This window comes from Electrophorus electricus, chromosome 19, assembly GCF_013358815.1.
Source record: "Electrophorus electricus isolate fEleEle1 chromosome 19, fEleEle1.pri, whole genome shotgun sequence".
NCBI classification, from domain to species: Eukaryota; Metazoa; Chordata; class Actinopteri; order Gymnotiformes; family Gymnotidae; genus Electrophorus; species Electrophorus electricus.
In genome coordinates, this window is record NC_049553.1 from 16,189,378 (window position 1) to 16,333,556 (window position 144,179).

The window sequence follows — 144,179 nt, forward strand, 5'->3', positions numbered from 1 at the left end:
GGAGGAGATGCACCGATGCCCGAGGGCAGCCATCATCACCTTCAAACGCAAAGTGGATTGGTGAAGAGGAAACTCCTATCTACCAGCCCAGAGACAGTGTGGGTGTGGACCAAGGACAGCCAGCTGGGGCCCAATGATTTGCTGCTACCTAAATACATGGGCCCCTACAACGTCCTCCACCGGATCAATAACATGACGTACAAGGTTGGTTAATACTTATAGCACCTGTGACCGTGCTACATTGCGGTCATATGTGTGACTCAGTTCAGGTGAATGTAAAATTACCTCAAACAGTTCTCTCTTTCTAACTCTGAATCTCTCAATAAGATCAGTGTCATAGATACATCAATGACAACATTGTCTAAAATTGATCATTTTATTTGTCAATGACTGGTCCCACCAACAGGTCCTGGTCATTTTGCCTGTTCATAAGCCAAGTCGGCTTGAATTTTGCGGGAGTAACTTTAGGAATATTGCACCAACAGGTCACAAGCTGTATTTTCCTTAAGACTGGGCATAAAATTTATTCTTGGCTGGAATCAGGCCTAAAGACAGATTTTCTACCATTTCAATAGTAACTCCTTAAAACATTGCAATGACACTCCATGTTCACAATGAGCTTTTAGTCATGAGAGATTATTGGGAGATTGTTGCAATACTTTAGTTATATAATGACACATAGCTTACTGAGAGATTCAGTTTAAGAGGCTAAGATAATGATAGATACATAGTTATTTAGACTTACAATAGTTATTTACACTTACAAGGACAAAACATAATGACATAACAAATGATATAATGACATATGACAATGACATAATGACATAACTATGTAGCTACTGATAGACAACACACGCCACCTGAGGGAGGCGTGGACTAACAAACAAGACATTAGTGACAAAATTAATATTGTGTTTAAGAACATAAACACAATTCCACATGCTGAACTGCACCATACCAAAAACCAAAACAACTGTAAAACACTAATGAAATTCTGGTGTCAGATATTTGGTAATAATTTATATGCTTTACCCTTATACAAATTGGGTTCCTTGGGGAATAGAATCTCACATAAAAGTTTCAACAGGCATAATGACCAGTGGTGCTGAGTTTTTACCTCCATCTTTGTTGCAAGGGTTGAATAATGGATAGAGTTTCTCAGTGAAAGACTGACCAGTGAAAGAGTAGATATGAGACCTGGCCTCCACATCATAGAAGGAGACCAGACCCTCCTCATAATCCACAAACACCCCCACCTTCTGGGGAGCCTGCTTCAAGGAGAGGGGTACAACAAAGGAGTCTGGGGCCTTGTATTCATTTTCCTTACTCCGCCACACAGTCCAGTATCCATTCTTAGGCTCCAGTTTAATGTCCCCTTTCCTTTTAATGGACTCTTTGGCCACTCCTAAAACCCACCCAGTTTTGCCTCTAACCTGGACCTCATAGTAGAATCTCCCTGAGGAGAACCCCTCCTTTCCAAGCACATAAATGTGCACATCAAACCTCTTTGGGTTTTCTGATAGATACTGTCGTTTGTCTCCATATGTAACCTGTTTTCCATCCTCAGACAGGATGAGAGCAGGTTGAGCTGTATCAGGATCCAGAGTTAGATCCACTTGGGGAAACAGACACAGTTTAAACTTATTTAGCAATAAACAGCATGTAATAGTGTAGAGATAAATGTGAGATATTGTATATATTATTATAAACACTGAGCAGCCATAACATTAAAACCACTGACAGGTGAACATTGATGATCTCATTACAATGACCCTGTTAAGGTGAGGGATATATTGGCCAGCAAGTGAAAAGTCAGTTCTTGTGTTGGAAGCAGAAAAACTTGGCTGAGGATCTGACTCTGACAAGGGCCAAATTGTGATGGCTAGACAAATGGGTCAGAGTATTTCCAAAACGGCAGGTGTTGTGGGGTGTTTCTGGTATACATGGTCCAAGAAAGGACAACTGGTGAACCAGTGACAGTCACCCAACGCAAAATTATGTGCATGGGGAACCAAGGCTTTACCTTAGTCTGTTCTGAACCCACAGAAGAGCTACTGTAGCACAAATTGCTGAAAATCGCAGCTTGCTCAATATGTGGCTGCATAGACACAGATGTGTCAGAGTGCCCATGCTAGCCTCTGTTAACCACTGAAAGTGCCTACAATTGAGCAATGGAAGAAGGTTGCTCGGTCTGATGAACCAAGAAAGCTGGGTACGTGTGCATCGCTTACTTGGGAAAGAAATGGCACCAGGATGCACTATGGGAAGGAAGAAGGCAAGCTAGTAGAGGACATGTGATGCTCTGGACCTACACTATATTAGTAATTTAGATGTTATGGCTGGATGGTGCATATGTTACTGATGATCAAAGAGAAGGCACACACCTGCACATTGTTGAATTCTCTTCAGTTCTGTTTAAAAATGCATAATCGATGATGTCATGATAATTAAATTAATGATCAAATAAATGCTTGGATGGTAATTTACAGTACCACACTGAAATATTAATATCAAAGGGACGAACATAGGACTTTTTAACAATAATTCAGAATTAAATACCTAAATGCATCATCTACCAAACATTAATTCTTATATCAGGATTTAAATATACTTCTGCATTACCTTTTTATAAAATCCCTCTATTTAATCACACAAGGTCTTACTGATCAGTAAACACTTACCAATCTCAGGAAGCTTCTCCATTTCCTTCTTGAGTGATTCCCGCAGCTGAGACAGAGCTCTCCTTAGAGTCTCCACACTCAGATGAGTGTTAATGGTGATGTCAGTCCAGTCCTTGGTGTGTGGAGGGCTACACAGGGACGGGTACATCTACAGGAGAGACGAGAGAGGAGAACCCCCTCAGGATGGGGAGGGCTGTTTGTGCTGCACTGCTATTGAGAAACAGGGGGATCTGACCAGTAGGAGGTGGATGTGGTCCTCAGTGTGAGAGAGCTGCTCCAGCTCAGTGTCTCTCCTCTTTAGCTCAGTGATTTCCTGCTGCAGCTCTTTAATGAACTCTTCAGCCTGCCGCTCTGCTGCTTCCTGCTTCTCCTCCAGCACCTGAAGCAGCTCAGCCTGGCTTCTCTCAATGCAATGCAGCAGAGCATTGTAAACCTCTATGCTGTCTTTTTTCTCCTTCTCTATTTGTTTCTAAGAAATAAAATTCAAATATTTTAAAATCATTGTGTACATCTTCAATCTTTGAATTGGCTATACATTAGTGTGAATAAACAAAAGTAATTGCACATGGGCCATTTTGAGTCATGTGGTCTTACTTTATTCAGTTCTACAGAATTGTTTATTTCTTCAATCTTTTTTATTCGATCCTGGATCATCCATTGAACCTCTGCCTGTGTCTTCCCCAGCTGGGCCTGCAGGGTCAGAATGTAAGTGTACTATAGCTTTATCACTGAATTGATATTAGAGGAGTAAAGTGTAGCATCCTCGCTGCAGGACCTTGGTTAAACTTTGGGAATTGTAAGCCTTCAGATGAAGGGCATACGACATGAACATCTGTCAATATGGAACTGAAACGCACAAAACCAGCAATTGTGATGTAAATGTTAGCTAGCAAGACATCACCACACTCCTAGAGATTTATGCTCGTTTTTGGTCGGGTCGGGTAGGTCGAGGGCAAACACATGCGAAGTACCACTACTGCGGACGTGAGAGCAGGCATAATTCAAAGAGTGGGAAGCCATAATGAAAACGATAAACAGGACAGTGTAAATGAATGACGAGTTTAATAATTGAAACACCAGAAGAACACAGGACTGAAAAACTCAGGAACAAACAAAAGGATAAACTAAAATCTGGGTAAGGATGAGCATTAGACAAAGGGAGCTAAATATTAAGGGAAGATATACGGGAAACAACAAAGCATTAAACTAAGACAGGCTATAATGGATCATGAACGCAAAGTAAACAAAAGCACCGAGATAACGTACCACGTGCCGGAAAGCAGAATAAAACTAGACGAATAAGAATTGGGAGAGCAACGTAAATTGGAGCACAGATAGAAAGTGCGTAGGAACTAAACGAGAGAGATAACTAAACAGGAGAAAGGCGAGGGTACACAGAGAGAATAACTTAACTAGGAACAGAGAGAACAAGTACAACGTAACCTGAAACGAGCGAGGCAGATTCAGAAAATGGCGTAGACGTAAACAGACATACGCAGTAACAACTGGGAGCGTAGCCAAAAAAAAGAGCATAGGAATGCAACGAGAAATAACACGGGATATACATAAACAATGACTAACAACCAGAAGACGAAAAACAGGGTTTAAGTAGACACACTAACGAAGGCTAAACAAGGATCAGCTGGCGCTAAGGGGCGAAGACAGGAAATCTGTACTACATTTACATTTACGGCATTTAGCAGATGCTCTTATAGAGAGCGACTTACAAAAGTGCTTTGTCATTTCCTCATAGAACACATCCAAGTACAGTACAGTAGGTTAGAATCAGACATACCAATGAACTAGAATACTGTGGAATACAGGGATGAATGCTGATACCTAGAAGTCCAAAATACATCAGGTCTATCTTAAACAATGATAAGTGCTATAAACAATAAGTGCTAGAGTTTGTTAAAAAACATAAACAACATAAACAGTGCCCTAGAATAAGTACTACAGGTACTACCTGTAGATGTGAGCGCACAAAATAGAGGCATAGGGCTAGGTAATACAGGCAAGGGGTGCTTAACTATTATACGTATTCTAAATCTGTAAGAATGCATTTGTAACTTTATAAATTTCAGTGAATAGGAACAGACCCGGACAGGGGGACGAAGGGTTGGGAAGCGTCAACACTATGAAACAACCATGTATTCACTTCTAGGACTACAGGTTTTCTTAGAGAAATCCTCAAACAGCACCGATTCACTCAACAGTGCAGGACAAAGGAAGAGGTGACTGTAGCATGCTGATGAGAGCAGAAGGCAGGGACATTGTTTGTCTGAGGCTGAGGGCTCAAAAGGTGAAGCATAGCACATCAGACAAATTTGAACATAACAGCTGGAGCCCAGGGCAGGAGACCCTGTGTGCAATGAGCTATGGATAGAGAGAGGGACAGGATCAGCCATGGTCATGGGGGCTTGAGTGGCTGATCCATGCACACAGAGAGCAGAAGAAAGAAATCCGGCAAAGTCATAGATAATGCTTCCCCCTGAACACTCCCAACTTCAGCATCAAGTTCTTTCATCAGTTGATCTAATCTCGCCTTGTTCACTACTGAATGCATCTTAGAGCGCTGATAAGGATGGAGAGTAACTGCACACCTATAAGAGCTTCATCTTGCATGAAATTGAATGGGAAACCTCCCTTATATATTTTTTGCAGGGTGATGACAGGAGACCATGATGCGATGACAAATTCTGTTACAGTTGCAACAAAACTGGCCTTAGCCAGAGTACTGTTTCAGTGAAAGAGATAAACTGGTGTGTTACACTACACTGCTGGATAAAGTAGTGTTCTGTTACATGTAAGGCAAGGAAAGATTCAAGTTGGATTTATAAAGCAAACTGAGAAGCACATCAACACACTCAGTGTAGAGCTAGAACACTGGCAGACAAGTGGTGTACACAATCATGAATCAAATTGAGTACATCAGAAACCAGACAAATAGCAGAGAGAAAACATAGAAAATAAAAATTTGAGAACAGGAATAATGACCTAGGAAATGTTTTACAATGGCAACACTTAGCAACCTCTAGCACAGGTATGGCTGACTGGAACACAGAACAGGTGGAACACAATTAGGGTGTGGAACAGGAACACATGACAATAATGACAAAACCAGAACAAAGGCACATGACATGGTCACCATAGCAACTGTAACGCAAATCCAGAAGTGGCAATTGTGACAATAATAAAACCACCAGTTCATTTAAAAATAATTATGCAGAAACATGAGAAGGAGTTAAGAATTTTGTCTTAATGTCTCACCTTCTTCTCTCCACTCTCTGTCTCTATAGGAACAGTGGTGTGCGTTTTGTGGTCTGTCTCAGTGCAGAACTGACACACACACGTCTGGTCGTCTCTACAGAACAGCTCCAGGGGTCTCTCGTGTTTCTGGCAGATGTAGTCCTCCAGGTTTGCCACAGGGCTGATGAGTTTGTGTTTCTTGAGTTTCGCTGCAGTTGTGTGAGGCATCAGGTGAGTGCTGCAGTAAGAGACCCCACAGTCCAGACAGGACTTCAGAGCATCACACTTCTCCTCTTGGCAACAGTCACATGGCACCTTCTTATTCTTAGAGAAGAGTTGATCTGCAGTGCTGTTGGATTCCATCTGAACTGGGCAGAGCAACAGCACAAGGATAAAAGTGTTTGCGTATAGACAGATCACTAAAGCTGATGTTCAGAGAGGAGTCTGCTGCAGGGTGCCATGACTGACAGATGGGAGAAAGACATCAGGATCATCAGGACATCAGCACTGTAGAACACACCCAATGGCTTCCATAGCAAATCCTCCTCCACAAGTTAGAATGTTCTGTATAAATACAATCTTACATTTGAGAGACCAAGTGCATGCTGACCAGTCTAATTAAAATAATTAGCATAAACAATAGTTACTGATAGAATAGATGTCTCAGTAGCAATACTGCAGTATAAAAAAATGTTGAGATATTCCCAATTCACATTTCCTCCCCAACCACCTTTTTTTGTTGCTTCCTTACAAGTTACCTGATCTCCAACCTTAACCCTCTACAAACACATGGATAGATACCAGAACTAACGCTGTGTTTCCTGCTGAAAGGAACTGGATACTGGAGATGAAACCATTGCACGTCCCTTAAATTTCACCTGAGTGACATCACCAGGACACTCCCATTACTTCAAAGGTTTTTCCATGATGATTTGTTGCACTTGCTACTTTGGTCCAGCAAGTGGCAGGCATTGACCAGTGTTATATGAAATGTGGATATTTTTCTTGGTGCATCTAAACTCAGAAAAACACAAATATATATTTTTGAAATCATCTATTTAATGCTCGGCATAGTCTGTACAGTTTTATAACACTGATAGAACTTGGGGATACACCTATGGAAAAATATACATATAATATCAATAATATAATAGTAGAACAACAATAACCAACCCACCACACTGAAGATTGGTATTCAAAATAACTTGCACCTTTCATGCTTTATGAAATGTCATCTAAGTTTCAAAACCCAATATCACTTATTTGTCACTCATGCCTTTTCCAGTACAGAGCTAGTGTCAGTGGAGCCAAACGCTCAAGTTAGTTTGTCATGCCAAATGAGTGGAGTGATCTCTGCCGTTTAGCGCTTCAGTGGTGCTGAAATTCACTATGTGTGGGTTCATCCCTCAGGAGAGGGTGGAATTCATTCAGTAAGGGTTCAGTCCTCAGGACAGTGCCTGGCTGCTCAGCAACAACATGAGTTTTGATTTGCAGAAATAGTGGGCCTGATTGCTGCCACATTATCTTTTGAGATAAATGAAGAAATCCCTATTTTTAACATTAAAATAACTTTGTGACATTGATAATAACATTACACTCTCCAGTAGAACATTTATAGTGCTATGTATTTTCTCAATACAAAAAATAATGTGTGCTCTACACTGAGGATATCTTTAATCCATCTCTCTTCTATAAAGTGCCTGTGCTCTACACTGAGGACATCTTTAATCTCTCCTCTGTAAAGTGTCTGTACTCTACACTGAGGACATCTTTAATCTCTCCTCTGTAAAGCACCTGTGCTCTACACTGAGGACATCTTTAATCTCTCCTCTGTAAAGTGTCTGTGCTCTACACTGAGGACATCTTTAATCTCTCCTCTGTAAAGTGTCTGTGCTCTACACTGAGGACATCATTAATCTCTCCTCTGTAAAGTGTCTGTGCTCTACACTGAGGACATCTTTAATCTCTCCTTAGCAAAGCATGGGGTCACTCAGTATCCTCAGACCCAAGTGCAGGTCTGGCAGGAGTAGCACGAACACTGAACCTGTGTCTTAGTGGCACTTACCTAGTGCCAGCAACTTGGACCACATGGTTTCTGTAAAGTTAAGTCTTGATGCTCTACAACAAACCACTGTGGTGACAGTGTGGATCCTTGGGTTTCCTGCCAGTCAGCCAGCATGAAGGAAAAGTCCATTTTGTTTGTCTGTTTCTATGAATTTAGTTGCAGGTTGTCTTGTCATCTGCATTTTCATCGCGGCGCCAGGTGATTGCAACGTGTGGCCTGATTGGTTATCCTATCCCACCCCACCTCACATATAGCCATTCGAGAAGAAGAGCTCCGATCCCTACCTTTCCATACTTGGCATTGTGTTTATTTTTGTACATTGTTACTGAACGGTTTTGATTTTGGGTTGTGAGTATGCGAGGGTTTTGTGTTTAGTTCGGTTATGTCTGTACAGAGTATGTTGGTCATGGAGATGTAGGGAGATGACACCGTTTATTTTGGGTAGCCTCTGTTTTGCTTTAGGGAGTTAGGGCACATTTTTGTTGATCCTTTATGTTTATTCTTTTTCTTGTTAGGCAGGTTATTTTATCTGTTTTTGTTTCAGACCTGTTTGTTTGTTATTTGGCATTGTCATCTGCTGAAGTATGCCCCTCTATAAATAAATACCGCTTTATTATATCCTTTTCCCTGTCTCTCCTTTTTTCTGTTATGGTCCGGAGCCTAGACTGGGTCGTAACAGAATTGGAGGCTTGTCCTGTGCTTGGGGTGTGTGTTTGGTTGCCGGATTTGGCTTTTTCTTTTGTGTGTGGGGGTGTTGGTTGCTGGTTTCTGTGGATTTTGCTGGTTTTCGGTCGTTATGGATTCCGTGTTTGATTTAGAACAGTTTATGCTCTTCCCCACACTGGAACAGTTTGATGCATGTCGGAAGGATGATTTGTTGCTGATAGCGGATTTCTTCGACGTAGTGGTGCCTCGTAATGCAGCCAAGCAGATAGTTAATGCTACGTTGTATGATGAGAGAGAGTAATGGTATTTACAAACCGTCAAAAATGATTTATTGTTTGAATTGATTGCTTGATTTGACAGCTGTCAATCACCCCAACACACCACCACTCCCCTCCCCCACATATTTATTATATATTTATATATTATTATATGATTTATGATGTGACAATATTATATGAAAATAAATTAAAACACAATGAGGGATCCTCAAAATAGTTTTATTGACTTAAAAAAAAATCTTTAATTGAGAAATATTCAAGTGATTAAAGTAAATAAAAGTTACAAGTCTTAAACGAATACATACCACCCAGTCTCACCATACTCAAACATGCATATGGGTCTCGGTTGTGTGTCTCTTTCTCACTCACCCACTCACTCACCCCTTGCACTCCCTCCCATTGGATGATTCTCTAAGAAGTCACACCTCCTCACAAGTCCTCCCCCTACCATGCAGCAACTTTCTGCCAAAGTTGATATAAGGTGTCGTACCCCCCCCCCCCCACTAAAACCATCTCCTGCCAGGGTCAGAACTAGGCCAGAAAGATCCAATTTTGCCGCCTTTTTTTCTTTCTTCCCAACCAACCAGACTTGTGTATAAGAAGTTTCTTTAATTGAGAAATATTATTGTGATTAAAAAAAATTAAAGTTTTCAGTCTCAAAGTTTTCTATATAGCTAGCCATGAGAATAAGAATAGCTGTCGATCAAGAGTTTCAGTCGTTCAAAATGTTTCACGTACTCTAAAACACAATGGTTATATTACATATTGATCAAAAATAATCAGAATAAAGACAATATCCTTTCCTAGCTAGCTCGCAAAAAGAATAGATATGATAGCTTGTATATAATACGTAATGATTGTTTGTTAAAATCTATGTTTTATCTAGACCTGAAATTAATTGCGACGCTAAGCCCACCGAGTTAAATCATACAACGCATCATTCAACCATTAGCTAAATAAATAGCGAGATACATGTCAGCCTTTTTAGTAACTTATACTAATATGTTTTAACATGAACGGATAAAAAGAATGTACCTGTTGAAATCGGTTGAGCCATGTCCATGTTTGTTCGGAGGTCTTCACAAAAGTTTTTAGATGTATCACTTACAATTACCACCGTGAACTAAAGGAGTGAAGTACCGTGAAACACGGTTTTAAGAAAGAAGTGTAGGTGGAGAAAAGAAATGGTTTTCGGATAAAAGCTGTAAATTACATTCCACCCCTCCCCAACACCACACTCAGATGTGGAATGCACTGAAAAGAGCCCAATGTGTGATAACAGACAAGAACCTAGTGTAATAAAACTTATGAAGTAACCACATTTGTTTAGAGATCACAGAAAAAATAAATAAAAGGAAACTTTATGATGATTTGTGAAAAGTTTACTTATTGCTCTGTACAAATGGCAGATAAGATGTGAGGAAGTGTGTGAGAGAACGAGAGTGTGTCAACAACCCCTGGAGAGGATACTGAACAAACATAGAAAGTGAAAAACTGGTGTAGTATGAGACTGAAAACTTTAATTTTTTAAAATCATTTTTAATCGGTATTCAAAGCTTGTGTGCTGACCAGAGCACAAGCATGGAAATACGCAGGTGCTGAGGATCTGTCAGAGATGTTTATGTGCATCAATCCGGAAAGAGATTGGGTTGGACCCATTGCAAAACCCGCCTACCGATACTCCTTTAACTGACTGGACCTTAGGTCGAGATAATCTTGTTGCAGCTCAGTGAAACACCATAGATAAAGAAAGGTTATCTATGCATTCAACAGCCTATTACTTAGACAACAGTGTTATAATGCATAAATGGACTCCTCCCGAGTCTGCTACAGCTCGTGAGTGGAGAACTGTATACCAAGTTGTAGTACGTTTTGACTCTTGCACGCAATAATTTCTTATCTGGACACCTTGGTATTATCAGCGTGTGTTGCAACAATTATTCTGGCCAATGGTAATACGGGATGTGGTCCAATTTTGTCATTCATGTCATACTTGTCAAGTTGCAGGGAAACTGAATCAGGTTATCCTGGCTCCACTGAAGCCCATTCCAGTAATTTGTGAGCCCTTTGAACGGATTATTATTGACTGTGTAGGCCTGCTTCCTAAAACGAAAGCAAGTCATGTATATTTATATTGACCTTTATGAGTGCTGCCACTTGGTTTCCTGAAGCTGTTCCTCTTCCCTCCGTTAAGGCCCCGGCCACAGTAAATGCTTTGATAAAATGTTTTACTACTTTTGGTCTGCCTAAATACATTCAGTCTGACCAAGGATCAAATTTTATGTCTAGACATTTTCATAGAGCTATGCACCAGTTGCAGGTAAAACAACTTGTATCTAGTGCTTACCATCCTGAATCCCAGGGAAAAGTTTCACCAAACCTTAAAGACCATGTTGAGAACGTTGTGTCTGTTGCACGGGAAGGACTGGGACGTGGGTCTCACCCTCCTTCTGTTTGCTATTCGTACTACTCCTCAAGAGTCACTTGGATTTAGTGCAGCTGAGTTAGTGTTCAGACACACCATCTGAGGACCATTAAAGAAGTTGCGGGAGCAGATGTTGTCTTCAGATCCTTCTCTCTCCTCTCCATCTAACGTTCTTGATTATGTTAGTGAGTTCCATGAGCATTTACACTACCTTTGTGATCTAGCACATAAAATCCTAAACAAGTCCCAGTGTACTATGAAGACTAGGTACGATTTGTGAGCTGTTCAAAGATACTTCCAGGAAGGAGACAAAGTGTTTGCTTTATTGCCTTTGTCAGGTACTGCCCTTCATGCTAAATTCGCTGGTCTGTATGTGGTTAAGTCACGATTAAGTGATACGGATTATGTGATACAGACACCCGACTGCAAGAAAAAGTCGAGTGTCTGTCACATTAACATGCTCAAATGCTATATCTCACGCTTCCACAACTGATGGTAGTAGTTGTGCACGTGTTCTTTCCCTAGTTGTAGCCCCAATCCCTGCCTCTTTATCCAAGCATTCCTCTGATTTGGATGGTTTAATTTTGCTTGAGAATTTTTGTCCTTCTGCTCGTCTACCCAATTCTGAATCCCTTAAAGATCTCCCCTGTTAGGACATCTTCCTGAGTCGTCTCATCTCGGGAGATCATATACTGGTGGCTGTACAGCATCCAAAAATGTCTAGGTCTTTCTATGCCTCGGATCCACTCCACAACTATTGAAAGCCCAGAGTGTGAAGACACAAATCGGATTCCACAAGAGTACTAGGATCTCATGTTGGTGTTCAGCAATGAAAGAGTTACTCAACTCCCCCCGTATGACTGAAGCATAGACCTAATAGATGTAGCAACTCTACCCAAAGCGTGCATTTACCCCATACTCAGGATGAGGAGAGGGCAATGGAGACCTATAGAAATGAGGCTATAGAACAACCTTCCACTTCTCCCATTGCTTCTGGTTTCTTTTTTGTCAAAAAAAAGGATGGAGGTCTGCGAGTGTGCATTGACTATCGGAACCTCAATCAAATTTCCAAATGGTATGCTTACCCTTTTCCTCTAGTTCCGGTGGCTCTGGAACAACTTCATGATATTTCAGAAAATTGAATTTAAGGAGTGCTTACAACTTGATCAGGCTCAAGAGGGGAGATGAGTTGAAGACGGCCTTTGTCACCACTCTGGGGCATTACGAGTATAGAGTTATGCCGTATGGCCTCAGTGTCATGCCTTCGGTGTTCCAGGCATTCGTAAATGACTTGTGGGAGTATATCATAAAGTTCATCATTGCCTATATGGACGACATTCTTATTTATTCTCCAGGGTCTCAAATCCCACATCAAGCATGTACGTTTGGTACTACAGTGTTTACTTGACTGCCAGCTGTGCATTAAAGGTAAGAAACGAGAGTTCCATGGTCAATCAATCTCATTTCTAGGGTACAAATTTAGTCATAGCAGTATAACGATGGACGATAGCAAGATTAAGGCTATTCTCCAGTGTCCCATACCCACAACCATAAAGAAGTTGCAGCATTTCCTAGGTTTCGCCAACTTCTATCATTGATTCATCAGAAACTTCAGTAGCGTGGCTGCCCCTCTTACTGCTCTACTCAAAAGGGGTGCTACCAAATTATGTTGGACTTCGGAGGCAAATCACTCCTTCAGCCAACTCAAGGGCTTTCACTAGAGCACCTGTTCTTAAGCACTGTGGCTGCCAACACTCAGTTATTGGATTAAGGCTTTCTTGTTTTGTTAACCTCTATTTTGGTGGATAGTTGTTTGTCAGTTGACAAATATAGTTGGGAGCATGTCCATAAGTGGAAAACCATGATGGAATTGTTCTTGCTGTAGTTGGGTTGTTATTATTGGAGACACACTTTATATCGCCATGAAGAGCAGAACATAGTTGTGTGGTCTGGTAAAGAACAATTTGAGTTTAACTAAAGCTGGAAGATTTGTAGACCCTGCAGTTTCCTTTCTTTTCCCCTTTTTAATTAATGCCACCAATGAGGTAGGGAAGTTTCTATGTTTTATGTTATACTTATTACATATGCTACTGAGCTGGCTAATAGCTAATGTTAGCTAAACTTTTGGTGAACATTCAAGCTAATTGTCGGTTAACAGTCTGTTGTAATTTGTATGTTGTTTTGATCTCTTTTCATAACTATTCTCTGGGAGAATGTGTTTGTAATGTACTAAATCATTATGATTTATTTATTTTATTTGTATAGTTCTCATGGCATGATTGAAGGCATGTTTGAAGGCATGAATGTGCAAAATAAATGCCTGTAATCAGGAACACCTTGTGTCCGTGACTTAACTGGAGGGAAGCTGGAGGAAGCTACACACACCCTGATCCTTTGGCTACCTTCGTAGTGGAAGTAGATGCCTCTGAGGTCGGTGTGGGGGCAGTGTTGTCTCAGAAAGCCAAGGATTCCAAGTTGCATCCAGTAGCCTTTTATTCTCACAAACTAACACCAGCAGAGTGCAACTACAGCATTGGGGAAAAGGAGCTCTTAGCTGTAAAACTAGCTCTGGAGGAGTGGACACTGGCTTGAGGGACCTAACCATACTTTTCTGATCCTCACAGACCACAAAAACTTGGAATACATGTGCACGGCAAAATGCCTCAATTCTCGTCAAACCTGCTGGTCTATTTTCTTCTCACATTTTGACTTTTCGATTACTTACCGTCCAGGCTCTTGCAATACTAAGGCTGATGCCCTATCACATATACACCTGGGGGAAACTGAGGACCCAGAGATGACTGATACCATTCTTCCTGCACAGATAAAAGTCAATAAGGTGGGAAATTGACAAGGAGATTGAGGAGCTACTGACTAACACAAAGATTCCCGCAGAGTGTCCAGACGGTAAGCTATTTGTATGCTTTCAATGTCGTGATAAGCTATTAACCTGGGCACACTCATCTCTGGCAACTGGACATCCTGAGGAGACCTGCACACTACAACTTCTGTCCAATCAGTATTGGTGGGAATCACTAATCAAAGATGTTCATAAGTACGTCTCATCTTCCATACGTTCTATTTGCCCTCAGTGCAAAATCCCTAAAACTCACCCTGCAAGTAAGCTCATGCCACTCCCAGTGCCTGAACGATCTTGGACACACACAACATTGGGCTTTATTACTGACTTGCCTGAATCCTTCGGTCAAGTCACCATTCTAACAGTAATCAATCGGTTTTCATAGGGTGTTCACTTTATTCCCTTTTCTTGTCTACCCACTGCTTTCCAAACTGCAGAAGCCCTCTTCAATTGTTTTCTGCAACTGCGGCACCCAGTTTACGTCACAGGTCTGCTCTGCATTTTTTGAGCATTTGGGAGTGACCATGAGTCTTACATCCGGCTATCACCCTCAATCCAATGACCAATGTGAAAGAATGAATCAGGAGGTAGGCAAATTATTGAGACTTTGTTTCAACCATCCTACAGACTGCTCCAGATCTCTCATATGGGCAGAAATGGTGCAAAATTTGCTTACGAGCTTGGCCACAGGTGTCCTTTCGAACTCCCTTCGAATGCATCCTCGGTTATCAACCCTCCATGCCCCCTTGGACACCAACATGGACGGAGGTACCAGCGGTGGACAATTAGATGAGACGACCAATGAACCGAGTGGTTGTTGCAGAAATACAAAAAAAGATAGACCGTCACAGAGGGGTGGCCCCGGATTACAAGCCAAGAGACGGAGTGTGGCTATCCACGAAAGACTTGCATCACACTAGGACATGCCGTAAACTGAGTCCAAAATACATAGGCCCTTTCAGGATATTGAAGCAGCTTAACGAGGTTACGTGCCAGCTTGACCTACCCTCTCATTACCACATCTCACGTGCTTTCCATGTTTCACTTCTCAAACCTGTCATTGCAGGACCCCTTGATGACGTTTCTCTCAGCAACGAGCCTCCCCATCCACAGACTTCGAGGGGACTCCAGTTTACGCTGTTCACCACATCCTGAACTCTCGGAGGCGAGGGGGCATTCTTCATTATCTGGTGGACTGGGAGGGCTACGGTCCTGAGGAGCAGAGCTGGGTCTGGGCCAAGGATATCCTGGATAAGGGCATGCTTGCTGATGACCACTGGCGATTTCCAGATAGGCCAGATCCTCATCCTTGGGGTTGTTCTCGCGGCGTGTTCTCCTCTGGTCGTGCATGAGATGCTGGGGGCTTTAGTGGTCATCGCGGGTTCCCTTGTGCCTTGAGGGTCCCAGACTCCTGGGGGGGGGGGGTACTATCACGCAACTGCCCTGTGTCCCTAACTACTCCCGTCGTTCCCGACACAACCTCATCAAATCCTCATCACCAGTTTACTAGTGTCACCTGTATTGCATCTTTGCTACACTATTTAGTCTCTCCTGTTCCATTCATTCCCTGCGACGTATTATCGCTTTTCTATCGTGAGTACTGAGCACGTCCCACTGAGCATGTCCCTGAGATATCTCTGGCTAATACCCTCACCTGTTCCAGTTTGCGAATGTTGCTTGTTTTGCTATAATATAAACCTGGTTATCCTCAAGTGTCTGGCCTGGTCTCAGATGTCACTCACTCTAACAGTGTGTATTTAACTCAGGGAAGAACATATTATGCACTGATGTGAACACTGTATGATGACAAGACTAAAGGTTATGATATATTTTGTGGTTGCCGTACTCATTATAGATGCTGAGAATAAACCACGCCTCATCCACTACTGAAAGTCCTTCCTAACTAATACAGGTCCGAGTTATAAATATTCCACACATTTATCTGTATTAATGGAAACTGTCCGATAATACACCATCATTTAAATGCTACATAAGAAAATTGTATTCAGAACAGCTTTTATAAATGACTATCAGTAATGAAATTGTCAGAGGTTGGGCCTGTCCCCATAACCATTTCACTCCTGTAATATCATATGCTTGACTTTTGCTTTGTATAATTTATGCACACATTTATTTACTTGAGTTCACTTGATTTAGTTAGTTTTTGTTCTTAAATCTTCATTTTTCCCCTTTTCCCAATCTTTCTAATTTAATGCCATGTTAACTGTTTTTGCCCTTTGCTTCCAGTTATAGGCAGGAGACTGGTCCCAGCTGGTGGTGGAAAGGCTGTTTTGCTGTTATCCTCAGCTGTTATCAGTACTACTAATTCCTTGTTATGAAAAACAAAAACACCTATGTGTTTGTGTGTGTGTGTGTGTGTGTGTGTGTGAGTATGAGATAGCACTTTAGATTTGAGGGCTTTCCAGTACAAATAGGTAGCCAGTCTGTACCTTTCAAAGTTCAAACTTTATTTGTCACGTACATAGTCATACATGGTATAACTCACAGTGAAATGCTTTTGTAAGTGCTCTGTCTGAGCTGAGGAGAAATACAGGGAACTACAGGGAAATGGATGTGGTTTGATGAATAAATAACTATATATGAAGGATGCAGAGGGAATGTATAATATATATATATATATATATATATATATATATATATATACACACACACACACACAATGTACAACTTGCTTTTTTTTGTTGTTGTTTTTTTACAATTTAGTTTTTCCTGTCTTTTTAATGGTGTTATGATGTTATTGTGGACATCATACCCAGAGTACACAGAGTAGTCTCCACAGTTCATCAGTTGCCCTGATTCAGGGCCCGAATAGCCTGCGGCTAGAAGCTCCTCTTCAGTCTTTAGGGAGCGAAAGCACTTCCCTGACCTCAACAGAGAGAAGAGCTTTTGTTGGGATGGGTGGGGTCCTTAACAAGCCTCCTGGCCTTGGTCTGGCACTGCCTGTAATATATGGTCTGCAGGTCAGGAAGTTCCGTATGAGTTATGTGCTCTGCTGAATGCACCACCCTCTAGAATGCTTCTCTGTCCTGCTTGGTACTGTTCCCAAACCAGACTGTGATGTTCCCCACGAGGATGCTCTCAATAGTGCAGGTGTAGATGTTCCGCAGCACCTTGGTGAGCAGTCTGAGGTCTCGTAGGCGTCTGAGGTTGTAAAGACGCTGTCGAGCCTTCTTTTCCAGGGAGTTGGTGTGGCAGGACCAGGACAGGTCCTGCAAAATGTGAATTCCAATGTACCTGAAACTGTCTACTCTCTCCACCATGGTTTCAGAAACACACACCTTCAAAACCAGAATAAGACTTCTAGAAAACCAGAATAGACATTTGTTTATTTCTTAATTTTTATTATTTTATTCTCTCACTACGTATTTTGCTTTGTTTATATTGTTACTATTGTAATGTCTGTTGTTAGCCAGAGGAGGTTGTGCCCCCCCTTTGAATCTGTTCCTTTCAAGTCTGTTGTAAAAAGTGCTATATAAAATAATTTGCCTTTGACTTTGTTTAGCTGTTATGAGTAAGATTACGAGGTCTTTCCAACATTTGACTGGATTTTCATAATGAAGTTACAAATTCTGGCCGCCAGGTGGCAGACAATTGCTCAGTATAACTAGTGTCTCTATACGCCTCTTTTCCTCATCCAAGAACATGCAGACCTTTAATATGTTTTACATACACGATATTTTTAGATTTAAAAACAAAACACATTCTGCCAGCTAGTCAATTATTCAGCTGCAGTAAGAGCCCAGAGTCTGGTAAGATTTGGCCAAGTTAAACAAGACCAGTCCAGGAATTGAACCCACAGGTCAGTGTCACTCTCTCAGAAACATTATTTTCTGCTTCAACAAAGTAATTCCTGCCATGCAGGTAAGAACTGAACCATTTTAGAATGGTTCCTGCCAAACAAACCATCTCTGAAGTCTACAGGAATGATAGAGGGTCTTTGGTATCAAAGGTTGCACTGAGAATGATCACTGATACCATCCCAGGTTTTGTATTTAAATGAATGTGATTAATTACCTTAATTGGAGCAGTTTCAGTACTATGAATAGGCCAACATCCTGACTGAAGTTTGTCTAGTTTTCCAATGCACAGACCAGCCAGCCATTATTTCAAAACCTGGTCAGGAAAGTACTCACCCTCAAACTCACCTTTAGATTCACTATCACACTTGTCAGTCTCATGAATGCACGCTCTTATACAAAATGGTAACAAGGATAATTTACAACAACTTGGTGGATGTTTGATAACATTTGAAGCATTTTCTGAATTTGATTGCACAAACTGACTTATTGACTGAAACACACACACACACATAAAATTACAATAAATCTGAAAATGTGTTTTCTTTGGTTCAATACCAAGAAGCAATACAATTTCAATTAACTGTCTTGGTAGGAATTTATCTACTCAAAACACTTACAGCCAGGGATGTTTATAAACATGTTCAAATCCTGGAATATTTTATCATTGACAAAATATTGCTTTTTCTTGTTGCCAAAAATTGACTTTTGTATTGAAAATGTAACTGCTTCAGTGTTCTGTTTAGTACTTCAAATCAGTGTCAGAAGACTAGGCTTTGTCACATCAATTTATTAAAGCCCTATTATCACCACTCAGAAGCAGACAATACTACTGGACTTTTAGATTCTTTAAAAATATCAGGTCCTATGGAGAGTGGAGAATGCTTAAAAGTTCTAGTTTCTGCTGTGTCTGTTAATCCTATAGTTGACTCTTGAACTTTATTTTTGAACAAGATGGGGAGAGTTGAGTTGGTTAGTGCTCAGTTACAGAACTGCACATTTACAGGAACTAAACCAACATCTTACTTACCTTTCAAAGGAACAGCAGGGAGCTAGAGTTTAATTCAGGAATTCCCAGATTTGTTTAGAGATTCACCTAGATAAACTAAGTGAATGCAGTGCATGATGTGGATAATGGTGATGAGACTCTGATAAAAATATCCATATCATTTGCCCCCTAGTAAATTAAATTTGGTAAAGGAGAAGCCTACATAGAAGGTGTTAAAGAACCTGAACAGAGTGATTGGAGGTCTCCTGTGGTGCTGGTTTCAAAACCAGATGGCACGTCTACACAGTACTGTATAGATTGTATGGGTTAGGCCAAATGGGTGTCCAGGTTTTGAAAGGTTACTTGCAGGTGCAATCGTCTGCCTGGGCACAAGAGGTTTCTGCTTTTGCTATGGCAGAATGTTTAAGGTTCTCCCTTTTGGTTTCAAATAAATAAATTTTTTAAAAATGCACCTGCTACTTTTCAGCAGATAAGGAAGAAACTTACAGCAGGTTTAAATAATATTATTACTTACATAGATGATGTGGTGGTTTATATTGATTCATGGCAAGATCACTTGTATCACTTGCAAGAGCTGTTTGGACATTTCCAGAAGGCTCAGTTTGTAGTGAATTTGCCAAAATGTGAATTAGGTAAAGGTCAAGTAATTTACTTGGGCTATCAGGTGGACCAAAGAATGGTAATGCCCAGGCATGTCAAGGTAAAAGGCTACATTAGTTTTTCCAGAGCCAAGAATGCAAACGGAACTGATGAGTTATGGTTGTTTTCTTCTGAATTTTTCAGTGGTGACAGAAATGTTAACACACTTGCTGAGAAAAGATGTGTAGTTTTGCTGGACAGAAGAGTATAAAAAGGCTTTTGCTTAAAGAAGTACTAGCATGCCATCCTATACTCGAAGCCCCTGATCCTGAGGACCCTTTTAAGTTGGCAGCAGATGCTTGTGATGGAGTAGGTGTGGCGTTGCTTCAGCTAGATGAGTCAGGAATTGATAGACCTGTGGCATATTTTTTGGAGAAGCTGAATTAACATCAACAAGCTTATTCTACTATTGAAAAAGAAGCTTTAGTTTGGTTTTGGCCATTCGTCATTTTTATGTCTAGGTGTCAAGTGCTCTGGGAGATTTGGTAGTATACACTGACCATAATCGTGTTACCTTTTTCGCAAAACTTCAGACTTCCAATCAAAGAGTATTTAGGTGGACTTTAGTGTTGCATCCATATAACTTAGTAATACAGCATGTAGCTGGGAAGGATAACATCACTGCAGACACACTGTCTAGGATGCCTGCATTCAGTTAAAGTTATCAACAGGAAGGAGTATAATTGTAGATTAGTGTAAGATTTTAGCCATTTATCTATCCGTTATTGGAGGGAATACAAATTTAATGATTTATTGATTGATTTAATGGGTGAAGAAGATAGAAAATTCTGGGTATATATGAAAAATAACAATGGTGGTAATGTGAGTTTTTGTTGCAGGGGGGAGGGGAATGTTAGGTGGTTAGAATAGGTTTAGGCCACATGGTTAGGGAGAGCCCAGGTGATGTCACTTACCTGGAACTCATGATTAGATTTATCTGTGAGCTACGCTTACGGCATCCAAAGTGACTTACAATTATGTCTGAATACAACCTGAGTAACTGAGGGTTAAGGGCCTTGATCAGTAATACTTGCTCAGGGGCCCAGCAATGGCAACTTGGCAGTGATGGGGCTTGAACTGGCACCCTTCTGATTACAAGTACCTTAACCACTGAGCTACCATTGTCCATAAAAAGAGCACAGGAATGAAAATGTTTCTGGTTTTTTCGGCATGTGGCAAGGAACTTGTACCTTTTGTTCTTTTCTCCTAGTACCTTTGGAATTTCCTTACTGATGATTATATTTTTTTGCCTCTACCAAACAGAAAATTTAAAAATATAAAACTGAACACACAAGTAGATCGAAAAATGTGGTTATGCTGGCCCTTTTGGTGACCTGAAGTGAAAGCCTTTCAGGCAGGGAAGTCGATGTGGACTTCAGGTGAGCTGACTTTTCTGTGGCTCCTCGTCCTAATGCATGCACGCACAGAACAGACTGACTTTCACGTTACAAGCTGGCCAGTGTATTTAGCGGCTAGACAACGGTAGCCGTAGTACTAGATAGGTGAGGTTGGGTTCGTAACAATCAAATTGCTTATTGGCATTTCTTGGATTTGGACTTTTGATGATATGCTGGATTCACAAATAATAATAAACTGTAGGAAGACGAATATAGAGTTAATCGGTGTTGTTTAATCTGATAATCTTTAATTGATCAGATGTGTTACATTTTTACCTCCATCACTGAAGCAGTGACTGAATAATGGATAGTTTCTCAGTGAAAGACTGAGCACTGAAAGAGTACTGTCTACTAATAAAGCTCGCCCATCCCTCACCACAGTACCATCATACTGTGTAACATCATAGGAGACCAGACCCTTGGTCGGGACCAGATTACTTGCTGTTAGGATTTAAAGTCTGATTAATTAATAATCTATTCATTAATAACAGAGAATGAAATATTTCAGATTTTAAATATCTAGCTGCACAATAATACAACCCCTCTACTCAAACTCTCACGGTCTTACTGATCAGTAAATACTTACCAAATCACCTCCATTTCCTTCCAGATTGTTTCCAGAAGCTGACACAGAGGACAGCCTCTCAAGGAGTATGCAACAAGTTCAAAAATAATGAAATTTACAAAAATATTTACTGCTGTTGAGGGACATTTTGTACAAAGGCTGCACATTTGAGAGGACCTAATACCTACGCAGTCAGTGATTTTTTAAAATCATATCCACTTCATCTACATTACCCAATCTTTTTAAGTGTGCATGCTGAAAAGGAGAAAGAAAATAATTAACTGGTAACATGGATTCTGCAATTTAACAATAGCAATGCTTACTGGTACAGCCGTTGCTCACACATTTTTGTGGTAGTCCACCAAACTATTTATTGAGCAAGTGTCAATCTATCCCCTTGTTGTTCTGCCGCCAATTGTAAAACGGCCAAAACGGAACAAAAAGACGCACAAACCACCACCAGCCGGCCAGAAACATTTTTACCGACACAAAAAAAAAAAAAAAAAATTAACGATAGTCCAACTTCTGCGAGATTGCAGAAATTAGCCTTAGTACCCTTATCGCACTAGTAATTTAGTGGTCAAGTTCGTCTACTTTTGAAAGTTAGCTAACGCTAGCTACCTCGGCTGCCGCGTTAGCTACTACATCTGCGGTCTATAGTTACAACCCTGATGAAAAAACTCATTAGCAAGGTAGCAGCCAACGTTACACATTATGCACTTTGGCTCTCTGGAAACGTCACCAACAACCGCAAAAGCACAAGCTGACAGTGTGAGTGTCAAAACGCACAGTACTGTTTCTCAGTTTCCAGACCAAGCGAGCTAAAATTGACAAATGTAGCTTACTTAGCTAATTACGAGCTAGCTAGCTAATTTAGTTATAGATAGCAAGCTAGCTAGCTAGATAATTTAGTTAGCTGGCGTTCGCATTAACTAAGCGCTGGCAGAATGGATTTTAGTCATATCACTTTATAGTGTAACTAAGGTTATAACTTTCAAATATACATTAGACTTAACGTACCTTTATAAGTAGTGCCACTCCGTCTCTCTCCTTTGTCCTCAGTCAATAAAATGGCGCGTATGTGTTGCATAAGATATCTTGTTTTCTGTTTTCACATAAATTTGATTGTTGAAATGGTCGTGATCAAAATATTAAAAAAACACGAATGTGAAAAAGGCAGAATTTCAATGTTGATCCAGTGTTGGAAATTTCAGCTCTGATTTACAAGTAATCGTCGGGAAATGAGTCAGAATACGTGAAAAAATTCATTCCTTATTTTTGAGTATTTCGAGCAGTTGCAGCAATAACCTAAAAAGGGCACTGTGTGCAAGTAAGTTGTGGTGGTCAAGTCTGAGAGATTTCAAATTTCACTTATTCCGTGGGGGAAAGGGGTTCTCTCATGTTTTACCATTTAACCTTAATCACTATACGATCACATTACCTTTGTTTGCTGTTTTTTTTTTGTTAAACCTTTTAGTCAGTTCTTTTCATTATTACGTACATTGTGTGAGTTACTCATGAGGTTATATGAGTGTACAAATTAGCCATGTAGCGGTACTGCTGTGGACTCTACTGAAGGCAGGAGCTGATTTATTTATATAGTGCTTTTTATAAACAGATGTTGTCACAAAGCAGCTTTACAAATGTCCAAGTCCAAGCTCCCAGTGAGTAAGCCAAGGGTGACAGTGGTAAGGAAAAAAGAACCAAGAGAGGAACCAAGACTCAAAAAGGGGGGTGGGGGGTTATCCTCCTCTGACCGAATAATAATAATAATAATAATAATAATAATAATAAATACCATCATTAAATAAGAGAATCCAGATAAGAGTCTGCTGGGTCATTTGAGTTTTGACCACATGCACACACGGACACATGCATGTCCCCCTAAACCCGTCACAAGCGATGACGAGTCTGTTCCACTCTAACTTATACTAAATGTAAATGCACACTATAAAGATACTTTTTGTGAGAAAGCTTAATGGGCTAAATGTAGAATTCATAATTTCTTTAAATTGTAAGAGAGCATTTACATTTTTTAAAACTATTGTAAACTCATTCTGTGAGAAGTGAGGATAATCATAACGGAGCTAAACAACCATTCTCATCTTAAGCGAGTCTGAATGTATAATTCTGCAGATATTCTGTAGTTATCAGAACAAAATAATTGCATGTTTCCCTTGCACTCATTTTTCCCCCCTTTTCTATTGGGTTACATTTTACATCGATTTGATAATCTATATTTAGATTTAAAACCCAATATAAATCTTCTTTTTATATACATCTTACAGGACGAAAAACAAAAACAAACAAACAATCCCCCCCCCCCAAAAAAACAAAACAAAAACAAAACATTACCATAGCTTTTTTCCCTATTCAGTCAGGTTTTTGTAGCTTCAGAACTTAAAATTTCGGAAAACATTTTGTAACATATATTGTGAGGCAGGAGTGCAGAAGCAGGGGGTTTATTTAGGTGGAGTGAGGGAGGAGTGATGAAGCGGGGGGTGTTAATTGTGGGGTTTAACCAACATATACCTTTAAGCAAGAGTTAACTTCCTGAAATAACTCCTAGAAATGTACTAAACTGAACTGTCAATCTTATAATGTATTATTCAATGAATTATTGAATATTTTCAGACATAATAAACATTTTCATTATTGTCAAAGTACTATCCATTTTAATAAAAATCAGAACTGAGATCTGATGTCACTAACAGGACAGATGATCAAAGGTGCTGAGTTTTTACCTCCGTCATTGAAGCAGGGACTGAATAATGGATAGTTTCTCAGTGAAAGTCTGACCAGTGAAAGAGTAGATATGAGACCTGGTCTGAACATCATAGGAGGAGACTAGACCCTCTTGATAATCCACAAACGCCCCCACCTTCTGGGGAGCCTGCTTCAAGGAGAGAGACACACAGGGAGAGTCCAGAGCTTTATATTCTGTTTCATTACTCAGACAAACAGACCATTTTCCAATCTCAGGAGAAGCTGTAATCTCCCCTTTCCTGTTAATGGATTCTCTGACCACTCCTAAATCCTACTTAGTTTTCCCTCTGACCTGCACCTCATAGTAAAATCTCCCTGAGGAGATCGCCTATTTTCCCAGCACACAAAGACGACGATCAAATTTCTCTGGGTTGTCAGGGTGTTTCTGTCATGTGTCTCCATCTCTCACCTGTTTCCCATCAACAGACAGGATGAGATCAGGATGAGCTGCATCAGGATCCAGAGTCACATCCACTGAGAGAAAGAGACACAGTTTAAACCCATTTAACAGTGTACAGTGTGTCGTAGTGAAGACATGCTGTATATATTTAGTCATGTGACCAGTGAGAAACCACACACCTGTATATTGCTGAATTCTCTTCAGCTCTGTTTTGGAAAAGAATAACAGACAGAATCACTCACTGTTAGAATTTAAATTCTGATTCATTAAAAACCTGATCAGTGTAAACTATAACAGAGCACTGTAATATTAACACCAAAGAACACATGACACAGTGCTGAACACATGAAAGTTAACAGAGTAACATTAACATGTTAACATTTGTAACATTACTGACTAATAGAGGAATAATACAGAGAATGAAATAAATCAGACTTTAAACATATAGATGCACAATAAACACATTCCAACACAACCTCTATACTCAAACTCGCAAGGTCTTAATGATCAGTAAATACTTACCAATCTCATCTTTCTTCTCCATTTCCTTCCCTGAGTGTTTCCTGAAGCTGACACAGAGCTCTCCTCAGAGTCTCCACACTCAGATGAGTGTCAATAGTGATGTCAGTCCAGTCCTTGGTGTGTGGAGGGCTACACAGGGACGGGTACATCTACAGGAGTGAGGAGAGAGGAGAACTCACTCAGGATGGGGAGGGCTGTCTGTGATGTGCTGCACTGCTATTGAGAAACAGGGGGATCAGACCAGTAGGAGGTGGATGTGGTCCTCAGTGTGAGAGAGCTGCTCCAGCTCAGTGTCTCTCCTCTTTAGCTCAGTGATTTCCTGCTGCAGCTCTTTAATGAACTCTTCAGCCTGCCGCTCTGCTGCTTCCTGCTTCTCCTCCAGCACCTGAAGCAGCTCAGCCTGGCTTCTCTTAATACAGCACACCAGAGAACTGAAGACCTCCATGCTGTCTGCTTTCTCCTTCTCTGTGGTTTTCTAACAGGAGACAAAACACATTTACCTAACACTTTTATCCAAAGCAACTTATAATTATGACTGATTACAGCTTGAGCAATTAAGGGTCTTGTTCAGGGGCCCAACAGTGGCAACTTGGCAGCAGTGTGGCTTGAACCAGCATCCGTCCGATTACAAGTCTAGTACCTTAACCGCTGAGCTACCACTGAAGGTATTTAGTTTATCTTTATGGGGGTTGGATTACTAATATTCTAAATGTACAGTAGACCACTGCTGTGATGCAGTTCAAACTCATTTTATTGAGTTCCACAGACTTCCTCAATCTTCTTCAGTCGGTTCTTGATCATTTGCTGAACTTCTGCCTGTGTGTTTCCCAATTGAGTCTACAGCTAAGAAACAAATCACAATAAAACAATTTCATTTAAATAGTGGTAATTCATGAATTTCATGATAAAATATGCCCAAATTTCTGTCACCTTCTTTACTCCAATCTTTGTGTCTTTAGGAAAAGTGATGTGAGTTCTATGGTCCATCTCAGTGCAGAATAGACACACACGTCGGGTCGTTTCTACAGAACAGCTCCAGGGGTCTCTCGTGTTTCTGGCAGATGTAGTCTCCACAGGGTCTATCAGTTTGTTCTTCTTTAATTTAGTGACTCTGTGATGAGGTTCCAGATGAGTCTCACAGTAAGAGGTCAGGATTTCAGGGCTGCATCTCTCGACCCAGAGCAGATGTCACACAGAACCAGACATGTGACAGTTTTCTGTGGATTGCTAGTGGATTTCATTTGAACTGACTTCTTAAACTGAGCAACCAGTTCAGAGATGAAGGTATTCAGGTGCATCTCAGGTCTTTTAGAGAATTCCTCCTTACAAACTGGACACTGGCAGAGTGAACTGCTGCCCCAGGACTCTTTCAGACAGACCATGCAGAAGTTGTGTCCACATGGAGCAGGGACTGGATCAGTGAACACATCCAGACAGATGGAGCACTGAAGATCTTCCTCAGACAGGACACTACTGGAGGAAGCCATGACTGAGACAAACATACAAATACTATGAGAAGGAGGTGAAACCACAAACAATACCGATATTTTCACAATAGTTCATAGTCAGTGAAGACTTGGTATACATTGATTTTAAATAAATAAATGGCAGTGTTTGCCCTGTTTAGGAGATCATTAAGACTTTATTAGTGGTGATACATAATTCACAAGTTATCACTTAAAGAAGGAGAACATGCACTAATTAACACAAAAACAGAAAACAGACCAACAGTGATGCCATAGAAAAGGGGGGAAAACTAAATTCACACATTGTGGTTCTGTAGCTAAAGGAATGAATATAGAAAAAAATACATGTCTACTTGTTTATCCTGTTCACGTATTTAACGCATTCAGACACCTGTTCTTTATGTGAAATACATTCTGTCTGCTCTAGCTTTGTCTAACCTAAACAAACAGTAAATGTTTTAACTTTACAATGTCTGAAAACTAACAGACCTAATAAAAACTGTCAAAGTAAACAATAATTAATGGTAGAAATGTAACTACAGGAAGTAGGTGCAACAGCAACACCACTATAGAAATAAACGTATACTTCTAAGTAAAACACAGAATCACTACCAACTTGACCTCAGCACTGCAGATTAAGAAAATGTTCCGCCTCTTACAGTTTACCTGCACTGGTTTTAATTCCTCTCAGAAATTCCAGAGAAGCTGTGAGCTTGATTCTGGCGTTGACTCGGATTTCTCTCTTAACTTTCGTTTCACGAGTAAAATCCTGAGGCCCCTCCCACCATTTAACAGTTATTTCATAATGTAGTTGAACATTATGGCCGCCAGGTGGCAGACATTTGCTATGTATACCTACAGTGTCTCTATGCGCCTCTTTTACTCAAAAAGCCGGACAGAGAAAAGTTGTGCTGAGCGCTCAAAGTGTCGTATAATGCGCTGGGTCTCAACACCCTGTGTGGTGAGAAAAGCTGGTCTTTCCTATATTGTTGCACTGGGATAACGTTTTCTTGGAGAGTACCAGTTTATACATAAATGGGATTTTGCACGCAAAAAATGTTTTGTTATTGTTTGTTTGTTGATTGTTGTTGTTTTGGGGTGTGTGGCGAGGAGGGCTTTTTTCGTATCTGGGTGTGTCCGAGTCAAAATAGAAAAAAAGAATACATCTGCCTAGGTGAATTCATCCAAAATTATTTTTGTGGATAGTAATGTTGTTTATTTTATCAGTCTGTACATGGGTTAATGTAAAACTACAATTCCCTGTTTACACACCGGAACTTCCGGGTTTTGATGGCGTTAAACCCTCGCGCATTGGTTACCTCAGTAACTGGCTTCTTTACTGAAGGTCGGTGAGAGAGAAAGAGCTCTGTAATTTATGTGGTACTTTATTAATATATATGTAAACTTGGAACTAAATATTGTGAAGAAGAGTCGCAATATTTTTCACTGTATATAAACGTGGTGTTATTAGGAAGCGTTAATATTTCACTTAATTTAGCGTTTTATTCTTTGACGGAGCTGATAGCTAATTCTCTCTCTCTCTCTCTCTCTCTCTCTCTCTCTCTCTCTCTCTCTCTCTCACACACACACACACACATGCACACACAAACTTTCTTTTTACTGTTAAACTTACAGTCACTATATAATCACATTACCTTTGTTTGCTGTTTTTTTGTTAATCTTTTTTGTCAGTTATTTTCATTATTACGTACATTGTGTGTTACTTATGAGGTTATATGAGTACAAATTAGTCATGTAGCAGTAGTGTTGTGCACTCTATTGAAGGCAGGAGCTGATAATCAGGCAATCAATAAATCAGTCAAAATTATTTATATAGCACTTTTTACAACAGATGTTGTCACAAAGCAGCTTTACAAATGTCCAAGTCCAAGCCCCCAGTGAGCATAAGGAAGAAACCTTGAGAGTAACCAAAACTCAAAGTGGGGGGGGGGGGGGGGGGGGGCATACACCTCTGGCCGAATAATAATAATAATAATAATAATAATAATAATAATAATAATAAAGACCATCATTAAATAAGAGAATGCAGATAAGAGTCTGTTGGGTCATTTGAGTCTGGACCACAAGCACACATGGACACAGGTACGCTGTCCCCTAAACCTGTCACATGAGTGAAGACAAGACTTGGATTCCACACTAACTTTCACATACATGTAAATGCACACAATTAAAGCTTAATAGGTTAAATGTAGGATTCACATTTTCTTTAAATTGTAAGAGAGCATTTTTTAAAACTATATAACTCATTCTATGTGAAGTGAGCATACTCATAACAGAGCTAAACCATTCTCATCTTAAGACAGTCTGAATGTGTCATTCTGATCTTAACATATTCTGCAGTTATCAGAACAAAACAATTGCACATTTCTCTTGCACTCAAATTTTTCATTCTTTTTTATTGGGTTACATTTTACAAACATTTGATAATGAATATTTAGATTTAAAACCCAATCATGATTGAAATATATTCTTTTTTTTCCTGTACATTTTATATAGAATGAAAAAGACAAAAAAAAGCTTTTTGGTAAAAAAACAAAAAACAAAAAAAACAAAAAACAAAAAACAAACTTCTATTCAGTCAGGGGTTTATAGCCTTAGTTAAGACGTGAAATTTTAGAAAATATTTTGTAACATATTGTGAGGCAGGAGTGCTGAAGAAGGGAGTTTATTTAGGTGGAGTGAGGCAAGAATGATGAAGCAGGGAGTTTATTTAGGTGGAGTGAGACAGGAGTCATGAAGCAGGGGGTTTATTTAGGGGGTTTAACCAACATAAACCTTTGAGCAAGAGTTAACTTGCTGAAATAACTCCTAGAAATGTAGTAAATGGACTGTAACATCCTCAGAATCAGGCATGTGTGATAATATTCTGTTTGTTAGGATGCTGAGGAGACATTATCAGACATTCTGTGTGTTAGCATGCTGAGACATTATTATTGGTCTGGTCTTGTACTGGTGCAGGAACAGAGTGTGAGAACCTGAAGAAATGTAATAATATTGGCCACAGAAAAGAGAAACACCCTCAACATCATCATGAACAACAATACATGCAATACATACTTGCTGCTGTATTATGCTGATGTGGTAGTTTTTCCACCTGCTGCTGTATTATATTGCTCTAGTAGTTCCTCCACCTGCTGCTGTATTATACTGCTGTAGTAGTTCCTCACCTGCTGCTGTATTATATTGCTCTAGTAGTTCCTCCACCTGCTGCTGTATTATACTGCTGTAGTAGTTCCTCACCTGCTGCTGTATTATATTGCTCTAGTAGTTCCTCCACCTGCTGCTGTATTATACTGGAAGAAACTGCTTCTCTTCTTCTCCTTAATGTGTCACATACATGTGTGTGTTTATAGATTGGTGTGATCTGTTTTATTTGTGTTGTTTATTTGTGTTTTATTTGTGTACAGTTTTAATTTTTCATTTATAAAGCACTTTGTAATTTTGTCACCCAAATGAAATATACTATAAAATTAAGTTACTACATCCAGTTTACTTTTTAATGACTGGACAGCACAGGTGAGATGTAGTACTAAGAATTATATTTTAACAAAGTGGGTTAGATGTAGTATTAAGAATTATATTTTAACAAAGTGGGTTATATGTAGCTATAACGTGGGGCGATTACTAGAGGGACGCATACACTGAGCAGTGCGAGATTTATTAAGGACAAATCCACAATCAGAGCCGTAGTAACGGTCCAGGGTCAGTGAGCCCACACGGAGAGTAGCAGGATACATGATAAAAACATGGCATTAAAACATGGACTGCTATCCCTCTCCCTCCACTTCATCTCTCTCTTCACTCTTCCTCCACTCCATCCTCGCTTTGTGGCAGGTTATCAGCAGGCAGGTGTCTTCCTCACTCCCTGAGAAGGTTTTACATGATTTGTGATGTTTAACTTCCTTTTCCCTTTTGTAGTATCACACCTAAACATAAAACTATTCTCGGCTCACGCTAACAGCGACCATGTTCAGGCTAACCCTAGCTCACCTCAGCGGGGAAGCTAGGTAATGGTAGCTACATGAATTTAGTTTCCCCCTTTCCTCTGGCGTCACTGTTGGTCTGTTTTCTGTTTTGGTGTTATTATTACATGTTCTTCTTCTTTAAGTGATAAAATGTGAATTATGTATCACCACTAATAAAGTCTTAATGATCTCCCAAACAGGGCATTTATTTATTAAAAATCAATCTATACCAAGTCTTCACTTAAGAGAGAGGCAGCACCGTGCATTTACGGGTGTTAAGAAAGTGTAAAATTTCTGCTTTATTTAATTGAATCATCACACGATTTACACTGGATGAATAACTGTAAAAGACGTTTATGTAATGGTCTGTAGGCTACTGTTTTGTTGTATTTGGGTGGCGAATGTACCTTCGGAATTATCGTAAATAATTATTAATGATTATTATTCCATTAGGTGAAACACTGAGAAGCTTGGTTATATATTATTATTATTATTAGTAGTAGTAGTAGTAGTAGTAGTAGTGTGTTGTTATTATTATTAGTAGTAGTAGTAGATAATAATAATACACTACTACTAATTATTATTATTATTATTATTAGTAGTAGTAGTAGTAGTAGTAGTAGTAGCAGCAGCAGCAATCTGTTTAAAGTTGTTTATTTAAACAATTGTTTTTAGCAAAAAGAGTTCTTTGGCTAGATATGCATGATATAGAGAAGCCTTTTTAAAAGAAAGGTTTTTATTAGAAACATTAGGATTTGATGTGTGATCAACTAAACACGACGAGCACAGCAGTTCGACATACTGCGGTTTATCAGCCGCTTCACTAGTGTTCCCTCTGAGTGTGAGGAAATGTCGGGACAGCGGCTGTTAATTCAACACAATGATGAAGTAAGAAATAAACGTTTTTTCAAGAATATAGAGGAAAAGGCGAACGAATCTTAAAAATGCTGTGGGTTTCCTCAGCCCGGATGAACGTTAATTTGAGGAACAACATCAGAACAAAAAGAACCGTCATCAGAGTTTAGCATTTAAACATCTATGTTCAAAACAAGCTCGCTTTGTGCTATCAGGCCTTTCTCTCGTAATACTCATCACCTGATGCTTTGTTGCAGAAATTTGTTTAGGAGTGTTCGCCACCACGTTCCAGATATGCGGCCAGGGGAGTAGCTTTAATCCAGCAGCGGACATCTGCCAGTTACCTGTAATGGCCACACGGTGGCGCCTACGGTCCGCTAAGAGCAGAAATCCGACTCTGTTGTCTTATCTGATTTTACGATGAGGGTTTTTCACAGGATAGCCATCGTTTGTAGGCTTGCCCCCTGTTGATATTTTAAGCAATCGAAACAACCACTGGTGGATAGTCCTGTACTGTAAATATAGAATTAACCTGAATTAATCTGATTAATTCAGCGTCCAGTGGAAATGTTTTATGTAGGCTTAAAGTACACTGTTAACCGTGGAACATAATAGTGGATATTATGGAATATAATAGTGAATAAACTATATCTATCATATTTAAAGTATATATACGCATAGTTATCATCTATTATAAATGTAGATGTATTTCTTTCAGGTTACATTTACACGAGACTCTTACCTAAGCCATGCGTAAAATTCTCTTTAAAAATTCCCCATAGGAGTTATACTTAAATTATATTTATGTAGTAAAAGTAGACACATGTTGCGTGGGGTTTTTGTTTGTTTTTTCTTCGTTTTTTTCTTCCTTTTTAAGAAAACATTTCACTCCGATGCAACATCTTTAAATTTTTCTGCATGTAGCTCTCCACGTAACAGCATAAGAAATGAATAAACCTTGTGTGTGTACCTGGACCTTCTGAGCACTCGTTGCTTTGATATGCCACGTGCTACTGAAGACAGAAGCTCTTCTGCCCTTCAGACATGCGAACATGAACATGAACATGTAAGGAGAAGAAAAGTCCCCCGGTGAAGATCAAGTCCAGGTGATTCTGAATCACCGCCCAATTCGCATATTTTTAATAAGTGTTCGATCATTTGGGAAAATATCATGTTTTGTCTTTTACTGGTTATTATTAATTTGGAGCAGTGACAAACGTAAGAGGAAATAGAGGCGTTAATATTAGGCCACGGCTACAATATCCAACATAGGTTACTGTACGAAATTCCACCCACTTTCTATACCACAAAATGAAGCTCGACATTTTTCGGTGTTTGTATGCGCTAATCATTTATTCAAACAACTATGCATTGTTATCAACTACCATCTATCAACCGCATTATAAGTACAGATGATTTGTATGATACCGCAGGAGCGTCACGTTTGTTTCCGCGCTGTTCTGCTGCTTAACTTGACATCAAATTGATTCAAACTGTCACGGAAACGCATCTTCAGAAGAACCACGGAAATTGTCAGTCGTGGGGGTGTTGCTCGCTGTCCTGAGATTGCAACTATCATGTCGGTGCAAAGCGATCTGTGGGGGGTAAGCGTCATCGCACGGCAAGTAGTGTTAGAATTTTATAAATGGAAAAAAAAGGTAAAAAAAAAAAACAAACATTTTACTCTGATTAAATATTTCCAAAAAATGAATGTGATGAGAGTTGTTTCATAATATATATATATATATATATATATATATATATATATATATATAGAGAGAGAGAGAGAGAGAGAGAGAGAGAGAGAGAGAGAGAGAGAGAGAGAGAGAGAGAGATTGAAAAAGCTGCCCTAAAATGATTTTCATTTTGCGCATAGAAAATAAACAATTCTGTCTTAAGAAATGTCTTAAAAATGGAAAGAGAGAATCAACTCCCAGTAAACATGGGCACTCCAGTGCTATAGCAGGTGTGGACTTTTGCCACTCACTGGTGAATTCCTTTAGAATAAAACGTCTGATTTTCATATTCCAATGTGAAATTAGATTAACTGAATTAGATTCTTATTTTAAGAACTGCAACAATTCTTAAAGCCTCTAGAAATTCTCAGTGCAAGATTTATAACCAGAAGCATTAAGTTTGTGAGCTGCAATCAATTATAAGGTAATAGGCCCCAATAAATCTCCCCATAATTGAGATCAATCCCTCATATCTGCAGGACAAGTTAGGTTTTTAAGACCCAATTAGCTCCTTCTGAGCCACTTTAAGGCAGAGCGATGATAACTGCTGTTTCAGCTCAGAGACAAGAGGAAGAGAGGGTGTGTGTGAGGGAAACCAAGAGCGACAGAGAGAGAGTGTGTGTGTGTGTGAGGGAGAAGAAAAAATGGTGGGGGGGAATGGAGACTATCCAAGAACGAATAAATAAATTCCCTGCTCCCTCACTAATAAATTAATGCCAAACGCACGCAGCTTTAATTTGTGCAACTGATTGCACCTTCCAGGACCAGCCTGGCCTCCCTCTACTTCAGCACTGGATGTTTCTTTAATTATATGTCAAAGGCTAGAAAACCATTAAATGAGCTCCCACACTACACACCTAGGCATGTACACACATACACACTTTCACCAAAAGATTTACTTATCTCTATTGCAAATAAAATAAAAAAAACATTTAATAATTTTTCATACATTCAAATACATAGATATTTTGCTCTGTGATCAGGACAAGGTTTGGTTATTTGAGATAATCCAAGGCAGAGAAACAGGTGGATTAAAGTTTCACCAGAACTACCTCAGACCTGAAGTAACTCACGGACAGCCTCTCCACACTGGTGCCATCACTGCAGTTGTAAACAGTCTGTCATTCCACTGGGCCACGAGGCAATATTGTGGAAAAATACAGCCTCAAGCATGCATTCTGGGAGGTGTGGAATCACACTGTCTGTGCTGAATTTAGAAATCAACAGGCTGTTTTGGCTGAGAGGAAGCCCAGACTACACACAGCAGGAGAGAACAAAACAGCGCCAAACTGCCCGTGTACACACATTCACACCAACAGGGGGTGATGTTGAGTCCAAAACAAGGGGAGGAGCCAAAGGAATCATTTCTTATTCAGAGGATATAGACAAAAAACTGAACAGAAAAACCCTCAACAAACAATGATGTTAACAGCACGAACAGGCTCACCTCACCAATAATGTGAACAGCACGGACAGGCTCATTGCCTTTTCTTGTAATCTTTCTCTTACAGAGACAGTGTGAGCCAGACATCCTGCTTCTGACTGTGTACATTATTGCACAAACGCATCATTTCAGTTTTAGTGCTAAGGCTCAACGCGTGAAGTATTTAGTCAGCCACAAACTTTGTATTGAGTGCACAAAATGAATCAACTCTGCTATGCCAACGTGCATCTCTCAGTAACTGACAGTACACACACTCTAATTTTACAACACCTTGATATTCATGTAGAGGAAAGTAAACACACACACCTTCTTAAAATCATACCCTACACTACCAGCACTCTGGAAATATGTCAGTCCCTTCACATGTCATGTGTCTGCTAGAAATGAGGAGGAATGTTCCCCCTACACTGCCACACTCCCCTTATAGTCCTCACCATCTGCACCTAGGAGAGTCCTGCTTACTGCACACCTGATCTGCATTAAACTGCACCATTCAAGACCAAGCTTCCTCTACCATGCCTGCCACTTAGAAAAGTCTTCAACCACTTCACATGTTTCATTACAAAGTCTTTTTAACAATTTAGAAAGATATGTTGAATTCTGAACACTGACACCATCACCATCTTGAGTTCTGAAGAGTGATCTGGATGGTTTTGCCTTTCAAGGTCTCCAAGGTTGAAAAACTGCAAAAAGATTTTTCTTCTATGCATTTAAAAACAATTTTAAGAAACAACTGGTAGAATTTCCCTTTAGCTACTGTGCAAGCCATGAAAAACATTTTTTTATTGTAGCTAAAATTACAGCATCGTGTTGGCTAATGCTAAATTAGTAATGCAATTCTGCATGCAGGAAAGCAGAGCTAAATGATCTTCAGCATGTGCTTGTGGGGAAAAAGGCTTGTTTCAGCGTATATTTTACTGTCCTTTCATTAGATGGACTAACCTCTAGTCTGTGATGAAGTTAGTCTCAATGAGGGCAGCTAATACTTAAGTTTTTACTCCTCTCTTTCAAAGGCCAACATAGCACATAGTCCTGAACATACTCTCAACATCCTAGTGAAATCTTTGGTGAAATATGCATCGTGTGTTGATACAGATCACACTGCCTTGAGTGATGGTGTCTGGGGTTTCCCATCAGGGGTTTGGAGCAGGACAGTCACTTCCTTTCATGATGCTTTGAATCTGTTATTACTGATCCAAAGTCAGAGTAAGTCAGTACACCTGTCCTGCCCTGAAGAGTCAAGTGTCCTCCCACCATAAAACATCAGAGGTTCCATGGTCTACTTTACACCTCTGGATTTTAGCATCCTTTTCCCTGTGAAAGAGCACCGGCCCACTGCAAACAAAGCTCCACCACACCCCCCACCCCTCCCACCCTCTTCCCGGCCTATCTCCATGGCAACAGGATCGTTCCATGAGCGTCTCAGCTGAGCTCAAACCCCGAGGAGGACTCGATTGCGTAGAGAAGTTTGCTCCTCATCAGATGCTGTTCACAGAACTCGGGAAGCTTCAGCAGGTTCATGCAGGTGCTGGCAGTGGGCAGACGGTCCAGATCACTGCCACCATTGTGGATGCAGAAGGCTGGATACAGCTCCTACAGCACAGGCAGGGGGGCAAGCACAGTCAGTTGGTAAGTTACCTTACCCAACACAGTCATCTTTCTCGATGCAGCTTCACCTTACATAACAACTTTACCTTACCAAACACAGTTTCACCTTAACCAATGCAGCTGGCTTTATCATAAAACCACAGCTATATCAAACACACAGGTTGCTTTTCATGAACTTATAGGTGCTTAGTCATAAACACATTACAAAGATAAAAAGATAAACATAGGACGAACATTTGGTGGTTTACTACTGCTACAGCGGCTCCATTGTAAACCCTCTCTGGCTACAGTGGTTTGCTGCTGTCCACACACCTGAGGGAGTAAAGGTGTGAAAGCAATAGGACAGGGCTCAGGTCTGCTTCCTGGTTCCACCAGCATTCTTGATGTGCAATCCCACCTCTGAGGAGAGTATTACCAACCTAGAAGTGCATTCTGCTGTACACACAGCAGAACAGCTACCCACATGCATGCTGGGATACAGTATGTTGATGTCTGAGCCAGACAAACTGTTGTTCATCACCAAAATTACCAGGAACACCTAATACGCACTGGATGCCACAGTGCCTCCTAGATAGCTACAAATTCTGTCCGAGACGTCGTGCATGCCCGTGAGCTGCGGCAGGGCTCAACCCTCGAGCGAACTCAATTAAACTGATCTGGGGGCTTCGGTTTAACAGCCACATTTTTCTAACAATTAACGTATTAAAGTATCGTTGCTTATTGAGGAAGTGCCAGGACGAAAGCCATCATTTTGAGAAAAGGGTTTTCATCATCATTTTTAAATGGCCTTCCCTGACAGGGTCATTTCTCCCTTAATGAATTCCCGGGTGTTTAACGGCACCTAATTAAGGCGAGCCTGGCTGAAGAGGATAAGAGGGGAGAGGCCATCCTGCTTTAAACAGTCTCCTTGTTTCCACTGCTTCCTCTCTCCCCTCCAGCCCTCCTCTTATCCATCCCTCTCTCCCCTCCAGCCCTCCTCTTATCCCTCTCTCCCCTCCAGCCCTCCTCTTATCCCTCTCTCCCCTCCAGCCCTCCTCTTATCCCTCTCTCCCCTCCAGCCCTCCTCTTATCCATCCCTCTCTCCCCTCCAGCCCTCCTCTTATCCCTCTCTCCCCTCCAGCCCTCCTCTTATCCCTCTCTCCCCTCCAGCCCTCCTCTTATCCCTCTCTCCCCTCCAGCCTTCCTCTTATCCCTCTCTCCCCTCCAGCCTTCCTCTTATCCCTCTCTCCCCTCCAGCCCTCCTCTTATCCCTCTCTCCCCTCCAGCCCTCCTCTTATCCCTCTCTCCCCTCCAGCCCTCCTCTTATCCATCCCTCTCTCCCCTCCAGCCCCCCTCTTATCCATCCCTCTCTCCCCTCCAGCCCTCCTCTTATCCATCCCTCTCTCCCCTCCAGCCCTCCTCTTATCCATCCCTCTCTCCCCTCCAGCCCTCCTCTTATCCCTCTCTCCCCTCCAGCCCTCCTCTTATCCCTCTCTCCCCTCCAGCCCTCCTCTTATCCCTCTCTCCCCTCCAGCCCTCCTCTTATCCCTCTCTCCCCTCCAGCCCTCCTCTTATCCCTCTCTCCCCTCCAGCCCTCCTCTTATCCCTCTCTCCCCTCCAGCCCTCCTCTTATCCATCCCTCTCTCCCCTCCAGCCCTCCTCTTATCCATCCCTCTCTCCCCTCCAGCCCTCCTCTTATCCCTCTCTCCCCTCCAGCCCTCCTCTTATCCATCCCTCTCTCCCCTCCAGCCCTCCTCTTATCCATCCCTCTCTCCCCTCCAGCCCTCCTCTTATCCCTCTCTCCCCTCCAGCCCTCCTCTTATCCCTCTCTCCCCTCCAGCCCTCCTCTTATCCCTCTCTCCCCTCCAGCCCTCCTCTTATCCCTCTCTCCCCTCCAGCCTTCCTCTTATCCCTCTCTCCCCTCCAGCCCTCCTCTTATCCATCCCTCTCTCCCCTCCAGCCCTCCTCTTATCCCTCTCTCCCCTCCAGCCCTCCTCTTATCCCTCTCTCCCCTCCAGCCCTCCTCTTATCCCTCTCTCCCCTCCAGCCCTCCTCTTATCCCTCTCTCCCTCCGCCCACTCAAAGTCAAATTCATTAAACAGCCGGCCTTTTTTTTAAATTTTTTTAACCAGTAAGTCTTACTCCAAAGTTCAGAGAGACAGCACATCTTTTCTCTGGGTAAATACCACCAAAAGACAAAGACAATAGGTAAATAAAGAACAAAAACTTAGTAACTGACAACTGGGCAGTAGGCAGTTATAAATTAAGAAAGAATTTAAGATGAGTGAAATTTGTTCATGCCAAGATTGTTGTAATTGTACAGACAGTGTGCTAAGTGACATGTAAAATAAAACAGAAACTATGGTGTTAAGAGAACCCCTGTCATTTTAAAATCCAAATTTAATGAAAGGAAAAAAAATACTACTACTACTAATAATAATAATAATAGAGGCTATGTTTTCGCATGAAACTGCATTCAGGAATTAATCTATCAGGGATGAAGCAGCTGTTTAACAGTAACTGGTTCAGGTCTGATTTTACAGGCCCTCGTCTCTTAAGCAGGAAGCTATGGTCAAATTATCTCGGCACAGACAGCCTGTCCTGCACAACAGCATGACTCACAGCAAACTACACAGCCCAGATAAGAGTGCTGACAGGTATTATAACAATTTAATGTAGAAATTATTATTCTGAAAACGTGTTCGTTCAGTGGAACTGGCAAGTGCAGATTAGTAATAATCTCTCTCACACACACAAACACACATCCATTCCTGACCACAGTGAAACCACTGATAACTTTACTGAATGAATGGATAACTCCAATAGACCCACTGTGCAGGTGAGACACTGTGTGCAGGTAAGGCAGTGTGTGCATGCATGCATGAACTTTCCCTGACCTGTGCTGTGTGATTCCCAGGGGCTGGATTGTTAACATTTGCACAGCACCTGTGCAGACAGGAACTCTTTTCTGCTCAAACACTAAGGTGCACAGGATCTAAACCGAGTTCTACACAGTCTGCAAAACCGCAATTTTGGTTCAGGTACACCAACAACCCATTTGACTAGAAACATTTATTCATCAGGACGCCCGTTTTGTTTGCAACGTTGACAAAATGCCAAAGTCAGCGTTGTTCCCGTTAGCATGTCCTTTAAGAGCCTCTGCAAACAGCCTCTTTTTTAGCATCTGCAGTCAGTTCTGTCTAAGCACACTTCCTCAACCACACTTCCCAAATGACCAGAGTACTGGCCAGAGGAACTAGGATGTGACCAGCTGGGGTGTGTGTGTGTACGAGAGAGCGAGAGAGACTCACTTTAAAGCCCAGTAGCGGAGGGCGGGAGCAGCTGGTGACAAACTTGAGCAGTTTGCGCTTTTCATCATCACTGAAGCTCTCCACCACCTCCCAGAAGATCTTGATCACCGGGTGAGTAGCCGAGTAGCCGCCTGCACCAAACACATTACATCAGTACTAACATTTAACTGTGATGTCAATAATCAAGGGTGGTATAAGAAGGGGGTGCAGATGTGAAGGTAACAGGTGGACGTGTGTGTGTGTGTGTGTGTGTGTGTACGCGTGTGTGCATAGGGGTAACAGGTGGAGGTGTCTGTGGGTGTGCGTATAGGGGTAATAGGTGGAGTGGGTGTGCGCGTGTGTGTAGGGGTGACAGGTGGAGGTGTGTTTTTAATGTAAATCTTCATGACAAAATTGTCCTAACTATGAAAGAAAAATAGGTGTAACCTACCATTCCAGGACAGGCTAATCAAAAAGAGAAATCCCTTTTTATTGGTTAACAGATGGTGTGTAGGGGTAACAGCTGGAAATGTGTGTAAGGTAAGGTAAGATGTACCTGAATAGTTGGTGAATTTCTTCAGATCATCCAGACAGATAGGCACATGGGCACCAGAGATCAAAACCTGAGAAACGTTAACAGTGCAGTGTGAGTGGTATATGGAAGTCTATGTACTACACCAGTGTCGTGTGTGTGTGTGTGTGTGTGTGTGTGTGTGTGTGTGTGTGTGTGTGTGTGTGTGTGTGTGTGTGAGAGAGAGAGAGTGATGTATGGAGGTCTATGTACTACACGAGTGTCATGTGTGTGTGCACGAGAGTGGTGTATGGAGGTCTATGTACTACACCAGTGTCGTGTGTGTGTGTGTGTGTGTGAGAGTGGTATATGGAGGTCTATGTACTACACCGGTGTCGTGTGTGTGTGTGTGTGTGTGTGTGTGTGTGTGTGTGTGTGTGTATGAGTGGTATATGGAGGTCTATGTACTATACCAGTGTCATGTGTGTGCGCGAGAGTGGTGTATGGAGGTCTATGTACTACACCAGTGTCGTGTGTGTGTGTGTGTGTGTGTGTGTGTGTATGAGTGGTATATGGAGGTCTATGTACTATACCAGTGTCATGTGTGTGCGCGAGAGTGGTGTATGGAGGTCTATGTACTACACCAGTGTCGTGTGTGTGTGTGTGTGTGTGTGTGTGTGTGTGGTATATGGAGGTCTATGTACTACACCAGTGTCATGTGTGTGCGCGAGAGTGGTGTATGGAGGTCTATGTACTACACCAGTGTCGTGTGTGTGTGTGTGGTATATGGAGGTCAACAGGTTAACACCCATTTTTTTTTAATAATGCCTTTTGTAATGTCTGAACAATATATGTGTTTGTGTGTGCATGGCTGTCCATACATCTGTCCATTCATGTCCACGCATATGTATGTCTAACAGTGAGTATGTGTGAGCATGTGTTTGTGTGAGAGAGAGAGAGAGAGAGAGAGAGAGAGAGAGAGATTGTGTGTCCATGGGTGAGTGTGTGCGTGTGTTCATGCATGAGTGTGTGCGTGTCCACATGTGATTGTGCGTGTGTCCGTGTGTCAATGCATGAGCGTGTGTTCACTCACTCTGCCGCTCAGGGAGCATTTCCTGGATCTCGTTCGTGTGTGTGTTCGCTCACTCTGTGGCTCAGGGAGCATTACCTGGATCTCTTGCTGGTCAAACATGCGTAGCCACTCCAGGTTCACCACGTTGGCCAAGCCTTGCCGGAACGACAGGCAGTGAGCTCGGATCTGTTTGTTCAGACGGTAATCGGCCACTAAATGGATGTAGGCGATCCGGTTTGCCGTGGTTACCGGGATATCCTTCCCACCTGGCTTCAGCTCAACCACCTGGAAAAAAATGAAGGGTAAAAGCAGGTAGGTAGGTAGGTATAGAGAGAGATGGGCAAAGGTAAGACATTCTGCGATATATTTCGTACACCATACTCCTTAAAGACCAGCGATCTGTAAAGACCCTCCATTCAATCCAAAAGTTCTGTTTCAGCTTCCTTGAGGGCTGAACACCTGCTCTAGAGGAGCTGTGGAGGAGTTACGAGGAGCTGTGGAGGAATTATACAGTCATGGCCAAACGTTTTGAGACTAGCACAAATTTTGGTTTTCACAACATTTTCTGCTTCAGTTTTTAATGGTGGCATTTTGCATTAACTCCAGATTGTGAAGAGTGATCAGATGAATTGCAGTCATTCCTTGCCATGAAAATTAATCAGTCACAAAAATAACTGCATTCCAGCCACTGCATTTCAGCCCTGCCACAAAATGGCCTGCTAACATCATTTCAGTGATCTGCTCATTAGCTCAGGAGAAAGTGTTAACGAGGACAAGACAACTGATATCACTGTCATGCTGATTAGAAAAGCAGACTGGTTGATTTAAAACGGTGGTGGTGCGTGAAGTTTTCTTCTGTTAACCATGGTTACCTCCAAGGTAACACGTACCATTATCAATGCATTGCATCAAAAAGGATTCACAGTAAAGGACATTGCTGCTTGTAAGATAGCACCTAAAATCAACCATTTATCAACTCAAGAACTTCAAGGAGAGAGGTTCAATTGCAGTGAAGAAGGCTTCAGGGTGCCCAAGAAAGTCAAGCAAGCACCAGGACCTTCTCATAAAGAGGATACAGCTACAGGATTGGGTTACCACCAGTGCAGAGCTTGCTCAGGAATGGCAGAAGGCAGGTGTGAATGCATCGGCAATTGAGGAGATAGAGGAGCTGTAGGAGATGGTTTCTGAACTGAAATGTTCCTGGCTAATAAAATCAGACAGTTCTGAATGTGAAACGATATTTCTTGTCAATTCAATGTTTTCACTGGTTTTGGAAATACTGTAACTAAATGTGGCCATATTAATAAAGCTACAAACCCCACACTGATCTTAGTAAGACTGGTGTGGGGTTATCAAGTGCTTTCACATGATCATTCTGGAGAAGGGGGGGGGGGGGGGGGAGAGAAAGAGGAGACGTGCTCTATCATCTCACTCACTTGAGCAAACCGACCAGAATCTGGATCAATCATTAACACACAAAAGAACTGAAAAAGAAAGCCGGGGGGGGGGGGGGGGGGGGAGTGATTCAGCACTTCCTAACCTGGGCTTCTCCCAGGTCATTGTTGACGATGGTGAAGTTGAGGCCCAGGTCCTCCACATCTCCCTCGTAGCTCTTGAGGAACAGCAGGTTGCGGTACATCTCTGGGTCCAGAGATGCCAAGTGGTGGATGTCCACATCAGCACTGGTCCCCAGTAGCTTGGAGAGGAAGAAACTAGCAAACGGCAACTCCACCAGCATATTTTCATACAGGGCCTGAGAGAGAGAGGGAAAATATTCATTTATTCATGCACATTTTTTGAATTGCTCTGGCAAAATTATGACAGTCCTGCTCATAAAGCATTATAATTAAAATGAAGCAAGAAAAAGAGATTTGATTACTAACAGCAGAATGAAGTATCTGTATGGTTCTGGGTCACTTGCACAACAAAAGAACTACTTCGTCACTATGGCAACGCAGGCCAACCTAGCTGACCTACAATAGTTACAAATTCAGCTGCTCAGACCTTTACACACTGTACTGTCCTTCACCCGAGACACTGGCAACAGTCACGGCCACTTGAGGTGACTCAGAGACGTAAAGCTAATGTACTGGAACAGCCCTAAAAGGGCCCATCTCAGGACATTAAGGTATACAAGCCTCGTATAAACGATTGCACTCTCCCTCCCAGCCACATCAACTAAATGGATTATAAATTCCCCAAATCTCCATAATGCACACATCTAAAACACACAGGCAACCCCATAAATCAGGGCATTTTTCTAAACAGGTTAATCTCTTAATTCCAAAAAAAAGGGGGTGGGGAGCATTTTTATGTAAATCAGGGCACTCAGAGGGGCTGTGGGCCCGAACCCCAGACGGCACACAGGCCACAAGGGGGGGGCGCACACGGGCCGGGGTGCGAGGGGGTGCAGTTGGGACTTCTCTCACAGCCTTCTCTTATTTATTACTGTTTACTGCCAGAAATTGTGCCAAAATGACTCAGGATAAAAAGGATTAATGATGGCAGCAGCTTTTAATATCAGTGAGTGCAGTGGCAAAGGTAATTAATGCAAATCGCAGCACCATCAAGAGAGCTGAGACACCGACAAACAGCCGCCTTCTGTTCACTGCCAAATAAATCTGTTAATTTACAACATTAAGAATCAATAAAATATATATTATACTTTATACAACACTGCAGGCATCAGTCATCCACTGACCTTGTGTTCATCCACCTCTGGAGAGTCACTTAGTGAAGTATGAAAGTAAAAAAAAGTAGAAATATAAAAGGAGTAGACCAAAGTAATGAGTTGTAATTATACATCAGAAGTGAAGGAGTTTGGTTAAAGGCTGTTAGCAGCAGTGAGCACACACTCCGACCTTTAGGACAGACACACACACACACACACACACACACACACGTTAAAAAAAGCTCAAGATACAAGTCACAGATATTACAAAGGCTTTTCAAAGATCTTCACTAGAAATATCGATGTGTGAGGGGAGAGTGTGTTCTCATCAGTGTGAGTGATGGTCAAAGCTGATATGTCTGTAAAGCATCCTTGAGTCTGAGAAAGGCGCAATATATAAATGTAACTAATTATAATAGAAAAGCATCCCTCTACAATGACCATATGACACCAAACACACACAGCATGTCCAACACACACACACACACACACACACACACACACACACACACACACACAGCATGTCTAACCTGCTCCACAGATTATGACACTGCTGACCTTAGGAACCACACAAATACAAATTCACAATTATGCAAATTGGCCTTATTTAAACACAAAGGTTGGGTGAGGGGTGCAACTCCACTGTGTGAGGGGAGAGGGTGTTGGGTGAGGGGTGAAACTCCACTGGGCTGCCTTGGTGTACATATGATCACTATTGGTTTATGCTGTAATCACCATTTTTAGAAGTGAACAGGGCTATGACGCTATCCTTTAGTCAGTTAGCGCCCTGTACAGACTTAATAAATGTGTCCCTTGAGGGTATTGACAGCTGTAATTCAGTAAGTAGTTCAAATACTTTAGTTGTGTCAATCATAGCCTAAATGTGACCATCACATTAACCTCAGGAATGCTAAAAGATCTTAATAATGAATTAGTATAATGAACGTAGCTGTATGTTTCTGATCCACACAGCAACAGTGATGTAACTAATCTATATCAGGTGCTTTTATAAACGCACTAAGCAAATATCAATAGCGCACTCCCCCTGTCACACAATAGTGTATTTATGGACAGAGAAAGAGGGTTAATTGAAAGTCAAATTCGAATTAATCTCCCCACTTTAATTGCCTGAGCCATTAGTGGGGAACAGGGCACAAAGTGAATGAACTGAGAAGGGGGGAGGGGCCCATTTCTCACCTTAAGAACTCAGCCATGGTCTCTTCTCTGGTGTGTGTGTTACAGCTCTCTAATAAGTGGCTTGAATCGTCTTGTTGGGAACGGCGCTGATGTTTGTGACCGTAAAACAGATCAAAACTCTATTACCGGCAAGCAGGGTTGGGGTTATTTATGATGCTGGCTGATTTAGCACACTGGGGGCAGTAGCTCTGTGTACACAAACATGGCTGGGGAAGCTAATGGGGGTGGGGCTAACATTGGGGGTGGAGTTAATGGGGGCGGAGCAGGGGAGCAGAGTGCTTGTGAGGTAATCTCCACCTCGCTGAAGGCCTCAGTGCCTCTGCATAAACAACCCGGACCAGACGCATTAAAGAAACTTGAAAAATGTCACCATCATAAATCAGAGCTTTTGGATGGCACGGAGACAACAAGGAGATGTTCATATAAACACACCAGCCCGACAGAGGACGCGTTCATATGAACACACCAGTCCAACAGAGGACACATTCATATGAACACACCAGCCCTACGTTCATATAAACTGCCTAAGAGCAGAAAGTTCAAGATTCAGATTTCAGGTTGACCGTTCTTCTCCATCTTTTTGAAAGCTGTTACATTTACATTTATGGCATTTAGCAGACGCCCTTATCCAGAGCGACTTACAAAGTGCTTTGTCATTTACTCATAGAACACATCCTATTACAGTACAGTAGGTTAGAGTCCAACATACCAATGAACTAGAACACTGTAGAAATACAGGGATGAATGCTGATACCTAGAGGTACAAAATACACATAAGCACTATAACACACCAAAATAAGTGACAGCAAGCGGAAGTCACTTGCTTGACTTGAGTGATTAGAAAAGTCAGCATTCACTGAACACTGGACAGGGTAGATCAAATAAACAAACTGGATTTTCATCTCTGCTGAGCTCACAGATAAAAGTTTTTGATACAGGCTGCTACTCTAGCTTTTGCACTAATCACCTTTGACCTACACTATCGATCCGAGATCAGCTCATATGTGCTGTGTGAACATGTGGGACTTAAAAATAAAGAAATGAAGAAGGAAAAAGGCGAATGAAGACACTCGTGAAACTACACAGCTGTTGGTTCACACTGTAGAAAAAGCTAAAAGAAGAATGAAAAGATGTGAAAGTGCACACACACAGAGAGAGAGAGAGAGAGAGAGAGAGAGAGAGAGAGAGAGAGAGAGAGAGAGAGAGAGAGAGAGAAACTATATCTAAGAAGCCATTGAAAGCCAGTCTAGACTGAAAACAATATTGACTCTCCTACAATGAAACAATCACTATAGGGTACTGTTGACTGTTCCATCTTTTCTTCATCATTTGCTCATTTCTTGGTTTAATACTGCAATAATAAAGAGCAGACAGCAGGTCAACAGAAGTGTGTGCCTTATCAGCAGCTCAGCAGAGCCCATGATGAGGGGGCTGGGAGCTGAGGTGGGACAGACTAAAATCAAACACTCATCTTACCAGAACCACCTAAGACAAGAAGTCAAATCAAACCACGCCAACATGTCTCACCGTGTATATGGGCGTGACAGTCCCTCCCCCAGCCAGTGATACCTGTATGTGGTCGTTACAGTCCCTCCCCGAGCCAGTCGTACCTTGCCCAGTATCCGACCCAGGAAGTAGTAGTGTCGCGTGAAGCTGCCTCCGACCAGCATCTCAGCCGTAGGACTAGGGTACAGCAGACCCTCGTTGGTGGTTCTGAAGAAGCCCTGGTTGGGGTTAAACCCCGACTTAAGCAGCTCACTCAGGAACTCCCGGAAAATCCCACCGCCATCGATACCGGCCTCGTCAAGGCCGTGGGCGTTAAGCAGGTGTACCCGGATACGCTTCTTCAGATCTGGCTCTGCAAAGATCCCAGGAAGCAGAAAGACATTTAGATTCGGAACACAAACCTCCTTCATTTGCCAAAACATTACTGTGTGTACAGAGAGAAAGAGCAAGAGAGTGAGAGAACAAAGCTGGCTAATGGAATTCTGGACACAACAAGGCCTTTGATTGATCTCTTTCATTGCAGGTAGCTGCAGCATTATAAAGTGTCTACGTTGAATTCAAATACAGATATTAGATTAATTTCCCTCAGACAAAAAGTCAATGAGAAAATTGGCCACTGTTAAATGGGAATAAACAAACACAAATGCTCAAAGTGCCTCGGTAAAAACAAAAAGGCAATCTTTCCACATTAATTAGACATCATAAATCACAAAAATACAATCCATTATAAGCACTGATTTTAAATATATCACATCACTTTACTGAGCCAAATATTGTTTTTTTACACCTTCTTCCCAGAGAAAGTACTGGCCTTGTGGTGTTTAGAAAAAAACATTTGAGTAAAACCTTCAACAAGACAATTTTTGATCATGTTGAACAGAAATTCTTCAACAATAAGGTACACCACCAATAATGGACACCACATCATTCACAATGTGACCATGTGGCACAAAAATCAGCACCAAACACCACACAGATATCCTGAGAAAAGATGTTTCTGTAGTGTTTAAGACACAAGATCCTGGCACTGGCCCCTGATCATGAATAAGGTAGTTGTACCACTCTAGACCAGCTGAAGATCGTGTGTGAGGAAGCCATACCATTCTCGGGGGACAATTTGTCGTAGGCGTCCTCATAGATGTAGTTGCGTCGGATGGTGATGTTGATGCCGTCCAGGAAAGGGCCATCTCCCTGTATGTCTCGCTTGTCAGCATAGATCAACCTCTGGAAGATCTATTGAAGTCACAGGAACAGAAATCCAGACAGACAAAGTCATGGCAACATGGCAGAAGGCTGAAGAAAGCATCTAGCTGGAGGAACCCTATGAGCTGTTTAACCACTGAAACACTTCTCGTGCTTAAGACACACACTATAAGCTTACAAACAGTGTTTTATCAACAGGGTCACAAGATGAATCATTAGAATGCTGACCGTTGCTTTATGTGTTAGGAAACTCCACTAGAAATTCAACACACAGGATCCTGTACCTTCACTCTCTCCTCAAAGGGCACAACGAAAGGTAGCTCAGTGAGGATGGCCAGGTGCCTCTCCTCTGATACAGACAGCTGGGGAGGATCCAGCCCAACTGGGGAAGAAATCAACACCTTCTTATTCAAACATGCATTCTTCATTATGAAACTCTTAAACCCTTCAGCCATCCAGCCTTCTGTTTCTTTGGTCACTTCAGGGCAACATCTACCACCCTGCAGAGTATAACTGCAATTTCAATAATAAAAAAATGTAAATTAATAACAACAAAATTAATAATAAAAATTATTATTAACTCTCCCACATGTCCAGGTGAGAGAAACCACACCCACACTCCCAGGTGAGAGTGAGCCCTGCATTGCCCCTACTCCACCCTTTTTGTACTCTCACACCTCCACCCATCTGAGCACTGAGACTTTAATTTGGGTGCATGCAGAGGCAGTGGTGGGGAGGTGGTGTACACAATTCCATCCCACCTGCTCTGTTCATCCATTGTTCTGCTCATGTCTACCACCCCACTGATCAGCTATGAAACCAGTATGCATAGCAACCAATTAAGCCTAAAAGATGCATGGCTGGACACACCCACACAAATTAACGGCAGTTGTTACCACCTGGCAACAATTTCACGCAAATACTGGCCCTCTGAAGAACATTGTACTGTTTAATAAACATGTTTGTTAGGAGAAAAAATATATAAACATATACAAAAAAGTATTACTGTTCATTATATCAGCTGTGGTTGAAAGGATGACTGGGAGGTCATCCAAGCATGTAGGCTCTCGGCGCATACAGACATCTCTATTGAATATCACTGAAGCCTCTCTCTCTCTCTCTCTCTGCCACTCAAGCCTGTCTCTCTCTCTCTCTGCCACTCAAGCCTGTCTCTCTCTCTCTCTCTCTGCCACTCAAGCCTGTCTCTCTCTCTCTGCCACTCAAGCCTGTCTCTCTCTCTCTCTCTCTGCCACTCAAGCCTCTCTCTCTCTCTCTCTGCCACTCAAGCCTCTCTCTCTCTCTCTGCCACTCAAGCCTGTCTCTCTCTCTCTGCCACTCAAGCCTGTCTCTCTCTCTCTGCCACTCAAGCCTGTCTCTCTCTCTCTGCCACTCAAGCCTGTCTCTCTCTCTCTCTCTCTCTCTCTGCCACTCAAGCCTCTCTCTCTCTGCCACTCAAGCCTGTCTCTCTCTCTCTGCCACTCAAGCCTGTCTCTCTCTCTCTCTCTCTCTCTGCCACTCAAGCCTCTCTCTCTCTGCCACTCAAGCCTGTCTCTCTCTCTCTCTCTCTCTCTGCCACTCAAGCCTCTCTCTCTCTCTGCCACTCAAGCCTGTCTCTCTCTCTCTCTCTCTGCCACTCAAGCCTGTCTCTCTCTCTCTCTCTCTGCCACTCAAGCCTGTCTCTCTCTCTCTCTCGCTCTCTGCCACTCAAGCCTGTCTCTCTCTCTCGCTCTCTGCCACTCAAGCCTGTCTCTCTCTCTCGCTCTGCCACTCAAGCCTGTCTCTCTCTCTCTGCCACTCAAGCCTGTCTCTCTCTCTCGCTCTCTGCCACTCAAGCCTCTCTCTCTCTCTCGCCTCTGCCACTCAAGCCTGTCTCTCTCTCGCTCTCTGCCACTCAAGCCTCTCTCTGCCACTCAAGCCTGTCTCTCTGCCACTCAAGCCTGTCTCTCTGCCACTCAAGCCTGTCTCTCTGCCACTCAAGCCTGTCTCTCTCTCTCTCTCTCTGCCACTCAAGCCTGTCTCTCTCTCTCTGCCACTCAAGCCTGTCTCTCTCTCTCTCTGCCACTCAAGCCTGTCTCTCTCTCTCTCTGCCACTCAAGCCTGTCTCTCTCTCTCTGCCACTCAAGCCTCTCTCTCTCTCTCTCTCTGCCACTCAAGCCTGTCTCTCTCTCTCTGCCACTCAAGCCTGTCTCTCTCTCTCTCTGCCACTCAAGCCTGTCTCTCTGCCACTCAAGCCTGTCTCTCTGCCACTCAAGCCTGTCTCTCTGCCACTCAAGCCTCTCTCTCTCTCTCTCTCTCTCTGCTGCTCAAGCCTCTCTCTCTCTCTCTGCCACTCAAGCCTCTCTCTCTCTCTCTGCCACTCAAGCCTGTCTCTCTCTCTCTCTGCCACTCAAGCCTGTCTCTCTCTCTCTCTCTCTGCCACTCAAGCCTGTCTCTCTCTCTCTCTCTCTGCCACTCAAGCCTGTCTCTCTCTCTCTCTCTGCCACTCAAGCCTGTCTCTCTCTCTCTCTGCCACTCAAGCCTGTCTCTCTCTCTCTCTGCCACTCAAGCCTGTCTCTCTCTCTCTCTGCCACTCAAGCCTGTCTCTCTCTCTCTCTGCCACTCAAGCCTGTCTCTCTCTCTCTCTCTGCCACTCAAGCCTGTCTCTCTCTCTCTGCCACTCAAGCCTGTCTCTCTCTCTCTGCCACTCAAGCCTGTCTCTCTCTCTCTGCCACTCAAGCCTGTCTCTGTCTGTCTGTCTCTCTCTCTCTCTCTCTCTCTCTCTCTCAGTTCACCTGTCAGATCCAGCCATTACGGGGAAGTTTGCGTTGGATTAACCCGACGTCCTCGAGACACCTCTAGCAGAGGAGGGGGTAGAAAGTGCCGGAGAGGCAGAGAGGCATCGTTTATTCACCATGCCACTGGTACACCACTATTATTCCGCTCAATTAGTCTCCCCACCCTCCGCATCCACCCTCCCTCTCCTTCTGCAATACAGCCATCAACACGCCATCTCAGGGTGAGAGTTATGGTGTGCTGCGGTCAATACTATGGCCATTCGTCACCAATGCAAACGTCCATTTAGGGTAATGAAAGGGGTTCGGACAAACAGGCGGCCAGATGTGGCCTGCCTTAGGCTAATTGGATTTCTAAACGCATGTGGCACAGAGCACTGCGCAACATGCCGTTATGGGTTAGTGTTCACACCACACACACACACACACACAAGCATTATAAGCACAGTCACACACACAAACACACACGCGCGCACATACATGCGCGCACACACGAAAGCAAACAACATACACGTACAGATATACATGCACACACATTGTGTGCTGTAGTGGGTGGTGTTTCAGTAGTGCTTGGTGTTTCGGTAGTGTTGGTAGTGATGTAGGGGTTGGTGTTTCAGTAGCACAGGACTGTTAATTAATCCCAGGATCCAGATCTCACCATCTAACGTTGACTGAAGAGGTCCAATTCGACCCATTCTTCTAGTCCTCCATACATGTCTAGCAGAGGGAACATACAGCTGGGTCACCTGAATAAACACACACAGACAAGACAAACACACAGACCCATTAACCCAAGGTAAAAAACTCAAAGCAAAGGCACTGGCTGCTATGCAAAAGACACCATAATCAAATTTTACTTAATTTTGTTTAATATAATTTATCATTAAAATATCTAATGAGAAGACATGTTGTAATACCTGCTGGTGTTTCAGTAGTGTTGGCAGTGCAGTAGTGGCTGGTGTTTTAGTAGGGTTGGTAGTGCTGTGGTGGCTGGTGTTTCAGTAGTGTTGTTAGTGCTGTGGTGGTTGGTGTTTCAGTAGTGATGGTAGTACAGTAGTGGTTGGTGTTTCATTAGTGTTGGTAGTGCTGTAGTGGTTGTTTCAGTAGTGTTGGTAGTGCTGTAGTGGTTGTTGTTTCAGTAGTAGTTGGTGTATCAGAAGTGGTTGGCAGTGGGGTAGTGGCTGGAGTTTCAGTAGTGTTGGCAGTGCAGTAGTGGCTGGTGTTTCAGTAGTGTTGGCAGTTCAATAGTGGCTGGTGTTTCAGTAGTGATGGCAGTGCAGTAGTGGCTGGTGTTTCAATAGTGTTGGCAGTGCTGTAGTGGTTGGTGTTTCAGTACTGTTGGTAGTGATGTAGTGTTTGTTAGTGCAGTAGGGGTTGGTGTTTCAGTAGTGATGGTAGTACAGTGGAGCTTGTTGTTTCATTAGTGTTGGTAGTGCTGTAGTGGTTGGTATTTCAGTAGTGTTGGTAGTGCTGTAGTGGTTGGTGTTTCAGTAGTGGGTGGTAGTCTGTAGTGGGTGGTGTTTCAGTAGTGTTGGTAGTGATGTAGGGGCTGGTGTTTGAAGATGGTACAGTAGGGGTTGGTGGTGGTTGTACAGTAGGGGTTGGTGGTAGTGGTGCAGTAGGGGTGAAGATGGTGCACTAGGGGTTTGTGGTGGTGGTGTTGCAGTAGGGGTTGGTGGTGGTGGTGCAGTAGGGGTGGTACCTTATCAGCTCGGATGTTAACCTCAGCAGACAGCCAGTGACCCTCCGGGCAGAAGGATCGTCTGATGTCACGTGCCTTCAACATCTTCACCAGGTTTGTAATCACCTGAAATCAAACACCAAAACCTAATAAAAAACTAACATTTTTTAACTAAATACAAGATTTGTATTCTTTTTTAATTGACCTTGACTTCTTGAAGGACATCAGTCTTTATTATGTTACCTAACATCACTCCTAAGATCAAGAAACAAAGAAATATAACCTTTATTTTGACATACAATGAGGTTGAAATAAGAGATTCTAGTTGTTGCTATGAGTGTGTTACACTTGCTATACTCGTTATATAGGACAAACACACTGCTGAGAAAGACTGCTGTGTTCCATCTACTGTGCTCCACTGGCACACCCCCACCTCTCTCTGGATGCAATGCCATGTCCTCCCACAAGCCTCTTAAACTGATCCCCAACCCGTGTCCACAGCATGACCATTGGTCTCGTATAGCTCCAACACCAGAATGGTGTGGCTGAGGGGACTCTACAGCGCCACCTGTGGTGGGCAGGAGGGGATGAGTGAGGACTGGTTAATTAGCCCATCAGGTTAAGTGCAGGCTGTAATAGGCCTCTCTCAAACTCCAGCCATGTCACCGCTCTCCAAACACAGCCAAGAAGAACCCTTCCATTAGCAATATTAATACAAGCTTAGTTGATCATTTTCATTCAATTAACTTCCTTCAATTAAATGGATAGCCAGACAATAGGGGACATAAAACACAGTGGAGGGGCGGGAGAGGCCTGGAGGCAGACATTAGCGTAGGCAGGGTCAACGGCACAGCCGACTGTAAATCCCGCCTTCAATTTAGGAAATGCGCTTCTTCTGCTCACGCTGCTTTAACAACCCCAGCTGACCAGGGGCAGCTGATGCCACAGTTTATAACATCCCCCAGTGCTCCTACCCCTGCCCACCGCACCGTGCTCCTGCTCCTCCTCCTGAGAAGGGGGAGCTCTCTTAACGAGGCTGATCTCAAGATCACAACAAGCATAACGAGAGAGAGAGAGAGAGCGAGAGAGAGAGATAGAGATCGAGGTCAAGATGTCTGGAGTGCAAAAGCTTCAGTGACGGGTTTTCTACCACAGCAAGTGGACAGTTCATGTACAGTGTGTATATGAACACGCTGCTTTCTTCACCATGCATGAACACACCGCTCAGTTCATTAAACTCAGACAACTACACCACACACACTATTAGCACAGAACAGGATAGTGAAGCCACCCCCACTGCAAGTGTCAGTCACTAATGAGGCGAAGACACTTTATAAATAACTAAGCTTTTAACAAATTACCATGGTGATAATTACGCTAATTGCAGTAGTAGCAAGAAAAGGATCTCAAATAATTAAAGCCCTCTGTTCATTCTCCCTGAGGTCTAATGTAGCTGTAATACTAATGCTGAGTGTGGCAGTCAGATCTTCTCAAGACTCGACACCTCCTCGGCCCCGAGCCCTTCACCCTGCATGTAGAGAGACCACCAGTACTGAGAGCAGCAGCTCTTTACACACGTCCTGTGTGTAACACACGTCCTGTGCCACCAGGTCTTTGCACATGCTGAGTGAGAGGCCTGCTGGCCTCCAAGGACAGGACACAAGTGTATCATAGTTCAGAGTGTGTAGGGTGTGTAGTCTGACCTTAAAGAGTTGGACCCAGCGTTTCTGCTGAGCTTGTATGCACTGCTGGGCATGGCTTCTGGGAGACACGCCCACACTGCGCAGGGCGGCAGCGTACTCCTCGCGGTGTTCGCTCTTGGTCTCAGGGTAGGCCAGCTTAATGATGCCCAGACACGCATCACGCAGACACCGGGACAGCGTCACCAGCTCCGCCAGTGAGAAGGGCATCATCGACGGAGCTCTCTGGCCTGAGACAGCAACATAAGAAACAAATAGGACATAGTGTGTGTGTGTGTGTGTGCGCGTATGCATGAACGTGTGTTTATATGTGTGTGTATGAGTCTGTGTGCGTGCGCGCACGTGTGCATGTCTGTGTGTGTGCACGCGTGTATGCATGTACGTGTGTTTATATATATGTGTGTAAGTATGTGTATATATATTTGTGCGTGTGTGTGCAGGTGTATATGTGTGTGTATATTTGTATGTGCGTGTGTGTGTGTGTGTGTGTATCAGCACCATCCATGGCATCTCCGAAGAACTCCGTGTCGTGGATGGAGATGAGAGAGTGACTGAAGAGGGAACTGAACAGGTAGAAGAGAGGAATGATTCTGCTGGAGTCCTCCGCAGACATGGAGGAACCACGGGACAGGAGCTGGAGCAGAGACACCAGAGACCTACGCGCACACACACACACACACACACACACACACACACACAATTACATACACGCGCACGCAATATTATATAGACACACACACACTATTACACACACACACACACACACACACACACACAATATTACACACACAATTATATACACACACGCACACTATTATACACACACACAAACAATATTATACACACAAAATTATACACATGCGCACGCACACACACACACACACACACACACACACACACACACACACACACACACAAACACATTATACACACACGCAATATTATACACACACACGCAATATTATACACATGATATTTTGCAGAGAATACCACACACACAATATTATACACACATACACAAAATATTGTACGCACAATATTATAAACACACATGCGCACACGCACACATACAGGGGGGCTTCTTGGTAGTTGTTGTTCTTGGTCTTTAGTGAAGGTGGCACTCACCCTGTTATCATCTTGGTCCTCATGGACGTTATTAAGTGCCACAGGTGTCTAAGGAAGCGAGCGTTGAACGCCAAGCTGTACAGGAGCCTAGAGAGGACAAGAATCACATCACACACAAAATGCCAAAATAAACAGAGCAAAGACTGAAAATAGACATTGAAAAGATTGACACTGAAAAGTGAAAAGATAAAATAAATCACTCCATCACTGCAAACAGACCAAAACTAAACATTATAAAATTACATAAGTATTATAATTAACACTCACCATCCCAGCACTCAGCACCATCACCATCACACATTAAAGACACTGTTCAGCTTTATTTAGATGAGCTACTGTCCATTAGTAAAGCAGTGACCCACAGGAGGGTCATAAACAGACTGCAGTTTCCTGAAGGGCCCCATTTAGGTTAATGGGCAGCAGAGACAATGGGGACAGGCAGGAAGAGCACAGGGAGAGAGACTGAGCGCTACATTACACCATGCATCTACAGCACATCCACTCACACACAGCACTGAGGTGTGAGGACACACTGTGTGTGTGTGTGTGTGTACACACACTAAATCCACACTCAAGCATCCCATTCTACACATTTTAGTGTTTGTTAAAACCAGTAGCACTGCTATGGTAAAAGTGCACAAACCAGGATGAAATGCAGTAAAGTGTTGAAGAGGATTCCACTGAGGGGAGTCACAGAGGACCTGTTACAGCTTGGGTCAGCTGTTAAGATGCTGGACTAGTAATCAGAAGGTTTTTGGTTAAAGTCTGTTACCACTGTTGGGCCCCTGAGCAAGACCCTTAACCCTCAATTACTTGAACTGAACTTGATCACAATTGTAAGTCACTTTTTGGATAAATGCTTCTGCTAAATGCCGTAAATATAAAATGTGGATATACTTTGTCCAGATTTCGTTTACATTTCTCACTTCAGTGAGTCTCCACTGTGATCAGATAAGTAAAAAGCAACACAAGCATTATTTGTTTTACTTCCTACTGCAATCAAGGTTTCTGCCTCACTGCTGCCAGTGTATTATATCCTGTCAAATACTGGAAGAAAACATTTAAATAAGCCAGTGGCTTCTCTGCACCTTTTTGTTTGGCATCAGCTTTCACCCCTGCAGTGGTTAGAGCTGAGGACCAGAGGACTGTGGGCATGAGAAAAGCACTCAGCAAAAGCATCTCCCTTTACGTAACGGGATTTGGATAACAAAACCGCATTCCGTTTACACTTCTATTAAATGTAGTCCGGATCTGTCTCTGACCTCTTAAAATGGTTTGAGCAAACTGACCTTAATCCAATCACAATGCGTCCTAGGGGTATTTTCACTTAGCTGAAATCTGGTTTTGGTCACCAAAAACGCATATTAATACATGGAATAAACAAGATCTCTACTAGTGGACACATCCCAGCTGTTTGCTCAGCAAATAAATGTCAACTGAATTAAATATAAAAGCAGAAAACTGAAATTTCCCATACGGATGGACACACACACAACTGAATGTGTAGAGAATCATTTAAACATAAAAATATAATGAAATAAAATACAACAGTGTGTTGCATGTGAACAGTTAATGAGAGCAAGCTGAGTGTCTGGTGCAGGCAGAACAGCTGGTGGTGCTGGAGACACAGAGACCCTTTACACAGCAGCATCTGAATGAGGCTCAGAGCAACATGACTGATGAGGACAAGAACTCCATTTCAATTACCAAATGAAGTGCTGATAAACACACACACACAAATACACACACGCGAGCACATGTGCACATGCACGCACACACACACACAAACACTAAAACACCCCACTTCTATGAGCAGGGATGAAAATGACCTTGATACAGGAACACTGAAAAAAATGGCCCTTCTGTTAGCAGAGATTTATTCAAAAACACCACAGATATGAGAGAGAGAGAGAGAAGGGTGTCCACTCAGTCATCATAGCTGCACTAGATAAGACAAGCATACAGTAAATGTCCTGCATGCAGAATTCTACCATGTTTCTAAAAACACAAAGTAAAACACCCAGCAGATCAGAATTAGGCTGATTTCCACCATCAATGAACATCCAAAAAAGATCCATACATTTCCGAATACATTTACAGACCAGTCCCAGAGAAACACCGCATTTAAAGACCAGTCCCCGAGAAACACTACAATTTAAGTCATAACAGTCCCAAGAGCTGAACCCTAAAAAGGTTCTTTTAGTCAGCTGGTTGTGAAGCTCCATAACCCTCTAACAACTACTACCACAGACCAGCACTGCTTCACCACCAAATCTAACACTAAACCAGATTATAAAGCAAAGTAAAAACTTTTATTTCGAAAATTGGGACTATGAAATTAAAACAAGTAAATTAGTGTGTTACCGGGCCCTAAACAGAGAGTCTGAATTAACAGAGTATCTCCTTACTGTCAGAGAAACATAAATACAAATCCTAACCAAATACAGGCTCAGTGAGATCAGTGAGCTATAGAAAATGACGGACACAGAGGGACCTGACTGTCCAAAGAAGAAAGTGACCACTGCATGACAGGTGAGGAGGAGACAGAGATGCCCCTTCTCCTTTACTGTGAAAAATGTAAAAATGTATGTAACAATTTCACATTAAAAATACAACACTTAATCCCAAATTTAAATAATGTGACCCAAAATGAAAAATTACAACTCTTTCTTGGAGCAGAGCATACATCAACCCTTACTGCAAAATATGTAGAAACATGTCCTCGCCTGAGATAGTCAGTGACACCCTCCTTATTCATATTTCCCATAACCAAATCACCCCACACACAGTCCTCTTTGCTAAATGTGTTTACATATTACATAGTCATAATTTTTTGTTTATGTCTTAATGACTTGTTAGATGTCATTAAAACTGTTGTGTGCTGTTATTATTCCTGTTATTAGTGGTGGTGATGCTTTTAGATGTTTAGATTCCTTTATTGTCATTGCGCAGAGCACAATGAAACAGAGTCAAACAAATGAACAAAAAAACCATGAAAAGGGCATGGGCAGTGTTGAGCCACTGCGTCCGTGTGCACCGCCACCTCCTCATCTTTTATTAGTATTTTGTGAAGTTAAAATGTAAACATTTTCAGTGCTCGGGCAATATTGCATTTTGTACAGTCATGCCAATAAAGCCATCTTGACTTGACGAGAGAGAGAGAGGCAACGCTGCATTTAGTTAAAGAGTACCCTATAAACATCATCTAATGAAAAGAGGAGGAAAACAGAGCTGACCACTGACCCACAGACAGCAGTGATGTTTATACCATCTTTGGACAAATGGTCTGATCCCACTTGGAGACAGGCAGTCTGATCCAGCAACAGCACAATGGTCTGATCCCACCAGAGCAGAGTAGAGGTCAACTTACTTTTCAGAGTCAATATCGATACCGAATATACATAATCAAGGACGTGGACAACCAATGGCCGATGTTCATTCACTGCTTCCTCACTTTAAATGAACATAATACTTTATATTAGAACATAATAAATGAAGTGCTTTGAGCTTTACACAGCATAAAGGATGTAAAAACAGTAAACACACTTTACAGTAATCTTTAAATAGATTAAAGTAACTTCAACAGCTGCCAAATCACAACACAATTCTATAAACAGATCCTCAACAGATTCAGTAAAGTGGAAAATTCAGTCAAATGAGGAAAAAGAAATTCCACTCTGCAATATCTCCTCAGGAGTCCTATCTGAGCAACACAGAGTCATGGTGTAAAAACCTCTCGGCAGGATTTTGCTGCTACAATTTTACTCCTCCTGCTCCCTGTCCTTAAATCCCAAAATTACATGTTAAATGATTATATACACATAAAAAGATTTCTGTCTGTAAAGAGTTTGAGAAAGGTGCTATATAAATTTGACTAATAATAATAATAATGATGATAATAATAATAATAATAATAATATTATTATTATTATTATTATTATTAACAACAACAACGTCAGTGACATTTGTAAGAAATGGAGCTCAAAAAAGGGGCTACTTTCTAAAAAGCAACAATGAGATTAGATGGACATTAATGTTGATTTAACCTTGACATTACTTCTTTATGAATTTCATTCAGTAAGTAGTAGTTAGATGTGCTGAATTTGTCAGAATGGTTGACTCTTGGAAATGGATTGCCTGACTCCAAGGAAACAGGATGTTTAGTCCTGTTCAAGCTGAGTGGTGCAGTCTTTAGAAGATTTAAGTTTGTAGCCGTCGGTACTTTTAGAAAAAATGAAAATAACCAGAAGTTGTGTACAATGTTTCTACTAAATATAAAAATTTTATTGTTTTACAAATAATTTAGGCTACTGCTTTTTGGAGGCATGTCTGCATAGCTGGCCATGGGTGCACAGCCCATTTTACATCAGACGCTGCACATCGCAAACAAAAACGCTTGTATTAATGTAATCAGACGCTGAACATTGAGAATGATATGCTCTTGTGTTAATGTAATCAGACGATGCATGTTGGAAATGATGTGCACCTGTGTTAATGTAATCAGATGTTGGACATCACGATATGATGATATGCTCGTGTTCATGTAATCAGACGCTGCACGTTGGAAATGATGTGCGCCTGTGTTAATGTAATCAGATGTTGGACATCACGATATGATGATATGCTCGTGTTCATGTAATCAGACGCTGCACGTTGGAAATGATGTGCGCCTGTGTTAATGTAATCAGATGTTGGACATCACGATATGATGATATGCTCGTGTTCATGTAATCAGACGCTGCACGTTGTGAATGATACACTTGTGTTTATGTAATCAGACGCTGCCCGTCACAAGCAATACACGCCTGTGTTCATGTAATCAAACACTGCAAATTGCAAATGATACGCTCCTGTGTTAATGCAATATTTACACTAGATGCTGTACTTCACAAGCAATACACTCCTATGTTAATGGAATCAGATGCTGCACGTCACTCGTGATACACTCCTGTGTTAATGTAATCAGATGCTGCACATTGATTCCCGTAATCGTGACAATGTTGAATATCGGCTACAAACGATCAGTCAGGTCGATAAATCGGCCGACCTCTATTGCGCAGGGCACATGCCTATTTAAGGTAGAAAAATCAATCCAAAAAATCCACACCATAAACCTTTAAGTCAGGGGCACCTTGTTCTGCACAGATCCTTCCTTCTGAATCTATGAAGCACATCAATCAACAAGATCAACTCTATATAAGGACTCCAGAGGAACGTGTAAAATACTGAAATAACTGACCTCTGCTGACAGCTGGGCTTGGAAAAATATCCAATATACCAGTTAAACAGTTTGAGCTGAGCTCCAACCTGAATCAGGCCAAGCATCAAAGCCAGGTGTGTTACATTAGGAACACATCTCCATGAGTATGGTTGGAGCTTCAGGAGCAGGGCCAGACAACCCAGTGTGGTGGTAGATAGAAGGACACACTGGGCTAGCTGACCAATCTGGCATCAAGCATCAACATAGGACCCTTCCTTAGACCCGTAAATCACGTAAGCAGCTGTAATTTGCTCCCCTTTGCCTCTTGTAAAGCTATCCTGACCACTCCCGCTAAAATGAATCTTTCCAGAAGAGCTAATTATTTTGTACAGATATCCAATAATGATAAAGCACTGAGGGCAGAATTTACGGTAAAAGCATTTCCAAACACATCCTCGCTCCAAGATGAACATTAACGATACACAAGTCTGCAGCAGCCATAAGTACCAAGGGAATGATGTAGAGAAGGGTGGAACATGGAGGGAAGGGTCAAAAACTGACTGGTAAGCAGACAAGTAAGACCACTGACACACACACACAAACACACACCTTATGTCTACATTACAAATTCACATACAGCCTCCAGAACAAGAGAAACAGAAACTTTGACTCCTCTGACACACATGCTGATCTTGCCTCTCTCCCCACTCCACCATGTACTGCAGTCTCTCTCTCTCTCCACCATGTACAGCAGTCTTTCTCTCTCCACCATGTACAGCAGTCTCTCTCTCTCTCTCCACCATGTGCTGCAGTCTCTCTCTCTCTCTCCACCATGTGCTGCAGTCTCTCTCTCTCTCTCCACCATGTGCTGCAGTCTCTCTCTCTCTCTCCACCATGTGCTGCAGTCTCTCTCTCTCTCTCCACCATGTGCTGCAGTCTCTCTCTCTCTCTCCACCATGTGCTGCAGTCTCTCTCTCTCTCTCCACCATGTGCTGCAGTCTCTCTCTCTCTCCACCATGTGCTGCAGTCTCTCTCTCTCTCTCCACCATGTGCTGCAGTCTCTCTCTCTCTCCACCATGTACTGCAGTCTCTCTCTCTCTCTCTACCATGTACTGCAGTCTCTCTCTCTCTCCCCCATGTACAGCAGTCTCTCTCTCTCTCTCCCCATGTACAGCAGTCTCTCTCTCTCTCCCCCATGTACAGCAGTCTCTCTCTCTCTCTCCCCCATGTACAGCAGTCTCTCTCTCTCTCTCTCCCCCATGTACAGCAGTCTCTCTCTCTCTCTCCCCCATGTACAGCAGTCTCTCTCTCTCTCTCCCCCATGTACAGCAGTCTCTCTCTCTCTCTCCCCCATGTACAGCAGTCTCTCTCTCTCTCTCCCCCATGTACAGCAGTCTCTCTCTCTCTCTCCCCCATGTACAGCAGTCTCTCTCTCTCTCTCCCCCATGTACAGCAGTCTCTCTCTCTCTCTCCCCCATGTACAGCAGTCTCTCTCTCTCTCTCCCCCATGTACAGCAGTCTCTCTCTCTCTCTCCCCCATGTACAGCAGTCTCTCTCTCTCTCTCCCCCATGTACAGCAGTCTCTCTCTCTCTCTCCCCCATGTACAGCAGTCTCTCTCTCTCTCTCCCCCATGTACAGCAGTCTCTCTCTCTCTCTCCCCCATGTACAGCAGTCTCTCTCTCTCTCTCCCCCATGTACAGCAGTCTCTCTCTCTCTCTCCCCCATGTACAGCAGTCTCTCTCTCTCTCTCCCCCATGTACAGCAGTCTCTCTCTCTCTCTCCCCCATGTACAGCAGTCTCTCTCTCTCTCTCCCCCATGTACAGCAGTCTCTCTCTCTCTCCCCCATGTACAGCAGTCTCTCTCTCTCTCCCCCATGTACAGCAGTCTCTCTCTCTCTCCCCCATGTACAGCAGTCTCTCTCTCTCTCTCCCCCATGTACAGCAGTCTCTCTCTCTCTCCCCCATGTACAGCAGTCTCTCTCTCTCTCCCCCATGTACAGCAGTCTCTCTCTCTCTCTCCCCCATGTACAGCAGTCTCTCTCTCTCTCTCCCCCATGTACAGCAGTCTCTCTCTCTCTCTCCCCCATGTACAGCAGTCTCTCTCTCTCTCTCCCCCATGTACAGCAGTCTCTCTCTCTCTCTCCCCCATGTACAGCAGTCTCTCTCTCTCTCTCCCCCATGTACAGCAGTCTCTCTCTCTCTCTCCCCCATGTACAGCAGTCTCTCTCTCTCTCTCCCCCATGTACAGCAGTCTCTCTCTCTCTCCCCCATGTACAGCAGTCTCTCTCTCTCTCCCCATGTACAGCAGTCTCTCTCTCTCTCCCATGTACAGCAGTCTCTCTCTCTCTCCCCCATGTACAGCAGTCTCTCTCTCTCTCTCCCCCATGTACAGCAGTCTCTCTCTCTCTCTCCCCCATTTACAGCAGTCTCTCTCTCTCTCTCCACCATGTACAGCAGTCTCTCTCTCTCCACCATGTACTGCAGTCTCTCTCCACCATGTACTGCAGTCTCTCTCTCTCTCCACCATGTACTGCAGTCTCTCTCTCCACCATGTACTGCAGTCTCTCTCTCTCTCCACCATGTACTGCAGTCTCTCTCTCTCCACCATGTACTGCAGTCTCTCTCTCTCCACCATGTACTGCAGTCTCTCTCTCCACCATGTACTGCAGTCTCTCTCTCCACCATGTACTGCAGTCTCTCTCTCTCCACCATGTACTGCAGTCTCTCTCTCCACCATGTACTGCAGTCTCTCTCTCCACCATGTACTGCAGTCTCTCTCTCTCCACCATGTACAGCAGTCTCTCTCTCCCCACCATGTACAGCAGTCTCTCTCTCTCTCCCCACCATGTACAGCAGTCTCTCTCTCTCTCCCCACCATGTACAGCAGTCTCTCTCTCTCCCCACCATGTACAGCAGTCTCTCTCTCTCCCCACCATGTACAGCAGTCTCTCTCTCTCCCCACCATGTACAGCAGTCTCTCTCTCTCCCCACCATGTACAGCAGTCTCTCTCTCTCCCCACCATGTACAGCAGTCTCTCTCTCTCTCCCCACCATGTACAGCAGTCTCTCTCTCTCCCACCATGTACAGCAGTCTCTCTCTCTCCCCACCATGTACAGCAGTCTCTCTCTCTCTCTCTCTACCATGTACAGCAGTCTCTCTCTCTCTACCATGTACAGCAGTCTCTCTCTCTCTCTCTCCCATGTACAGCAGTCTCTCTCTCTCTCTCCCCCATGTACAGCAGTCTCTCTCTCTCTCTCCCCCATGTACAGCAGTCTCTCTCTCTCTCTCCCCCATGTACAGCAGTCTCTCTCTCTCTCTCCCCCATGTACAGCAGTCTCTCTCTCTCTCTCCCCCATGTACAGCAGTCTCTCTCTCTCTCTCCCCCATGTACAGCAGTCTCTCTCTCTCTCTCCCCCATGTACAGCAGTCTCTCTCTCTCTCCCCCATGTACAGCAGTCTCTCTCTCTCTCCCCCATGTACAGCAGTCTCTCTCTCTCTCTCCCCCATGTACAGCAGTCTCTCTCTCTCTCTCCCCCATGTACAGCAGTCTCTCTCTCTCTCCCCCATGTACAGCAGTCTCTCTCTCTCTCTCCCCCATGTACAGCAGTCTCTCTCTCTCTCTCCCCCATGTACAGCAGTCTCTCTCTCTCTCTCCCCCATGTACAGCAGTCTCTCTCTCTCTCTCCCCCATGTACAGCAGTCTCTCTCTCTCTCTCCCCCATGTACAGCAGTCTCTCTCTCTCTCCCCCCATGTACAGCAGTCTCTCTCTCTCTCCCCCATGTACAGCAGTCTCTCTCTCTCTCCCCCATGTACAGCAGTCTCTCTCTCTCTCTCCCCCATGTACAGCAGTCTCTCTCTCTCTCTCCCCCATGTACAGCAGTCTCTCTCTCTCTCTCCCCCATGTACAGCAGTCTCTCTCTCTCTCTCCCCCATGTACAGCAGTCTCTCTCTCTCTCTCCCCCATGTACAGCAGTCTCTCTCTCTCTCCCCCATGTACAGCAGTCTCTCTCTCTCCCCCATGTACAGCAGTCTCTCTCTCTCTCCCCCATGTACAGCAGTCTCTCTCTCTCTCTCCCCCATGTACAGCAGTCTCTCTCTCTCCCCCATTTACAGCAGTCTCTCTCTCTCTCTCCACCATGTACTGCAGTCTCTCTCCACCATGTACTGCAGTCTCTCTCTCCACCATGTACTGCAGTCTCTCTCTCTCCACCATGTACTGCAGTCTCTCTCTCCACCATGTACTGCAGTCTCTCTCTCTCTCCACCATGTACTGCAGTCTCTCTCTCTCTCCACCATGTACTGCAGTCTCTCTCTCTCTCCACCATGTACTGCAGTCTCTCTCTCTCTCCACCATGTACTGCAGTCTCTCTCTCTCCACCATGTACTGCAGTCTCTCTCTCTCCACCATGTACTGCAGTCTCTCTCTCCACCATGTACTGCAGTCTCTCTCTCCACCATGTACTGCAGTCTCTCTCTCCACCATGTACTGCAGTCTCTCTCTCTCCACCATGTACTGCAGTCTCTCTCTCCACCATGTACTGCAGTCTCTCTCTCCACCATGTACTGCAGTCTCTCTCTCTCCACCATGTACTGCAGTCTCTCTCTCTCCACCATGTACAGCAGTCTCTCTCTCCCCACCATGTACAGCAGTCTCTCTCTCCCCACCATGTACAGCAGTCTCTCTCTCTCCCCACCATGTACAGCAGTCTCTCTCTCTCCCCACCATGTACAGCAGTCTCTCTCTCTCCCCACCATGTACAGCAGTCTCTCTCTCTCTCTCTCTACCATGTACAGCAGTCTCTCTCTCTCTCTCTCTCTACCATGTACAGCAGTCTCTCTCTCTCTCTCTCTACCATGTACAGCAGTCTCTCTCTCTCTCTCTCTACCATGTACAGCAGTCTCTCTCTCTCTACCATGTACAGCAGTCTCTCACTCCATCTCTCTGAGCCCAGTCAGCATGCAAACAGACAGACCAGTGCACTCATTAGCCTAACTGATGAATGACAGGTTCTGAGACGGACCATTACCTGCCCCCGACCATAAAATTGGCCGACAAGGGGACGCTGATTGGCTGACTGGGTCCATCACTAGATTGAATAGTGCTTAGACAGAGCATTAAAAAAAAAACGAAGAGCACACAAATATCTTAAGAAAGAAACAAGCAGCTTTTAAAGAGATGGGCCATTTTAGCGTCAGGCTGTGTATTTTATGCTGGTATGGAAGTGAATCTTCACATAGGCTCTACTGGACTTCCTGCTCTGTTCACACTGCTGTCCCTTTTTGCCCTTATGAGTGTTAATTCCACTTCTCTTTCAACCAGTATTTTGTGGGTGTGTGTGAGTATGTTTGTTTGTGTGTGTGTGTAAGTCCTAACCTGACTCTGGGCACCATCATGCGGTGCTGAACCATGAGTGTGTGGCAGATGGAGGCCATCATAGTGAAGACGTCCTCGCTGGCTGAGTCTCTCCACACCAGAGCCAGCAGCGCGTTTGTCTGCTGCCGGGAGTCCAACTTCTGCAGACAGGACTCAGTGATGAGCTGCACAGAGACCCTGCCTTCATCCTGCACAGCAGTGGGGAGAGGATTAGAATACAACACACCAGCAGGCACGACACTACTGAAACACAAGACTGTAGTGTGTATGTGTGTACCTGTGTGTGTGTGTGTACCTGTACCTGTGTGTGTGTGGAGTGTATCGTGGTGTCGTCCTCATCCTCAGAGTCACTGTTTATCTCTGATGTGCTCCGGCTCTCAGTCACAGGCAGCAGTGGTAAGAGAGTCTGTAGTGTCTTCAGATACAGGAGCAAGCCTTCATCAGAGAGAGAACCTACACACACACACACACACACACACACACACAATGAAAGACTTATAAGTTACAGAAGCAGGCCTTCATCAGGGAGAACCTACACACACACACGGACGCACATGCACACACACCCAGGCTGGTTTCTCCGACTGACAGCACGAAGTAGAAGAGCCACGGTGCGTGAGCTTGGGCCAGGGCTGAGGAGGCTACGGTGGCCTGCAGGGACCAAAGGAAGTCCTCAAACGGGAACACTCCCCTAGGGTCAGCCAGAGCTGGCACAAAGAAATCAAACACCTGCTCCGTGAACGGAGGGGAGATGAACTCTTCTGTGAAGGCTGAGAACACTGACTGCCTGAGAGAGAGAGAGACAGACAGACAGACAAAAAGGGAGAGACAGACAGACAGACAGACCTCATTCATATATAATCAAAGGCATATCGCTGTTTACAGCAGATTCACACAACTGTCTTTTTTTTAATCTGTGGATGACCTCATTCTTGCTGTCAAGCAGAGGTTAGAGGGCAAAGGGCAAAAAGAAGTTGGAACTATGTGCAATCTGTTCACTGAGTGGACTAGCACAGGACCTGTCAGTTCAGCTCAGAACCAACAGCCTAAGAATCTACCATCCCATCCAATCATGATAAGAACACAGAATACAGTATTTTCTAATCTGATCTGTATGCTTTTCAAGACCAAAAGCCGAATGCTGTCAAAAAAATATCATAACATACAATACCATTCTAAAAAAAAAAAGAACCATAAATCAGAGCGTTGCAACATTTTCTAAAACATCTTACATTTTAAGAGTAGCCACCCACATCTGTGTGTGTGTGTGTGTGTGTGTGTGTGTGTGTGTGTGTGTGTGTGTGTGAAAATAAGCAAACAGGAGAAGTGTGTGTAAAAGCTTTAGTCACACTGGTGTTCTGTGGAATACACAGGGGTGATAGTCCCAGAGAGTTTTTTGAATGGAGCCCCAAACTAAGCAAACATTACAGCTCAATTCAAAAAGCCAGCCTGACTTTTACTGCCTACTGTAAACATACAGAGCTAATTACTGCCCTCACTTCCCTCTCTCACACACAGAAAACATTCCACTTAAACCTACAGCAGAGCTCTACTGGAGGAAAATACAGCAGAGTCCATCCCAGGGAGAGAGACCAGCGCCAGAGTTGCTGTGGGTCATTTCAGGTCATGTGTGGCCGTGTGTGAGTGACAGCCAAGATTAGCACACAACACAGGAGATGTATGTTATGTGCATTGGTTTATGTATTTCCTCAGTAAGTGTTTGTGTATTTGCATAATACACATCAGGGAAGGTGCACATAAGGTGCAGGAGTTTGAATGGGTGTTGCAGCTGTGTATGTGTGTGTTTACCTGGCTCCCTCAGGGCAGGAAGTGTAGGTAAAGTGCAGGGGTTTGAGTGTGTGTTGCAGAAGTGTGTGTGCCAGAGGAACAGAAGGGGCATCTGTGTACTCCAGACTCGACGGTAACTTATGATTCACCAAGGCATACACAGACCTGTAGTATCCTAGACACAGAGAGAGAGAGAGAGAGAGAGAGAGAGAGAGAGAGAGAGAGAGAGAGAGAGAGAGAGAGACAGACAGAGAGAGAAAGAGAGATGGATGTATGAGGTGGGATGGAGAGAGAGCAAAAGAAATTAACAGAAGACAAAGAGAGAAAACGGAGAGAGATTGTAACTGCCTCGTACAAGACACAATGATTTACTTCATGAAACAAGATCCACTACTCAGAGGCAGAGAGGGGACGTGAGGAGATGGAGGAGGGGATGAAGAGATACGAGAGGGGTGGGGGGAAGTGAGATCACTGCATACCTTTCTGTACCATATAGTGCAATATCTGCTCAGTAAGTGCTGTGGCAGCACCGGGGTCGTGCAGCACAGGCAGGTAGGTCTTCTCCCAGCAGAACACTTCCACCATGCGCATGGGCACAGTCACATTCACACGCTCATCTGCACACTGCTGCAGCAGTCTGGGGACACACACGTCAGGGCACACGTATCAGACACACACATACACACACGAACAGCTATTGATTAGGGTCGTTCCAGGCTATGCTGGTAAGCCCTTTATAAATAAAACTTTCATACATCAAAATAAATTCTTAATATATGATGTCAGGTATTATGGCAGACAATTTATCATGGAACGATTCGGCTTTACACACACACACACACACACACACACACACACACACACACACACACACACACACACACACACACAGTACCAGAACTATAGTCATTCCCCTATAATGATCTTATACTGATTAATAAAAAATAGAAATTCATATTTAGTCTGTCCTATGAGTAGACAGTACCATCACGACCAAGCACTGTTGGAAACATAATATTTATACTGAGTTGGCTAATTAATGTATTAAATCATGGACTGGTTACTATCTGGACCACCAAGAGGGTGAGGGTCCCTCTTCAATCCTGATCTGTAGTAATGGTGACTGGGAGCTGATCTGAGCTGGCCCACCAGGAGGGTGAGGGTCCCTCTAGAGTCTGGGTCTTCCCCAGGTTCATCATTAAACACCCAGGGACTTTTTCCTTGCCAATGTCTCCTCTGGTTCACTCAGTAGAGATCTGGACCCACACATTTGTAAAGATGTGTCGTGACTATGTGTGTTATATAAATACATTTGACTTTGACTTCACTAGACTCTGCTAAACGCAGTGGTAATACCATAAACACTGTTCACCTGAGCAATAAGTTATCTAATGAACTAGAAATGAAACCTTATTTATCCATTAGAACATCGAGCACCTCTGTTTAATTTAATACTTATTTTTCCACACTCAGTTTCTTCAAACCTCTTTCATCCATTACACAACACTTATTACATAGCAGTTAATGGTGTCGAAGCCTGTACAAGTGTTTGAGTGTTCTAGCCCCGCCCATCACAGTTACCTGCAGCAGTGTCCCAGAAGCCTCTTGATCTGGAATACACATGTGGATCCCTGCGGCCCAGCCAATAGCTTCACAAACTGGGCATGGTGCTTCACGACACTCTGACACAGCCAGATCTGCAACATCAAACACATCAAAATGGGCGTGGTGCTTTATCACACTCTGATAGGGCTAACTCAGCTTCTCTCTGCAGGATCAGTGAATGACAACCACCATCAGCAAGAGTCCCCTTAGTGACACTCAGTACAGATTATGAACAGCAGTACTGCACTGGTCCTGGCTCCTAGTGTACCTCAGGCTAGGGTGGGAATCTCTGTCTGCTCTCCAGAGGATTTGGACTTATCTGCTCCCAACTAATAATTCTGCTTTTGATTACATCAAATAAAAGAAAAACTCCAGAAATGTTCATCAGAAGGTGCTGACTGTAACTGAAAGAAAATGTTTGCCATAGTAGTAATACAACATCAATGGCTTTTCAGTATATATATAAATAACAAGCAAAACAAATTAATAAGCAAAACAAAACTCCATTAAAGTATCATAAGGTGTCATTTAAAACAAACAGAAAAGAAAAACAAGCAGTAGTAAGCTGTGAATAAAAAACAAGATGTTAGTCAGGGTGACGGGTTCTCACCAGCCTGTGCGTGTCCTCACTGTGGCAGTAGAAAAACAGCAGCTGTCTCCCCAGCAGCCTGAGGGTGGCGCTGTCCACAAGCGCTGGGCTGTGGAGTGACTGGGCCTGACTCACCGAGCGGTCAAAGAGAGCCCTCTGGATGGCATGCTGTGAAACACAGGACACGGGGGAAGGAACCAGGACAACAATGAGGGACACAGCAACTGTACCAACAATACACTGTAAGAGAGAGGTAGACAATTCCCCTATTCTGCACACTGAGACAGAATGAGACAGTCCCTCAACCTCTGTGCACAGAGATGGAATGAGACAGTCCCTCAACCTCTGTGCACAGAGACTGAATGAGACAGTCCTTCAACCCCTGTGCACAGAGACTGAATGAGACAGTCCTTCAACCTCTGTGCACAGAGACTGAATGAGACAGTCCTTCAACCTCTGTGCACAGAGACTGAAAGAGACAGTCCTTCAACCTCTGTGCACAGAGACTGAATGAGACAGTCCCTCACATCTGTAGACAGAGAGAAAATGAGACGGTCCCTTTCCTCCATACACCGAGAGAGAATAAGACAGTCCCCTGTTGAGAATGAAAATGAGGCAGTCCCCTGACAATACCTGCTGTCTTTACACCTAGATGGCCAATAATGAAGTTATATGCAGGTTCCTTAGGATTCTCTTTGCATGGGATGTTAATATAAGTGAAATAAGTCACCATCATGATGGCACAGTCACTGCGCTTGTAAATATAAAGAGCTCTTACTGTAAAGGTGATATGTAAAACTCAGTTTACACTAACCAGGTCACTATGTGTACCAAGCCACATTAAAATAACTGAACATGTTCCTATAGCAACAGCAGTGCAGTAACGCATGTCTAAGGAACACATTATACTAAAGGTCAGCAATGAAGCCACACTAACAAACTACTGCCATCAAATGTGTACAAATTCCTTAAAGATAGTATACCCAACAGTGGGGCTTACAATACCACCATATCATCTTTCACAATTTATAGAAATAAAAACAGTATGATTTCACATATGAACTAAACTCATGCATGTACCGAGATCTTTCCACATACCTGACGCTTTCTTTCATGGAAGCCTCTTATGTAAGACTGGATGATTATTGCATTTTTCAGCCGTCTCCTCTCATCCTGCAAGGGAAAAGCAGTATTAGTCAATAATATTAACAATACCACCACCAGGCTGACCCATCAAACACTGCAGTAATTAACAGAGACCTCTCGTTTCCGTCTTTCCTCCTGTGTCCGATGAAGCAGAGATGCTTTTTCCTCCTGAAAGAAAACAGAGAATTTCACAGCTACAGTAACACTAGTTACAATAACACACTACAAAGTTACAATAACATACACAGGCTATAACACATGGTTCAGTTACAGTAACAGCACTAAATACAGCTACATTAACAATAAACACAGCCACAATAACACACTACAGAGCTAATGAAGAACCAGCAGCGAGGCCCAGCCTCTTTCTTACCTTCCTACTCGCCCCACCAAGCGACACTTTTGGGGTCCTCCTGAAATCTCCCTCAAAGCTGAACATGGCTACACCTTTCCCATTGAGCTGCAGTCTATAAAATTACCTGTGAGACGAGACACACGCGAGTTCAAAGCCTCGATTTATCTGAACACAACGACCTCAACAACAAAACAATTACGGAAGGACCGAGCAAATCTCTATACGGTTGTTTCAAGCTGTCACATGTCGCCGTGCGTTCTGAAATCAACTGGCTGCTTATTTTGAACTCTCAGGAAGCCGAATTACGGTAGTTATCATTACATAACGGGCACAGTGTTCGCCTGTGTTTATATTGCTACAGGCCGCAAGCTAATTTAGCGTCATAACGGACCTGAGAATGGATTAAAAAAAGACAATTACACAAAAATCCGAATAGGTGTTGAAAGGCTGTTTCCTGGAACCAAGGATGTTAGGATCTGCTAATAGGCTAGGTAGCTATAACAAGGCAAGCACTGACAGCTTAGACATTGATACTGGAAAATCAACCCTACTTCGCTATGATTTATATAGATAGGTGACAAAACCTTGTTTCTTTTTATATTTACAAATTAAAAGCAACACGCGGCCCTTACGACCGTAGATAGCTGACGTGCTAGCGTGCTAACGTGCTAGCAGCATTGTTCTGTCATCAGTCACAACTTCACGGGGCTCTTGGCTAGCTAAGATAATGACTCAGCGGTCTCTCGTCATAAACAAAATATAAGTAAATATATTTATTATTTAGGATGATTTAAATGTAAATCTAGGCGTGTAGTATGAAAACAAACGTTTCCCCGATTCTTTAAGGCGCGAGGTAGCTAGGTTAGCACCTATGCTAACGCATTCGACATGCTCATCCTCCTTCTGATTGAAAATGGTTTACTTATGTCAGCAAGATGTTTAAATGTCAGGACATCAAATATCTTCGACACATGAGGTCAAATCTTTTACCTGTTTTACTGAACGAGCAAGCAAACAAACAGCTTAAAGGTAGGAATTCAGAGGAAATGAAACAAAAAGTCCAGCTATGCCTTTGCCCAGCTAGCACCCCAACGCGTCACACACCTATGTCCCGCCCACTCAGCAAAAGTACGACAGCGATTGGACGTCGGAAGAGAGGCTGAACGGCTACTCGCGCAAATAAGGTGAGTAATATGTTAAACGTCACTCGCGGAATGAGCTTGATCTACAGGCTCCTCCAAGTAGGTGCTCCATGTATAGGCCTACATTACTACAAGGGACCTCGGTGTGCTAGCTTTAACAAAACATATCTAAATATATAAGTCACTTCAAATCTTCAGCAATACGCATTAGCTACATACAAAGGAAAATATCAAAAGCTGCCAAAATATGCAGACTGAATTTCTGCTATTAATGCAGTTTTATTTGTGTTGTGGTCCTATTTTAAGTTAATGTACTCTTTGGCTGCGAGGGTGAAGTTCAGTTTGTTTACCAATATAAAAACATGGACATATATTCACGATGTGTTCAGAAATGTATGACATAGCTACAAATACAAATAGTAGGTCCTAAACGATTTTTTAAAAATACTTATAGTTTGCTGTTTTGTCTGTCAAGCAGCAAGTGCATATTCTATAGTTTAGTTACATATTGAATGTGGTAGTCTATAGCCTGAGATTCAACAACAGAAAATGAAATGGTTTAAAAAAACGTCTCAGTGGGTGTGGTCATATCTTCCAGTGGGAGGTCATATTTTTTTCTGAAGGCCTGGGAGTATGAAGGTGCAGAACAGTATTATCACTGTTCATAGGATCGCACTCTTCTGGGCTGAGACTGATGATATCATTCCCAGGTCTGTTGGAGCCCATCCTCCCGCTTAAATATGCAGCGACAGTACAAAGTGCAAGCAAAGAGTTTCAAGCACAGCTGATAAAGGACCACTGGCCGAAATGTCCTGTTTCTTTAAACATCTCGTGCACTACACTACAATTTCTCTACCGCTACATTTTTAACATCAACAGTACACTGCAATTACATTCACACACACACACACACACACACACACACACACACATATATATATATATATATATATATATATATATATATATATATATATATATATATATATATATATATATATATATAATGACTGTATGAGTATAAATAATCTTATATAATATTACCAACACTATCACCAATTAATATACATCTTATATAATTTTATCTGACCTAGTAAAAGCAGCATAATAATTTTAAGAATACATTTAAATAAAAACATTTGTTAGCTTAGTTTTTACTTTAATGATAAAGTATTAAGTTACTGATAGATTAGAATGCATTCAAGCACCAAAAGAAATATATGAATGAGCTGTACAAACGGTTTATGTGTCCTCAAATATTCTTTAAGTCCCCATATAATCAATACCGTACAAATACCGTAGATACAATTAGTAAAGCTATAGATAGGCTGTTATAGGCTGTAGCATATATAGCAGATGGACGGAAAAGTGAATAGGTTATTAAGTTTTCTAACAATTTAATTTGTTATCATAAAACATGGATCGAAATATTAATGCAAAGTACAATGTTTTCTTGAAATACAAGCACAAGTTTGTAAAACGTCCCTATTTTATCTTTATCGGTAATATAAAGACGGGACGGGGTAGCAAAACGAGCGGTAATGGTAATTTTGCAAACACTTGATCTTTTTGATTAGACCTATTGTTGTTATAAGATCTTATAACATATGAATCACCTCGTTTTGTATTTTATGTTTTAAGCATATAGTAGTAATGAAGAGAATTAAACAGAATTTTATTTGTAGCGCCTTTCAAAATACCCGGGATCGCTAACACAACCAAGAGCACTGACTAAACTATCACAGCCTGCTATTTTTATAGCCTTTTACATTAATACAACCTGCTATTTTTATTTGTATTTTTTAATGTATGTTTAGCAGCATTAAGGTTCAATATTTGTGCTACTAGATAGCATATAGGACAGAAGAATACAACTTGGCTTACTCCAGTTCAGTGTAGCTCAACTCTAGTTTTTAAAGCAATAGAGCTAGTGCTAATTAAATGATCTTTTGTTGACAGATATAAAATGAATCAATTGAAAAATCTGCCAGCTGCTGACATTATCAATCACACAGTCTCACACAGAAGTTGGAACACGCGACCAGCAGGTTTAGAATAAATCTGCGCAGCCGCACGAGGCTGGAGGATAAAGCTGAAAAGCTCCAAACTTCGAGGCCATGTAGAGATATTTATTGAGACGGATAGTTTAAATAACTCCGTCCAACGTTTACCTATATAAATTTAGTACTAACATATTCCACCGCTATACTACTAATTTATTCCACCCCTAGAATTTCAGACTAGTTTCTGTTTAGTATTAGCCTGTGGGAACATTTTGGCTAGACATTTTACACGTTAAAATAAACACAAAACAAACAAATCTAGCAATAAATAATATTAAATGGTATAGTGTTAAAAGATAGAAGAAGCTGGAAAGGTTAGACTAAGGGGTAAGCTCGACCTGCACTAACAAATCACCTCACGGTTCGCGAGAATGACTGGGCATATGGCGCGCGCTTCAGAGAAATGACCTCAGCAGTCCTCAAAAATTAGCGCAGGAGTTTGATCTGGTTAATGACTCTAAATAACATCCTGTCGTTTATGGTGCTTTAACTGGCTCACTCTTTATGAGAAGGAATTAGACTAATTAAATTGATAAAATGATTATGAGTCACAAATGTGTTTAAAAGCTGTCCTATTCGTTTCGACACAGACCCCATTTGTGCTATATAATTAAATGTATTTATTGCAATAAAAGAGACAGTGCAGGTCCCCTTAAATTGTCTTTTCATAATGAACACATTTACCAAGGATAATTAATATATAAACTATTTCGATTTGTCACTTTGATTTGTATTCTAGTTAATTGTGGAAGTAATTACCAAGGTAGTGAGCAGCTCTGAGGAAAGCCTTGTGCTTGGAGGGCTGCCTCTTTCTCGGGGCGCAATATTAATTTTACCCTCTCCTGATGTGATGAAAAAGAGCCATAAATCTCTCTGATTGGAACAGACCAATGTTAAACGGCTTCATATTTCATCGCCGCTTTAATAGAAATATTCATGCGGTCCCTTAATGAAATTAAACCCGGAAAGGGACAAAGCTGCAATTTAATGCGTGCACGTTAAAGGCCCGGTAGAGCTTTATTGGCTGACATCTGCGATACAAGAAAAGTGTTTCAATGGGAAAATTCATATCGCACAAAGTCCAAATTGTCCATAATGTCGCCGGATCCGCCATAGATGGAGAGGCCCATTTGTCTCTGAATAGCGCATACCAATTTAATCAGGTAAACCCACTAACCGAACCGAATCGGGGCTGTGCATACAAATAAGGCCTAGTAAACGACTGGAGGGGGTTTCGAAGTAGAAGCCTCACTGTGAATTCGTGCCCGCGGCTCTTTCTGTAAACTTCCACAATCCGCTATGCAGCTCATCATCCTTCTCAGCAGCCTGAGTTCGGCACACCGCTATCCATCAGATAACTCAGCTATTATAACTTAATCGGTCATGATATCATTTCGGTTCTCAATTAAATCCTGATCCTTGTCGAATCCGCTCTGTGACTTGTTGATTTCCCCTGAGCAAATAAACGAGGTCTGGACGTCCCGGGAGAGTGGTTAGCTAATGAATAGAGGAAAACTAATCCGCTTTATTGGTAGACAGGTTAAGGGCAGCAGAGTGTCAATAATTCTCGCTCTGACCTCTTCGTCCATTAGCTTAAAGAGGCTGATTAGAGAGAAAGACCCTGCCACGCGCGTGGCTCCCCCACACTAGTTTCCTTCTATGAACTTAAATGCCAAACGAAACCAGTATTTTCACAGATTCATGACCATCGACACACGTACACCGAGAGAAAAGCCTCAAGAGCTTATACTGCCACGTTTGTATTTGAGTTTCTAAATGTCCTACATTTTAAATGTCCTAAAACACCATATAAATATCAAAATAAAATAATGAAATAGACCTATCATATAGGCCTACCTTTATCTGTAGGTTCTGCTATATTGTACATATGTATGGTGCGTACTGAAAATTATTTAAAATGTACTGAAGAAACTCGGAGAAAGAAAAACGAAATAGCATACACGATAACTGAACAGTCTCAGAAAAAAGTTAACGAAGTGAAATGAAAATCAAATGGGGTGTATATGTTTTATTAAAATGATAATTAATAACAACGACCTTTTGCTTGAGGTTCGCCTGCTTGAGAAATAAAAACAAAAATTCCATCAAAAATGTGATGCGATGTTTTATTTTTATTTTTCCCCAGAAAATATATTATCGAGGAAACATCTACTTAAATTGTAAAAATATGATAATCAGTCCAGTAAATAATCAGACAGTTATTTAATTAAAAATATTTTTGATCATATTTCTCAAGGCCATGTGTTTGCATATGAACCTTTGGTTTGGAGCATCTACAGGTGCGCGCGCAATAGGTGTCCCGCCGATGGTTTATATAGAACCCATACAGACCCTGTGGAGCCAACAAGCGAGAAAAAGATACAGTTTACATCAAAATAAAACTCTACCAGATGAATTACCCCAGCAACCTTCTAATTTATCTATTACGTGCAAATTACAGATTTTAATATGGTTCGGTGTAGGCCCATAGTTTAAATAACTCAGGAAGTCAGTAAGCTATTTGGTGGCGTGGATTTCATTTACTTCGTTCCAAATATTTCTTATGTAGGTCTTATAATGTGTGTGTGTGTGTGTGTGTGTGTGTGTGTGTGTGTGTATGTGTGTGTATGTGTGTGTGTATGTGTGTGTGTGTGTGTGTGTGTGTGTGTGTAGCCTAATATTTAGCTCCCTTGAATATGACTAATAAAATAGGTTTTCTCTGAGTGCGGCTGTAACCAAATAGATATAAAAATATCCTTTTTCTTCTTATCAAATCATGAGGGATGGAATTTATTGTGCCGGGAACGGCTATGCAAAGTACAGCACTAAACCACTGAGGAAGCTGAAACATTGCCCAACAGGACAACCACATGGGTGTCGTGAACAACCAATCCACACCCGCTTCGGCACGCCTTGACATGTGAAGCTCCCGCGTGCATTTCTTAGGCAGAATCATAACTCCGCGGAGAGGAGCCACGACACATCTCAGAAGCTTCAAAGACGGCACGTCCAGCACGCGGCGAACGAGGAGGACCACATGGAGAAATCCAAAAACTTTCGTATCGATGCGCTGCTAGCTGTGGACCCGCCAAAAGTGCAGACCTCTCCACTCGCGCTGGTGACTTCATTGTCCAGTTCCTCCATATCATCCTCCGGAAGCATCCCGGCGTCAGACTTGAACCCAAGCACTGAACTGCGAACTGAGACCCCATCTCCGCCAAGGATAACGTCGTGCGGCCTGATCCCCAAGCCTGGCTTCCTGAGCTCACACTCGGGCATGGTCGGATTACATCCGCAGAGCAGCGGCAGCGTGCCCGCGCAGGCGGTCTACGGCCACCCTATGTACACCTACCCCGCGGCAGCCCTAGCACAGCACCCATCGCTGTCTTACTCCTACCCCCACGGCGCGCACCACCACCCCGGAGACTCGCTCAAACTCACAGCCAGCACCTTTCAGCTCGACCACTGGCTCAGGGTATCAACAGCGGGCATGATGCTCCCTAAAATACAAGATTTCAACAGTGAGTGACTTTAAATTCTACGCTAAATCAACTTGTGTTAAATACATTAACTTACTGAGTTATGCTTCCCGACAAACAGCAGGATTTCTCAGTGTTTGCCGTAAGCTATCAGTTACCATCTAGCGTTGAACATCGAACTGTTAGTTCAGACCTAACGTGTGCATGGGAACACCATGCTTGCATGCTTGGTAAAGCCACTCTTTCATGGAGCAGGAAGGGCGAGACTGTCCTATTCAGAGAGGAGCTAGAATGGACTGATAATGGGCGCGGGAAAGTATCGGGCCCGTGCGAAAACCGCAGCTCGCGCGTGTTTGCACTGAGGACACTACCGCTCTGTTCCGCTGCGCGCGGGCGGATTTACTCAAACCCTCACCTGCCAAACAGGCTGGAAAACCACCAGGTGTCCTGACAGTGGTGTGGTAAACGAAACATACGTGCGAGCTGGAATTGCTCGCTCCTCTCCGTAAGAATAAAGGGGTTTTATTCTGGCCTGTCTTTGGATGTTGGCTATTGACTATCAAAGTAACAGTCATAACACCCATATTTAAAATATAAAATGTATTCCGATTTAGGTATATGATTAGCCTACATAAAACCTACATTAACCTGCATATGCATTTTGAGTCGTTCTGTGCCCCGTTCATAATTAACTTCACTGGCTACAGTAAACAATACTGAATACCATCAGATAATCGTAAGGAAGGGGTGGAGGACGGAGTATATCTGTATTAAGTACAGTAGTTTCTTAACTATTTAGTGCTAATTGTTAATTTATTCGTTTATTCATTTTATATTACTATTTAGAACTTCGTTTCTGCTCCAAACTTGCAAGCAAAGTCATGTGTTTAAAATGATTTCTGATATTATGTAGCGGACGTGTTTGTGTTCCAGCTCAGGCGCAGTCAGGTCTCCTCGGTAAATGCCGGAGACCGAGGACAGCGTTCACGAGCCAGCAGCTCCTGGAACTGGAGCATCAGTTTAAACTGAATAAGTATCTCTCGCGACCCAAGCGCTTCGAGGTCGCCACGTCGTTAATGCTGACGGAGACGCAGGTACATCCCTCCCATGTCGTTAGTCTACAGCGTGGTTTTACACACTGGAGACAGGCGTTACATTTAGACCCCTCACGATGCATTCGTATTCTATTCGTTTTATTTATTTTGTTTGTTTGACAAATAAATTATTCTCTTGTTTTCCCTTTCAGGTAAAAATTTGGTTTCAAAATAGACGCATGAAATGGAAGCGCAGCAAGAAAGCGAAGGAGCAAGAAGCCGAGAAGCAGAAACCCTCCAAAGGGCAGGACCACAGCGACGGGATCGAGCAGGCGGGTTATCCAAAGGTAGAGTCAGTCAAAAGCAGCAGAATACGGGACTTTGGGGACAGCGACGACGAGGGCGACAGTTACGCGTACAATTCATCCGACTGTTCTTCGGAGGACGAACGCGCGCATAACGGCGTGAGCCCGCAGCCCTGAGGCGGGTCCTCCTGTACATATAGCCTTATAAGCTGGACATGTGCATCTCTTTAGGGAAATTAACTTTTGACAAACACGAACGTGCATGTTTTCACACTCGGCAGTAAATCCTGCTTTCTGGGGCAAACGGCAGATTCAGGAAACAGTTCAGAGACTAAGGCTAAGTTGTAATGTGAATGGACTCCGTTCAAAATACCATTTTAGGACCTATATTTTATTTTTTATTTTTTGCTTAATATAGTCTAGCCTGTATCATGAAAATAGCCTGCGAAAACTGTTATAAAGCATGTATTATTAAAATGGCGTCAAATAGAGCAAATCATTTTATTGGTATCAAGCCAATGACATGGTTTCAAAAGTTAATAATAATAATTCGCCGTTTAGCCTTATAGTCTTTGACATGTCGCCCCTTCGTTTTATAGTCGGTAACCACTTTGTTCTACAATTAATTTCTGAAACTCGATGTTGTGTCCTTGTGTCCAAAATGTTTACGTGTGGAAATGTGTTTATTTTTATATAATGTATTTATAAAATGGCTTTACAATTGCATGTAGGCTAAATTGTTTATCTTTATGACGAAGACGCTAATAAATTGTTTTTTTATGTTTAGTCTAGCTGTGTACTGCGTCGTGCAATTCCAAACTCCAAAAAGTTTCATTCAAGTCGATATTAAAACTCAAAAGCGAGTATACGGGTAACAGTTAAATTGCTTTACATTTAGAGTATATATTGTACAGGTGAATGAAGTCTCTTTCCCTCCAAGTAAATATATGCTGCACTAAATGCAAAGCGTTTCTGTTGTCGTGACCTGGCCGGGTCATGGGAATCGCTGTATATAGAGCTCGCGAATCTGTGCAAATGTGTGAGCGAGCACACTCGAGTATGGCAGGCAGCAACTGAAACATCTCGCACCACGGCTGCGGTGGACACACAATAATGAACGTTTGAAAGAACGTCCATCCATCAGCAGTTCACCGAGCAAGCACAGGCTATTTATGTGTTTGAAATCAACCTAAGAGTTATTCAGCCCTTGGTAGAAGATGGACTTTACAATTTAAAAATCCTTTCTTAACCCAAATGAGCAAACCTAAATCGGATAAATTGAAATAAGGGTTCATTAATTAAACTTCATAATACATGTATCGTTAACTACATCGACATAATTATACATTTTTTTGTTCTAATGTTATGGAATAAATTATTGTAAATGCTTTAGTAAAAATTATTAAATAACTCCAGCGACAGCAACTGTAAATTGTAGTCTGATTTACGGCCTAATGGTCTGATTTTGGTAAGCTAAAATATATCACAAAAAGTAGCAATTAATTAATTAGTGTGCTTGTTATCAATGTCGACTAAAACAGGCCACTCCATTTTACAAACAAACCTGTTTTCATATACAGATAAATAGGTCCACATTGTATTCGTTCCACCCGTAACAGGCAGATTCTTTATAACCTGGCCGAGGACGTCGGGATGTATAAGCGGTACGCGGCGATGGTAGCGGGCGCGAGATGAAGACGTTTTCAATAAGACGAACGTGAAAAGAAAATGATAAACAAAAAAGGCGATAGCGCAGCGGCACGCGACTGCGCGCTTTAATGGGCTTTCGACAGTGTAATTTAAGTCAATTTCTCAGAAAGCACATTTCAATTAATAACGGCAAGGCTTTATCGGGTAATAAACCCAGTGATCTATCTGGTCTTTGCCAGGAAGCTCTCCTCGGAATCAATTAGAAACAATTTAAATATAATCACCACTCTCTTCCTCTCAGCGCCAGGCCAACGGAACAGTCCATTTGGACACTGAGTGCGCGCTCCTGTCTTATTTGTCCGTAGCTAATTATGGAGATTGTTTTATGGTACTGTCACAGATGCCCACAAAGCACCATGAGACCTTTGGCTGATTCTGATAATTAGACCTACGGATGCTTTCTGTTCTGAAAAGTTTCAGTCACAGACATATCAAGTAGATATCATATTTCATGACTTCAGCGTATCTAAAATGGTTTAAAAGAGTGCAATGCAAATAAATAAGTACCGCTCTAACATCGTTTCAGGAGGGTTCTGTATAGCATACATGACGTTAAACACAGCACACTGGGCAGACAGAGCTAATGCGCGCATTGCGCAGGAAGCGCCACTTATCGATCTGAAGCCCATGTGCAGCTGCGCGAGCACAAAAGAGCCGCGTCGTTATCAGCAGCTCCGGCACCCTTAGCGCGAGGAAGGCCTTTGATGCAAGCGGGCGGGTCACGTGCAGTTTCCCGTTCGCCAGGTGAGACCCCAAAACTTACCAAGGACAGAACAGGAGGAGAACGGTCGTAACGATCATAGGCACTAGTCTTAGGTCTGGCTTGTAATACTACGAACCACATACGACAAGCGACAGCATGAGACTCTCCGACGGGACACTGCTTTGGTTTAAACCTTGTTATGTTCATTAAAGGGAGATTCCAGCGGTATTAACCCTAATCCTGTAGATAGAAAGCAACGTCTGAAGTGTAAATGCTGATCTTTCTTGACTGCTCCTCTTGGGTTTCTATTATAAGCGTGTTATAAGCGTGTAAGGCCAGGTTAGGCCTACTACATGTATGGTGCTTTGTGTTTTGTCTGTTAGTATTTTAATACTAAAATATGCCTATTTATGAAACATTTTGGTGTAAAAAAACAACCAACCAACCCCATCCAAAGACCCCCGCAGCACTGTTTAATCTTCGGCTTCTACACACATAACCTCGCTAACATTTGATATGTCCAGACTGAACTTTTTTTGACCTCCCATTCTTTACCTACACCATAACACGAGATTAAACCGTGCACAACACAAAGCTGCGTATAATTCCTCACTATTCACTTATGATTATATATACAAAAGGTAAACAATGTTTTGTTTCATACAAATACACCCAATATTAATACAAAATTAAAATACTACTGCTATGCATGAATTAAGCTTTTTGAGCTACTCGCTGAAAATGTGTGTATATCCTAATCACAGTCAGGATATCTGAGCAGTTATCGGCTACAAACAACACTTACTTCCTATTATAGGGTCATAACGAGGTCACCGAGACCCTATCCAAGGTGCGACACGCTCGCGCTCTCCGTCTAAAACACACACACAAAATCTCGTCACACACCGCTACCCTTTTTCTCGCTCTGGTCACCTGTGTGTATCTTAGTGGGCTGGACTTTCATTACATGGTTCTGTTCACACATGGTGACAATGTTGTCTTTGTCGGAGTGGGAATGAGGCCCATCTGTGGAGCACCCCCCCCCACCCCTTCCCCTACAAACCTGTGAGAAAAACAAAGTTAAGACTGATGTGCCATCAATGGTCTGTTTGATCTCCTACAGGTCTGACACATCAGATTAGACTTGATCAATTGAGAAACAACAAAACATAACTTAGCCCATCAACAACACAGCAGAAAAAAAGAAAGCCTGCTTATTCAAATGCTGCAAACTCCAAAACCTGCAAGTTACTTTGGGCAAATGAGTGGCTGCAGCGGAGAGACCTCCAAGGGCACACGGAAGCTGCAGGAGACGCTGACCCCTCCCTGCTGTGGGCTGATGTTGAAAATGCGAGTGTCAGTAATGAATTAAGCTCAGGCCTTGAATGTAGCAGGGGCACACGTCAACCGCACCCGGGATGACAGTGTGGCCAAGAACATAAATCCATGTCTTGTCCCCTGAGCCTGAACATGGATGCATGATCGCGCCTCCTGTCTAAACGAGACGGCAAGAGATCATAACGCAGCAGTCAAATGGACGCAGGCCACACAGTGAGATCTAAAAGTGAGGGGCGGCGGCCTCTCACATTCTGATCCGGTACACAAACCCGTCAACGAGATGCAAACTAGAAACCAGCAAGAGTGAGTAACACGGAGAAATGGCCATGTGTAGCGGTACTGTAGGTATAGCTTTACATTGCTGTGATTACACACATCAGCATGGAGCAAACAAGCAAATCAGAAATGGCATGATTATTTCCAGCCACAAAATCTGCATTAACTAACACAAACTGTAAACAAAACCTGCTGACAAACACGACTCAGGATTTATCAGACTGAACAGCTTGTGTCTCAGGTTTGAGCAGCATTTACTGACCAGTGCAGCACTTGGCCCATCTAGTTTATTAAAAGTCCACAGCCTACCCCAGGCATCCCTCTTGAATAGGGACAGGTGAGATGGCAAAAATATAATACTTTGATATCATAACCCATATGACAAGGTTTAGTTTTTCTGAGGTTTGCCAACAACTTTGAATACAATTTAAAATAGTAGCAGTAGTAATTTAACATTTACGAAATGTTTTATAGAACAGAACGAAATAATCATAATGGGAGGTTTGAACTATGGACAACACCTTTAAAGTTACTGTGATAATGAAAGCATACAGTCCATTACCCTTCCCTAAGCTATAGCCCCGTGTACAGAAGTAGACACAGCAAAGGTATAGTCATATTACTCATCCATAACCCACAAATGTGAGAAAAACACAGCCATGGGGAAGGTGTCTTACAAAATAATTATATTGTCATAATTGCATTGTCATATATAACCATGTTTTCATATTCATGTTGACTTTTCCATATATTTCCATTTTTATCAATCCTCACAGGTCCAGAGACACGATACAATACCCAAAATATGCCAGCAGATCTAGATGTGGTTTACGTGGTGAAGTTGTCCATAGAACACTGGTACGAGAAAAGGCACTGTTAGGCAGAAAGTGCGTCCCAGAAAACTCATTGTTGTGTTGTGTGTTATAATTTGAGTTTGGTGTCCCGGGCCTCCATGGCTTTAATGGCGACCTCTGCTCTTGCTGTCAGCAATGCTGTCTGTGGCTCCGTTTCCTGCGTCTGCTTGTTACACAACAGGAAGTGCTGGATAAAGAGCTTCAGGCCTTCCCGCAACATTCCCAACTTGGGAATTCCTGAGATCCTGGATGCAGAGTACACATGAAGAAACAGTCACTCAGACATGCATGGAATTCTGGGAATTTTTGGATCCTACTTCACACCTTTCAGAGCCCTGCCTGAATGTGCAGTGGGAGGGAGGGTTGGTGATGGGAGCTGTCCATCGTAATTACTCACCTGTAAATAAATACTCACACCGTAATTACTCACCTGCTGAATATGTGCACCAGATCTTCTGGCTGGGTCTGCTGGAGAAGTTTCGAGAGGATTTGCTTCAAGAACTTCATCTTTGGTTTATCGAGCTCCCCAAACTCTATGGCCTTAGACAGACAGAGAGAGAGAGTGAGAGAGAAAACACAAGAATAAAATCATACAGGACTTCTCATGACCTTGAGTACTTGTTAGGACAGAACATCTCGACTTAAAGGCTCATGTTTCTACAGACCAGCTGATCACTAATGTCAATATTTTAAATAATAGCTGAAATGTACAATAACTAATTACCATGTTTAAACTCAACAAAGGTTAGTCACTGTGCAGCTCCCTCCTCATTACAGATTTAAGAAAGAAAAAGAATAAATATTGGAATGAAAAAAAAACCCAAACAATAATCCAGCCCAGATATGCCGACCCACTGTGACGAGGGAGTGCTGGATGATGGAGTCCTACCTTAAGGATGGAGAGTGAGAGGGAGTTTCTCTGTAACAAGTGGGTCACCAGCAGGACCAGGTTATTGAAGGAAGTGCTGCACAGGGTTGCCAGGTCTTTGAACTTATCCCACAGACAGAACTGGAAGGTCATCTGGCCGTGTGATGCAGGAACACAGACCAATGGGTAGTTATGAATCTGAGTTTGGTTTACAGTAATAAATAGAATGTATGTTGCCATGTTTTGAAAATGTTATGAACCGGGTTGTTGCCATTACCTGGAAGCGGCGATCATGTGTGCAGAACTTCTCTGCAAGAACAGCGTAGAAGGAGTTAAAGCTTTTCTCCTGCAGACAGCAATCCAGCAGCACATGAACAATGTCCCGCTCCTGTTGTCCTTTAAGACCTAGTCTGGAGGAGGTGGGAGGGGAGAGAGGGGAGACGAGGGGAGCAACGTGGTGTTACCAAAATAAACAGCAATAATAAGAACAGGTTAAACATATCAAACAGGTTAAGCACATAAAAAAAGAAAGAGAACACCAGAGAAAACCTTAATCCTCGTAGACCTGGAACCCAAACAGACAAAGCTCCAACCCTACTAGAGAAAAGGAAGCTGACAGTGAAGCAAACAGACCTCAGCAACTTCTCAAAAGCATCCAGATAGTCCTCGCTGGTCATGATCACACAGAAGATGTTCCTCCTCACGTCTGTGTTCATGCGCTGCTTGCGGGCCAGATCCATGACCTTAGAGCTGAACTGATAGCAGAACGTCACAGCACAGTCGTGACAGCAGTGTGCAATAATGACGCTACGTTTTGTTTAAGTTATAACCATATTATGTTACAACATTTTCAGAAGTTACTACGGCTGTGATTTTTAAGAATCTCCATTATCAACGTATTCCAAAAGCTGCATAGATCTCAGTGATCATCAGTCATCAAAACGTTCCACACCTGTTGCCCAGTAGCAGGCTGGGTAGCCGGTTTATTGTCATGGTCACCAATCATGGGCGCCCCACTCCAGGATGACCCCACGATCCACCAGCGGCCGACCTGATCAGCTTCCAGAAGATTCTCCAGAGACACCCTGAGTTTCACGTCAGTTCCACCAGCACGGTGCTGCACCTGCACACCACACGGGTAACAGACCTCTCATTTATTTACACCACAGGGCGCGTACGCGTACACACACACACACACACACACACACACACACCTCAAATAAATACACAATTTTTTTTTTTTTACAAATTAATAAACAACTTTTAAATTAAATTATATACAAAACAATAAAACACAGTGAAGAAAAAAAGAAGCTTGAATTCTCTGCAACTTGTGGTCTGAGAGGGTCAAACTTGTGTTACATTTCTTAAATGAAAAAATGCTATTTCGGTATTATCAATATAAGATTTAAAGGTTAAAGTCTAAAATTGCGCCAAGATTTTGTCGCATTGCCAAATGATGACAATTTCTGTTTTTTCTTCATTTAATTAAAAATTTTTCTATTTGTCCAGTTAAGGATACTGGCGAACTATGAGGTTGTTTGTTTAAAACACGTACACAAATAATGGGGCATGAACACGTCTCACACACACACACCCGTCACCACACTATTAACAGTGCGCGCACACACACACACACATGCTAGGTGGGATTAAAAGGTTCTTTTCTCAGTTTTGCATAAACCTGCTGTCCACTTAATGCGTTTTAGACTAAATGTTGAATTTCACTTCACTGATAAATAAAGCTGTTCAACTTCACCACAGTTTTGCTGTCTCAATCCTGGTCTGTTCTACCTCGTCCACCACTGTGGAGTAGAGGTTGGAGACACTCATCATGGATATGAACAGCGTTACATTTGAGAAAAACTACAGACCTATTCTTTTCTTGTAGTATTCCTTCACTGGTTTGTTGTGAGCCATGGAAGTAATTTTTATCATCAAATACAGCCACGGATCTTTTGACTGCAAATATTGCAGTGGTTTTGCTAATATATGGGTATAACACACCCACCCCCCCTTGTGGTGAGTGAGTACAGTGCACCCCCTAATGGTGAGTGGCTCTCACCAGAGTCCGGTGAAGCTTCTTAAGCCTCTCCGCAGGCTCAGGGTCGTAACCCGGAATCTTCCGCATGTCGTTGTTCTTCAGTGCCAGCATGGTCTCCAACATGAACCGCACCTGAGAGAAACACGTTACCTAAATAATCTGCACACGAGAGAAAGATGTTATCTAGGTTAAATAACCCACACGAGCAAAACATGTTACCTAAATAAACCACACATTAGAGAATGTCATCTAAATAACCCGCACATGAGAAAAATGTTTAATAACCCACCTCAGAAACAACTGCACCTGAAAGAACATGTTTCCTAAATACCATGTATGTGTCAAAAACATTAGCTAAACCATTAACAATATCTCCTACCTGAGAAAACGTTACCTAGATAACCGGCACCTGAATATTATACCCAAAGCCGTCCTGAGAGAAAATGGACACACACAGTTATTGACGTGAAACACCACTCTTCCACAGCGCTCCTGAGTGCTAGTAGTTTACGACCTCACCAGAGATCCCAGCATGCAATAGTTACATGCTTCACCAGTGCTAACATCTACCCAAGCCTTCCAGCTATAGGTAAGAGCAGTGAAAGGTTCCAGCGGCTCCCTACCCTGGTGTGGGAGGTTCCAGCGGCTCCCTACCCTGGTGTGGGAGGTTCCAGCGGCTCCCTACCCTGGTGTGGGAGGTTCCAGCGGCTCCCTACCCTGGTGTGGGAGGATCCAGCGGCTCCCTACCCTGGTGTGGGAGGATCCAGCGGCTCCCTACCCTGGTGTGGGAGGTTCTAGCGGCTCCCTACCCTGGTGTGGGAGGTTCCAGCGGCTCCTTACCCTGGTCTGGTCGTGGGAGCACGGCGCCTCTGTGCTGGCCTTGCGCTGGGCCTCGCTGATCAACTCCTTCAGGGCCAGCGGGTTGTCCTTACGCAGGGTGAAGCCCACAGTTTTGAGCAGCAACAGGACGAGCTCCAGGTCCCGCGTGGAGAACGAGGCCAGCAGACATCTGAGCAGGTCGAACACCAGCACTGAGTGCACCACCTGGAAGTTGTACAGGTGGGCAATCATGCACACCAGGTTGTCACACTCTTTGCCTGCATCTGTGCCCTGATGGTGGGTGTCATCGAAACGCCGGACAACTGTTTCCAAGAAATGAGCGCCAACCTGAGAGTGAGAGTGAGAGAATCATCAATTAGAGGCACAGGGAATCAAACAAACAACACAATTCTGGTGTCAATAGATATACAGCATGTGGACTTTACTTTAAAATTAAATATCATATACCAAAACCAGCTACATGTCTTTTGTTTCAGTAGTTGATTTCACTGTCTATTTAAATATTGGGGAAATGAACTGCAATATGGGAAATGTAGTACCTCCAGCCCAACTGTATGATGTATAACACTAAGCAACAACATGTGCTCCATCAGCAGCCTGGCAAACAAAGACAAAACAATAAACACACTTCACTACACTCCTTCAAAAACAATAAACATTACTGCATTCATCCCACACAGATAATACAAATTTCACCAAGAGCGAAAGGAACATCATAAAAATGCTACCAGCCGGATGCAGTGATATGAAGCCATTACAATTTCACATCAGTCTCGTATTAGAATAGATGTGCTCCATGTGCTAAATATTAAACAGATTATAACCTTTTACCCATTTAAGTGGCCACCAATCATAACCCTTTACCCATTTAAGTGGGTTTAACAAATGCTTGAAATGCCTACCAGTATCAATTTAAACATTTATAGCATTTGACAGAAGTAAAGGTTTATTACCAGTAGTAATTGCAGGCATTACGTGCCTACGTATGGCACAGAACCAGATTTATTGCAGGTTTAGAGCAGCTGTTACCTGCGTGGCCTCAAAGTTCTGCTCATGTGGAACTGTGTTTACCTGTCAGGCATCAGCGAGGGAGTGACGCAGGCGGCTAGCAGAACCTCGGTCAGCACGTCGTTCATGTCTTTCCTGCTGTAGCTCATATACAGCTCCTCCAATTGTCCACTGATGGAACCCAAGTTGGGCTCACTCAGCCTGCCAGTGACAGATCGACGTCAGTCATATGATCACTGAGCTGTTTAATCAGCACCGGATATGTGGATGATGCACGGTGTAGCTGCTTTAGCCGGGGCTACTGGCAGGGTGGTGATGTTCTCCGATTGGCTAATATGAGCAGCCTTTTATGTCAATTACTTAATTCCAGCAAATCCTTATAGCACAGCGTTCATCATTATATGATTCACAGGGTAACCTGTTTACAGTTGTTATAAAATTATAAAAAACACAGTCCATTCACAAACACAAATGTGTAAACACCACCACCAACTTGTGCTGGAGAAAGTACATTATTTACTTCACTCACACACAGACTGTCAGATCACTAGCATCATTCCACCTGTTCATCAGTACCTGTTCATCAGGCCCTTCAGACTCCGCTGCAGCCTTTCCAGCTCAGCTTTGCGCTTGCTCTCTGCTGCCTCCCGGAGGTAAGGAGGGACGTATTTTCCTGCCTCAGGTGCACTCTGAACGAAGGCAACAGCAGTTAACAGAGCGTGTGCTCTCCACTATAGACACGACTAACGGTATACAACCATAGACCAGCTCCACTACATAACACGACTAACGGTATACAACCATAGACCAGCTCCACTACATAACACGACTAACAGTATACAACCATAGACCAGCTCCACTACATAACACGACTAACTACAACACTGGCAGATTAGTTCTTAGACAACAAACTGTGAAACAAACAAAGTGAATTTTGGATAAAGTAACATAGCATACATGTATGAAAAAGACTTGGTGATGAATGAAAGTGAACACAAAGGAGCCAAAATGATATCTGCTTAATTACCAATAACCCACTGGTTTGTTACCAATAACCTACTGGCTGTTCTCCGTCACAGGACCTGTCCCCAGAGGTCTCCCCTTCTCCACTTTTTACGGGCTGTTTTCCTGATGCGGTTACCCCCTCTTCCTCTGCATTAATTTCGCTGTCTTGTTCTTCAGTTTCGTCTTCTTCTTCGGACATAGCGTCCAAATCTCTCTCCGGACCTGCGTGCACTGAACTATCCTTGTCTTCCCCCGACGTGTCTAGTTCCGCCTCCTCAACGTCGCTCAGGTCGTTTAGTTTCTCTAACTTTGTTTTCGCCTTCGCGGCGCATACGTCTTCGTCGCCACTATCGTACAACCCTGTCCCCGATGCTCCTGGGTCCAGAATTCCTAAAATATAATCAAGTCCGTCGCTGACAAACGACTGTGGAAGACTTTGCTTGTTCCTTCTTTTATTAAGGCCAAGGCGTTTCTCCAGTTTCTTTATTTCTTTATCCTCGACAACGTTCGCCTCCAGCAAGGCCCGTTTTCTCGCCATATCCAGTTTCGCCTTCTTTCGTTGCGGTGGCAGCGTCTGGAAGTGAACTTTTCTTTTCCGTTCGTCTGCATCCCGTCCCGGGCGCGGTGTGGTAGCGGCCTGAATGGTCTCTCCTGTGTCGCCCCCCGGATTACCGCGCTGTTCGTCCCTAGTGGCCTTAACCGCACTTTTCTTGGTCGGAGAGCTCGGCGTTCCCGTGAGGTGACTTCTCTTCTTTTTCTTCTTCAGCTTTCTCTTCTCTTTGCGCAGTTCTTTGCGGCTTTTCTTTTTAACGAATTGTCCAATTTGCTCATAATGCTCAGCGCCGCTGTGTCCTCCTTGGCTTTGTACATAGTTATTGACAGAAACCATGAATTTCCGAATCTTATTCTTCTCCATTTTGCCTCTCAATCTGCGTTTGCACTTCATGTTTGGTTAACTAGCTGTTAGCTCTGTTTACTCAGCGTTAGTTAACTTTTCAAGCTGGCGCATGTTTTTTCTATAACAGTTCTTTGAGATGCCTACATTACTCACTGTATTCTCATTAATCTATGTGGTGCCCTACTGTACCAGAAGAAACAGCTCAACGAAAGCCACGCAGTTCACATGTAATATGAAAGTGGCCATATGCACGACCCCTAACCTCGTTTTTGAGCCTACTAAACCTTCATACCGCCCCCTGTTGGATGGCGTGTATAGCGCCGTATCAAACATTAATCGAATTATTAAATAATGAAAACAGTGGAGAAATGGAATAAATATTCTAAATAAAATGTGTAAAATAAATTACACCGATGATAAACAAAAACAATACCAATCGTGTATGAAATTTCCAATGAAAAGAAATCACTTAATAGGTAAGACCTTTTAAAGGACCAGTGCTATCTATCATTTTGGATGACATATCCTTTTTTATTTCCCATAAACGCAGGGGAGTGTTATCAGATGCACCTCCACCCACAGATCTACTACCAAACCTCATTCCATTTCCCTCTGAGCTGCTGTACACACACACTATCAAACCTCTTACACACTATTGAACCTCTTACACACAACATCCTCCACTCTCACACACACTATCAAACCTCTTACACACTATTGAACCTCTTACACACAACATCCTCCTCTCTCACACACACTATCAAACCTCTTACACACTATTGAACCTCTTACACACATCATCCTCTCACACACACTATCAAACCTCTTACACACTATTGAACCTCTTACACACATCACCCTCTCACACACACACTATCAAACCTCTTACACACTATCAAACCTCTTACACACATCATCCTCTCTTACACACACTATCAAACCTCTTACATACACCATCATACTCTCTCTGTCTCTCTCTCTCTCTCTCTCTCACACACACACACCACCAAATCTCTAACACACCATTATACTCTCTCTCCCTCTCTCTCTCTCTCTCTCTCTCACACACACACACACACACACACACACACACACCATCATCCTCTCTCACACACACTATCAAACCTCTTACACACTATCAAACCTCTTACACACAACATCATCCTCTCTCACACACACTATCAAACCTCTTACACACATCATCCTCTCATACACACACACTATCAAACCTCTTACACACTATTGAACTTCTTGCACACATCATCCTCTCACACACACACTATCAAACCTCTTACACCATCATACTCTCTCTGTCTCACACACACACACACACACACACACACACACACACACACACACACACACACACACACACACACACACACCATCAAATCTCTAACACACCATTATACTCTCTCTCCCTCTCTCTCTCTCCTTCTCTCTCTCTATCTCTCACCCACACACACACACACACACACACACACAAACACACCTCTTACATACACCATCATACTCTCTCTGTCTCTCTCTCTCTCTCACACACACACACACCATCGAATCTCTAACACACCATTATACTCTCTCTCCCCCTCTCTCTCTCTCTCTCTCTCTCTCTCTCACACACACACACACACTAACACACTATCATCCTCTCTCACACACACTATCAAACCTCTTATACACACATCATACTATCACACACATTCTTCATGCTCCACATCCTTGCATATTTACAAGCATACACATTTTGTCCATACATACACAGTTGACATCATTATCCTAGCTATTATTAAGGATAGAAAAGGTTAGACTATGATCAGAGAAGGAGACTTGCAATAGTAGTTATAGCCTTCTTGTACTGTTGTGAGAGCCTTTGATAGTGATTGGATTCTTTATTTAGGTGTCAAGAGTTTGATTCTAGTCTTACAACGCGCAGTGTTGACTTTCTGGGTGGAGCTTGTTCAGCTCATCTATAAAATCTGAATTTGAGTTAGCAGAGGGAAATAAAAGAGAAGGGGAGAAGAGAAAGAGAAGAAGAAGAAGAGACATGCAACAAAAAAGGAAAATATATGTATATAAAATGTATGTGGGTATATGTTAACCCCTAAGTATCGTTTACAATTATGGCTGTGAACTACAGGAGTGCAGTACCTAAGAAAGAAAGGTTCGGTGGGGAAACGAGATGGTTTGCAGATAAAAGCTGTAAATTACAATCCAACACCCTCCCCAACACCACTCCCAGATGTGGAATGCACTGAAAAGTGTTAAGGGCCCAAGGTATGATAACGGGCAAGAGCCTAGTGTGATAAAACTTATAGAGTAAACACATTTGATTAGAGATCTCAGAAAAAATAAATAAATGGAAACTTTATGATGTTTTGTTTGTTTACTGCCCTGTTTGAGTACATCTGGCAGATAAGATGTGAGGAGGTGTGAGAGTGAGAGAGAGAAAAAGAGAGAGAGAGAGAGAGAGAGAGAGTGTCAATGACCTCTGACTGCAGAGTATGTGTCAGAGGATACTGAACAGACAGAAAAAGTGGAGAAAGACTGGTGTACTGTGCGTATATATATAGGCTCAGGGCGGTGTGTGTGTGTGTGTGTGTGTGGGGGATGATCGACAGCTGTCAAATCAATCAATCAAATCAAGTAATAAATCATTTTGACTGTTAGTGTATACTATTACTCTCTCTCTTGGCTCACAGATGTAATTACCAAAATATGTTTATTGAATAAGCAGAAAGGAAAAACATGCATAACAATCACTGACTAGTATCCTATTAATGACCAGCATTAGGATCACTAGAATAACAAGCCTAACAAGGTAAACAACCTAAAATTAACAATTCTTAGGTAAGCTAACTAAGTTAATAAAGAAAAAAAGTAGAGACAAAATAATCTAAGAGTCAAATAGTCAGAGTCAAAGAGTCAAACAATTCACAAGAAAAGGCTGACAGCAGTGGGCTTTATAAGAGATGTGATGAAGGTAAATCACCTGTATATGATTAGACACAGGTGAAGAGGGAAACACAGGAAACCTGTGCAGGGGCATAACCAAAGGAAGCAAAGCATGCAGAGCAATAAAGACATAAAAAACAAACCAACAAACCAACAGAAAATCAGTGGTATGTGGGGAGGACATGTTGTAGTTTTAGATGGTAAATGAATAACTGAGAAATTAAACAGAAGTGCAGTTCAGTTTGATTGTCTTTCTAAAGAAAGAAAATATATTCAGATGGAGAATTGATTTTTTAAAGTAATAGCACCTCCTGCTTATGTACTACTGGTCTGCATTTCACAGTGACTATAAATAAAAGTTCCACTAGAGCTGCACTGGAATGTGATAAACCTGTAACACATTTCCAGAGAATGGAGTACAGCATTCTCACGGCAATGGGAGGACTGTCTGTTTACACCACAGGAATGATGAGAGTGGGGACCTCCAATTTCCAAAACATTCTCACATTCTGTACTGAGCTTGTCTTTGAATGATGAATAATGCATAACATATTGCAAAAAGGAAGTTGGCTGATAGGTGTGTCCATCATTTTAACAAATTTCTTCATCTGTTATTTCACAGAAAGCCAACTTTAAAGCATACATTCAGTAAAAAGTGCAATAATTATTTGATTAGAATACCTAAATAATGCTAAAGGAATCATGTGGAATCAATTTGCATTGATCAAAGAGGACAAACAGTGTTTGGGACTGAGCATGAGATTTTAGTCTGCCAAAGATTGGGTTGACTGTGGTGGTCTAGTTCTGTGTTCTAATAGTTGAATGGTGGTATGAGTGTTAGCTGCACACATAGTGGGACCTCAGTATGTTATGACTCGATGCATGGAGGCAGATTTGAACTAATGTTGATGTTAACAACTACATATTCATCTATTTTACTGAAATAGTGGGAACATTCTACAATAATAATAATAATATCTCTTGCTCTTGACCAAGTCTGGAAAATTAAGAAATAAAGGGTAAGGACCACTTTTTATAAATGTGCAATACTTTGAATTTGAGTGAACATAATATTATAGTTCTAATGGGTCTAAAAACAACCCAAATGGAAAAGAAATCTGTGAAATGGCTGAATCAATGTAACAGCTGTCACGGAACGCTCCCTGTCCCACTGGTCACATGGTACGGCTCACTGTGTGCAGTGGGAGTTCATTGTCTGTCTCGTTTGTAACCACCCCTATGTTGTTTAGCACACAACTGCACCTGGTTTAGTCTCATTATGTCTGTCTGTATTTAAACTGCTGTAGGACTGTGCTTAGTTGTCGTCATTGTCCATGTTTGTATCTGTGCTCATGTAATTTGCATTTGTGTTTGTTTAATAAACGTCTGCATACATCGATTGAGTCTGCACATGCTGCTCCTTGACCTGCGGCAGTCAGGCCATTACAACAGCACAACAATTGTTCATTGTAAATGTGTATTTCATGTAGAGATGAGCTGACAGTTGGGCATCTGCTAGTGCTAAAAGATAGGCTTCTCTTCCTCTTTGATTTGTGGTAAGACTTCCTGTGTGCGTCTGGGGCTGTTGCTTGTAGTATGTATGTCAATGATATTGTTTAATTTTATAGATGTGCATAAAATGTTGATAGATTGTTATTTTCTTATGTGTAACACTTGTATCAAAACAGCACAAACCACTTGTAATGTAGTCTAATTGGTTTGTTTGCATTCACACTCTGTCCTTAAAAGTCCACTATTGTACCTGCTGGCCTTTAGTAGGTTTATAGTAGGCAAGTCCTACAGGTTAAGATATTCTGTAAACACACTACTGCACAAGGGCTTTTGGCCCATGTTCCACGGTGACTACAGTGGTCCATAGTGACTACAGTGGTCCACGGTGACTACAGTGGTCCATGGTGACTACAGTGTTCCACGGTGACTACAGTGGTCCATAGTGACTACAGTGTTCCACGGTGACTACAGTGGTCCATGGTGACTACAGTGGTCCACGGTGACTACAGTGGTCCACGGTGACTACAGTGGTCCATAGTGACTACAATGTTCCACGGTGACTACAGTGGTCCATAGTGACTACAGTGGTCCACGGTGACTACAGTGGTCCATGGTGACTACAGTGTTCCACGGTGACTACAGTGGTCCATAGTGACTACAATGTTCCACGGTGACTACAGTGGTCCATAGTGACTACAGTGTTCCACGGTGACTACAGTGGTCCATAGTGACTACAGTGGCCCATAATGACAATTGGCCCATGTTTCATAGTCACTCATATAACATCTTTGTGCCTTGACTGTTCACTTCAAGGCAAGTGACTCATATTAAAACAATGACATTATTGATGACTGCATGTGTATGGACAATTTTTTTTAAAAGATAAACACAATAAAACATAAAACAGTGAAATAGTACATTAATGGTGTAATAAATGTAACAGCATGTAACATTGAGCGGTAAGGAGGCGGATGCATGTGCGGAGAAGAGCAAGATTTATTCAGGGCAAATCCAGAATCAGAGTCTCTGTTACAGTCCAGGGTCATAGAGCCAACACGGAGAGCATGGAGATACATTACAAATGAGACAAGGGCTAGAATACACAAGTAACTAAACACAAACAGCGACAAGAACTAAACACATGAAAGCACACAGGTTAAGTAGGCTATAACACAGACTAGGAAACACATAAGCACTGAGTACAAAGAAACATAACCGTGGCAGTGGTAGCTCAGTGGTTAAGGTACTTCACTTGTAATCGGAAGGTTGCCACACCCAGTTGGGAGGGATAAATCATGAAACAGCACAACAAGTGTTCATTGTAAATGTGTGTTTGCTGTAGAGATGAGCTGACAGTTGAGCATTTGCTGCATATAAAGTGTGAAGACTAACAACTGAAAGGCAGAGATGGTGTTGGTTAAGTAGCTACTGTTCACATGTCAGTGCAGAGATGTGGTGTTTTTCCTTTGGTTTTAGGCTGTTGGTGTCATCACTCATCTGACCTGCATTCAAACCCACGTTACAATTTGGATGGGTGAGTGAATACTTTTGGCAATATAGTGTGTGTGTATGTGTGTATGTGTGTATATGTGTATGTATATATATATATATATATATATATATATATATATATATATATATATATATATATATATATATATATAAAATCACAAGCAAGTGCCTTATCAAGATGTGCTTTTATTGTCTTTCTCTTCCATCTGCCCTTGCATACCACATCACTCTTTCCCATACATCTAGACATTTTAACAGGGTTATAACAAGTAGTATCTTATTTCAATGGTATTTGCACTCTAATCTATTTGTACTTGTTAGGTTGCATTTTGTCCCTTAGTGTAACAAAAAACACATTCACCCTCTAATTCTGGAGCATTTAAAATGTCAGAGAGGCTATGTAATAACAGTTATGCTGTATTCATGTATTTTGTGATGTTATGATTTTGAAAACAATACTAAAAGCTAGAAAAATGAGCTCTATGCTTTGACATGTTGAGTAACTAGAGAACGTGTGCGCTAAGGGGGGATGTAGGGGCCATGAAAGTCCCACACTGACTTTAATATTGAAGGTTTAGTAAGAATTTGCTGGTTCCACGAGAATTAAAAAATGTTGATTTTAAGACCACACAGAAACGGGCAGGAGGAATACTGCAACCCTCTGTAGGATGTGGGATCCCACCGCTCAGTTGCCTCTCTTCTAGACATAGACATAGAGGAGCTTCTGAGAGATCTGCGGACTCCTGCATGCAGGTGGAAACCTCACCTGTGACTTTCTTTGAGGAGACGGTTGCAGCAATCCGCCAGTCCTTTTCCTCTGTTCCCACTTTTCCAACCAGTGATCATTTTCCTACTTACAACTCTGGCTTATTTTCTTCTCTTTCCTCAGATAAAATACTTCAACTCCTGACTTCCAGTAACCAAACTACATGGCTGCTGGATCCCATTCCTTACATTCTGTTTCACACAATCTCAGGAGATCTGCTTCCTTTCATCTTTCTCATCATTAACAACTCCTTATCCCCTGGACATATACCAACTGTATTCAAAACCACCAGTATAGTACCAATCTTAAAGAATGCCACAATTGACAGCTCCAACATAGGCAATTACAGACTGGTATCACCTCTCTCTTTCAGCTCAAAGGTTCTTGACCAAACCATTTACAATCAATTATCTCTTTTCCTCAGTCTGGCTACAAACCAGTATATTCACCAGGAACAGCTCTCATATCAGTGACAGAGAAACTTCATGCTACCAAACTATCATCTGTTTTGATTCTTTAGGACCTTTCAGCAGCCTTTGACAACATCCTCCTCCTCTCTGTTCTCTCCAGCCTTGGTGTGACTGACTCTGATTGGAAAAGGTTATAGTCCTATCTGGAGGGACAGACCAATCAGGTAGCACAGATACATGTCCAGTCCATATAGACTCTCTACCGGTGCCCTCCAGGGCTCAATGTTAGGACCTCTTCTCTTTGTATACTCATTCTTTGGGTGATGTAATATCTTTTCATGGCTCCTCCTACCATTGCTATGCCAAAGACACCAAATTCTTTCCTTCCCACCTTCTGACACTCAGGTTTCCAGGCATCTCTCAGCATGGTTGACTGACGTTATGTCATGGATAACAGCAAGCAAGCAACTAGGTTCAGACAAGAAGCCTTGAATGTAACAGAATCTAAGGCAAAACATTTAAAGCATTTAGCTGATACCTTTTATCCAAAGCAACTTACAATTCTGACTGAATACAACTTGAACAATTGAGGCTTAAGGGTCTTGCTCAGGGTTCAAAAACAGTGGCAACCTGGTAGTGCTGGAGCTTGAACCAGCAACCATCCCATCACAAGCCAAGTACCTTAACTACTGAGCTACCACTCTCTCCCCCCCCCCCCCACACACACATACAAAACAAAACAAAACAACAAAACATCAACAAAGAACTATATAAATACATGACTTTGATTAAACAATAAGGGAGAGAGAGCATGGCTGAAACTCCTGTGTCCAGCTCATTTCTAACATGCATGTTTCCCCACTCTTCACTCCAGTTCTGTCTACATCCCTCCCCTCCTACAGCCTGCTCTCCATCACTCCTACACTGCACCTCAAACCTTCCCCACTCAAACCACAAATGATTCATTCTAGTTATAATAATAATCATAATAATACATTTTATTTAAGTGTCTTTCAGGATACTCAAGGATGCTTTATGATAGCAAATAAAAACATGATTAGAAAGAATAACAGGGTAAAACACAAGGATAATAAAATGGCAATGCAGCAGATAAATGAAAATAAAATAGAGATTAAGACATGATGAAAGCTACAGTAATAAGTGACAACTATGATAAAATACCAAAGCAGTGAGCCAACAGAAATAAACAGGATTTACAGATCAGTAAAGGCAGTCTGAAAGAGAAAAGTTTTCAATGAGTAACAGCTTTGGACTAAAAGCAATATTACACAATACTAATGGTTACAATACAATTAATTCCAGCTTGTATGTACTAACTATAGAAAATGATTTAAATTGCTGTGCACAGTAACTCTTATCAAAAGCATAATTATATCATTATTGCCTTCTCATAGTTCAGAGATCTCTCTGGCTGAAATAATGCACCAGATTATGCATTATGCATGTTCCTAATTTAAACTGTAATAATACACCAGAATAATACAACTGACTTTCACTGTTTACGTTACATGGGAGTGCCATTGTCTTTATGTATGTCAATAAATGTCTGTCTACGTCGAGGGAGTCTGAACGTCCTGCTCCTCCCCCTGCGGCACACAGGCCATTACAGTTTCAGGTTTGGTATACGCAGGACCTGGCATACCTGGCATTCTTCTAGTGGGCCCACACACCTTTGGGCTGTATATATATAACTATACAATTTAATTTATAGTTTTTAATTTTAATAAAATGGCTAAAGACTGCCCCATAAAGCAGGGAAAGTGAGCCCACTGGTTCATTTTCTATGCTTGCATTAGGCTGGCCCAATCATATTTCTTACTAGGCCTCCTCCCTCAAGTCTCTGTTTCTCATGTCAGGTGGTATGTCTCAGAGCCAGAAATCTGTGAATGAATGTGCAGTGGGACACACTAATGGCAGATGTCTCCAAATGTGCAAAAATAACATACACAATTGCTGCAGCTTCAATTACTGCATGAAATAGAAAGAGTAGAGGTGATTGGTCACTGTCAGGCAAAGTAGAGGTGATTGGTCACTGTCAGGCAGAGTAGAGGTGATTGGTCACTGTCAGGCAGAGTAGAGGTGATTGGTCACTGTCGGGCAGAGTAGAGGTGATTGGTCATTGTTGGGCAGAGTAGTGGTGATTGGTCATTGTTGGGCAGAGTAGTGGTGATTGGTCATTGTTGGGCAGAGTAGTGGTGATTGGTCCATGCTGTGCATGGGGAAAAGGGAAGTAAATGTAATGCAGAGAAGGTGCTGCTGCATGAGACACATTTATGTGATTCAGTTGTGAAGTTTTGAAAACCACAATGGGGAGAAAACTGTTGTCATGGCTCCAATTTTTCGGCTGGAATTCTCAAATTAATCAAATGTACATTTGCCAACCGTATTTTTATTTACATTTATACATATAATATGTATGGCCATGTCTAGCATTATTTCATATTATTTCCACTTTTACCAATTCCCTGAATGTGACTCATTAAGAATTTGGAAGGGTCAATATAGTGATATCAACAGACATATCAAATTCTTGATCAGGACCCTGAATGTGAAACAGAAATTATTATGCCTATAGCAGATCTGATACAAGAAATTAGATATAAAACCGAGAGGTGTACAGGTAAACCCCGCCCCCATAGTAATTCACTACATATGGAACAAGGGGGGACCCACAGTCATGGGACAGGTGTATTTACTTACCTAATTCATGCAGCTTTTGTAACTGGTCTCTCTCTGCAGTAAGACTGCTGTAACTGTTGTGTTACTGGTCTCTCTCTGCATTGAACCTGAGCCACAGTACTGTGATGGCAGCCAGTAAGAGAACACACAACAAGGCCAGACACACTGCAGCCAGTCTGTAGCATCGAATCCCTGCACTGATTATTCCTGGAACTAGAAACAAATTCCTCATTTAGGACTTTTTCTAATGTATCAATTATTCAAATGCTTTTATTATTCATATTTTTGTCATCGACATCATCTTTAATTTCAAACATTCAGATTATGTGGCCAGTGTGTTTAGATATATTAGACAGTGACCCACCCCTGTTTATTTAGCCGTATTACACAGTGAACCGCTCCCATTTATTTAGACGTATTACACACAGTAAACCACCCCATTTAATGAGACCCCATTCAGTCCTTTTTGAAGCAGATACAATATAATAAGCAACATGCTGACTATACAAATTTAAATAAAATGGAGCACCATAGCAGTGACACCGTGACTTTCATAGCACACAGCCACTGTTTACAGCCAATTTTTATTTAGGTTTGTACTAGTGTGTTTACACCACTGAAAAACTGCAATCTATTAGCTAGTTAGCTTGCATCACTTAATAAAAATAATGTGTGTTTATATTTTTCTTTGATTGTTTTCATAGATAGATTCAGTTTTATTGTATTTGCTCAGTATAAGGTGTAACAGAGTTAGTATAGAAAAAAAGAATACATCTGCCTAGGTGAATTCACACAAAATTGTTTGTAAAAATTAATGTTTATTTTATCAGTATGTACATGGGTTGATGTTATATTGGTGAAGCGTTTGTGTACATTTTTACGTTTGTGTAAAAATGTAATTTTTATATATGTGCACCTTCGGTGGGAACATGTTTACATGGGTGGTGCTGTGGGGTGAAACATATGAGGCTCAGAGAGGTGAGATGAGTCCAAGTATAGGTTATGAGCTTTAATCAAAATGAAAGAAAAAGGAGCTGAAGTCAAAGTCCAAAGCCAAAACTGCAGTCAAAAACCTGTAAGAGTTGGCGCCAGGTCACCGGCTACCAGGGGGAGGCCTCAAGTCAGGCACACAACCAATCAGGCTTGATGCCTAACAGCTGTGCTAGGTCTATATACGCCCAGGGACCCAGTCACTCAGTGTTGGGGCTTTGTTAAAGTGTTACAAGCTCCTAGCTGGTAACTGTGGGTATTGAGGTTTGTGAGCCCTTGTGCTACAGCTCTCTTCTGATCTGCGAGGGTGTCTGTGTTTTTACACGTCCCCTCCCTTCTCTAGTCTTCTCTCTCTCTCTCTCTCTCTCTCTCTCTCTCTCTCTCTCTCTCTCCCTCTCTCCCTCTCTCTCTCTCTCTCTCTCTCTCTCTCTCTCTCTCTCTCTCAGCTTCTCTTAGTCACTAAAGCTCCTCCCTGTTTTCTGGTTTTGTTTGGGAAGTTTTAGTTTGGTTTTCCCCAGTGTATCTGGCTGCCATTCTTCCTGTGGCATCCTTTGTTTTCCCTTTTTTTCTGTGCTCAGCATGGTGTTTATTTTCTTCCACCTGCTTCGTCGTCGTCTGTTCCTTTGGAGTGTGATATAGGCACAGGTCACTTAATGGCTGCCGCAGTCTAGTAGGAGCTTGTTTGCCTCGCAATAAAGTAGCCGGGGTGTGACTCCCCATGTTTGTTTTCTTACTTCTCTTGTTTTACCTGTTTCTTACTGTTCTGCACATGGGCCCACCACCATTAAAGCGTGGTAGCGCTCACCCAGCAGACTGTTGGTATCGCCACCTGTCTGACTGGGTTTGAGCCTCATTACAAAACTGGGTTGTACACAGAGAAAAAACAGCAGAGGTACAGAAGGCCAAGGTGGTAGGCAAGGCCAAAAAATACAAGCAGAGTCTGACTCACATTGGAGCAAAAGAGGCAAGCAAACACAGCTTGGTATACTGACTAGTCAGGAAGTAAATATACATAATGGTGTTGCTGTGGGAACTGCAATGCCAGGAAGGGACAAACATAACAAGAGGGATGTTCCTGAGGCCTGAATCTTGTTAAATGAGTTCCAGTGAAGTAACTACCTCAGTAGTTTAACAGATATTTTTTTGTAGTTTTACTTGGGTGATAATTTAATGACTACTTTTACTTCTACTGGAGTAATTATTATTTTATAGTAACAGTACATTTAGGTGAGTACAGCTTTTGGCTACTCTACCGACCTCTGATAATGAACAACATCTAAAATCAGAAATAAGATTTTATTTGTACACATCTATAACCAAGAAGTAATTCATGTAACTGGGGGACAGAGTCTTGGGGTAGGTGTCTTTACTCACCTAAATCGGCCAGCTTCTGTAACTGGTCTCTCTGAGTAGTGAGGTCGCTGTAACTGGTGTATAACTGGTCTCTCTCTACAATTAATCTGATCGATATTACTATAATTGCTGCCAGCAGTAGGACACACAACAGCTCCAGACACACTGCAGCCAGTCTGTAGCATTTGCGCCATGCAGTGGTTAGTCCTGGAATGAAAAACAGTTTCTTCATTTTAAGAATATTCTGTTGCAGCTATAGTGAAAAATGTGCAACTATTTTGAATGGTGCTTTATAGTTAATTAATAAACTCTCATCAGAGTATCTATAACATTGTCACAAATGAATCAGAGTCAAGTTTACTCACACATGGAACAGTGGGTTATACACCACCAATTGGCTCTCAAACCAAAGCAACTAACCTTAACCTCCACCCAAAACCTAAGCATAACCATAACCTTAACCTCAACCCAAAACCTAATTTATTTATATTCAAGTTATCCTCTATGCATTTACTAATGCCCTCTCTTAAATTTGTAATACCCACCCTCATCCACAAGTCTCCAGATTCCACACACCCTCGTTCTGACAACCCAGAAACCAAAACATCAGGCCCCTGTCTACACCACTGGAAAATGTGTGTAAACTAATAGTAGGTTTACTACGAGCCAAATTACCGGCTATCTAAGATGTAGCTAGATTACAGATGTCACCGTGGGCCAGTCATCCATCAGGAGGGACACGCCCACACCTGCCACAGTCCCAGTCACCTGCCTATAAAGCCTAATCACCTGATCCTTATTTTCCCTCTTATTTAAGTCCACAGGTTCCTGAAGTCAGCGCTGCACATTAGTGGGCCTAAGAGCAATGCACTTCGTTACACCTCTAGGCTTAGCAAATGACTGTTTTCAGCTCCTTCACCTCTCGTTCCCTCTGTGCCACCACTGTCACAACATGAAGTTCTTTTGTGCAGGGTCAGCTTTGTACAGTGCTGGTCTTCACATTTGACAGGGTTTCCTATGAGAAGCTGATTGTGTGAGAATCTTGTGACGTCTTTGGACCGTGTCAGTTACTGTTACATTGGATTGAGTAACAGAATAGCACAATCTTTTTTTAATCACTGTCTTCAAATTTGGGGGAGAAGGGCCATCCCTTAACAAGCACTTAAATAATTTGTAACTGATAACTTATCTGTAATTGATGGTATTCTTAAACTTTGTACTAGCATAGGATTAAGTTAAGAAAATAAAGTCCTTCTGTAATTTTCTCTGGACAAGAGCATCTTCTAAATTTTGTAGACTAACTTAAAAAGTTTTTTTTATTACAATTACAATACTACACAGTTGCAATGTTACAATTTGGAACATAAAATATGTTTAAAATGAACAAATTAATAACAGTCACATGGCGCAGTTTAATTTTCTCCAATGTTATCTTTGTCAACTACCTCTTTTGGATGTCTTTATGAACTCCTGGTAACAGAATTCTTTGTTCCTCAGCTGATACACAGACTTTGTTATATCCTCAAAATAGAGGGGAGGACTGACAGTGGTGAGGGGTACATCTGCAGATTCAGTAATGGCTGAGAGACACTGGAAACTCTACACAGACAGAGAAACAAAAGATTTTAAAAATCTACACAATCACAAAGAGAGAAAAGTAACTGCAATGATGAAAAATTCTCCTTAAAACGTCCACACGCTTAAAACAAGTCATCAGTAACTGCTCTGTCAATTCTTTCCAGACACATGCATCATAATTCCCATGGTGCCAAGTGCCATATTTGTTTTAATTTCTGTTGTTGTCCTGTTACTATGGCAATGTCACCATGTGATAGTGATTTTGCCCTTTTCTCCACCTGTCTTTTCAGGTTTTTTCCTTGCCTTGTATTGACTTCAGGTATTTCTTGTTTGTTTAATTTCACACGTCTTATTTCTCCTTCACGTCCCTGTGTATTTATATCTCATTCTAATCTTTGTGCTGGTCATTGTTGTTGGAATGTCATTTTAAATTTCATGTGGTTTCTGAATTCTTACTGTAGATCTCTTGTTCATAGTGTTTTGTAATTTTCGTTTGTTTCATTTTGAGTTCTTGGTTTTGTTTCTGTTTTTGACCAAGCAGGGATGTAGGGGCCAGGAAAATTCCCATACTGACTTCCATATTGAGTGTCTAGTCAGATTTCACAGGTTGCTTCACATTTAGACATGGAGGAGCTTCCCTGGACTCTGATTCTGATGTAGAGTTGAAGCGAACTGTAGACTCCTGCATGCAGGTGGAAGTCTCACCTGCAACTCTGTCTGTGAAGGGTGCACGCCACTCTAGAGCTCGCACGCATCCTTGTAAGACCTGCAATAGGCATGCAATAGGCGATCCCTTCTGGACTCGTAAAACCTTGCCCCAGCCAACACACCTAGTTTCAGACATCAACTCATACCAGTCTTTCCTTTCCAAATACTCACTGGAAGTAACATTTGTAAAGTCATCCTACTACAGAGGAAAATTTTAATCAGCATCTGATTCACGAAAGCTCTTCAGTGTTTTTTCTTCTCTCCTTAACCTTCCTCCTCCTTGCTCATCCCTCTTACTCCTGAGGATTTCATCACCTTCTTTGAGGAGAAGGCTGCAGAAATCCAACAGTCCTTTTCCATTGTTCCCACTCTTCCAATCAGTGTTCATACCCCTACATCCAACTCTCTTGCTTCTTTTTCTCTTCTTTCTTCAGAAAAAAATCTTTCAACTCCTGACTTCCAGCAGTCTGATTGCATGTCCACTGGATCCCATCAACAACTCCTTATCCTTTGGACATGTACCAACTGAACACTTGACAGCTCCAACATAAGCAACTTGTATTGCTTCTCTCTTTTCTTGAACAAGCAATTTACTATTGATTATCTCTTTTCTCATTCTGGCACATTCACCAGAAACAACTCTCAGTGACAAAGCAGTGACAAAGAAACTTCATGCTGCCAGTGTTGCCAAACTCTCATTTGTCTTGATTTTTCAGGACCTTTCATTAGCCTTTGACACAATAAACAACATCTTCCTCTGTTCTCTCCACCCTCGGAGTGACTGGCTCTGCATGGAAATGGTTCCAGTCTTATCTGGAGGGACAGTCCTATCAGTTAACATGGACAAGATAAGAGCCATCAGACCTCTACAGATTCTCCAGAATGCAGTGGCATGACTGGTCTTCAGTCTTCTGAAGTTCATACTTGTCACTCCACTGCTGTGTTCCCTTCATTGGCTTCCAGTAGCTGCTCACATCAGATTTAAAACACTGATGCTTGTCTACAAAGCCAAAAATGGTGATACATGATGATAATGGTCAAAGCCCGATCTGCACCTCGAGTACTTCGTACCTCAAGTATGGCTCTGCTTGAAATACCATGCTTCAAGTCTCATGGAAGATTATTCTCTGTCCTGGCTCCCAGATTGTGGAACAAACTTCCACTGGCTGTCTGGACAGCAGTCCCTTGCAGTCTTCAATCACAGATGAAGACGTATCTATTTGTGGAATATTTAGAATGACCATTGATCCTGCACCTGATGGGTAACTGAAACTCTAGCATATATAGTTTGATATTGTTTGTTATTGCAATTATAGCTGCCTGATATAGGGTTTTTACTTCAGAGTAGCTCACCAGAGCAATACAGACATGGACTGCCATGCAGGCCAGAAATGTTTCAACAGCATTCTAGTTCAATGGAATCTTGTACTCTAACCTATTGTACTGGATAGGATACATTCTTTGAGTAAATGACAAAGCACTTTTGTACGTCGGTCTGCATAAGAGCATCTGCTAAATGCCAAAAATGTAAATGTCATTAATACACACTTTATAGTAACTGTGTCCACAAACAGTGGTTACTGGATTTTTCAGTAAAACCAGACAGACTGGACAGATGAACTGATCAAGAACCACTGATATACTGACATCTGCCATTTTACTGCACAGATACAGTAATAACACACCGGCACAAACACAGAGTCCCTTAAAGCAGTTCAAACAAAGACACGGTCATCATTCCTGGTCGTCTGTGCACAAAAAAAAAAAAATCATATTAAACGAGCTCAACCAGCTGATTTCTGGTTCCTTCACTCTGAAAACACAGTTAAACGTAGTTAAACACAATTATGGTGCATTTCATTTAATTATGGTAAGACCATTAAACAGAACATACATATTCTTCAGTAGATCCAGGCAGACTGGACAGATGAACTGCTCCTGAGTTCCTGACATGTTGGCCTGACATTTTACCCAAATAGACCCACACACGAGAAACACCAGCACATGCAGAACTGAATGATGTTTTGTTTTCCCTGAACTAAAGAACAACTTCCTGGTTCCGTGTGTGAGAGCCGTGGGTAAAATAGGTGTGTCTAACATATCTCACAGACACAGACACAAACATCTCACACCTTCCCTGCTCCTATACATTGTTTGCCTCCTTGTTTTCTCCCTTTTAATTAAGCCCACATGAACACTCGTCCAGTAGTGCACATTGTTCCCTTGTATACTGAGAAGTATCCGCTTTGCTTGCTGCTCTGCTGTCGCTACGTCTCGGGTTCTACTGGCAGCGCTGCTTTATTTCTGTTTGATTTTATCAGCTCAATGCTCTTTTGTTTGTTTATTATGGAGAATAAAGATGGAGAATTTAAACAGTGTGTTAGTCTGAACACTATCATAGTGATTTAAACAGTGTGTCAGTCTGAACATTACTATAGTAAGTTAAACAGTGTGGTAATCTGAACATTACCTGTAAAGGCCTGAGTGCCCCAGGGCGAGGAGCAGGACACATGGGCTCTCTTGATATAGACAGACGTTTATTATATACACATTAAGGATGAACATATCAGCACTCACAGAATACCAGGTAAGGGAACACAGACAACATGTTACAAACATAACATGTGCCACAACACTACAGTGAACATGAACACAAGACAGCCAACCCTGTACTCGCAAACATGGGTGTTGTCACTAACGAAAAGACAAACTCCTACCTCACGTGGCAGGCTGTACCATGTGACCAGTAGGACTGGGAGCAGTCTGTGACATTACCATAGTGATTTAAACAGTGTTAGTCTGAACACTATCATAGTGATATAAACAGTATTATAGTCTGAACACTACCACAGTGATTTAAACAGTGTTTTAGTCTGAACACTAACATAGCGATTTAAACAGTGTGTTAGTCTGAACATTACCATAGCGATTTAAACAGTATGTTAGTCTGTTAGGCTCCTGGACTGCTGCAGTACGCTCATTCGTCCAGTTCGGTATTTGGGACTGTCTGTGTATTTCGTTTCTGGCCCCGCCCTTCCTTGAGTGATTGCTGTGGCCTATATAAGGACCCTGCTGGAAGAAAACGGCAGCTTGCCCAAGCTCATACTTCAACTGGCATAACGGTGTATGATTTGTGAGTTTGTGATCTTGGCTGTGCTTACCTTGTCTTGTGGGTATGTGAGCGTTCCCTGTGTTTTGTTTATGATTGTGTTCTTGTGTATGTTTATATGTGTAGTTACTGATTGTAGGGAGTGGTGCCTGTTTGTTTGGGTTTGGGAGTTAGTGTAGGGTTATATTTTATTTTTGTCCTGTGAAGTGTGGTTAGTTGTGGTGTTTCTTTTGGTAGTCTAGGTTTTGTTTGTTATTTTGGAATTAGCCACTCCTGAAGTTATTCAGTGTTTGTATATATATGTGTTCACACAAAGTTTCACCTTCTCTACCAGCCCAGCCCAGTGATTAGTCATTCCACATACCATCCTGCGACCAGTCTTTTCACTACTACCATAGTGATTTAAATAGCGTGTTAGTCTGAACACTACCACAGTGTTGTAGTAATAATAATTAATACAGCACCTTTTACAAATGCTTTACAATAAGTAGTATTTAAAAAAAATTATTGTGGTTGATATGTAGTTCCAATGAAATGAGAGAATGATCTGAGCTGGTGTCAGACTGGGCTTCCTCCTCTGGTCAACGAAGGACACCACAATAGCAACAATATAAACAATAAAAAGAAAAATAAGTAATGACAAAATATAAGTCCTAGAGGATATAGTCTGAGTTTGATGAGTGTAGGAGTGGGATGAGATGTCTGCCAAGGGCGATGTGGGTGTCTATGGTGGAGGGGGGAGGGCCATAGCAGGTTCCTTCACTAGTGTTCACCAGTGGAGGTTTGAGTCTCGATTCCTCTTAAGGTTTCTTGGCTTGGGAGCTTTGACTCGGACATATGTTAATTTGCTTTGTGACAATGGCTATTGTAAAAAGCACTATATGGCTGAAACTCCTGTGTCCAACTCATTTCTAACATGCGTTTTCCCACTCTTCACTCCAGTTCTGTCTACATCCCTCCCCTCCTACAGCCTGTTTTCCATCACTCCTACACTGCACCTCAAACCTTCAGCAAGGGTTGTCCAACCTTCTAGAGCAGAGCAGGTATCATACACAATACTTAACTTCACCACAGGGGGGCGGGCTCTTCCCCACTCAAACCACAAAGGATTCATTCTGGTTATAATAATAATCATAATACATTTTATTTCAGGATGCTCAAGGACACTTTACAATAGCAAATGAAAATATGACAAGAATTATACGAAAGAATAACAAGGTAAAACACAAGAATAACAAAATGACAACACAGTAGATAAATGAAAATAAAATGAGAGATTAAGACAACTATAAAATGACAAAGCAGTGAGCCAACAGAAAAAATTGGATTTACAGATCAGTAAAGGCAGTCTGAAAGAAAAAAGTTTTCAATGCTTTTTGGAGGGTGATAGTGATGGGCAGAGACGGAGGTGCAAGGGGATGGAGTAACAGCTTTGGACTAAAAGCAATATTACACAATACTAATGGTTACAATACAATTAATTCCAGCTTGTATGTACTAACTAGAGAAAATGATTTAAATAAGTTTTAAATTGCTGTGCACAGTAACTCTTATCAAAAGCATAATTATATCATTATTGTCTCCTCATAGTTCAGAGATCTCTCTGGCTGAAATAATGCACCAGAAATTGTGCATGTTCCTAATTTAAACTGTAATAATACACCAGAATTTTAAATAATAATTGAATAACATTTTGGGAAATCTCACAATTACTTCTGAGTGGACAGTTTTATTGTTGATCTTGTTGCAAACCCAAACCCAGGGGAGAGGGGCTGAATGTGGTCTGAACTCTGTGCAGGTGTCAGAGATGCATGGTGTCAGAATTCCTGCCCTCTGATCCACACACCCTCCTAGAGCTGGGCACCATGGGAGTTATAGTTCTCATGTTTTTCTGCCAAACATAGTCTTTAGAGCATTTGGGAGAGCAGTACACTTTTCAGCCTCATGGTGTCAGAGATGCTGTAGAAGGACAGAATTCCTGCCCTCTGATCCACATACACTCCTATTCTAGAGCTAGGCACTATGGGATTTGTAGTTGTTATGTTTTTGTCCCAGAAATAGCATTTGGAAGGACTGCTGTATAAGTTCCAGGAGTGATCATTGCCTCCAAGCATACACTCTCTTCCCCTGCCCTTCCTGCAGATGCCTTTATATGTCAATGCAATCCAACTTTTCCCACTCCACTAAACCTCCCAGTAACAGCATCCACACACACTCTCTCTGCACAAAACATGAAACTAATTATCAAATCTTTCTGGGTGATCAGGATAGGACTGAACTGTTTCATTGCAGGTTGCCACTCTGTTCTCCTTGGGCAGATAGATGTTGTTCTGTGCTGTGTTTGGATCCAGTGTGAACTCATCAGCTGCATTTAAACAACTGAATAATTTTTAACATGAAAGTGGCCATCAGAAGGTACAGTATTCATTTAATAATTTAATTAAGCTAATCACATTTAAAAATGAATTACATGTCATTACATGTCACATTGTTCTGTAATAACTTCAATTTCATAATTTTAACATAATAACAGAACATCAAAATGTTATAATTTAATAATAACAACAAGTATACAAAGTATGATAACAATACAGTATCAGTAAAGGGTCATGTGTGAGGTATTGTCTATAATGACATAATACAGTATCAGTATAGCTAACTTCTGAATTGTCTTGATGAAATGTAAAGCGATGCTAAAGTTAGTTATTTATTTGCATCTTTTAATTCGTTTGGTTGTTATTTTGCTGTTTAAGATTCATTTGGTTACTTATTCGCAGCTTCTTATCCGGTATCTGAAGTTGGTTCCTTATTCATGAAGGGATTGTTCACATATTGGCTGTGCACTTTGTTTTATAGACAAAGATGAACTAAATGAAGATGTGATCATACGTTTGTTAATATTTTATTCTGTTTCTCCTCTGAAATAGTGAATGTAAAATTAGATTAAAATATAATTAAAATATGTACTACTTGCTTTTGATCTCGAGAATGGCATGAAGTAAATTAAAACCATATATTTGAGTCTGCATTGGAAGGTATTTCAGTTTGACTAGCTAGCTAAGCAATACACCCAGGGCTCAGCTGTAGACTTCCCACATAACAAGGCCAACATGATACCTAATCTTCCTTTTTTTTACTGATCTGTTATGATGGCTTTGCTAATCAGTTACAGGCCCACTTTATCTAAAATTGTGTGGAAATATGGCTTTTTTTCCCCTCAACAATTAGATGTTAAACTGTTAAACTGAATAGAGTTAGGACAGTACTGATAGTGAATGTGACTCGAGTGTTAAGGGTTATAAGGATGAGTGGTGTTAGGACAGTATTGATAGTGAATGTGACTCGAGTGTTAAGGGTTATAAGGATGAGTGGTGTTAGGACAGTACTGATAGTGAATGTGACTCGAGTGTTAAGGGTTATAAGGATGAGTGGTGTTAGGACAGTACTGATAGTGAATGTGACTAGACTGTTAAGGGTTATAAGGATGAGTGGTGTTAGGACAGTACTGATAGTGAATGTGACTCGAGTGTTAAGGGTTATAAGGATGAGTGGTGTTAGGACAGTATTGATAGTGAATGTGACTTGAGTGTTAAGGGTTATAAGGATGAGTGGTGTTAGGACAGTATTGATAGTGAATGTGACTCGAGTGTTAAGGGTTATAAGGATGAGTGGTGTTAGGACAGTACTGATAGTGAATGTGACTCGAGTGTTAAGGGTTATAAGGATGAGTGGTGTTAGGACAGTACTGATAGTGAATGTGACTAGACTGTTAAGGGTTATAAGGATGAGTGGTGTTAGGACAGTACTGATAGTGAATGTGACTCGAGTGTTAAGGGTTATAAGGATGAGTGGTGTTAGGACAGTATTGATAGTGAATGTGACTTGAGTGTTAAGGGTTATAAGGATGAGTGGTGTTAGGACAGTACTGATAGTGAATGTGACTCGAGTGTTAAGGGTTATAAGGATGAGTGGTGTTAGGACAGTATTGATAGTGAATGTGACTTGAGTGTTAAGGGTTATAAGGATGAGTGGTGTTAGGACAGTACTGATAGTGAATGTGACTAGACTGTTAAGGGTTATAAGGATGAGTGGTGTTAGGACAGTACTGATAGTGAATGTGACTCGAGTGTTAAGGGTTATAAGGATGAGTGGTGTTAGGACAGTACTGATAGTGAATGTGACTAGACTGTTAAGGGTTATAAGGATGAGTGGTGTTAGGACAGTATTGATAGTGAATGTGACTCGAGTGTTAAGGGTTATAAGGATGAGTGGTGTTAGGACAGTACTGATAGTGAATGTGACTCGAGTGTTAAGGGTTATAAGGATGAGTGGTGTTAGGACAGTATTGATAGTGAATGTGACTCGAGTGTTAAGGGTTATAAGGATGAGTGGTGTTAGGACAGTACTGATAGTGAATGTGACTCGAGTGTTAAGGGTTATAAGGATGAGTGGTGTTAGGACAGTACTGATAGTGAATGTGACTAGACTGTTAAGGGTTATAAGGATGAGTGGTGTTAGGACAGTACTGATAGTGAATGTGACTCGAGTGTTAAGGGTTATAAGGATGAGTGGTGTTAGGACAGTATTGATAGTGAATGTGACTTGAGTGTTAAGGGTTATAAGGATGAGTGGTGTTAGGACAGTACTGATAGTGAATGTGACTAGACTGTTAAGGGTTATAAGGATGAGTGGTGTTAGGACAGTACTGATAGTGAATGTGACTCGAGTGTTAAGGGTTATAAGGATGAGTGGTGTTAGGACAGTATTGATAGTGAATGTGACTCGAGTGTTAAGGGTTATAAGGATGAGTGGTGTTAGGACAGTACTGATAGTGAATGTGACTAGACTGTTAAGGCTAGACAGTCTCACTGAAAAACCTTATCTCTTCTCTCCTAATGTGCATGTGGTGATGGAAACAGACTGAACCCAGCCACATGTCTGCCTCACACTGTTAGTCCTCGTGTGCTCTGAGAGTACTGGGCCCAGAAGGACACAGTGTGTAATCTGAACCTACTGTACATGCTGAGCACCTCTTTGTTAATGACTCCAGCTTCTATGAAGAGAAACACAAACATATAATACTTGTAACAGCAGTGACTTGTGCATGCAGCTAATGAACTTGAGTTCATTCATCAGCACTGAGTGTGCAGCAAAATGACTTGGGATTTACGCAACACTAAAGCCTCCTTCTCTCAAAACCTACAAACTAACTCAACAGTACACTCTGTAGTCAAAACCCCTAAGGGGCGTGGTTACAAATGACACGTGTGCGTCTCCCTGCACGTGACTCATGGGGGAGGAGCGTTCTGTCACAGTTGAGATGCTCAGATTACTTTGGGAAGCAGCGCAGTTAAACTAATTCTACTGTAGAGTCAATGAGGAGTAAAAAAAGAAACTTACATTTCAGTCCAAAATGAACACTCTCTTTAGTAAAGCAAGAGAACAAAATGTTAATGGTTATATTAAAAGTTAAATCTAGTTTGTAAGGACAAACTGGAGAAAATTATTATAATAAATTGCTTTAAATTGCTAAGTACAGTATTTTTTTTTCAAAAGCATTAATTAGAATTCAGTATGACCTCCTTCTAAAAGACTGATTATCAATATAGGTGATATTAATTACATTTAAGTTCATATACCAATTGAATAACATTTTGGGAATCTCACAATGTGTTCAGAGTGAACAGTTTTGTTGTTGATCCTGAATTAAACCCACACGCAGGGTAGAGGGGCTCAGTGAATGTGGTCTGAACTCTGTACAGGAACCTCATGGTGTCAGAGATGCATGGTGTCGGAATTCCTGCCCTCTGATCCACACACCCTCCTAGAGCTGGGCACCATGGGAATTATGGTTCTCATGTTTTTGTGCCAAACATAGTCTTTAGAGCATTTGGGAGGGCACTACACTTTTCAGGAGTGATCACGGTGTTCAATTTTACAATCATTTTTATCCGTTCTGCAGATGTTTTAATATGTCACGTCAATAGACCCACCTTTATTGCCATTTTCATGCCACTCAACCTCCCAGAAACAGCATCCACACACACTCTGCCCAACACCGGATACCAATAAAGAAATCTGTTTGGATGATCAGGCTTTTACTGTGTATTGATACAGCAGGTCACCACTCTGTTTCCCTCAGACATATAGAGGTTTGCATGCACTTTGTTTGGATCCAGAGTGAAATGACAGGAATCTGATAAAATGACAATATATATTATTTGATTATTAAAAGAAAAAAATATATACAGAGACAACAATATAGCTTTTAAAATGTGTTTTAACCTCTTCTGTCAACTTTTGGTCAACAGAATAATCCTAAAATTAAAACTCAAAGATTGTTTCTGTGTGTGTGTGTGTGTGTGTGTGTGTGTGTGTGTGTGTGTGTGTGTGTGAGAGAGAGAGAGAGAGAGAGAGAGACAGATTTACACTTCAGAAAATCTTCTCTGGTTTCAGGATCATTCACTATGGAAACATAGTTAAACACAGTTATCGGGCAGGTCCTTTAATCATGGTAAGACCATTGAACAGAACCTACTGATGTTGAAGGTCACTCTGTTATGTCAGGTTTGTTATTAGACACATTTATAAATTAATAGAAAATTCTGAGAACTGCATCTTACATTTACTGGAAAAAAATGCCCAAATCGAAGTTCCAAGGTCATATTTATCCACTTTCAGTAAATAGCTGGAATTAGTTTGTGCTTTTACATACTGAGCAATGTATTGATATCAATTAGAATAACATGCAGTTTTTATGATACAACAAATCAACATAATCTTAAGAGTTTTATTAACTTTTATCAGATTATTGTATTGATCCTGTATTTCCTAACTTTTTTCCACGTCCACATTTGCTTAATTTACTAAACAACACAGATTAACTGTTTAACTGTTGACAGATTAACTTTCGTCCTATAGTTTAGTCTTATTTGTGAATCTTGCATAGCATCCATACAACATTAAATTCAGTAATTTACATAAGATTTGATATCATAAAAGATGAGACATCAATCATGTCTGTTGAAGACTTTAGTGAATGACTTTTGCCCATGAAAATATAATTCTTAATGCTTCATCCAATGTACTTTGTTAAAATATTATTCTTAATGCTATCTCCAACCCATTTCTGTCATGGTACGCTCCCCTTCCCACTGGTCATGTTGTACGGCTAAAGACTGTCCATAAAGCAGGGAAAATGTTTCTGGTTCATTTTCTATGCTGACATTAGGCTGGACCACTCATATCTCTGTGTTAAACGTTCGTTTTGTGTAATACTGTTCAGACGTGTTTATGTTCATTGCTTTATTCTGTGTCAGTGCCCTGTTAAATGTTATTAAGTGTCTCACAAAGTTGAGGGAGTCTGCACGTCCTGCTCTACGCCCTTCGGCACTCAGGCTGCACATTACACTTGCCCTTCAGATCTCTGTTTCTCATGTCAGGTGGTGTGACTCAGAGCCAAAAATCTGTGAATGAATGTGCAATGGAGAAACAAAAGCACAAGTGGCAGATGTCTCCAAATGTGCAAAAATAATACACACAATTGCTGCAACTTCAACTACAGCAGGAAATAGAAAGAGTAGTGGTGATTGGTCAGCGTCAGGCAGAGTAGTGGAGAAGTTATTGGTCACAGCCAGGCAGAGTAGTGGGGTGTTGAGGAAGGTGACAGGACAGATTGAGCAGAAGCAGGAAACTAGTGTAGTTGAATTAATGAGCACTGAGTAGTTTCATGATGAACAGGGACTCACGGGGAGGTAGTGTTTGTGTGGGAAATCTTATAATGACTATGATAATTCAATGAATGTTGATGACTATACAATAATATAACCGTAAAGCTATAATAAGTGAGACCATCAACTACTGCTGTCAGTCAGTGTGAAATAACATAGCTTAAGATATTTGGCATTCTTGTGGAAACAAATAACCCCTACCCCTGGTGTGAAGTACAATAGTGAACACATTGCTGTATTCACTGAATACTCAAGTGGAGCTACACAAAGGGCTATCTAAACCCATAATCAAAACAAACTAGCAATATGGTCAAAGCACAGAATAACGCTCGTTCAAAATGAAACACCAGCAACCGAAACACAGATGATCTCAAAAGCTGCTGGAACACTGTCTGCATGGTTCACTGAAATACCACCCTGCCCCCCCGAAACTGCACACAAACTTAGTGATGTGTAATACCTATAATCTACATACAGTCCAATTCTAAAGCTGGGCACTATGGGAATTGTAGTCTTCAGGTTATTTTGCCAAAAATAGCATTTGTAGGGAGAGCAGTTCAGTTTCCAGGGGTGATTATTGTGTCCAAACATACTCATCAGCTCCTCCCTTCCTGCAGATGCCTTTATAAGTGACTGCTATATACTTCCCAGTACCAGCATCCACACACCTGCCCTGCACCCAACACCAATAATTAGATATCTCTGGATGATCAGGATACCAGTGTGATGTGTTACAACTGATCACCACTCTGGCCCCCTGGGGTGATTATGGTGAAGACAGATGTGGTTACGTTCTGTGTTGGGATTCAATGTGAACTGACAGGAAACCAAAAACCATATCATCTAAATTTTAAAAAGGGAATCTCAGATGTAAACATCAGTTTACAATTTACTTTTGATTTGCTTCTAAATAGTATTGTAAGCAATAATAGTAGATTAAAACATATTATAGGTAAATATAATAATCAAAAAATATTAGGAGGTACATATCTGCTATTTACTGAGAAAGACTTACATTTCAGAAATTCTTCTCTGCTTTCTGGTTACTTCCAGGTTTCTTTAACTAAAACACAGTTACACAGTTATGGTGCAGGTCCTTCAATCATGGTAAGACCACTGAACAGAACCTACTGATTTTGAAGGTCACTCTGTTATGTCAGTTTTACCCTACTGCTACAACATGTTATTGATGTAGGAAAACTCTTCATCTCATCTATTCTCACAACATTTATGTAGCTGAATCTTTAGGATAAGACTGATTATAGCCATAACTATATCCCTGTATTTTATAATCAGATATCTGGACTCATTTTCAGAGGTGGATCATACCAAATAGACAACTAACAGACCAATCACTAAGCTTCCTTTGAGGTCAAATGCCTGGAAAGGTAGTGGCCTCTGGGTTAAATTCACACATGAGTCAAATAACTATATGAGCCTTTTGAATAAAGATCAGTCAGAAATTCCATTATTTTTCTGCAATACAAAAATATGGATCTGACCTCAGATTGGGACTATGAATAAGAATCAGGAATTACTCTGCTTTCAGCCCAGTAGATCTGCTATAAGGGTTCTCAAATGTTGTTTCAGGTTTGTTAGAACCAGTCTTCTACACGTGCCATGATCACCACGCGTTTTCTCACATGCACCACAAGAGAAGGAAGTAAAGTAGTTGGTGCCACCAGGAGGCCACTCTAGTGTCACCACACTCCTTCATGACATTTACAGGTGTCATCACACTCCATCAGGAAATTTACAGGTGTCTCAACATTTATACTTTCTGTTGCCAGCGGTTTTGAAGGGCAGTAGCATCATTAACACTTAATTTATATTTAGGTTAAACACATATAAGTATATCTGCCATCATCTTCAGTAGGAGGAGTAGCAGAGTGTGAGTAGAACAGCAGGTGTATATGTTCAGAGCACTGCTTCCCAGAGTGTAATGATGGAGGAGATTACTAGCTGGGTTTTGTGATACTATCTCCTGCCATTAATTGATACGTTTATATTTTTCTGGGTATTATATTTAGGGGACAAAATTAAATCTCAAGCCATTTAAGACCTCCCTGATATATAAATCCATATGGGATGGGAAGCCAGAATAATACTGCAATGCTGCAACGGTAGGAAGTAGGTGGTCTTTCTTTGCCATTCCTAAATCTATATTATCTATGTCTGGTGAGGACAGGGGCTGCTTGTTTGGACTCAGACTCAAAAGGCCCTGCTGCTTTAAACATACATCTGAATATAAGTCAACTTGTGCTCTGATACTTGAAGTGTCCCTTCCTGTGAGATGGTCTAATCTATCCGCTCCCGGTGTGACACTTGCCGTTTACATAGTTGTACTTCCTTCATGCTGTCAGGCATACTCAGCCTCACAACATCCTCTTCTAATATTCAAATCTTCTTTTGTTCTGTCACAGAAATGAGGCAGGATACAAGCCCAAGCAGATTTTAAAGAACAGGATTACAAGTTAACAGACACAGAACAGAGAGTCCGACTAGGAATACACAAATAGAGAAAGAACAGGAAACACCTTCAGAAGTACATGATTGAACTAGAACAAAATAACACCAAAACAAGTAAAATATAGACATGGCTTAACTTAAGGGTACGTAGAAAAAGCAGAAGGTACCACACACACTGAACATTATGTAGACAAGAAGACCAAGGGTATATTACATAGAGTAATCAGGGACAAAAGACACAGGCAGGGAAACAACCTGATTGGTGGAAAGCAGAGTCACCAATCTGCGCCAAGAGTCACATACAATATAAACAGAGAGTAGAAGTCTGTCAGAGCGCAGTTCAAGCAAATAGGAGGACTTGGACATCCTCCTGTGGTGAAGGTATAAGGAACCAGATTAACAAATAACATTTACCATAGCAGGACTGTTTGAGATGCATACAGTTCTCATGAAGAGTTCTGTTTTAGTGGAAGTCTCACTCTTGATAGTATTTCTCCATGTTTGCTAATGTTCAGGTGGCCCAAAGCTTACCAGAGGCAAAAATAAATACTACATCTGTACAACACACTCAAAAGTACAATGCCAAACAGGTTTTCCCAAATACTACAGTTTACAATGCAAAAATTAGCATGTGTGTATGTAGAAGGTGATAAACACTTTGAAAAATACTCATTAAATAATATCTAGATGCTGAAAACTCATTCATAAATATATTCAGTAATGTACTGCATACAACACAAAAACAGTCCCTCATTCAGAATGCATTTAAGACATTTAGAATGCAGTTTAAAAAGGCTGTGGGGCAGCTGTTCTGGTCATTATTGGTCTGTATTACTGCCACTCTGTTCCTTGGTCTAACTAGTTAGCAGTTTTCTTTATGTAATTCTTTTGGGTGGTGATTTAGTTGAGCTAGCTAGAAATCTAGAGGCAAGCGAGCAAGTTTTATAGCCAAAGAAAGCTAGTTGTAGTCTAAACTTCAGCATCTATACTCACTTACCTATTTGCATTGTGATATTAGTCATACAGTCCATTCTTGGTAATTTACCAAAACATCTTAGATTCTTATTCTTATTACACTGTGTTCACAATTATTAGGCAAGAGACTATTTTGACCATATCATCATTTTATGCATATTTTCCAATTCCAAATTCTATAAACTTGAATGCTTATTGGATTTAAGCATATGAGGTATTTGTGTAATGAGGCAGGGTGTGGCCTAAGGAGATCAACACCCTATATCAACGTGTGCATAATTATTAGGAAGCTTTTTTTTTTCCTCTGGCAAAATGGGCCAAAAAAGAGATATAATTGACTCTGTCATTGACTGCCAAAGAATTAGAGAATTAATCATGATGCAACCAGGAACCCATTATCCTCCAGTGCTGTCATATTCCAGAACTGCAACCTACCTGGAGTGCCCAGAAGTACAAGTTGTTCAGTATTTAGAGACATGGCCAAGGTAAGGAAGGCTGAAACCCATCCACCACTGAACAAGACACATAAGGTGAAAAATCAACACTGGGCCCATAGCTGGATCAGTAACAGATACAGAGATCCACTGTGACTCAGATGCCAGCAAGGTGGAGGTGGGGTACTGCTATGGGCTGGTATTATTCAAAATGAGCTAGTTAGACCTTTTCAGGATGAAAATGGACTTAAAATTAACTCCCAAACCTATTGACAGTTTTTAGAAGACAATTTCTTCAAGCAGTGTTACAGGGAAAGATCTGCATCTTTCAAGAAGACCATGATTTTTATGCAGAACAATACTCCATCACATGTATGATATACTCCACTGCATGGCTGGCCAGTAAAGGCCTTAAAGATGAAAGAATAATGACATGGCCCCCTTCCTCATCTAACCTAAATCCTATTGAGAACTTGTGGGCTCTTCTTAAATGGGAGATTTATGGTGAAGGAAAACAGTATAGCTCTCTGAACAGTTTCTGGAAGGCTGTGGCTGCTGCTGCACAAAAAGTTGACAGATTAAGAAACTGCCAGACACATGAATGGAAGGCTTATGATGGTATTGAAAAGACTGGTGGCTATACTGGTCACTTTTGTTTGTTTTTTAAAATTGGTTTGTTTATTATTCTCAATTTAACAGATGAAAATAAACAAGTGAGATGGGAAAATTGTGAAAAATTCTGAGATGTCATTTAGTTGCATAATAATTCTGCACACTAATAGTTGCCCAATAATTATGCACATATAGATATTCTCCTAAGAAAGCCAAAACCTCACTTTTCTTTTCTTAAAGATTCAGATTTGAGGTTTATTAACATTTTGGATTAATAGAGCACTGTAGTTGTTCAATAATAAAATTAAGCCTCAACAACTTGTCTAATAGTTGTGCACACCATGTATTAGCAGTGAGGCATTTTAAAATTATTGCCTAAAAATGTTAGGTCTTCTGTATTGTGAATACTGCCTGTATCAAAATATGGTCTGAACACAACTTTTTCTGTTTTCATTGTATTCTGAATAATCCTGTTACTTATATTCTTTATCAACCCTAGACACTGCTTATGTAGTCAGAGTAAAATATGTATTTTTGTTAAGATTTTACCAAATCCTAATATTTTTAAAAATATTTATTTTCCTGTTAGGTGTCTGTACTTGGGAATTTTTTATTCTGTTATTCCTGTAGTGCCCTCAATCTGCTGAATGTAAACTGAAATGAGGTCGATGACACTGGCGTCTGAGGTAAACCCTTCCCTTTGAAAAACACCAGAAAAGAAACCATATGCAGTTTTCAATGTTAATACTGTTAAGTACACTTGTGAACATGCATAAGTTATAACTTGAATGTGAACTTTGAACCTCTGGAAAGACCCTTTTCCCAGAACTTTACTTGAGATGTGCTTCTCAGCTCCATGGGGTTTCCCCCATATGTGTTTCTATGCTAACAGGTTTATGCCCAGAGAGAGAGAAAGAGAGAGAGAGAGAGAGAGAGAGAGAGAGAGAGAGAGAGAGAGAGAGAGAGAGAGAGAGAGAGAGAGAGAGAGAGAGAGAGAGAGAGAGAGAGATGTTCTTTTCAGAACTATGTGTTCAGAGCTTTTATTATTTTATCTGTCCATACAGCATCAGCCCTGTTAAAACAGACCAGCACACAGAACACATGAAGATACCTACAGATGAATCAATGTGCATATGGAACTCACACAAGGGAAGAGAACCCTACCAGGCTGTAATGTAGTAACACCCTGAGCTGGATGTGGGAGACCAGTCCTACCTGAGTGTGGGGGTGGATGCAAGTGCAGTGTGAGCAAGGGAGTCTCTGCTCACCGCAGAATGTATGCCGGCAAGGTTACTCCTTTTTATTTTGTTCCTTCTTTCCTTTATGATTTATCTGGACAACATTATTATTATTAGTTATATTTATACCCAAGGATGCATTACAGACAGAAAATTAGCTTTTACAGTAAACTCACACAAACACAGATAATTTGGAGAGTGACTAAGAGATCTAGGAGGGGTTTTCTTTACTTTGGTATGATTGTGTGCAGGAGCTTGTATTCTACTATTGCGCCACTGGGGGGGGGGGGGAAGTGGGGGGGGGGGGCTCCAGCAAACAAAGAATTTGCAATAGCTTGTTCAGAGGGGTACTCTTAGCAAAGAGGGCAAAACAATAGCAACTGATGTTGTTGTTCATTTATTATTAAAAAAAAACCAATTTTCTGTGCACCTCTTAGAAGAAAGCTTCTTTCAAAATAACCATACCAGAACTGGGGAAAGTGCAGCAGGAGAGTGGCTAAAGTATAAGCAAGCATAAGGTCTGCTGATTTGCCCTTATTAGTTTGCGGCAGAGCAAATGGCAGCCCTGCACCTCCCTTTGGTGGCTGACTGTGGTAGTGCAGGAGGCTGAACTCCAGGCACAGAAGAATTAAAAAACATTTTTCATGTAGAGAAACAACTGTTTACTATTTTTCTTACAAACAAAGCAGTCAAGTAGATATAGAAAGCAAAGATATGCAAAGCAGTAGATGAGACATAAAAACACTATAGTAGATACAAGTTGCAATTTCAAGGGGCTGCAAATGGATTTCACTAAACCAATAAGACCACAAGTAACTTTATTGGTTCAGGAGCACCAACTACTCAGACAAATTCCATTCTTCATTCTGTTTAATAGGTCTCAGTTTTTAATAGGTCTGTTTCCCCACAGAATCGTGTCCAAAATAAATGAGAGGATGAAAGAATATCACCCCTCTTCACTGCAATGTAAATGTACCATTAGCGGCACTAGTAAAGAATGTCAGTCTGGTTTCAGAAACTGTGAAATCACACACAAAAACCATATTAAATATGATAAGGTTCTGTTCATCATATAACTTCTGCTTAGAAGAGCAAGCAGGTAAAAACAAAATACAGAAACAAAGTCAACATTCCCCATTTAATGAGAAAAGGCGCATTATTTTGGAGATGCATGTGGTGTCCCATACAGCTCTTACTGTGGTACAGTTAGGAGAAACACAAAAGAAACCCAAAACAAAAAAGAACAGTCTCCACCATACTGATCAAGCAGAGCTCTACAAAGTCTTTAAATTACCGAGACTCAGCAGTAGCACTGAGAGCGACTCCCCTGATTGCTGTCCATATGGTGACATGGCAGAGAAAAGGCACAAGCTATCATGGGAAGAGAGCAACAATAATTAAAAGCAGGTAACAATAACAGACACTCATCCACACAAATTTCGACCAAACTAGCTACCATTTTTTTTCCCAGTTAGAACTCCTGAAAATGTAGTTCACTGGACAGTTTTCTGGACCATACACATTTGACCTAGAATGCATCACTTCAACCAAGAGACATTACACTTAAACCCTCAAGAAAAATAAGTCACAAGCAGCTTTACAAGACTCTGTACCTTATTTCTATTTTTTTTTCACTTCCCAGCTTTGATCTCATGTTTGTATGAAAACACTCTCTCTCACTTTTCATCAGATGCAGCCTTAGCAAATAGCTACATTCACATCTATTGAAGGGATGTACCCTAACTCTAGTGAAGGGGTGGACTCTACCAATAAACCTAACCCTAACACTAGTGAAGGGGTGACCTGTACCATAAGCCTAGTGAAGGGGTGGATTCTACAAATAACCCTAACCCTAGAGAAAGGGTGGCAGGTACTATAACCCTAGTAAAGGTGTGGACTCTAACAATAACCCTAGCCCTAACCCTAGTGAAGGGATGGCCTCTACCATAACCCTAGTAAAGGGGTGGACTGTACCAATAACCCTAACCCTAGAGAAGGGGTGGCAGGTACTATAACCATAGTAAATGTGTGGACTCTAACAATAACCCTAGCCCTAACCCTAGAGAAGGGTGGTCTGTACTATAACCATTTACATTAACATAGCTTTACATTTATGGCATTTAGCAGATGCTCTTATCCAGAACAACTTACAAAAGTGCTTTGTCATTTACTCATAGAATATATCCTATTACAGTACAATAGGTTAGAGTCCAACATACCAATGAACTAGAATACTGTAGAATACAGGGCTCAATGCTGAAACCTAGAAGTGCAAAATACATAAGGTCTATTTTAAACAATGATAAGTGTAATAAACAATAGGTGCTAGAGTTTCTCAAACAACATAATACCCTACAATAAGTATTAATTTAGTCAGTCAATATGGGAGCAGGGTCAGTTGTCTTTTAAATGTTTTGCAAATATATTGAGTCTTCAGTCTGCATTTGAAGAGTTCATTTCACCATCTTGGAGCCAGCACAGAAAATAGTCTTGATGCTTCTCATCCATTAGACCTGAAGCAAGGTATTTCACACCAAGCCATACTTGAGGTTCGAAGTACTTGATGTACGGCTCGGGCTTTGACCATTGACCTCGTGTATGAAGGGGCTTGTCCATTTTTGGCTTTATAGGCAAGCATCATGGTTTTAAATCTGATGCGTGCAGCTACTGGGCACCAATGAATGGAGCGCAGCACTGGAGTAACGTGTGAACTTCGGAAGATTGAAGACCAGTCGTGCTGCTGCATTCTGGACAAGTGGTAGAGGTTTGATGGCTCTTAGAGGAAGACCAGCATGTAGCTAGTTGCAGTAGTCTAGCTTTGAGATCACAAGAGATCAAGTCAAGTTTCAAGTTTCAAGTTTGGTTTATTTGTCACATACATAGTCATACACAATATAACTCACAGTGAAATGGTTGAGAGTGCTCTGTCCAAACTGAGGAAAAAGAAAACAGGGGTGCATAGAGGAATATATATTCTATAAATGTACAAAAATATATTAACAATGTATGTACAATATATGTATATTATGTTTATATACACAATGTTCAATGTATATGGTTATGTATATATGTATGTACACAATGTACAGTTCCAGCTTACAATTGAATATTTACAGTTACATGGTGGTGGTGGTCACAAGCACCTGGGTAGCTTCCTGTGAGAGAAAGGGCCGAATCCTTCGTATGTTACAAAGGAGGAATCTGCAAGACCGGGTTAGATTAGAAACATGAGTTGAGAACGACAATTAGTTGTCCAAAGTTATGCCCAGGCTATGGGCAGCTTCAGCTAGTGATGCCAGGGAGTTCTCGAAGGAAACTGTGAAAGGGTTGGGAGTACCTGGGATAAACAGAAGCTTGGTTTTACTGGGGTTGAGCTTCAAGTGGTGGGCTGTCATCCATGGTGCGATGTCAGTCAAGCATGCTGAAATACGTCTCGAGACCTGTATTAGAGGGTGGAAAGGAAAGAAATAATTTGGTGTCATGAGCAAAGCAGTGATAGGAGAAGCCATGAGAAGATATTACATCATCAAGAGAACGAGTATACAAAGAGAAGAGAAGGGGGCCTAATACTGAGCTTTGTGGAACACCAGTGGAGAGTCTACATGGTTTGGATGTGGATCCTTTGGCAGCTTTAGCAGCATGAAGTTTTTCCATCATTGCTATGAGGGCTGTACCCTAGTAAAGGGGTGAACTCTAAGAATAACCCTAACCCTATTGAAGGGCTGGCTTGTACCATAACCCTAGTTAAGGGGTAGACTCTACCAATAACCCTAGTGAAGGAGTGGATTACCATTTCTGGCTCATGAAAAGGTGGTTGTGGTGAAAGTAAAGGCACAACATTTTTAGGAATGCATAATTCAGTGTCTTAACCTACTTACTTTGCTACTATTCCTTTGATTAAGTTTGAGTAGAATTTATTTATTTGCTATTACAAATATATTCCATCATCTAGACTGCATTATAGGTAAGAAGTGCCTTATACATTTTTAAAAACCATTATAAAAACCAGCAAGAAATGTCCACCAGATGGCAGCAAAGATAACTCACGTTCATGCATTTCATGAGTTGCTGATGAGTAGGCAATGCTGGTGATAATGAAAATGGTAGTGTTGTTAATGTGTTGTGAGCGTGGTTGTTATGGTGATGATTCTGTCATGTGTGTGGTTGTTATGATGATGGTGGTGGTTATATTGTGGATAGTGATGTGGTGACAGTGTTGTGATGGTGGTTATGGTACTGGTGGTGATAGTGTTAAGGTACTTGACTTGTAATCAGAAGGTTGCTGGTTCTATAAGGATAGTTCAATGTCATTTGTAGTGTTCCTATATATCCCTATGAAAAAGCTGTACAATGTGTACTTAGAGAAACTAATTGAAAAATCTAGTTTAGAGATGGATTACATAACACAATAGACACAAAAGACAAAAACAGAAAAGCAACTGCTGGAACAATAATTAAAGGTGTGAAATGCCCACAGGTGGATGATTTTACATTTACATTTATATTTACTTACAGCATTTGGCATTTACTCATTTTACTTGTTTGAACAACACAAATATTAACTACTATAATTTTTTTTTTTTACTTAGAGAACATAAAGAATTGCTGATCGTGATCTTTTGAAGGCACTGGAACCACTGAGCATCCCAGTGGTCATCTCTACCCTGTCCCATGTCCTGCAGTGAATCCAGTGGTCATCTCTACCCTGTCCCATGTCCTGCAGTGAATCCAGTGGTCATCTCTACCCTGTCCCATGTCCTGCAGTGAATCCAGTGGTCATCTCTACCCTGTCCCATGTCCTGCAGTGAATCCAGTGGTCATCTCTACCCTGTCCCATGTCCTGCAGTGAATCCAGTGGTCATCTCTACCCTGTCCCATGTCCTGCAGTGAATCCAGTGGTCATCTCTACCCTGGCCCGGATCCAGTGGTAGAAAGAGTACTAAAATATTTTACTTAAGTAAAACTACTATTACTTTGATGAAATTTTCCTTAAGAACAAGCAAAATTACTGGTTTAAAAATCTACTCAAGTTAAAGTAAAAAGCAGCTCATATAAAATTTACTCTGGCTAAATATTTGTATTTTTGGGAGAGTATATGCATATCTGGGAGAGTGTGAGTGGGTCTGGGAGAGTATGTTTGAGTCTGAGTGAGTATATATGGGTCTGGGTAAGTATGTGTGGGTCTGAGTGAGTATATATGGGTCTGGGTAAGTATGTGTGGGTCTGAGTGAGTATATATGGGTCTGGGAGAGTGTGAGTGGGTCTGGGAGAGTATGTTTGAGTCTGAGTGAGTATATATGGGTCTGGGAGAGTGTGAGTGGGTCTGGGAGCGTATGTTTGAGTCTGAGTGAGTATATATGGGTCTGGGAGCGTATGTTTGAGTCTGAGTGAGTATATATGGGTCTGGGAGCGTATGTTTGAGTCTGAGTGAGTATATATGGGTCTGGGAGCGTATGTTTGAGTCTGAGTGAGTATATATGGGTCTGGGAGCGTATGTTTGAGTCTGAGTGAGTATATATGGGTCTGGGAGAGTGTGAGTGGGTCTGGGAGCGTATGTTTGAGTCTGAGTGAGTATATATGGGTCTGGGTAAGTATGTGTGGGTCTGGGTGACAATGTGTGGGTCTGGGAAAGTATGTTTGAGCCTGTAGGGGGGCTCGGCCTGAAATACCATGCTTCAAGTCTCATGGAAGATGAGCATCGAGACTATTCTCTGTCCTGGCTCCCAGATGTTGGAATGAACTTCCACTTGCTGTCCGGACAGCAGAGTCTCTTGCAGTCTTCAAATGCAGACTGAAGACCCATCTATTTGCAGAATATTTAAAGGACAACTGACACTGCTCGCATATTAACTGACTAAATTAATACTTATTGTAGGGTATTGTTTATGTTGTTTATGTTGTTTAACAAACTCTAGCACTTATTGTTTATAGCACTTATCATTGTTTAAGATAGAGCTTATGTATTTTGCACTTCTAGGTATCAGCATTCATCCCTGTATTCCACAGTATTCTAGTTCATTGGTATGTCTGATTCTAACCTACTGTACTGCACTAGGATGTGTTCTATGAGTAAATGACAAAGCGCTTTTGTATGTAAATGTAGTTGTAGATGTAAGTGTTGTCTGGTTTTCCTTTTAGTTCTGTTTCCTGTGTTTGGTTATTGTTTGTCTAGGTTAAGTGGCCCAGTTCAGTGCGTTCCCTGCTTGTCTTAGTTTTACGCCTCCTCGTTGTTCTCCGTCTTTCCTTAGTTCTGTTTCCTGTGTTTGGTTATTGTTTGTCTAGGTTAAGTGGCCCAGTTCAGTGCGTTCCCTGCTTGTCTTAGTTTTACGCCTCCTCGTTGTTCTCCGTCTTTCCTTAGTTCTGTTTCCTGTGTTTGGTTATTGTTTGTCTAGGTTAAGTGGCCCAGTTCAGTGCGTTCCCTGCTTGTCTTAGTTTTACGCCTCCTCGTTGTTCTCCGTCTTTCCTTAGTTCTGTTTCCTGTGTTTGGTTATTGTTTGTCTAGGTTAAGTAGCCCAGTTCAGTGCGTTCCCTGCTTGTCTTAGTTTTACGCCTCGTCGTTGTTCTCCGTCTTTCCTTAGTGTTTATTTCCTTTGTTGCCTAGTTCTTGCCTTCACCCTGTTAGCTTGTTTGTTCTTTGTTCTATTCTGTATTGTTAGTCTGTTTTTGCTATTAAACTTATTATTCATTTATTCTATCCAATCTATTTGTTTCATTATGGCTTCCTTAGTTAGTGGAGTTGTCACCTCGCAAGTGTGTTCCCCTTTCCACCTCCCAAACAGTGGGCTTAAATATAACAGGTGTGCACAGACAGTGCTGATTAGTCTGAAGGCTCCTTGGAAGTGAGGTTCCTAGGACTGCTCTCCTTGCACACTGAGTCCACTTGCTGGAGGGGCCATTATGCTCTGTTTTCTTACAGGTATCAGGCTTCAAGGCTTCACTATAGTACATGTTCACTAAACAGCTAATGACCTAGCTTCCTAGCTTTCAAAACTGTTGCTATGGTTACAACCAGAGCAGTCATAGAGGGATGTTTTTTCTCTGGCTTCAGATGGAAGCACTGACATATATTTACCATGAAACACACACTAAGCTCCCCTGCTTTACAAAGTGCTACTATGGCTACAATAAATCAGTAAGTTTAGGGTGTCAGGACAAAAGGATGGTCAGTCATGATAAAAGCAACTAAATGAAAAAGATAAAAACACCTTCTCTTTAGTTTGTTAGTGTGGAGAGAAAAGAGTTGGGGGAGAAAGCATGAGAGAGGAAATATATGTGTGAAAGAGGGATAGAGTGGGAAAGAGTGAGAGACAGCAAGAGATCACATGTCCATTTACCAATCAGACGCTTGTACATGGCCTGCCAGCAGCCTTTGCGGGAGGAGATAGTGTCAAAAGACCACTTGGTAGCCTGAACTCCGACCAGAAAGCATGCAGTTAATACACCTAATAATGAAGTCTTGGAAGACAAGGTGGACCTCTCATCCTCAGTCCATGCGCTGACAGCAGGAACAGCAGAGTGGAGGGGAATCACACTGACCATCTTTCCACTGGACACTGATGGATCATTCAGGAACTTCTAGTAGTCTGCTGACACTGATGTCTGTATCTCTGCCATATATCTGCCCAGCAGATATATTGACCTGATCCCAGGTCTGCTACTCACAGCCACTGGTCCAGCCACTAACCCTAATCCTGAGCCCAGTCTGCTACTCATAGTTGCTGGTGGACACTCTCTCACTGTAGGATACACTCCCCTTGTAGGACACACTCCCCTTGTAGGACACAGTTTAGTTCAGTTCAGTAAGCTTTATTGGCATGACCATGTACAATTATAGTATTGCCAAAGCAGTATTATAACATGAACATAACAACATTACAACTTTTGCGATTATGGAAATTTTTAGTTAAAGAAACTGTGATTGGTCTGAAATATTAATAAAGGGAAGAAGTGAAAATAAAATAAAATAAATAAATAATAAGGATGGAAAATAATAAATAGTTAATAATAATAAATAGTTAGGGAACTTTTTATAGTTTGTTTGTGTGTGTGTGTGTGTGTGTGTGTGTATGTTTGGGTGGGTTACTTACTGTCCCTTATCTTATGACAGACAGATGTGTATCACCCAGCTAAAACACTGCTTTCCTTCTTTTCACCCAATGGGATGGGCAGTTTATCAGTGTTAGACAGACACTTAAAATTGGGGTGGATCGTCTCAAATTTTAAAGTAAATTTGCCATATTTGGATTAATTTTTCACATTCAGTGAGGAAGTTCAGCTCTGTCTCTACAGTGCCATTTTTACATTGCTGGCAAAGTCTCTGTTCTCTGCGTAGCCATGACTATTTATATCGGCCGGTCTGGATAGCCAGGTTGTGTTCACTGAGTCTGTACCTTGTCAATGTGGTTCTGTGTTTAATGTCAGTCACTGTGTTCAGGTAGTCTGCTACAGTGTACTGACATTTTAGGGCCAGATGTTTGTGTGTTCCAATGGGTGATGTAGTTTTGTTTTTGAAGTGTAATAATTTGGTTTGGTCTGATTGTTTGCATTTCAGACTGGTCCTGATGTGTTACAGTGTTAGTGTGTGTTAATGAACTCAGCGTCAGGACCAGCTGTGTGAGGGGACTCTTTTTTCTGCTCAGCTCTTGGCACTGCAGGGCTTTGTAGAGGTAGGAGTGGGTGTCACTGTTTTTTAAGTGTTGCCAGTATTTAATAATTCTTTTTTTGAATTTTGAGTAATAGTGGAAATTGGCCTAATTCTGCTCTACATGCATTGTTGTTTTCCTGTGCACTTTCAGGATATTTTTGCAGAATTCAGAGTGCATAATTTCAGCTGGGTGTTTATTCCATTGTTCAAAATTTTGATTTGAGAGTGGCCCACATACTTCACAATCATACAGCAGAATTGGTTCTATGATAGACTGGAATATTATGAGCCAAATTTGAATTGATATTTGACTGTGAATTTAACATTTGATTACATAGAATGCCCTGTGTGCTTTCTCTCTCAGTTCACTGACTGCTGGATTGACATTTCCAGTTGAACTAATCTTCAGTCCTAAGGAATTGTAATTTGTACGTTTACAGTGTTTTGTGTCCCTTAATGTGAAGCATGGTGTGTTTCCCTGAGATCTGGCTCTTTAAAAAAAAAATCTTTTTCAGGTTCACTGTCAGGTCTGTCAGTACTGCTCCAGTAGGTCCATGGTCCAGGTCTGTCAGTACTGCTCGAGTAGGTCCAGGGTCCAGGTCTGTCAGTACTGCTCAAGCACGTCCAGGGTCCAGGTCTGTCAGTACTGCTCCAGTAGGTCCAGGTCTGTCAGTACTGCTCCAGCAGGTCCAGGGTCTGTCAGTACTGCTCCAGCAGGTCCAGGTTCTGTTGTACCTCCTGCTCTGTGGGTGACAGCAGAACCAGGTCGTCTGTGTAGAGCTGAAATGTGATTTCTGAGTCATGTAGAGTGAGACCATATGGTGCAGAATGTTCTAACATGGTGGGTAATTCATTGTCTCACTCCATGCTCCTGAGAAAAGAACACGGCTCCTGAGAAAGGACACGGTCCTTTTGTTGCCAATCTTTATACTGCACCTATTGTGTGCGTACATGGATTTGATAATGTTATGTGCTTTACCCCCTACACCACTTTCCAATCATTTGTAGAATAGACCATTGTGCCTTCCCCAGATTATTTTTCACACAGATGCCTCGGTAGTTCTTAGAGTCAAATTTATCTCCATTTTTGAAAACAGGTGTTATAAGACCTTGATTCCAGATGTCAGAGAAGTAACTGACGCTCAGAATCATGTTGAAGAGTTCGAGGATGGCCAGTTGGAATTTTTTACTTGTGTGTTTAATCATTTCATTTAAATGCCATCAAGCCCACTTGCTTTTTTGGTTTAAGTGTAGAAATTTGATATCTAAGTTCCTGTTCAGTAATGGGTGAGTCCAAGGGATTCTGGAAGTCTTTTATTGCTAGTTCTAATATATTTCATTTTTCAGTTATATGCTTTTGTTCAGGACTTGTTGGGTAATTGATTGGAGAGTGATTTAAAATGTGTTATCCATGTGTTACTGTTTTGAATGGCCAATTCTTCTGCTTTAGATTTATTAAGAGTGTTCCAGTGTTTCAAAAAACTATTTGTATTTATAGACTCCTCAATTAGTGTCATTTGTGCTTGTGTGTATTGTGCTTTCTTGATTCTGAGTGTTGCATTTTGCAGAGTTTCAGTGTTTCACAATCCTGAAGGCATAAATCTGCAATATTTGTGTTTTTGTGTTTTTGATAACTTTCTCAATTCTTTCTAATTTTCTGACATTCTGTGTCAAACCACTTATCATCTTTTTTGTTCCTTACTTGTCTTAGGTAACATTTTTGGGCACTTGTACTAAAAATATGATTCATATTTTTAATTGCAAAATTGATGCCTTCATTATTGTAAGTGTATGTGGTGTCCAGAAAGGTGTCTAAAATTGCTTTCTGGATTGCTTTCTGGAACTCTTCTGTGCTGTTTTGGGCCCATCTGTATGGTTTCCTGATATTAAACATCTTACTGGGCTGAATGGAAGCAGTATTGTTAGTCTCTGTCCTTTTAATGAACACAGTGATTTGGCTTGATCAAACAGAGGGGTTAGTGGCTTTACAGTGAATGCACTGAGAGACAAAGGATCCAAATCTGTTATCATATAATCCACTGTACTATTGCCAAGAGGTGAGCAAAAGGTGTATCTCCCATAAGAGTCCCCTCGTAACCTACCGTTGTCAATGTAGAGACGCAGACTTTGACAGAGCATGAGGTCTTTTCAATTCCTGTTAACCTGTGTGTCGGAATTATATCGGGGGAGATTAGTTATATTTCTTGGGTAATGGTGTCCAAATATGTGAGTGTTACCTTGTTCTGTGTTGGAGTCAGGTAGAGATCCAGTATGTGTGTTCAGGTCTCCACAGATCAGCACACTTCCCTGGGCCCAGAAGCCACTGACCTGACCACGGAGACTGGGAAAGATTTCTTCATTATAATAAGGGAATTCACTGGGAGGAATGTAGATTGTACAAAGGAATATATCTTTTGGAGTGTTTATAATTTCTTTGTTGATTTCGAGTCAAATATGTGATTTTTCTATTTTCAGAGGAATTATGAATTTTGACAGTTCTGATTTATACCAGATAATGATTCCACATGAAGCTCTTCATCTTTTAATGTCAGGGTGCTTAACAGTGGGGAGGATGATTTCTTGATGACACAGTCCCTCTGTAGAACACTCTCCACATATAGGACACGCTCCCTGTAGCACACTCTCCCCTCCTGTAGGACACTCATGGCACTGTCATTTGTTATTTATATTCATGACACTGCATATTGAACAGTCGAGCAGCAGCGTTTGCTAGAAACCTGAGTCAAGGGTCAAACTGCCCATCAGTAAGAATCTCACTGCAGCTACCCTGGAGCCTCACACTCTAACAGACACATCTAGAAGTATAAGAAGAACATGGACATTTCCACTGTTATTTAGATGTGAATATTGCCTGACTGGTGTGAGATAGTTCATCACAGATGAAGGGTGAATTAATTATTCAAATCTGCCTGCAAATCTTTCCAAGATTTCATGAATCATTCAGGATTGGAAATTTGCTTTGTTTGTACTGTCTTTGCTTATGTGTTCATAACCAAAAAACACCACCTGCCACTGGACGTGAAATCTCTGAGGGCTGTTTTCTGTTGTTCTGTGTGCATGCGTGTGTGAGTGATTGAGGGAAAGCAAGAAAGAGAGGAAATATGGATAGTGGTATTTTATAAAAGACAATTATTACACCTACATTAAATTATCAGCACTGTGCTTAGAACAAATCCAACAAAGCTGAAGTGTGTCTGTTAAAATGTATATTAGTGTTTTTTAAACTCATCTATTAGCATTTTAGCAACTATCCTGTCAAAATGTAACTCATACTTGCTGATTCTCATGTACTTTAGTCTCTCTCCCTCTCTGTCTCTCACATACCCTCCCATTCTGCTCTCTCCTCTATGGATATTCATGATATCAAAATAAGGATCTTTCATAAACAAACACCGGCATAGAATACTTGTTGAAAGAAAGTTTTTAAAGTTGGTGAAAATGTTTCTTCTAAAGAAATATTTCTTCTTATTTGAAAAGTATATTTTAAAAAAAGTTTAAAACATTCATTTCAGGGAATGTGTTTTAAATAATATTTGGCTCACCAAGTTATTGAATTCCTGTTTACAAGGAAAACTGAAAGAAAATGAAAAAACACTTTGATACAGAAGTTCCTTACCAATACATTTTTGCAGCTTATTAGAAAGTCACATTATAACTGATACTGTATTGTCTTGTTAGTTTTTTGTTTTTTAATTCATAAGCGGAAAGGGAAGTAATACACTTAATACGCTGACAGAGGTGGTACACCCAGTCCAGTAATTCACTGACAGAGTGTAACAAGGGGGAGGTTGAGGGTGAACACATACGGAAAGTGACGACGCCTCGGATGGGAGAGTGAGCGGAATCAAAGACCAGGGAAACCATGACGACAATAACAGACAAGAAACTATAAATAAATAATGAGTTTAATAAACTAACCAGGTAACCACAAAATAACAGAACAAAGAACCTAACTGAAGGCGAACCTTTAACAGTGTGAGGATGAATACTTGGAGACTAGGGAAACTAAACACTCAGGAATGAGTAAATATTAAACATAGAACGGGGACCAGCGGGGAAGGAAAAATAAGGAATATACAAAATTGGGCTACTTTAACTAGGCAACCTAACCAAAACTAAAACTAAAAGGAAGACCAGGCAAAATGTGCGTATAAGAACGTGAGAAGAGAAACCTAGATTGAAGAAAAGCGCCGGGAGAACACCTGATGAGGATAAAAACAGAACACTAGGGAACACAAAAAGGGAGCAACGCAAACGGGGAATACAGAGAGAAAGTATAACAGACGAGGGAACAGAAAGGGTGACTTAACCAGAAGCGCGATCACTATCAATATATAACGACCCACAACCGTCAGACGAGGGAACAAGGCTTAAATAACACACTAACGAATGACAAACGAGGAACAGCTGGCGCTAAAGGGGCGGAGACAGGGAACCATGGAAACAGATGACAGCAGGAAAACCAGGAAGTGCTTAGGTAGCCAGTACTTAGGTAGACACAGAGGTAATATAACCAGTAAAGTAATACACTGACATGGGTGATACACCCAGTCCAGTAATACACTGACCGAGGTAATACACCCAGTCTAGCAGATGGGGTTGAGTGTGGGATTCAAGCCAAATTCTGCAATAGACAGTACATGTGTGTAATACATGGTGATCACTGTGAGTGACAACAGACAAAAGAGATCAGGACCATCTGGGCAGTCTCTCGGGTTACTGCACAGGTCATATGGAGCCTCATTTTAATCACCCTCAGTGCAGATGGGAGCTGTTAAAACAGAAATTCACCCAACCTATGCTAATGCAGCTAACAATGAAATAAAGCAAGTAGGAATAGCACAATCACCACAGTCACATTTGCATTAGAACAGGTTTATGGACATAATCAGCTTGGCTGCTCTGAGGCATGAATGGAACAGCCACCCCATGAAATTCATGAGCATATAATATGATTCATCCTTATGCGGTGCTTAAAGAGACCAACCCATAACTGTGTTCTTAAGTGTATGGTTGACTGTGTATCTACCAGTGGTATGTGGAAAAATATAAAGGCTTTCAACACAGCTCAACACAGCTGAACACAACAGCACAGCACAGTATATCTGAACAACACAAAACCGTTGAACACCACACCATACACCACAGCCAATCTAAACACCACACCATACATCACCATAGCTAAACACATCACAGCACATAACGCCACAGCCCATAAACACAACACTACATTACATCATGCCACAACCCAGAAAATCAACAAAGTCAAATTTATTTAAATAACGTTTGTTACAACAGCCATTGTCACAAAGAATCGTCACACATGTCAGAGCACAAGCCCCCAGTGAGCAAGCCAAGGGTGACAGTGACAAGGAAAAACTTTGAGCATGAAGAAGAAAACTTGGGTGGAACCAATACCAGATTTAAACCAGGAAAGGGCTATTCCCCTAATCCCAACAACCTTTTTGAGACTATCTAGTAAAATGTTGTGATCTATAGTGTCAAAAGCTGCACTCAGATCAAGCAATACAAACAAAGAGACATAACCTTGGTCAGACGCCAACAACAGGTAATTAACTGCTTTAAATAGTGCTGTCTCCATACTATGATGAGGCCTAAACCTTGACTTAAATACTTAATGTATCTGGTTCTGATTCAAATATGAGTTTAGCTGCTGAGTTACAGCTCTTTCTAGGATCTTGGAAATAAATGGAAGGTTTGAGATCGTCCTGTAGTTTGACAGCTCACATGGGTCAAGGTTAGATTTTTTGATAAGTGGTCTGATTACTGGTAATTTGAATGATTTAGGAATGTAGGCAGTGTTCAAGGAGGAGTTTATTAAATGCAGTAAAAGTTTGATTACTTCAGGTCAAATGTCCTTATCAATGCACATGGACATCAAATCTAGTAAGCAGGGGAAGGTTTTGAGTGTGAGATCAAAGATGGAAGTTCAAGCTCTTGATGACTAAAGGATACTAGGGTCTTATTTGAATTGGTTCTCTAAGTAGCTGCCTGGTGTCTGAATACTCTGAATGTTATCTCTAATGTGCTTAATTTTTCTCATTAAAAAAAATTAATGAACTCATTATTGCTGTGTGATTTGTTGTAATATGAGAATTGGTGTCAGTTTCATTCCTAGTTACATATGCAATTGTAATAAATAGAAATCTAGACTTATTTTTTTATTTTCTGTTAGGGTTGAGAGATAAGCTGTTCAAGCAGTAACCAAATCACAGCTAAACACTACACCACACCACCAAGCATGACAGTTGCATTTTCATGCCTCACTAGCTGGAGCTTGTTTAAAACTTAGTGATACAACCAGATAGTAAAGCATTACAGTAGTCCAATCTGAAGTAATAAATGCATGGACTAGCTTTTCTGCATCATGTGAGGACAACCTAATCTTTGAAATATTTCTAAGGTGGAGAAAGGCAGTCCTAGAAATATTATTTACATGAGCTTTGAACGAGAGTGGGATCAATAATAACTCTAAGATCTTTAACTGTTAGGGAAGATGTGATTGAACTGAGGTTCACTGAGTAATTAAAGAGTGAGGACCTAGCTGTTTCTGGGTCAAATAGAAGCATCTCTGTTTTGTCAGGAACACCACGCAACACCACCCCACACAATAACCCAGCTAAACACCACACAACACCCCACACAATAACCCAGCTAAACACCACCCCACTGTTTTAAATAATAAATGTGCCTTCTGTGAAGCCACGTTTATTGAAGCTGCAGCATTAATCCAGAAAGCCCTTGTTTATTACCAACCAGTACATATTTCCACCATGCCCATGATCTCTGATAGATGTTGCCTTATGTCACATATAAGGACATCAAAATCAATGCAGATGATTAATAACATAGCTCCATTGGGTAAATATCACAAACATAGTGCACATGGCAATTGTTATTGTCATGAATAGAATTAGAGGAGAGTGAAATAACTTGTAAAATTCCCAGCAGCTCATGTTCAGAACTGGTTGCCAGGCAAATATGTTAGGGACAAATCCCGTGTTTCGTGAGCTCCGTGTGAATGCCCCGTAACACTTCTAACCCTCGCCCCGTTTAGGATAGCGCCTTTCCGCATTATTCTCTGTGCATTTTAATTTCTGCTGTCACGGGGGACCTCTTCTCCCCGCCCCTCGCCACATTTTCGCTTCAACCCACAGTAACGTTGCCAACAAATACTTGATCTCCGCCTGGCTTCGCTATTGGCTGCTGATTGCGTTTTTCACTTACATTCAATCTCAGAGAGTGGGTAACCAGGCATCTTCAGAATCTGAGCTTGAGCCATTCGTTTTAACGCAGTGAAATACTCTCGGAAATAATGGGTAAAAATCTCCTTGTTCTTTGGGGAGCTTTGAGTGTATTATGGATTTATGTTTAAGTGAGACAGAATGTGCAATGCACATAATAAAAGGAACGCGGAGTTATTTATCATAAAAAGTCGCCGTGGAAATGCCATTTCATTTAGCGCATTTAACTCGGTAAGTAGACTATGCTGTTACAGGTGTCCAAAACACGAGGCAACCAGTCTTCATTATCCTGTCGTGGTTTGAAGTTACAACGTCTGCAACGTGTTTTATCATTCACAAATATAAATTCCAACTGTCATTTAACACGCTTTTCTATTACTATACACATTTGTTTCTTATCAGATGCTATCTGAAGTTGTAGGCGCGTGCCGTCAAGACGTGCATTACATGTAATGATATCCATCTAAATCTTGTTCTATGAACCACGTATCCAATTTCGTAACGTGAATCTAGGTGACTTCATTTTTGAGTCTGGATATTTTTCCCGTTCTGTCACTGTGGTAGTAAATGTTGTTATTTGTAAAGAGACACAAAAACTGTGACACAGCCGGTGTCGGTTTGTATTTTATAGTGCACTTTGTAATCAATTGCCTCCCCTATACTGAAAGTACGCAAAGGTAAGCAATCCCCGCGATGCCCCGTGGAACTGAGGTGACCTCGTCATACGCTAAAAATCCAGCATTAGAATTGAATTATCAATAGATTGATGTAAATAAAACTGTCGAAATCTCATGATGCAAGTTATAGCGTGCCTAACGAAGGTTCAAACCAAAAATACAACTTGCGCTGTATGCAGTGCTTGGGGTTATTGTACAGGACTTTGCTACGCTAAGTAATCACGACGTTGTAAGGCCAAGTCAGTCGTGCACATCGAGTTTTTCATGTCGAAAACTTACCTTTACTGCTGATTTAGTCTAATTTGCTATTTGCTCAGTTAACCTTTGTGATTTACATTTTGATGGTAACAATGTTTTCATTGTTCCCCGTTTAAACAAATCTAAAATACAGAAATGTATAGGTGAGAGTTCAAATCTAAACGTATTAAACGTTGAATGTTTTCTTTTACTGTTCATAAATACTGTAACGAATAGATGGTTAAATATTTCAGTTTGAGAGTCTTACATGGTTAGAGAAGGTTTGGAAGGTTTTTCTGTGTAGAAATGGGACATGTAACTACAGGATTCATCTGAGTAACTCAAACCCATACAGTCCCAACAGACCAGTGTTCCGCTGCCATGGTTCAGAATGCAGACATCATTTCTGGCCAACTGGATGATTCACTGGAAGACTGAGAGGTTCATACAGTCATCGCTAGCTTGATGTTTCTGGGGTTAGGGTTGTTGCCTCTGAATTGAGTCTAGCTTTAGAATTATATAGCCTGTGAAACTATCATTATGTTGAGCATTAAGTCAATTAATTAATTTTCATAAAATCAAGATATCTGACCTCTGAGTTATAATGATTTGCCTATGATTGCTCCTGCTCTGTATTGAGTTGCTGGCATACCAACTCTGAAATCTGTTCTCCTAAACAAGTTCTTTTAAACTCTGTTTAGAGGAGCATGAGAGCTTTGCTCTTTGCCTTTGTTTTTTAATCCTGCTTCCCAGAGGCCTGGCAGCTACGGTGCTGGATCCAAGGAACTGGTCTGGTAGCAGATGTCGGAAGTGGGTATGGGGGAAGGGGTGTGTGTGTGTGGGTATACTCAGGCATACACCCCTGACCTCCTGCCTAAACTAAGCTTGGATTTACACATACAATGACAAGATACAATTTTATACAATTCAATTAATATTTAATTGATTTAATAATTAAACTCAGTCAAATTTGTGTGAGCTTCTTTTACTATCAAATTTGGTCATACAAAGTTTTAATGAATCATGGCCTGTGTAACTGCAACATTAGTGTAGTATATTGGGTGGTGGCTTTGAGTTTCCATAGATATCAGTAGGCTTAGGTTTTGTGTTCTGCATGTGCATGGGGTGAATGACCTTGGTGTTGCTGGAGCTCAACAGTAAAAAGTTGGTCTTTGGTCTAAAGTGATTTACATGTGTCCATCTCATTAATGCATCACAAAAATTGCGATGGGGATAAAAATTGCCGTGGGAGACAGTTTGGTCATCCGTGTGAGTACTATGGCACAAATTGGAAGACTAGATGAATATAAAACTGAAAATGAATCCTGGTCGTCATATGTTGAGCATGTGGAAATGTACTTCATTGCTAATGAGGTGGATGCAGACAAGCAAGTTGTGACCTTGCTCAGTGCAGTGGGTGCTTCGATATATGGACTTTTGTGAAAATTGCTTCAGCCAGATAAGCCCAAAACATTCAGCCAGTTTATGGAAATTCTGAAAAGCCACATCGAGCCTAAACCCCTGGTAATCGCTGAGAGGTTTAGATTTCAGCTCTGCATCCAATAGCCTCATGAGACTATGTTGCTGAATTAAAGCAGTGAGCAACCAACTGTGAGTATGGTGCAAGTTTAGATGAAGCTCTGTGTGATCATATTGTTGGTGTGATGAAAAGTGAAGCTAGCCAGCCAAGACTACTTTCAGAAGACAAGCTCACATTCGTGTGAGCCTTGGAGATTGCCATTAGTATGGAAATAGCTAAATGGGACACACAGCAGCTAAGACATTTACACAACTCTTCTGCAGTTGTGCATAAGAGAGAAAAAGGTCCCCAGCAACAAAAGGCATGTTATTATTGTATGGGCAAGAAACATATCCCTATGAATGCTGCTTTAAGGACACAAAATGCCATAATTGTGGTAAAATAGGACACATTAAGAAGGCATGTCGAGATAAAAAGCAGACACGTTCGAAAGCAGATTCAGCATGGTAACCATGCAGTTGCAAGCCTTGTCTCAGCATCTGAAGAGCCAGAACTACACACGTTCTGTGGGTAATGCAGACAAACTGTTGTCTTCGGCCAATTTCATAGTGGAAAAGCAAAACGTTACAATGCATATTGACACAGGAACTGCCATGAGCATAATTTCATAAATAAGGCCTTTGGACATTTGCCACTATAGGGCATGCGTGTCGAGCAAAAGACAAATACTTGTAGAAATATTCCAGTGTTTGGACAGGTTTTGGCCAAAGTAGCCTACAAGAATCAGACAGAGACTTTACTACTGAATGTGGCCAAAGGAACTGGGCCTACTCATTGTGTGAGGAACTGGTTACAAAAAATAAAGCTGGACTGGAGACAAATCAGACATGGCAGGCAAGAACTGAGAAACCCAAGTTTATTCAGGAAGTGCTTTCATAAATACAGTGAGACTTTCCACAACAAACTAGGTACTCTAATAGATGTGAAGGTCACTATTTCTGTGAAGCCAGATGTGATGCCCAAGTTTATAATAGTTGGCCTTTGCCATTTGTGATGAAAGACTGGTTGACACGGAGCTTGAGAGGCAAGAGAGAGCAAACATTTCACCTGTGAAGAACATCATATAGGCTACACCTGTCATTCCAGTGGTTGAGATGGTATCATTCAAATGTGTGGTGACTACAAAGTTACAATGAATCAGGCAGCAAACATTGAAATCTACCCCCTACCTCACTTTGAGGAAATGATGGCTACTCGCAGTGGAGGGAAAATATTTTCAGATAGACCTAGCTGTTGCTCATTAGCAAGTGGTATTGGATGACTACTTTAAGAAATATACCATCATTAACACATACAAGGGCTTGAATGTTTACAATAGATTGGCCTTTTGGAATTGGCTCTACTCCTTCCATATTCCAGCAGGTTATGGAAAATCTAATGAAAGGTCTGAATGTGGTAGTGTACTTGGATGATTTGCTTATTATGTGCAGAAATGGGCAGGAACACCTTGGGAACCTTGAAAGTCCATCCAAGAAAATGGACTGAGTAAAGAGATCCAAATGTGATTTTGGGAAAACAGATTGAATATCTAGGTCACATGTTTGATGGGAATAGATTTAATCTGTAACAAGGAAAAAGTGAGAGCTGTTCAAGACACTCCAGCACTGACAGATATAAAAGAGCTTAGCGCTTTCCTGGGTTTAGTGAATTACTAAAAATTTAATTTTATATAAACAAATACATTTTGTTTCAGATAAAGTTTTGTTCGGGAACTGACTAAATGTCATTCTTCATCTACCGGTACTCTTTTTACTGCAAGATAAAGTTATTTTTCTTTTTAATACATGTCAAATACTTTCTGCGTATTTAGACGTTGAGCTTCAGCCATGTTCTGTGTGGCGTGGGTGTGATGGTTCTTTGTGGGTCTGTGTGCTGCAGTGTAATGGCTGGTTTAGAGTATTGTCAGTTGAGTGATGGACACTAGCAGCAGGACTAGCTCTGTCTGCCAGGCTGGTACCATCATTAGCATATTGAGATGGCAGGATTTTTTTTGGTTCCCAGCACAGGTTTAATCATTCTTCTGTGACCAGAGATAAACTGTGTTGTATGGAGGGCCTAATTATCTCCACAAACAGTTCCTTTTTTCTCAGTGTGGTAGCAGATTTGAGTGCCTGCCATTCATAATATGGAAGCCCAGTGACATGCAATGTGATGACTGAGACACTTTCATCACGTCTAGCTGGCATCACGTCTAGCTACCTACTGACACTATACATTCCCTTTACTGCTTCGGCTCGTTAAAGGAGCTATATAAATAACTTATTATTATCCAGTATGGTTCTGGTACTGGAAAACGCACTAAAAAGCAGAATATAGCATATTCAGAGATTTTTCACAAAATGGCATTTGGTCATTTTAAGTCACATTGTTATTAGATTTTGAGGGTTTTTTTCATAAAAATCTAGCAAGTGGTGTAGTAAATACACTTCACCATGTAATTATTGTCCAGTGATATAGTGTCTTGGGCTCTTTTGTTAAATGATGTGTAATTTGATTTCTTTAATGCAGTTCTAGACCATTTGAAATGTGGAAGCGAGGCTGGGGCCGGTGGCTGTGCAGGAATAGCCAATTGCTTTCTGATTGTGCACTGTGGGCATTAAGAGGAAAAATTCGATAGTGATAGAATTCAACAGTTGATTCATGCAGTTTTCAGTTAGACTTTTACTATATTCTATATTTTCTGTTTAATACAAACAAATAAAAAAATGATCATAATTCAAGACTTTGCTTTGTATTGTCTTTTTCAGTTCCATATGCGTTGTCTGTTGCATCACTTGTATGTTGTCATGCAAATAGATCAGCACACTCACCTCGATGGGATGCATGTTAGCTAGCTAAAGTTATACATATATGCATATAACGTATACTTTTATTGCAAAACATTATCAGTAAATCTAACCTACAAGACTGTTGAGTAGCCTAACAGAGGCAACGGCCGACAACGAAGCACACACCTACAGCGGTTAAAATACAGGCAACATAACTGGACTAAACCAGGTGCAGGTGTGTGCTAAACATGGGCGTGGTTACAAACGAGACAAGCTATTAACTCCCACTGCACGCGGCGGGCTGTACCATGTGACCGTGAGAGGGGCGTGTTCTGTGACACTCAAAGGGTTAAGGGTTTATGATACGGATTAGGTGTGTAAAAGAACAGGCATAAATAGGCAGTGTACCTCAATGTTATATATATTTTAAATAACCTTCATACTCCACTATATTCTTGGTGACCTCAGCACCTTTATTCGGGGGCTTATGAAATGTACTATTTGGCTGCTAACATGAAGAGCAGACAGATGTTTGATTGGTTTGTTGGTTTTTGGGCCTTGTAACCCTGTAATACTGTAACTCTAATACTGTAATACTTACTGGATGGCCTATTGGTTTCAGCATATGTTGTTGTTTACTTCAACTGGTATCATTAGAAGGAAGTTTCAATAAATCTTTACTTGCCTTGAGAGTTGTTCATTAAGAAATTAAAGTCAAGAAATCACTGTCAAAAAATTCACTGTTTTGATTCTGGTATTTTCTGTCTATGAATCTGATTAATCTTGTAAGCGAGTGATAAGATATTAATAAGAATTTGTAGATTCATTCAGAGCTCCAGTCTGAGAGCGAGCTGTTTGATCATCGGTGCAGTATGGTCCTAACGTGTGGTAGGATCGTGGCCTTGTAGTTTGGTGTCCTTAAGCGGTGGGGTTGTCTGTCTGGCATTTTTCTTTTACTCAAATAAGTTAAAATGCTGGTTAATTTTTGAGTTACCTGAAATTTGAAAGTACAGACTTCTATGTTTTTATTTAGTTAGAAAATTCACATAATCGTCACTGACGTCAAACATAGAGTGAAATCCTGTGGGATGTGGTGCCCCACTGACACTGATTTGTCTAGTAAAGGAATGATTCACGGCTTGAGAACTAACACAGATTTTCCATGACAGAATGTGAATCTCACTCCCACAGGTCCCTATCTCTCTTGC

The 144,179-nt window shown here is 41.6% G+C and overlaps 5 protein-coding genes and 2 pseudogenes across 5 annotated transcripts in view; 2 read left to right on the forward strand and 5 right to left on the reverse strand.

The window, feature by feature from the left end:
• Positions 1 to 8,020, reverse strand: part of LOC113588874 (E3 ubiquitin-protein ligase TRIM39-like) — a 9,471-nt gene extending 1,451 nt beyond the window's left edge. Inside the window, exons 1-7 of the mRNA XM_027028252.2 lie at positions 7,996 to 8,020; positions 5,952 to 6,298; positions 3,276 to 3,371; positions 2,917 to 3,150; positions 2,682 to 2,829; positions 2,385 to 2,411; positions 1 to 1,615 (exon numbers count right to left, since the gene is read on the reverse strand). The exon at positions 1 to 1,615 is cut by the window's left edge and continues 1,451 nt beyond it. Of these exons, the coding sequence (XP_026884053.2) occupies positions 1,068 to 1,615; positions 2,385 to 2,411; positions 2,682 to 2,829; positions 2,917 to 3,150; positions 3,276 to 3,371; positions 5,952 to 6,298; positions 7,996 to 8,020 (1,425 nt within the window). The 3' untranslated portion in view covers positions 1 to 1,067. The remainder of the gene's footprint in view (positions 1,616 to 2,384; positions 2,412 to 2,681; positions 2,830 to 2,916; positions 3,151 to 3,275; positions 3,372 to 5,951; positions 6,299 to 7,995) is intronic.
• A 13,293-nt stretch (positions 8,021 to 21,313) lies between these two features.
• On the reverse strand, positions 21,314 to 25,868 carry LOC113588871 (annotated as a pseudogene).
• Positions 25,869 to 25,878: 10 nt separating this feature from the next.
• On the reverse strand, positions 25,879 to 27,555 carry LOC118240067 (annotated as a pseudogene).
• A 6,704-nt stretch (positions 27,556 to 34,259) lies between these two features.
• ube3c (ubiquitin protein ligase E3C) lies at positions 34,260 to 72,309 on the reverse strand. Its single transcript, XM_027028258.2, has 24 exons — positions 72,192 to 72,309; positions 71,220 to 71,325; positions 70,961 to 71,014; positions 70,799 to 70,873; positions 69,722 to 69,868; positions 69,088 to 69,203; positions 67,986 to 68,143; positions 67,528 to 67,681; positions 66,285 to 66,505; positions 66,020 to 66,171; positions 65,719 to 65,906; positions 55,142 to 55,228; positions 54,515 to 54,672; positions 54,020 to 54,246; positions 52,338 to 52,442; positions 51,294 to 51,381; positions 48,149 to 48,246; positions 47,762 to 47,894; positions 46,766 to 47,013; positions 42,828 to 43,040; positions 41,384 to 41,572; positions 40,261 to 40,327; positions 39,726 to 39,856; positions 34,260 to 36,420 (listed from the first exon to the last, which is right to left on the reverse strand). Exons 2-24 carry the CDS (start codon positions 71,283 to 71,285, stop codon positions 36,250 to 36,252), a joined length of 3,246 nt encoding a protein of 1,081 aa, XP_026884059.2. The 5' UTR covers positions 71,286 to 71,325; positions 72,192 to 72,309; the 3' UTR covers positions 34,260 to 36,249.
• Positions 72,310 to 77,334: 5,025 nt separating this feature from the next.
• On the forward strand, positions 77,335 to 80,011 carry mnx1 (motor neuron and pancreas homeobox 1). Its single transcript, XM_027028261.2, has 3 exons — positions 77,335 to 77,927; positions 78,819 to 78,979; positions 79,132 to 80,011. Exons 1-3 carry the CDS (start codon positions 77,444 to 77,446, stop codon positions 79,399 to 79,401), a joined length of 915 nt encoding a protein of 304 aa, XP_026884062.1. The 5' UTR covers positions 77,335 to 77,443; the 3' UTR covers positions 79,402 to 80,011.
• Positions 80,012 to 83,488: 3,477 nt separating this feature from the next.
• On the reverse strand, positions 83,489 to 91,022 carry nom1 (nucleolar protein with MIF4G domain 1). Its single transcript, XM_027028259.2, has 12 exons — positions 89,926 to 91,022; positions 89,442 to 89,554; positions 88,929 to 89,066; positions 88,397 to 88,454; positions 87,858 to 88,184; positions 87,039 to 87,149; positions 85,926 to 86,096; positions 85,607 to 85,728; positions 85,251 to 85,383; positions 84,995 to 85,126; positions 84,536 to 84,645; positions 83,489 to 84,350 (listed from the first exon to the last, which is right to left on the reverse strand). Exons 1-12 carry the CDS (start codon positions 90,814 to 90,816, stop codon positions 84,173 to 84,175), a joined length of 2,484 nt encoding a protein of 827 aa, XP_026884060.2. The 5' UTR covers positions 90,817 to 91,022; the 3' UTR covers positions 83,489 to 84,172.
• A 46,694-nt stretch (positions 91,023 to 137,716) lies between these two features.
• Positions 137,717 to 144,179, forward strand: part of c8b (complement component 8, beta polypeptide) — a 52,329-nt gene continuing 45,866 nt past the window's right edge. The window contains exon 1 of the mRNA XM_027031387.2: positions 137,717 to 137,980. The gene's annotated coding sequence lies outside the window, so the exon portion shown is untranslated. The remainder of the gene's footprint in view (positions 137,981 to 144,179) is intronic.

What these genes read in the sequence shown, in the direction of transcription:
- ube3c (XM_027028258.2), bottom strand. Translation starts at nt 71,285, where the DNA reads ATGTTCAGCTTTGAGGGAGATTTCAGGAGGACCCCAAAAGTGTCGCTT. An exon ending in TACACTCCACACACACACAG is followed by an intron (nt 65,907 to 66,019) that starts GTACAGGTACAC and finishes ACTGCTGTGCAG; the next exon opens with GATGAAGGCAGGGTCTCTGT. An exon ending in GCTGGGTCCAACTCTTTAAG is followed by an intron (nt 52,443 to 54,019) that starts GTCAGACTACAC and finishes GTTTGATTTCAG; the next exon opens with GTGATTACAAACCTGGTGAA.
- nom1 (XM_027028259.2), bottom strand. Translation starts at nt 90,816, where the DNA reads ATGAAGTGCAAACGCAGATTGAGAGGCAAAATGGAGAAGAATAAGATT. An exon ending in CTGAAGGGCCTGATGAACAG is followed by an intron (nt 89,067 to 89,441) that starts GTACTGATGAAC and finishes TGTCACTGGCAG; the next exon opens with GCTGAGTGAGCCCAACTTGG. An exon ending in GCTCCCACGACCAGACCAGG is followed by an intron (nt 87,150 to 87,857) that starts GTAAGGAGCCGC and finishes TGTTTCTCTCAG; the next exon opens with GTGCGGTTCATGTTGGAGAC.
- mnx1 (XM_027028261.2), top strand. Translation starts at nt 77,444, where the DNA reads ATGGAGAAATCCAAAAACTTTCGTATCGATGCGCTGCTAGCTGTGGAC. An exon ending in TAAAATACAAGATTTCAACA is followed by an intron (nt 77,928 to 78,818) that starts GTGAGTGACTTT and finishes TTTGTGTTCCAG; the next exon opens with CTCAGGCGCAGTCAGGTCTC. An exon ending in TAATGCTGACGGAGACGCAG is followed by an intron (nt 78,980 to 79,131) that starts GTACATCCCTCC and finishes TTTCCCTTTCAG; the next exon opens with GTAAAAATTTGGTTTCAAAA.